Source organism: Medicago truncatula, chromosome 8, assembly GCF_003473485.1.
Source record: "Medicago truncatula cultivar Jemalong A17 chromosome 8, MtrunA17r5.0-ANR, whole genome shotgun sequence".
Lineage (NCBI taxonomy): Eukaryota > Viridiplantae > Streptophyta > Magnoliopsida > Fabales > Fabaceae > Medicago > Medicago truncatula.
This window is the reverse complement of record NC_053049.1, coordinates 49,424,784-49,564,302: the sequence shown is the minus strand read 5'-3', so window position 1 is coordinate 49,564,302 and position 139,519 is coordinate 49,424,784. Positions and strand designations below refer to the sequence as shown.

The 139,519-nt window shown below is 33.0% G+C and overlaps 20 protein-coding genes across 26 annotated transcripts in view; 7 read left to right on the top strand and 13 right to left on the bottom strand.

Annotated features, from left to right (window-relative positions):
* The window catches only part of LOC11412901 (ABC transporter G family member STR-like), a 3,540-nt gene extending 526 nt beyond the window's left edge, over nt 1-3,014 (bottom strand). The window contains exons 1-4 of the mRNA NM_001424629.1: nt 2,247-3,014; nt 1,945-2,124; nt 1,595-1,863; nt 1-1,122 (exon numbers count right to left, since the gene is read on the bottom strand). The exon at nt 1-1,122 is cut by the window's left edge and continues 526 nt beyond it. Of these exons, the coding sequence (NP_001411558.1) occupies nt 1-1,122; nt 1,595-1,863; nt 1,945-2,124; nt 2,247-2,603 (1,928 nt within the window). The 5' untranslated portion in view covers nt 2,604-3,014. The remainder of the gene's footprint in view (nt 1,123-1,594; nt 1,864-1,944; nt 2,125-2,246) is intronic.
* A 1,465-nt stretch (nt 3,015-4,479) lies between these two features.
* On the bottom strand, nt 4,480-14,755 carry LOC11412401 (uncharacterized). 2 transcript variants are annotated; one of them, XM_003631083.4, is made up of 11 exons: nt 14,046-14,754; nt 13,705-13,962; nt 12,818-13,060; nt 12,374-12,520; nt 10,771-12,167; nt 9,019-9,092; nt 6,802-6,883; nt 6,604-6,729; nt 6,281-6,387; nt 5,711-5,868; nt 4,480-4,972 (listed from the first exon to the last, which is right to left on the bottom strand). In XM_003631083.4, the coding sequence occupies exons 1-11, from the start codon at nt 14,484-14,486 to the stop codon at nt 4,733-4,735; spliced, it is 3,273 nt and encodes a 1,090-aa protein (XP_003631131.2). In that variant the 5' UTR covers nt 14,487-14,754; the 3' UTR covers nt 4,480-4,732. The 2 variants fall into 2 exon arrangements, with proteins under 2 accessions (XP_003631131.2, XP_039685397.1); XM_039829463.1 differs by lacking the exon at nt 4,480-4,972 and having other exon boundaries at nt 5,769-5,868; nt 6,281-6,377; nt 14,046-14,755.
* A 1,458-nt stretch (nt 14,756-16,213) lies between these two features.
* On the bottom strand, nt 16,214-18,183 carry LOC11417030 (uncharacterized). The gene is made up of 5 exons (XM_003631082.4): nt 17,993-18,183; nt 17,744-17,910; nt 17,557-17,655; nt 17,317-17,475; nt 16,214-16,605 (listed from the first exon to the last, which is right to left on the bottom strand). Exons 1-5 carry the CDS (start codon nt 18,081-18,083, stop codon nt 16,531-16,533), a joined length of 591 nt encoding a protein of 196 aa, XP_003631130.1. The 5' UTR covers nt 18,084-18,183; the 3' UTR covers nt 16,214-16,530.
* A 6,621-nt stretch (nt 18,184-24,804) lies between these two features.
* On the top strand, nt 24,805-26,037 carry LOC11415769 (uncharacterized). Its single transcript, XM_003631081.4, has one exon. The coding sequence runs from the start codon at nt 24,982-24,984 to the stop codon at nt 25,480-25,482; it is 501 nt and encodes a 166-aa protein (XP_003631129.1). The 5' UTR covers nt 24,805-24,981; the 3' UTR covers nt 25,483-26,037.
* A 4,442-nt stretch (nt 26,038-30,479) lies between these two features.
* On the top strand, nt 30,480-32,026 carry LOC11416750 (ABC transporter I family member 17). Of its 2 annotated transcripts, none has more exons than XM_039829487.1 (3): nt 30,480-30,582; nt 30,741-31,237; nt 31,312-32,026. In XM_039829487.1, the coding sequence occupies exons 1-3, from the start codon at nt 30,570-30,572 to the stop codon at nt 31,564-31,566; spliced, it is 765 nt and encodes a 254-aa protein (XP_039685421.1). In that variant the 5' UTR covers nt 30,480-30,569; the 3' UTR covers nt 31,567-32,026. The 2 variants fall into 2 exon arrangements, with proteins under 2 accessions (XP_039685421.1, XP_003631128.1); XM_003631080.4 differs by having other exon boundaries at nt 30,512-30,664; nt 31,312-32,018.
* Nucleotides 32,027-36,000: 3,974 nt separating this feature from the next.
* Nucleotides 36,001-42,352, top strand: LOC11415768 (ERAD-associated E3 ubiquitin-protein ligase component HRD3A). The gene is made up of 6 exons (XM_003631079.4): nt 36,001-36,646; nt 36,743-37,234; nt 37,401-37,616; nt 40,332-40,655; nt 40,769-41,011; nt 41,775-42,352. The coding sequence occupies exons 1-6, from the start codon at nt 36,119-36,121 to the stop codon at nt 41,994-41,996; spliced, it is 2,025 nt and encodes a 674-aa protein (XP_003631127.2). The 5' UTR covers nt 36,001-36,118; the 3' UTR covers nt 41,997-42,352.
* Nucleotides 42,353-47,500: 5,148 nt separating this feature from the next.
* On the bottom strand, nt 47,501-50,616 carry LOC11416749 (protection of telomeres protein 1b). Its single transcript, XM_003631078.4, has 9 exons — nt 50,282-50,616; nt 49,991-50,189; nt 49,836-49,897; nt 49,615-49,703; nt 48,697-48,978; nt 48,515-48,597; nt 48,360-48,418; nt 48,083-48,235; nt 47,501-47,954 (listed from the first exon to the last, which is right to left on the bottom strand). The coding sequence occupies exons 1-9, from the start codon at nt 50,549-50,551 to the stop codon at nt 47,733-47,735; spliced, it is 1,419 nt and encodes a 472-aa protein (XP_003631126.1). The 5' UTR covers nt 50,552-50,616; the 3' UTR covers nt 47,501-47,732.
* A 3,653-nt stretch (nt 50,617-54,269) lies between these two features.
* Nucleotides 54,270-59,992, bottom strand: LOC11409633 (phosphoethanolamine N-methyltransferase). The gene is made up of 12 exons (XM_003631076.4): nt 59,809-59,992; nt 59,606-59,733; nt 58,867-59,004; nt 58,605-58,742; nt 57,877-58,020; nt 57,285-57,395; nt 57,043-57,184; nt 55,650-55,930; nt 55,040-55,201; nt 54,882-54,932; nt 54,712-54,786; nt 54,270-54,619 (listed from the first exon to the last, which is right to left on the bottom strand). Exons 1-12 carry the CDS (start codon nt 59,822-59,824, stop codon nt 54,521-54,523), a joined length of 1,485 nt encoding a protein of 494 aa, XP_003631124.2. The 5' UTR covers nt 59,825-59,992; the 3' UTR covers nt 54,270-54,520.
* Nucleotides 59,993-65,177: 5,185 nt separating this feature from the next.
* On the bottom strand, nt 65,178-67,869 carry LOC11411177 (probable auxin efflux carrier component 1c). 2 transcript variants are annotated; one of them, XM_003631075.3, is made up of 5 exons: nt 66,569-67,869; nt 66,229-66,483; nt 65,855-66,012; nt 65,693-65,769; nt 65,178-65,619 (listed from the first exon to the last, which is right to left on the bottom strand). In XM_003631075.3, the coding sequence occupies exons 1-5, from the start codon at nt 67,584-67,586 to the stop codon at nt 65,553-65,555; spliced, it is 1,575 nt and encodes a 524-aa protein (XP_003631123.1). In that variant the 5' UTR covers nt 67,587-67,869; the 3' UTR covers nt 65,178-65,552. The 2 variants fall into 2 exon arrangements, with proteins under 2 accessions (XP_003631123.1, XP_024628438.1); XM_024772670.2 differs by having other exon boundaries at nt 65,719-65,769.
* Nucleotides 67,870-73,353: 5,484 nt separating this feature from the next.
* Nucleotides 73,354-75,408, bottom strand: LOC11409632 (uncharacterized). The gene is made up of 7 exons (XM_024772459.2): nt 75,196-75,408; nt 74,744-75,108; nt 74,396-74,657; nt 74,218-74,307; nt 74,055-74,145; nt 73,896-73,962; nt 73,354-73,781 (listed from the first exon to the last, which is right to left on the bottom strand). The coding sequence occupies exons 2-7, from the start codon at nt 74,961-74,963 to the stop codon at nt 73,777-73,779; spliced, it is 735 nt and encodes a 244-aa protein (XP_024628227.1). The 5' UTR covers nt 74,964-75,108; nt 75,196-75,408; the 3' UTR covers nt 73,354-73,776.
* On the bottom strand, nt 75,398-79,976 carry LOC120575728 (uncharacterized). The gene is made up of 4 exons (XM_024772458.2): nt 79,564-79,976; nt 76,608-78,880; nt 76,271-76,531; nt 75,398-76,155 (listed from the first exon to the last, which is right to left on the bottom strand). Exons 2-4 carry the CDS (start codon nt 78,857-78,859, stop codon nt 75,441-75,443), a joined length of 3,228 nt encoding a protein of 1,075 aa, XP_024628226.1. The 5' UTR covers nt 78,860-78,880; nt 79,564-79,976; the 3' UTR covers nt 75,398-75,440.
* Nucleotides 79,977-80,417: 441 nt separating this feature from the next.
* LOC11413702 (protein C2-DOMAIN ABA-RELATED 4) lies at nt 80,418-81,563 on the bottom strand. Its single transcript, XM_003631073.3, has 3 exons — nt 81,378-81,563; nt 81,023-81,118; nt 80,418-80,933 (listed from the first exon to the last, which is right to left on the bottom strand). The coding sequence occupies exons 1-3, from the start codon at nt 81,534-81,536 to the stop codon at nt 80,640-80,642; spliced, it is 549 nt and encodes a 182-aa protein (XP_003631121.1). The 5' UTR covers nt 81,537-81,563; the 3' UTR covers nt 80,418-80,639.
* Nucleotides 81,564-82,406: 843 nt separating this feature from the next.
* On the top strand, nt 82,407-84,712 carry LOC11407596 (uncharacterized). Of its 2 annotated transcripts, XM_003631072.4 has the most exons (7): nt 82,407-83,006; nt 83,082-83,215; nt 83,295-83,396; nt 83,469-83,534; nt 83,718-83,790; nt 83,938-84,051; nt 84,139-84,712. In XM_003631072.4, exons 1-7 carry the CDS (start codon nt 82,652-82,654, stop codon nt 84,429-84,431), a joined length of 1,137 nt encoding a protein of 378 aa, XP_003631120.2. In that variant the 5' UTR covers nt 82,407-82,651; the 3' UTR covers nt 84,432-84,712. The 2 variants fall into 2 exon arrangements, with proteins under 2 accessions (XP_003631120.2, XP_003631119.2); XM_003631071.4 differs by having other exon boundaries at nt 82,409-83,006; nt 83,938-84,712.
* Nucleotides 84,713-88,242: 3,530 nt separating this feature from the next.
* Nucleotides 88,243-89,648, bottom strand: LOC11407595 (eukaryotic translation initiation factor 3 subunit G). The gene is made up of 2 exons (XM_003631069.4): nt 89,247-89,648; nt 88,243-89,017 (listed from the first exon to the last, which is right to left on the bottom strand). Exons 1-2 carry the CDS (start codon nt 89,587-89,589, stop codon nt 88,482-88,484), a joined length of 879 nt encoding a protein of 292 aa, XP_003631117.1. The 5' UTR covers nt 89,590-89,648; the 3' UTR covers nt 88,243-88,481.
* Nucleotides 89,649-91,538: 1,890 nt separating this feature from the next.
* On the top strand, nt 91,539-92,966 carry LOC11406039 (protein TIFY 5A). The gene is made up of 3 exons (XM_003631068.4): nt 91,539-91,817; nt 91,939-92,035; nt 92,159-92,966. The coding sequence occupies exons 1-3, from the start codon at nt 91,735-91,737 to the stop codon at nt 92,333-92,335; spliced, it is 357 nt and encodes a 118-aa protein (XP_003631116.2). The 5' UTR covers nt 91,539-91,734; the 3' UTR covers nt 92,336-92,966.
* Nucleotides 92,967-95,191: 2,225 nt separating this feature from the next.
* Nucleotides 95,192-101,849, bottom strand: LOC11410152 (translocon at the outer membrane of chloroplasts 64). The gene is made up of 13 exons (XM_003631066.4): nt 101,472-101,849; nt 101,240-101,392; nt 101,002-101,126; nt 100,206-100,331; nt 99,655-99,837; nt 99,345-99,489; nt 98,902-99,070; nt 98,230-98,364; nt 97,762-97,962; nt 96,812-96,939; nt 96,689-96,740; nt 96,191-96,260; nt 95,192-95,735 (listed from the first exon to the last, which is right to left on the bottom strand). Exons 1-13 carry the CDS (start codon nt 101,687-101,689, stop codon nt 95,656-95,658), a joined length of 1,785 nt encoding a protein of 594 aa, XP_003631114.1. The 5' UTR covers nt 101,690-101,849; the 3' UTR covers nt 95,192-95,655.
* Nucleotides 101,850-103,391: 1,542 nt separating this feature from the next.
* On the top strand, nt 103,392-105,157 carry LOC11412399 (ADP,ATP carrier protein ER-ANT1). Its single transcript, XM_003631065.4, has 3 exons — nt 103,392-103,615; nt 103,707-104,378; nt 104,472-105,157. The coding sequence occupies exons 2-3, from the start codon at nt 103,731-103,733 to the stop codon at nt 104,775-104,777; spliced, it is 954 nt and encodes a 317-aa protein (XP_003631113.1). The 5' UTR covers nt 103,392-103,615; nt 103,707-103,730; the 3' UTR covers nt 104,778-105,157.
* A 3,115-nt stretch (nt 105,158-108,272) lies between these two features.
* LOC11415767 (tubulin beta chain) lies at nt 108,273-110,426 on the bottom strand. The gene is made up of 3 exons (XM_003631063.4): nt 109,777-110,426; nt 109,399-109,668; nt 108,273-109,247 (listed from the first exon to the last, which is right to left on the bottom strand). Exons 1-3 carry the CDS (start codon nt 110,171-110,173, stop codon nt 108,574-108,576), a joined length of 1,341 nt encoding a protein of 446 aa, XP_003631111.1. The 5' UTR covers nt 110,174-110,426; the 3' UTR covers nt 108,273-108,573.
* Nucleotides 110,427-111,719: 1,293 nt separating this feature from the next.
* Nucleotides 111,720-114,370, bottom strand: LOC11415766 (pentatricopeptide repeat-containing protein At2g01390). The gene is made up of 2 exons (XM_003631061.4): nt 113,596-114,370; nt 111,720-113,364 (listed from the first exon to the last, which is right to left on the bottom strand). Exons 1-2 carry the CDS (start codon nt 114,251-114,253, stop codon nt 112,358-112,360), a joined length of 1,665 nt encoding a protein of 554 aa, XP_003631109.2. The 5' UTR covers nt 114,254-114,370; the 3' UTR covers nt 111,720-112,357.
* An 8,988-nt stretch (nt 114,371-123,358) lies between these two features.
* LOC11408123 (WUSCHEL-related homeobox 1) lies at nt 123,359-126,117 on the top strand. Of its 3 annotated transcripts, none has more exons than XM_039828549.1 (4): nt 123,359-124,121; nt 124,262-124,519; nt 124,660-124,748; nt 125,456-126,117. In XM_039828549.1, the coding sequence occupies exons 1-4, from the start codon at nt 123,914-123,916 to the stop codon at nt 125,912-125,914; spliced, it is 1,014 nt and encodes a 337-aa protein (XP_039684483.1). In that variant the 5' UTR covers nt 123,359-123,913; the 3' UTR covers nt 125,915-126,117. The 3 variants fall into 3 exon arrangements, with proteins under 3 accessions (XP_039684483.1, XP_039684482.1, XP_003631107.1); XM_039828548.1 differs by having other exon boundaries at nt 124,259-124,519; XM_003631059.3 differs by having other exon boundaries at nt 123,360-124,121; nt 124,199-124,519.
* The last annotated feature ends 13,402 nt before the right edge of the window (nt 126,118-139,519 follow it).

Genomic DNA, 139,519 nt, shown 5'->3' with positions numbered 1-139,519 from the left:
GTTATGACTGCAAATGTGAGGCCTTGAACAGCAAAAAATGGGAGGTAAACAATGAGGGAAGATATTACATATGAAGAAGCACGGTAAGCATTGTGGGAAGTTTCCCTTATGAATATGAACCTTTCCATGATAAAAGATGGGACTGCATCATTGGAAGAAAAGAAAACAAGGCACACTGCAAAGATGTAGAAATTGAGGAGCCTATTGATGTCTATAAAAGTAGTATCACCCAGATTTTTGAAAATGGTGGATAAGACAAGTGCCATGACAGTCAGCACAATCTCACGGGAGGCGAAGAGTTCTGGAGTGCGAATTACATTGAGTACCGTTCGCCATGAGAGCACTGCAACCTCACGCAACCACGGATTTGCATACTTAGGCCCAAGATCCGGCTCATCGAGCACTTCCTCAATCTCAAACTCTTCGTATGAAGGTGCATATGAAGTTGCAGAGTAGTCCATAGACTGACCAACCACTGTATTAGTTTTTTGGATATAATAAGGATCCTGATAAGATGCAGAATGTTGGTTGGAAACAAAACTTCTTGGTCCTGACAAGGGCGTTTTCCCAGGTGTCCATCCTGGAGTTCTTGCCGGAGTCCATGATGGTGGGCGACGTGGGGTTCCTACTACACCATTGTAAAGCCAGACAGAGAAATCTTTGGCTGAGAAATCTTGGTAGAACTGAGAAGCTAAACGTGGATAAACACCACTGGTCACAATGTTTCTTGATGTTTGAACACTTCTCCTTTCAAGGGAGTTATCAAAATTTTCGTCATCATCATTGTCATCATCATCAAGGCCAAACTGTGAAGAATCAGGTTGTGGGGTACCAGCAGTAAATCCTTGGCTGCGCAGGCTAATCATGTGTTTAGATGCTGGGGTGTTCCTTCTGTAAGGTGTTCTTGGAGGTTTAGGAACAGGGGTCATGGCTGCTGGGTCAGGTTTATGGCCATCATGTTGGTATTGGACAAGAGGGTCAAGTCCAACCGTCGCTTGATCGTATTCAGTTATAACATCTAGGAGATACTCAATATTGTTTTCTCCATCAGGTACAGGCCTTCCAAATCCCGAAAGGTGAGTGTGAAGTGCATCTGGCCTCCCCATGTATATCAATCTTCCCCTATAAATAGCAAAACAAATATGGTCAAGATATATTTTTTCGTTTTTAAGTAAACTGAACGAACCTACAAATATTGATGTTTTTTGTCATTAACTATTTATATCCCTATCGTGCAACTTTAAGTAAATCCTTGGACTCAAATTGTGGACTAATATTTATAGACTTACTGCAAAGACTTCTTTATAGTATTAAGGTATCAAGTTGTGGTCCAGTTGACTTATAATCTTAACAGTGAGCTAAGAGTCCCGGAATGGTTTTTTTCTATGTTTCTACCATAAAGTTTTTAACATTTTATCATGATTCATGTCATAAATGTGTTCAATGTACTATATTTTTTGGGTTCCCTTGTCAGTTTCAGATGGTCTTTAAGAGGAGGTATTATATATCTCCTCATTTCGGGTTCTACAGAAAGTCAGATAAACATTATATCAGGGCTAAATCACTATAAGAATATAAGTTTTGAAATTTTCACCTAGCGAGGATGGTGATCTTGTCGAGAAGCATCTGAATTCTAAATGAAGGCTGATGTATGGTCATGAGAACAATGCTACCACCCTGAGCTATGTCTTTAATCTTTTCCACTACACTGTAAGCACTTGTAGAATCAAGTCCTGAGGTAGGTTCGTCCAGAAACAGAAGTGATGGCTTATGAATGATCTCTATGCCGATAGATACCCTTCGTCTTTCCCCTCCAGACACTCCTCTCCTTCCCTCATCACCAATATAGGTATGTGTAGCACTCTGAACATGGACAATCATCAAGTTGATTAATCTATCGTTTTATGGGTGTAGGTAAGTGAGAGAGACAAAGTCTTATTTTACCTGTAAGCCCAGTTTATTGAGAAGCTCGTGAACCCTCTTCTTTTTTTCGTCCCTGGAAATAGAAGGAGGAAGCCTAACTTCAGCAGCAAACATAAATGTTTCGAAAACTGTCAACATAGGGAAAAGCTGGTCATCTTGCATCACATAGGATGACACCATTTTCATGTAGCTTGTAGTTACCTGCATAATTAGAGCATACCTACATGAGAATTCTTAAATTTGAAAGAAAGGTGAAAAATATTTGTTTTACTTTCCTGAAGAAAGGTAACAAAACAACATGAAACAAGAGGAGTTAATTTTACCGGCTTTCCATCAATTCTAACTGATCCTTGTAGACTCCCTTTAGCAATTCGTCCAGCCAAGGCATCGAGAAAGGTAGATTTTCCAGCACCACTAGGCCCCATGATTGCCATGATTTCACCTTTAATTGCCTGGCCAGAGATATCATGAAGCAGATATGTTTCTTTGTTGATCCAAACTCCATCCTTTTTCTGCTTCTTAATGATACTGTAAGAGAGGTTAGTGAATTCTAGGCCGTAGCCAGGAATGGACTTCTGGGTCCTGAGTTGGTTCAAATTTGTTGTGGTTCCTCCTGGCTTGTGAGAGTCCATTAGACTCTCAAGACTTTTATTTGTGCCATCCCTCTCGAGCCTTGCCATTGCGTAGTAGAGCAATCACTTCTTATGGCACTTTGTTTGATTGCTGATGTTAAGGGACTTTAAAGCGCTAAAGTTGAGTTGTGAAAGGTATAAAAAGAGAGGCAGGTGATTAAATATGGACAAAAAGGTAATGGTCAAAATGAACCAAATCATGGCGGCAACTTTGGTGAAGTCCTTTTCCGTTTCCCTTTGGGTTTGTCGTTAAATTTTCTTTGATTTTACCGAAGAATGACGTAGTTTTGTTTCACTCAGCACCAGAGACAAAATTAACTTCCTATAATTGTTGTTTCTCTTGAACTTTCAACTCTAACAAAGAGAGCTGGCATGGCAGCTAGCAATCATGATTGTCCGCTTCTGCATGTACTTCACACCAAACTCGAAATTAGTTACTTACAATTTCAAGGCTGGCTCAAAATTTAATTCACAAAAACCTACTCTCTCCGCTCATATTATGTCACATTTGAATTATTTGTTCTCAAATGCTAACTCGTGCCTTCAAAGATGTGTCTCTTTTATATATTAATATTACGAAAATGTGAAAAGGAGTTTACATTTAAAGACAAAAATAAAACTAAATTGGTGCTTAGATATAGGAACAAAGGGAGTACATTTTAAGGAACTGATTATAGAAATCTAATATCAAAAACCGTGCATTCAACTTTTAAAAGTTAATGTATTATGTTTTTCAGTATAAAGATTTTTTTTTGTTGCTTTACATGTGTCATTAAGAAACAAGTTAATATGACCCTTGTTTGTTTGTATCCTTAACGAGTGTTTTTAGATTATTGTTTAATACTCCATCTGTCTCACAATTATTGTCTCTTTGATATTTTTTTATTTTTTCAAAATAATTGTCACTTTACAATATCAATGTAACATTTATTATTTTTTTTCCACTATTATACCCTTATTTATTGAATTTCATACAACTTAATTACTCCACTAACTACAATTAATAAGAATGTTTTAATAAATGTTATTAATTTTACCATTAAAATCAACACAATTAATCATTTTCTTAATAATCATGCATAAAACTTAAACGACTAATATTATGAGACGGAAGGAGTACTATGTATAAATGAAGGAGAGAGACAAATGGTTTTAAGTGCTCTTGTTAAGTATTGATGCATTTTCCACTATCATAAATGCAAAGTGGAATATATTAAATTAGGAATGATGAAAGTAATATTAATTAGAGTTATAAAGAAAAAATAAATAAATTAATATCATATTGAAAAATGAAATGACTCAATTATTTTAGAATTTTTGTAAATGGGTAAATTATTATAGGACGGAGGAGTAGTAAATTTATGTATTTAACGAATAATTACTTAATATAGAATCTTGGAAAATGAAATACTACCTCCGTCCCTATATATAAGACCATTTTGTTAAAATTGCGGAAATTAAGAAAGTTGATATTTATATTAAAGTTGTTTGTAATCACTATTGTTTTTACAATTTTATCCTTAAGAGAGAGTTAATTTATGTTTTCCATATGCTATTTATTGTTGATTGAAGAAAAATATGTATAATAAATAAGGACATGTATGTAAAGAAATAATTAATGTAGTTGAAAATAGCAAAAAGGTCTTATAAAAAGGGACAACAAATTTTTTCAAAAGGGTTTTATAATTAGAGATGGAGGTAATATATAGTAGGCATCTTGGAAAAAAAAGAAATAACTCTAAAATGTCTTGTGAGGTTAAAAATGTGCAATCATACTATAAGTGAGGGTTCAAGAAATATAGTGCATGCCGATGAAGCTAGAAAGAAATCGAGAAATGTAAAACTGACAGAATAACAATATGAATTAGTTGAAAAAATCAGCTATAGACATGACATCTACTTATAGTGAGCTGAGCAAACTAGCTAAAGCCAAACCAACAGTTAGTTAGGTAACAACAGGCTTAACTATGGTAAAGTTATTACAAAACAATAGTTCACTAACACTGTACAATTCTATACATTGAAAAGAACAACCACTACGGGGATATAAATCAAAGAATTAAAGGTAGAAAGCTATCATAAACTCGACACACTGAACCAGAAACCAGAAAGGAAAAGAAAAAAGAATACAAAAACTAAATCAAATGAATGAAATCAATATGAACAGCAGAAAAGATTTACGATGAAAATCTTACTACCAAAGGCGACGCCACTTTTTCTGCATGGAATGCCTTCAGCAAAGACACAAACTTCAAAAGGTTATCTTTGGAGAACCACCGAAGCTTCAATTTCAGAGAGCCTGGGGTCCTGTTTCCATGGCTGACAGTTACAAGGTTCAATCGGGTAGAAGGATAAAATTCTGTCAATGAACATTTCAGACCTAAAGTAACACAGCAGCTGTCACCAGCCACAATCACCTGCAAAGAGTAACATCAAACAATAAGCCAAGCAATAAATGTTTAATTTAAAAGGGGGAACTGAAGAGAAAAAAAGAACAGCCCTTATTCCACATCATTGGCCCATGGAGGTAGGATTTTTAGAAAATCATTTACTTGTGAAAAAATCTTCCATACATACTAATTTTTCTCTTCTACAATAATGTCCCAAATAATTATGCATTATCAACAAAGAGGAATGGGAATTTGGGATGACCTCATGATAAGATGCACGCTTGGGAAGAAGAAAGAGAGCTGAGTTGTAGTGTCAGTAAGACAATTGGGAGGGAATACACGTTTACAAGGACAGGTGAGAATGAGAAAGGAAGTTATGGAATTCCACTGCTGGGCAGAAGAAGCTTTAAGTTTTGTTTAGTTGGAGGAAAATAGAAAGAAAGGGAGGGGAGGGAAAAGATTATTTTAAACTTTAGTTCTTCAGTTCATTTTTAAGAGGAAATGGAGCAAATTTTCATTCCCCTCCTAAATTGTGGAAATTCTGAGGGGAAAGAATATATGTTCAAAAATTAGAATTAAATGTGACCTTAAAGATTACAATGTTTAAATCTCTCATCTCCCCTTCCCTTCTCCTCCATTGAACCAAACATATACACTTTTTTCTTGTATTGGGTTCCTATCACCTCATAAATTGAAAATCCATTTGTTTTGATTGTTTAGAATGTCAGGTATTTTCTGCATCACTTAGCCCCAAAAAATACTTACCATCTCAGTAATGTCAGCAATTGAGCAACATGAATCGATTCTGTAATATGGAGACACAGAGGCATCTGATGAAAATGAATACAGTTGCTTGATGTCTTCAATGCATAAAAGCACATAACCTCCGATCACAAACAGCGATCTTGAGAGCCATGATTCTTCTGTAAGTGTAAGACAAGGAACAACTTTATCCCTGCAAACTAATAGCTAATAGAAGAATCTAAATATCCTTGCAAATTTCAATTGAAGACATTTTTTAAAGACTTCCATATCCAGTACAATTAAGAATGCCAGATAGTTTCAAAAGCCTTCCCAAAGTTATTATCATCAACTAAATGAGTTACACATTGTTTCAACCATATAAGAAAACAATCTCTTGAAACAAAATAGCATTCACGCATTAGTTCCGAGAGATACTTTATAAAGTTTCATTTTTCAGAATTCAGTGCAGTAATTTAATCTCGAAGATAAAGGTTTATGACTAAAATAAACAAGAAATCACTACTGTTATTTTTAGTAGAACAGAATATAAAGAAAAAATATGCAACATTAAATGACTAGAGAGAAGCATACCATTGCCATGGTTACAACAGACAAGTACCATTGCATACTGATATATGCTGACATTTGAACCACCGCATATTTGGTTGCCAAACAACTCAACCTGGACCTGCTCCAAACTGCCATTTAAATTTCCAAAACCCCAGTCTATTATAGAAGGAAAAAATGAAAATAGAAAGGAACTGAACATAAATCATAACTATAAAGGAATCACTAATATCAACGCCAAATATCAAACATATACTTATGTTCATAACGACAAACTTTACAAAAATATAAAATATAGACATGCTTTGCCACCCAAATTGATAATTTATAAGGGAAAGGAAACCCACCTTCTTATTGAGCATCTAGAATTTCCACGACATGAATCAAACACTTGTATGGTACATAGTAACTCTCTTGACATTTCAATGCTACTTGTTACAAAAAGGTATGTTTCCCCACCCTCGAAATTTACCCTGATGAGCCAAAAGTACCACAGTTAAAACTTACTACTTCTTTAATTAATGTAAAGATACAAGTTCACTAACCTTAAAACCTGAAGTCCCATTCCAACAAGCACCTCCCGAACTTCTTCCATCTTGTGGCAACTCAATACGCTCAAAAGTTCCCCTGGATGCCGTATTTAAAATGGTTTTTAGAAAGCTATAAAAGCAACTGAGTGTCAACAAAGCTTTCTAATCTATTTTGTTGAAATAAACAAGGCTTTCTCTATGTTGTTGAATAATACAGGTTAGTTAAAAAGTGGTGTTCATTTTTCAATCTGAAAAGCGGATATAATGGGATGTATTTTAATCCTTGTTCAAAGTTAGAGGAAGAACCAATTGGGTTTAGATATTTGTAGAATTGATTTTAAAAAATTAATACAGAAAGGACTTAAAAATAATTTATTTGTTTGGGAATGATAATTTAAAAATTGGGTTAATTAAGTTTTTGGTCCTTATAAATATCTGCAGTTTTGTTTTTAGTCCCTATAAAAATAAATCACACTTTTTAATCCCTACAAAATTTTCCTTTAGAGTTTTTAGTCCCTGTTAAATTAAAATTTGTTTAATTATGCTTAAACTTCTAAATTTTTGAAAGATTTTTTACCGACATATTCATAAGATCGTAAGACACTCTTTTATAAAATCTTTTAGTTTTTTAACATGTAATAAATTAAAAATGAATTTTTCTAAAAGTCAAATTTTCAAGATTATATTAATGAAAATTTGGACCTAATAATAAAATTTTGAGCTACTTTTTTGCGAAGGAACTTTGTATAATGTTCTAAATAAGTATGTAAAAAATATGTTGAAAATTTAAAAGTTTAAGCACAATTAAACAAATTTTAATTTTATAAGGACTAAAAGTATGTGTTTGTCCCTCTTAAATTAAAATTTGTTTAATTGTACTTAAACTTTTATATTTTTAAATGATTTTTAACAGACATGTTAAGAACATTATAATAATCTCTTTCATAAAAAAATTAGAATTTTTTAACATGTAATGAATTAAATATAATTTCTTTAAACACCAAAAATTCAAAATAAACCTAACGAAAATTTGGACTTAAAAATAAAATTTTGATCTAACTTATTGCGGAGGAACGTTTTATAATGTTTCAAACAAGTATGTAAAAAATCATTAAAAAATTTTAAATTTTAAGCATAATTAAACAACATTTAATTTAACGGGGACTAAAAACACTAACGGAAAATTTTGTAGGGATTAAAAAATGTGATTTATTTTTATAGGGACTAAAAACAAAACTGCAGATATTTATAGGGACCAAAAACTTAATTAATCCTTAAAAATTAGCTTAAGTGAACTGCTTTTGTTTGGGTAAGGTAAAATCATTTAAGGGATAAAGTAAACCAAAATAATGTATTACTCCCTCCGTTCCATAACAACTGAGCCATTTACAAAAAAATATTGTCCCAGATAAATTAACCCATTTCACTTTTCAATACAATATTAATTACTTTTTTCCAATTATAACACTAATTAATACTACTTTTCACCACTCCTGATTCAATATATTTTACTTTGCATTTATGATAAAGAAGAATGCTCCAAAAGTTGACAAGGGCACTCAAACCCATTTTTCTCTCTCTTTCACTTATACACTTTTTCTTAATAAGTGTGAAATGAGCCCAGCCAAGGGCTCAGTTAAAATGGGACAGAGGGAGTATGATATAAGAGATGAATAAAAGAGTGTATTATGGTCAATCATCGATTCATGATTGAGCAATGAGAAAGTCAAAGCTCCTTGAAGTCGGAGTCACAAATTATTTCTACCGATGCAGTATCAACTATCAAGTTTGTTTTCGGCAATAAAGCAGCCAAACAAGATGAACATTGTTGGAAAGTATCACCTATTTGGGGAGAGTATTTTGTATTGTGCTAGTTTCCTCTTTTATGATTTTCTCTTCTATAAACTTTCCTGGATTATTATGTAAATCTTGTGCATATATATGAATGGTTGTATTGAGGGCTTCTTCAAGCAACAGGGTGAATTGTTTACCCATTGTAAATAATGTTATGGAAACTTGTTTTCACAAAACATAAATGGAATTTTGAGTCTCCTAAAATTCAAAACTAAAGCACACTAAATTATGTAGCCTTCGATGCAGCAGAAAAGTAGGTTTCATATTCTTACAGAAATTAATATGGTAAGCATGGACAAAAGAGCCAAATGAATGTACTAATGACAAAATAAAAAGTAAGTTCCTTATGCTAACAAAAAAGAAACGCAATGGCCGAACCTGATCCATCAGAAGCAACATTAATTAGAAGCACATAGAGCTTCTTATGGCTGCTCAGTAATACTGCAACTTCTCTACATGTGACAAATAAAGAAATTAAACATGCCACAGAGGAACACAAAAAAAATCAAGTGCATAATATGAAAGTGCTGAATAATGTGGATAGGGATGCTTTTAGCAATAATCATTTCAAGTGTTTGTTTTGGAAGTATCATATCATCTCTATTGCCGATACCAGTAATGCATCTTAACCAAACTTTTGGGAGAAGGATTTTTTTTTTTAAGATGACGAGAAACAGAACAAAAAAGAAAGAATCTTGTAAGCGGAAATCGATTATACTCCTTTTGTTATCATGAAACTCTTCAATATTATAAAAATAAACAAATTACAAAATGTGCTCCAGAAGATTTAACAATATCTTGTATCTACATGATCTAGTTTAGCGATAAAAATTAACAACTCTAGAACAAATATTTAACAACAATCTCTGGAAAGAATAGGTACTATTTGTACATTTCATTTACATAAAAATTACTTGGTCTTTGCTCGTTGATTAGATTTTAAATTTTAAGTAGTTTCACATGATTCTTATTATAAAGACATGATACTTATTTTCAATTATCATTCACTATTCTCAAAGAAAGAATTACAGAACAAGCATCAATTTTTTGGGTGAACCCAAAGGTTAAGTTTGAGAGATTTAATATGGTTTTTAAGTCATCTGGGGTACTAGTTTAACATTCTTGCTATAAAAACTACAACAACAACCAAGCCTTATCCCACTAAGTGGGGTCGGCTACATGGATCAAATTACACCATAATGTTCTATCATAAACCAAATTTGGATCAAACTCATTATGATTTAAACCTTTCCTAATAGTTTCTCTTATAGTTTTTCTAGGTCTTCCTCTACCTCTTCAGATCTGACTCTCCTCCATCTGATCTACTCTTCATACTAGCCTCTACAGGTCTTATCTCTACATGCCCAAACCACCTAAGTCTATTTTATACCATCTTTTCTACTATAGGTGCTACCCCAATTCTCTCTAATGGTGTCATTCCTAATCTTATCCCTTCTAGTCTTACCACTAATCCAACGCAACATCTTCATCTCCGCTTACTTGATTAATAGCTAAATTTTCGTTGAGAAAAAAGTTTGAAATTTTTTATACTTTTGGTGTAGATAATAGAAAGAAGTTTCTAGCTGAACAGTTGAGGGAAGCAAGGCAACTAGATATATCCAGATATTTTTGCAACTCTTTGCAGACACTGCTGAATGTAATCAATAGATAACTACAGAAAAGACCGGTCAATTAGAAGAAACATATTAATCATGAGTTAACATCATATGTGATTGTGTGAGAGGTTAAACACTCTGAGTAGGCAACTTATTTTATTCTCAGATTTCAGCGAAATAGACATCTGAGCATACCCCAATATCTTTTTGAAGATGAGAAGCTCAACATGGGAAAAGGACATTGTAAAGGTTTTTTTTTTTTGCAAAAGCTGAACTGTAAAATCATGATTGAAATCATTATCATAAACAATAAATGTAAAAATGATAAAAGGGAAAAGGACACCATAAATTTAAAATGTAAAAGTCATGATTATGAACAATAAATAACTTGTATCCCTAAAATATATTCCCACAGGAATAACAAAAGATGCCCAATCAACAGAACTGCATAAAGTGAAGATATGTCCATTTGATTTTTCCACTCAAATGCTCGTGAATATCGACTGAAAATTACCTTTCTTTGTAGTTTGTCTCCATCTGAAGGATGGAATTGCAGCGTATGCAATGATTACAGACTTCATTGGCTTCAGAGTCGGCAATATTTGAATTGAAATATGTCACGATAAAATCATTATTCTCTTGGGTAGAGCAATTACGCCAACGAAATTCAGTGAAATCATCAACAGCTGATTCTTGCCTTGAATTTGCTGTATTCTGTCCTTGATTTATCTGCTCTTGTTCATGAGCACCTGAACTGATGTTTACTTTCTCTTCTAATATTGAAATAACTCTCTTCTTGGCTTTTTTTCTGATTTTCTTTTTCCCGAAAAAATCAGTTTGTTGACTAGCAGAAAGTGAACTGTCACCAGCACCAGCAGCAAAATCAATTGAACCCTGCTTACAAGTTTGGTCACTGGATGAACCAAATGAACAAATGTCATTTTGTCCTGCATGAATACTTCCTTGTCTTGGGCTGCAAATATTTTCCTCATGTTGATTTGGAGATATAAGTCCATCGACACTCCCATTCACGTGATTTTTATATGGGTGACAATCGACTATGGGAACTGATGGTTCAGATTCACTGCAATCAACATCACTACAGCTTGTGTTACTATCAGAAGACGCCACTGAAAAGGAATCAGCTGACAGCTGCAAAATTTCCTCTACCAAGTTATGGCGGCGATGAAGGAGGTCTTTTTGAAAGTGAGGAGGGGATGTGGGGCATGTAGATGATGACTGAGACCCATTTATATCATCAATGGTGGTCAATGGTGAGACGTTGACATTTCCGGTCATTCTATGTGCTCCTTGGGGGGCAACGGTGTCGGAATGAGAATTTTTAGATTGTGAGAGGGAACTATTAATTCCCTGAAGTAAAAAGGATTTGAAACACTCCACATCCACTCCCCCGGAGTCAGAAAGAGAGGCCCCACTAGCATTACCAAGAGATCCTCTGTAGTCAAAGTATTGCTGTCTACGAAACCAAGCAGACATATCTGCAAAAGAACTATCAGATTCTAAAATATTCATACTACTTTCATCTCCTGAAGCTAGAACAGAATCTGATGCATATCTTGAGACTTCACCATGTTGCTCCTTATTTGTATGGTTTTTGGGTAAATTTTCTTTCTGATGATGTGATGTACCTCTTCCTTTTATCCAAGTTTCTACCGATTTGTCAGAAGAAATATTCATCCAGTCTCTAAATTCCCGCAACCAAAGAATAGAGCGCTCTTTCTTCATATGTTCCACTTTATTTATCAAATCATCTATTTCAGCTTCGTCATCAAATAAATCAGGATCCTCGTTATTTTGAATTTCATTCACGCATGACTGAGATTCCTGATCAGAACATATACTAGTGATCTCTTCTTCACTCTCGATGCTAGCAACACGACAGACCTTTCTCTGTTTGAGAAAACAAGAACAATATGATGCTTATCTCTATGTAGATCCAAATAGGAAACTAATAGATTTTTTCAACAATGTGATGTTTATCTCTTTAGTTCAATTTTCAAAAAATAAGATCATTTAAAACAAAACCGAGGTGCATAACAAATAATTCATCACTTTAACATTTTTACATCTACATGTTCAATTTCAATATTACATACCCTTCTATTGTTGCCACCTTCCACTATAGCCTCATCCTTGGCAGGTACATAAATCCCAAAACTGGCAGGTTGCTTATGCATACTGGCAATAATTATTTGTCTCTTCCAAAAATCCGTAGCGTTAATTTCCTTCTCGTCTAACTTCAACTGATCAAAATAAAGGAGAACTTGTGTAAATTTAAAAAGGCAAAAAAAAAAACGGACACCAAAAAAGGTGAATATGTCACACAGAAATACTTCAGAAATCAAATGGCATCTAAATATAGAGGTACGGTAAAATATAAAATACCAACACAGTGATACACGGCACTGAATGGAAAAAATATGGACAATCGCACCCTCAAACGAGAGCAAACTGTCACAAACAAATAGATAGACAGAGATGAGACCTAGTTTTAGACAGTGTGTGTCTGTGTCGGAGTAAGCAAAATATATAAAACTTACCTTTTCTGGGTAGGCGAAGAAACTGAATACTTGTGCCCTATACCATCGGGCACAACATAAAGGATTTCCTTCCATCCACAAGCTTTTTAGATACAGAAGGCCCACAAGAAACTCTAGCTCTGAAAAATTGGAAATAATATTGTAGGAAACATCAAGTCCTTCAAGTGACTTCAAATTCTCAATCCCTCGCAGAGTAGTTAGAGCATTGTTCCTCAAAACAAGTTTAACAATATGACAAGAAACCTGCATGATCCAACAAAATAGGTATGTGGGCCCAAAGCAAATGGCTAACTGAAAGACATACAATAAACAAAAAATGTCTCGAGAACTTTCCTACAAATAATTTGCTTTCCTCACATTTAAGTACTCAAAGTAACTAGATAGCAGAAACAGACGACTCTTCAATTAGGCCGTTCTAAGAACAATAAATTTGAAGTCACGAGCAAACATCATTCAACTAACAATTCCAAAATGTCAGTCAATCCATGTTCCATGAATCACAGAAATTGGGACTGCAATCAGATTAACTTATGAGGACCTTGCTGCTCTTCATGTGGCTGGTGAAATTAATGAAACTTGGGGGAAAATAAATATAGATCGACAGCCAATTATGGTGATTTTTATGGGTCTACCCAGGTGAGTGTGCGGCATGTTTGCATCAACTCCTTATATAATTTGATCTAAACATGAAAATGATACACAAACCATACCATTGTCGGCCATTTTTCCCCATAATAATTTGCAATTATAAACTCATGTTAAACCTATATTTACAACTTGAACTGAGCCAATTCTGCAAGAATCGAATTAGAGCTTTGCAATGACCTGATACTGATACAGTCAAGTATGAGTAACATGTAATGGAAGAGAGAGAGAGAGAGACATACCTGGGTGAAGGGAGCAAGTGTTCTGAGGTGATTGAAACCGAGGTCCAGATGCTTCAATTTGGTACAGTGTTTGAGATTATCAAGCTTTGCAAACTTGTTCCTGCTAAGATCAAGGGTTTCGACAGAAGGGAGAAGATGCAAAGACTCATCCATGAGAACCAAACCATTGCATGCACAAGATACAAATGATAATCGGTTCCATTGAGGAGAATCCTTTATCTCAGTTATTCTGCTAGCAAATACATGCCGAAGAGCATCCTATACAAGAATAATAATGAGTTGAGAAAAGAATAATGAATGAATGAATGAATGATAATAATGAAGTTGAGAAATAAACTTACAGTAGAATTGTGACAAATAATCTTCTCGAGAGTATGCCTGAGGTCGAGCAAACCTTTGGCGGCGGAAGTAGAGAGGTCGCAACCTCTGAGCTCAAGAACCTTCAACCTCCCAAAAGGCAAGAAAGACAATGGAGTGGGATCCCTAACTGGAGGTTGCAAGACAGAAACAACCTTGAGGGAAGTGAGAAGACGAAGGATCCTACGGAGTTGCTCGAGTGCACGGTGATCACCGAGGTCGGAGACGTAGGCACGAAGATAATCGACGGGGGCACCGAGAAGGAGACTCTCAAGCTCGTGAAGGGATTCGAGCCTTGATTGGACGTAGTGAAGGCCGGCTGGATTTAGCTTCAAGACGAAGGATCCTTCGATTAGAGGACCCGCCTGATCTTCGACGAACTTGACAAGCTTCTCCAGATAACGATCTCCGGTCACAATCGCCATATATATGGATCAATCAGTGCGGAATTAGGGTTTTTAGAGAGATGATGATAATCGGTGACTCCATAGCAAATCAATTGATCAGAAAGAAAGAAAGAAAGAAAGAAAGAGACACGTGTACGGATGAATGAAGAAAATTGGAAATTCAGTCGGAGGGAGGAGGAGGAGGATGATGATGATTGATGATGATTAGCCAAACACAAACGCCCATCGGTACGAATCAAATCAAACGTTTCACACAACTCTGTCTGTCTGTCACCTACGTCTTTATATATTTTTATTTGTTGTTAATTAATTAAATTGAAGTGGTGGTTACTTTATTAGTAGTGTGTCCTGATGCAACTATACTAATTCTCATGATTGATTGTTGGTGTCCTTCTCTTCTAAATGTCACGTGGCATGCCTTTGCATCTTTTTCACTTTCAATAATCAATCTATGCTGTCCTTCTCATTTTTATTTATTTTTCGACGGTAAATTCTTTTATGGAGTAAGAAATTATTTTCAATCCAAATCAAAACTAAATTATTTTATCTATTTTCTATACCAAGTCCATTACAAAAACAATAAAATTTCTTTAAAGAATTTAATATCATTTACTAACACAATTTTGATTCAACTCTTAAAACCTCTCTTATGACTTTTAATTCTTCAAACTAAAAAATTCATCATCAATAGGTATGTTTCAATAAGTATTTATCATGGACTTCAAATATTTATTACAAATCATTATCATGAACTTACTGGATGTATTATCATTATTACAAATGGCAAATAATAGTACCATTCGTATTAAGTTGAAACTTGTGGGTAAATATTGATTAAAAACATAAGTATAGACAATAAATATTTTTTACTTTTATATTATAATAAATTATACTTTTTTTTTTAATGATAACAACAATATAATAAATATAATATAATTTTTTAATTTTTTAATGACATCCAAAAAAGAGCATTTTTATAGTCAAATTTATCTAAAAGTATAATTAAAAGGAAAAAAATCAACTTAAAACGGTCTATAATTCCAAAAAATAAATTTAAAACGGTCTATTTGTTTATATTTGTCATAGAATTACAGATTATAGAATGAGTAGTGATACATAGACCACCTTAGGTGGCATGTACCACTTATACATCCATACACAATTGTGACATGTGTCCATATGGTCCCCACACACACAAGATTTCACGCACCCTCACATAGGAGTGGTGCATAGTGTGTATGGAGAAAAGGGTGTTCATGAAACATTGTCCTGATAGAATACTATAGATATAACCGAATATAAATGTTGAAAACTGTAAAGAACAGTAATTTGCGACAAATAGTAACATGTTGAATTTGTTCTGTTTTTTTGGTTTATTAAGGATGGAAGCAAATGTCCCTCAAACCAACACACGCACATGAAATGATTCTGTCCTCCTGTTTATGAGAAAGGCGAGTGATAACAAAAGAGAGACTGCATCTGCACGTGATTGGTTCTGGTATTATAACCAATAATTATGGCATATTTATATTTGAAAATCAACAAGTGTATGACAAACTTCATTTTCTCATAGTGCAATGATTAAGAAATGCCAAATGATAGTAATTTACATCTGCACATAATCAAATACCGTTCATTGCAAATGCAACAAAGAGCTTAATTTATTTGTTCACTTCAGAAGACATTTTCCTCATTTATGAATTCCATGGAGTTAGCTTCTGTGTATTTGTTTTGTAAATAATCGCTTCAAATAAATGGCAGTGCATGAACATATTGCCAAATTCCAATGCTACCTTCAACATGGCTCCACCATGGCATGAGGTGCACTGGTGACCAGCAATAAGAAAAGTCCTAAATTATATATTCATACGTCATCAGAGTTATTTCATAAGCACTGTAGTTTTAGAATTCTCTACATTGTCTAAGAGTGAACTGTAGCAAACATAGCAGATCTTTCTAAACTAGTCCATATATATATATTATGTTTTCGGTTTAAATACTTCTGTAAAACTGCAGTGTTTATATACAAACAAGCTACTTCAATTCACATCTTCATTACTAGCTAACGACTCTTCTCTTCCTCGACTTCTTGAAGCAGTACTTGTAGCTCTGCTTCTGTTAGGGACTCTAACCGCTTCTGCAGATTCAATAGAGGTAAAATTATTCTATGTCATTTTATATGAGAAACAATGTAAACACACATCATGCTGCAAACCCAAGTTTAAAACTTCAGTCATCTATACCTACCTTCGGGAAAGAAATATTTCATTATAAGGTTTTTTTTTTTTTTTGGGCATCTGAATGTTTATCAGTCTCTCAGGGTTGATACATGGGGCACAGAGGGCACAGATGCTTCAAGTTTGAGAATTTTCAATCAGTCACTGAGATATTTTCAATAAGCTTATTAAACTTGATATCAAAGGAAAATGTAAAACATTTTGAATAAGGTTGGACATATATTCAACTCATTTTTACTCCTAGCACAAAGAATGATTTCCCCAATAAACAAATAATGAAAAGGAGCAGTGGTATCATGAGTTCATAACAAAATGCAAGGAGAGAACATTTGTTTGACAAGAACTTTGGTTATAAAATGTAGCGTGCGAAATAAAAAGGTACAAAACAAGTGATGAATAAAATAATATCTTCTGACTTACGGCCTGATTATCTTTGGCCAAAACATATTACTGTAAACGATTTTAGGACAAAACATATTTATGACTAGCGCTGAAATTAGCACGATATTTTCCTTTTTGGGCCATCACATTTCAGCATTGTGCAAGAATAAGAATTTGCCCAGCAGGCATGCCTAAAACAATAAAAGGGAACCTTGTTAATATTATTTTACCTCCATGACTTTACTTTCGTAGTCACGTAGCTGCTGTGCATATGTCATTTCCTTGTTTGAGACTCTGAAGATATATGTTGAGATCCATCCAACTGTGAGGCCCAAAACCAGCACAAGTTGAACAACATTTCCAGCTTGTAGTGGATCAAATCCAGCAAACTGCAAAATATATCCAAGAATAGTTGCCTCAGTTTTATTACAAACATAAGTGCCTATTTTTGAAGAGTTGAGTTGAGATACCTCAAGTCCGGATTTTAATGCAATGCCAAGGAAAGTAACTCCAAGTCCGATTAATATGACATCTTTCCTTGAATATCCAAATGGTGTCTTTGGCTTAGTCTGTAACAAATACTAGTATTTATTATTATTATTATTATAAGCAAGTTCCAATTAATATATACAATATATGAAGGAAGATACATCATGCCTTAGTCTGATTATTATTAGAGGAGGTGTCCCGATCCAAATCATTGGAGCCGGATGAGTTTGAAGAAGAGATAGAGAATCTGCGATGATGATGATTCGTTGAAAGCTTGGTGCCACTGAAAGTCTTTCTGGTTCCATTTAATAAACATTGGGGAACTCTGAGTTTTCCTGATGAGCAATTCAATTTAATTTAAATAAATTATTAAGAGTGGAAAATTAAAAGGAAATGAAACAAAAATGAAGTTTGTACCTGTGGCTGTGTTAATAACAATGAAAGGTGAAGAAGGAGGTCGTTGTAAAGCAGAAATTGTAAAAGATTTAGCATAAGCCATCATCATCATTATTTGAACACTTCAAGAGTTGAGAAGATGATGAGATCAGGTTTTCTTCAATCCAATCCAACCAAACAATACAAACGCGTCTGTTTGTGTGTTTCTCCTCCTCCATACGTGTCACTTCATTATTGCCTCTTCACCGGTCCCATCCCTAGGGGGAGAATTGCTATTTACACGTTACATAAGGTTGTGCCACATGAGTACTTTACGAAAATGTCCTTCAGCAGTTAACTGTGGAAGTTTTAGTAAACCGGCGGCAGTTAAACTAACGAGGAATACTACTGATCAGCAGTTAACTGCCGAGGAAACTTCAAACCTGTTTTTTTTTTTAACAAAAACCATAAATTGTCATTAATAATATTTATTGATTTTGAATATTTCAATCATTATTTTGGTACGTTTCAAACAATTGCTGTATTTTATTTATGTGTATATATCTTAATAAGAATAGCATTTAAATCAATGTAAAAATTAAGCATTTGAATATTGTTTTGCAAATTACTTAAATAAAAATAATAATAATAATATATCGTTAAAATAATTAATATTGTTTTTTGAGGACTTAAATGCTCTTTTTATTTATAATTTTTTTGTTGTTGTATTTTTTTTTTATTGAATCACTATTTTAGGTCCATTAATTACTGATGGCAAACATTTTTATTTTTTGCTCTTGCGTTTTTCATGTTAATTAAAGTAATAATATCTGAAATATTAGTATAAAGTAAAAATGGGTTAGTCAAATCTATGAATAATGATAGACATCAATGAAATTAATTACTAATAATTACAAATATAATTATTCTATCATTTGAAACGTTTTTGTTGCATTTTTTTTTATTGAATCATCATTTTAGGTCCATTAACTACCGATTGCAAATATTATTCATCTCTCATATTTCTTCATTTATGGCAACAAAATCATATGAATGAAATCATAAAAATAATTCTATTTATTTCATTAAATAATTATTAATTATGTTTATGATTTCATTAACTACCGATTACATTCATATGATTATTCATCTCTCTTAAAAGGAATTAAACAATATTCAAATGCTTAATTTTTACATTGATTTAAATGTTATTCTTATGAAGATATATACGCATAAATATAATACTGCAATTGTTTGAAACGTACCAAAATAATGATTGAAACATTCAATATCAATAAATATTATTAATGACAATTTATGGTTTTTGTTAAAAAAAAAAAAAAAAACAGGTTTTAGATTTCCTCGGCAGTTAACTGCCGAAGTTTTCAGTGGTATTCCTCGGTAGTTTACTGCATCAGTTTGCCTCGGCAGTTAACTGCCGCCGATTTACTAAAACTTCGGCAGTTAACTGCCGAAGGGCATTTTCGTAAAGTACTCGTGTGGCACAGCCTTATGTAATGTGTAAACAGCAATTCTCCCTTAAGGGGTGTGCGGTTATTAAACCTTATGTACCCTCCATAAATTCAGAAATAGTTTTAGAATATAACTCACAAAAATCATTTTCACAACAAAATAGTTTTGACATAATTTTATACAAAACATACTATAATAAGGATTTTGTAACTGTCATTGAATCAAGTCAACACTCTGAAATCATCATTGAACTAAAATGATGATTTTCGCGGTTGTAGTGTTGTTTCGTTTGGTTTCGCTTGGGGTGTAGGAAGCAATTATGTTGCGCTACCAGTTAATGGACTGGGATTTATGCAGGGTGCTGGAAACCATTAAGTACATCTAATGGTTTTGGAGTACAACTCAAAGAAACCATTTTTTGATTTATGTAGGGTGCATAAGGATTTTCCTTATGCACCATAACCGCAGATCCCCAAGATACTTTCTAAAAATAGATGTGTTATTTGAGGTGAGGCATACGTTACACTCTCTTATTTATAGGGTAATTACCCTCTCATGATATCAACCAATCAAAATGTAATATACATAAGTAACATGAAATGTCAAATAAATGAGTAGATTTCTTGCTAAAAATAAAAGAGTTAATCATAAGGTAATTTTTAATACTTTTAATTTTTATTTAATTATATTAAGGTGATCAATCTTAATTAATTTACACTACAAGACTTATAACTAATAAAATTTTACATCAACTTTTTTCATTTGGATGTCCAAAAATCATCACTTACATTCATAAAATTTCTTCCATTCTAAAACCCCGAACGTGAGAACAAAAACATATCCTTCATTCAAATTTCTTCTTCTTTATTCTTCCATATTGGTCAATTCTTGTTTCTTTTCATTCTTCTTCTCATTTTGATTGTTCAATTTTATCATTCCAAACTGCCGCAGTTTCCAATTATAGTGACAATTGTCGTTGTTTCTAGAACCGCATCAGGTATCGTGACTTTTTTTTTATTTAAGCAGCCAGCCTAATAAAATCTGCTAACATGTATAGACCTTTCTCACTATCAACCAAAACCTTTAAGTCCAAACAAAAGAACAAAAGCCTCATCACATAACCATTTCAACAGCAACCGAAAAAATGCTAGCAAACTCCCACAACATCACAGCGGCAACATCTGCTAGCAGTGCTCAAAGTACAACACATGACTTACTCAATTGTTATAATTAACTACCTCACAACCAAGAAAAATCAAATCAAATCACCATACTTGACGTGGTACTGGAAATAACGACAATTCTCACGATATTTGGAATCAAACAAACGACGACGATTCTCACGAAAATTAAAAAATGCGGCAGTTTGAAACGACAAAATTGAACAATCAAAATGGGAAGAAGAAATTTTATGAATGTAACTGATAAATTTAAGGACATTCAGATGAAAGAAATTTGATGTGAAATTTTAATTGTTCTATGCCAGTCATGTAGTGTAAATTAATTAAGATTGAACACCTAAATATAATTAAGTCAAGATTACATTAGGGGTCCTTTATCTTATTTATTTGTAACATTTTGATCCTTTATCTTTATTTATTTTTTGTTTAGGTCCTTTACATATACATCTTTTTTCTCAATTTTTTTATTAAAAAATACATAATTTTATTTTTAAAAATATATTTTTATTAAAAATGAAAAAAATCCAGAAATACGATGAAGATGTTCATCATCTTCATCTTCTTCCTTTGAATCTTCATCATCTTCTTTAAATAAATAAAAAATCTACTAAAAGATATCTCCAAATATCGTGAATTAACGTTATATTCACCTCAAATCTTCTTTTAAACACAAAATTCAAAACCTTAATTCCACAAATGTTGCAAGGCGGATGGTGGAGGCTTAGTCACCGACGAAAGGGTTAGGCTTTACGAAAGTTAAGATTGTTCTGAAAACAACAAAATTGATGTGCAAAGCTATTCTCAATTTTGGGGTTATTTTTATGCCGGGTTTGAATATTGAGTTAGAAAATAATAATAATAATAATAATAATAATATACGGTGTGACAATTTATATAACTAATTTTTTTTTTTTTTTTTGTGATGAAACTAAATCTCTTTCTCCATAGGGTTTTGATTTTTGTGTTTAAAAGAAGATTTGAGGTGAACATAACATTAATTCATGATATTTGGAGATATATTTGTGCAGAAATTTTTTTGATTCAATGAAGATGGTGAACATCTTCATCATAATTCTGGATTTTTTCATTTTTAATAAAAATATATTTAAAAAAATAAAATTATGTATTTTTTTAATAAAAAAATGAGAAAAATGATGTATATGTGCTTTTATGAGAGATAAAAGACCTAAACGGAAAAAAAATAAAGATAAAGGACCAAAGTGTTACAAATAAATAAGATAGAAGACCTCTAATGTAATCCTGTCTATAATTTAATGAAAACTAAAAGTATTAAAAGTTACCTTATGATTAAAGTTGATTTTTTTTTTTAGAAAAATTGACTCATTTATGACATTTAATGTCGTCAATGTATATTACATTTTGATTGGTTGATATCATGAAGGGGTAAATACCCTCTAAACAAGAGAGGATAATCTAGAAAAAAACAATTATTTGAACAATCAATTGAGTGACAACTACTAATTTACAAAGGAAAGTAGATAGTGACACGGAAACCAAAGCAATAGAGGGAGAAAATAAAAAAATAACGTGAGTATGAGATATAAAGTTGGTCGCAAATACAAGCAAAAATCCATGTTTTAAATTAATTCAATAAATGATGTATGTGATCTTTATTGTCACAACATGGTTGTCAAAATATTATTTCTCCACTAAAAATCATCTCCCCTTTATTATTTAGTGTATTGATTTTTATGTTTTTTTTTTTTTTTTTTTTTTTTTTTATATAAAAAAAATTGTGGTTTTATCTCTTTAAATGAAAGAAATTGAAAGATAATAAATAAAGAGATTCTAACCCCAAGATACCTATGATTATATATTTGATTTAATTGCATTTTTTCTCTCCACAATTTGTCATTGACATTTTTGGCCCCATGTATTTTTTTTTTGTGATTTTGGTCCTCCAAATTTTTTTATTTTTTATCCCCTTTCAATTTGACACTAGTTGACGCCTTAAAGCCAGAAAAGAGAAAGCTTAGGGGATCAAAATTGCATAAAAAAAATTTAGGAGGCCAAATTCACATAATTATAAAATTTAGGGGACCAAAAATACAATCTAATCTAAATATTATTTATTATTTTCCATAAGCACAGTCTATTTGTTTACTCAATCACATTGATCGACGTCTTTTTTTCATCGATGGAAATAACTATCAATAATGGTGACACTAGTTACCATTTTTCTATTATGTTGTTGAATTTAATTTCATAATTTTTTTTTTAGATAAACGAAATGGCAAAGCCATTATAAACCCACACACATAAGTGGTGGTACTGGAGTTCGAACCCCGATCATGACATCCGGCCTAACAATTTCGGCATTTTATCGATTGAGCTAGGACTTTTGGATAATTTAATTTCATAGTTCGATGTTATAAATTAAAGTTTTTTTCCACTAAATAAACACCTCATAAAACACAATAATTAATAACTACCGATTCCCTCTATCTCTCTTAATCTTGCTCTCTCTCTTTTTTGGCTATTTTGATAATATTTAATGAAAAGAGAGTAAAATTTAGAGAGGGAATGAGAGAAAATGGAAATAAAGGATCGAAAACGTATGACCATTGCGATTTTCATGGAGCTAGCTAGATTGTTGGTATGCTTATTCCACATGAGAAATGATATTTGAACAACTATTTTTTAATAATTTTTGTGATAATTTTTTCTCTCATACTCACATTGCCCTTCTACTTTCTCTCTCTATTGTTTTGATTTTTGTGTTATTATATAAATTTATTTGTATAATTTGGTTGTCCAACAAGTTCTCATAAGAAATGGTTATTCAAATAGAGAAATGATATTTGTACAACCATTTTGATACAACTTTTTCTCTCATACTCACATTATGTTTTTATTCTCTCTTTATTGTTTTTGACCAATGAGAAGAGAGAACAATAAAGTTGTCTCAAAGGTTGTACCAAAATGGTTGTTAAAATATCACTACTCTTTCCTTGAGAAATGTTATTTGAACATCAATGTGATTGACAACCACATGGACAACTATATTTTTACAAAGAAAATCATATATTGACACGAAAATCAAAGCAATAGAGAGAGAAAGTAAAAATATAATGTGAATATGAAAGAAAAAGTTGTCACAAAAATTATTAAAAAATGGTTGTACATATATCATTTCTCTTTTCCTTACGGTAGAGCTAGTTGATATGTTTGCGCACTTGTCTTTGTTGATGTTGGTGTCAACCATCTAAGCAACAACTAAACTACCACTTGGTTATCATTCCAAGCAGAAAATCCACCAAATCAAACATTCAGCTTCTTTAACATCTGGATAATTATTTACTAATTTCATAATGAACCACCAATCATTTAGTTGTCCTATAAAATATTCTTTTAATTTGTTAATAACGCCAGCAAATTTAATACTTCCCAGTCTCACTCTGTTGTACCAACTTATTTCAATCAAATTCTATACCAATGAATTTTGGTTTTAACTTTTAACCACCTACTGAAATCATAATTCTATTATAATATCAAATGTGAAAGTGATCGATTATTACTCCCAAAGACTTGACAAAGCAGAGACGAAGAATTAGCTCCAAAATGTACCAATTATGTGGAAAATATTTCTAGTACCAGAGGCAGAGACCATGACCCAACTGGGGTAGACCCTATAGGTTGAACTTGATATAATATGAGTTCATGGGAATATATTGCAAGCTAACATCGGATAGTGACTATATACCAAGCAAAAGATTTGAAGTTTTCCATCAACCTTTTTCATTTAGTCCAAAATAAAAGTGCATGTGTAAATAAATATTAAAAGATGTTATTAATGGTTTATATATATACAATCAGATAAATTACTTGGTACCATATCTAATGATTAGTTTGGTGTTGTCGTTAAGTGCGGTTATCTGTATCCGGTTGCATTCTCACCATATCTTCCCATGTGCACCCTAGTTTCATTTTCCACACACATAAAGTCAAAATAGGCCAAATTTTCCAGTCTGTCCATAATAATAATATATTGTTTCCTTCATTTGTGGCTTTACTAACCTTTTATTGATTTGAATTAAAAAGGAAGACAGACAATATTTACTATCTCTCAATTTCTTATTTATTATATTAGTACGAAATAAAACTAAGCTGCTGCCAGTTGGGAAACTTTGTTTTGAAGATAAAATTTAAGAGTATGACAAATTTGATCACTAACATTAAAAGATATGCCAACTGATTACCAACTATGAACCTTTGGCCACAAAAAGACAATCAACTATTTTTCTTTGTTTTCTTAAACTGATAGGCAGGCAGCTTGTCTAATAAATAAGAAGCTCTGTCAACCTCCAACTCAACTCCAACCATCCAACATTTCTAATTAAGCTGCTTCTTAGAAATATGGGCAATGTTGCTTCTTGTACTCCAACCAAAGGGGTGTTTAAGGTGTTACTCTTAGATGGGAGAATAGAGACACACTCAAAAGCATTAAGAGCTGCAGAGCTGATGGTAGAATACCCTGGACAGTTTGTTTGTGACTCAAGCTACCTCAAAGTAGGCCATCGAATTCAAGGACTATTAGCCGATGAAGAACTTGAAACACGCAAGTTTTACTTTCTTCTACCAATGGACCTGCTATACTCTGTGTTAACCCATGAAGAAATGAGTGCTCTTAACTACAAAGCGTCAAGGGCCACCAAGCATGCCAGTTTCAACAATTTGGGAAAGATATTTCCTGTTTTCAGTGAGTTCTGCATGTTCCCTTCGGAGGCAAAGAAAATAGTATTAGAATCTGATAATTATGAGATGCTAAGGGAGGCTGAACCTGTTAAAAGGTACTCCAAGCAGAGATCTTGGAGACCAGCATTGGAGACCATTGATGAAACTCCATCAAGGCAATAAATGAAACTCCCTTTCCTTTTCTTTTTCCCTCAATTTGCTTCATCTGTATTTGGTAGAAATTCTTGTATTTTTTGTAAGATTAAGTTAGAGTTAGTCCATATGATTTTTTACGCCACTCGCGTTCGCGTAACCAAAATATCTGAGCCGTACTTGAGATGTAAATCCTCCTTGTAGTCTCTCCATAGTTTGTTTAGTTATGGAACAATTATTGGAATTTTCACTCAAGAAATGTGTGATACTAATGTACGAGACGGTCACGGGTCTTAAGCCAATTGTCGAGTCAACACTAAACTAACTAAAGGCCCATCCTACAGTATGGGAATGTGCACTTGATCAGGAGGCCTGAGGTCGGTCAGGGGAGCCAAAGCAAGACTGCTCCAGCTCAGAGCTCAAATTAGAGCAATGCTGGGGCCGGGGTGGCCGATCCTAAGCTTGTCAAAATCGGGACTTTATTTCACGTCGAAAGGGAATAGCAAAATCGAGACTCGTAAAATCGCAATCAAAATCGAAGGATTTTACTTAAAGACTTTTGTAGAATCGATATAGGAAATTGTAAAACGCAATCAAAATCGATAGATTTTACCAAAAAAATAATAATATTAAATATATGTTATAAATGGTATATTATCATAAATGACTTGGTTGATAAGGAATCGTAAAATCGCAATCAAAATCGATGGATTTTGCTTATTTTGAGATTCTTCTATGGATTTAAGTCGTTGAAGGTCAAGAAAGTCGCAAAATCTTGGATTTTAGAATTTAAGTCGCGATTTTGACAACAATTTATACCACTTTGTACTATCTTTTTTCTATTTCTGGAAACCTGAGTTGTTGGTGGCCGTAGGCGTAGCACTTTCATGTTAGTATTGCTAGGAAAAAACTAATGTAGCTTTGAGATTAGAGGCTTAAACATTAAGAGCAACTCCATGCGTGTTTTTATGGTATAAGCAAACCGTTGCTTTTCTTTTAAGGTTTCAGCTTGATTACGTGCCATTGCAATAGTTACACTGGTGATTTACGCACACTCATTTTTTGTACACTTCCACGACAGATGATTAATCACGTTCAAAAATATATTGTTAATCCAATCCATGACAAAAATTGTGTATTATTTAACCGCATGAATTGACCACAATTTTCAACCTGGATTGAACTAATCATATTTTCAATTGAATTAATCGTATTTTTGCATGTGATTAACTAAGTTGCGTGAATGCATTAAAAGGTGGGTGTGCCTGAAATATTTTTGCAATAGTTATACTACTCATCCTCATTCATGGACATGTTATTTTTTAGGCTAAAATGTATTTTTAACCTCCTCAGTTTGCCTCCGTAGCAATTTTGACTCCCTATAAAAAAAATCACTTTTCAACTCCCAAATTTCACCCCCTTTTACAACTGAGTGACCCTCCTCTATTTTGACCGGGTCAACGCCCATGTGGCCACCCATTTAAGTGAAGTGAACGCCACATTGACAATTTTTTAATTAAAAAAAAAAAAACCACTTGAAATTCTTTGATTAAAAATTTTTTAGAAAGGAAATGGAAAAGAAAAGAAAGGAAAACGCGATGCTTTAATTCTCAATCTTTTTTTTCCATATTCATCATCTCCCAATCTTAGTCCGTGAAAAAGAACCAGGTAGGAAAGAACAACAACTCATCCACTATAATCTAATTTCTCTGGATCAAAACATGTCATTGCTACCTCTTCCCATCCCTCCCATTCCACCAAAGGGATTTCGATCCCCAAAAAACTCAGCAAAAATATCATCAGGATTCCGATGATTGAACTGAAACGGAAAGTCATCCGGCGAAAAGTAAGGGTTTCTACTCCCACCACTACCAGAACATGATAATCAGGTGGTGTTGGCGTTTGACCCTTTAACCCATCTTCCCCATATTATCATAAACAACTTTTTTGTTAGAATCACTCAACACCTAATAACAAAAAATAAATTCCCAACACAAAATCAGCATGACCCAGATGCAAAAATCAAAACTTTAATCAATAATTTCATATAAGATCCACTAAAAATTGAAAATCTAAGATACCGTTATTAATTAAGGAGACGGTGGTGTTGGTTTGACTTGTGTTTTTCAACAAACAATAAATTAAGGAGAGGGTAGTGTTTAGTGAAGAAGGATGAAGGAGATAATAATGTTGGGTGAAGAAGATGAACAAGAAGAGCAAGACAAAGAAATTCACCTTTCTGCACGTGCCCCTTCTTCTTTCCTTTTATTTTTTCAATTCATAATAGGGAATTTATTATGTACACTCACAATTTTGAATGTACCGCTACTCTTGTTTCACAAAATATATAAATTAAAGATCACTTTAATGAAATAAAAAGGTATTTGTCAATATTTATATTTTAGAAAACATCATTTTATAAGAAAAACCATCATTTCATTATTTATAAGGATCATATTACAAAATTTACATTTTGTCATAAAAAATAATCAATATTCATTGTTATGAGTAATAAAAATTCTTAAAAATTAAATTTTATTTCGTCGAAACTTTTGGTATATAAAATTTAATTATCTTAGTTGTCAATGATAGAAAATAATTATTTTTCTTCAAAAAAACAACTCATTTATTATTAATTTTACAACTTGATGTACCGATACATCCAAATTTATTAGATGTACCATAGAATTTACCTTATTTTAATCCAAAAAACTAATGATGAAGTCTCTCTTGCTAACAAGTAACAAGACTTGTTAGTTTCATTCCCTTAACCATTAATCAAGCAACACATGTCTCATGTGCTATTTCGAATTATAACATATGATTATAAAAAACTTTAAAAAATTATAGATTTAAAAAAAAAAAATCTTGTTAACAAGTGCCTTCAGATATTATTTAATTAATAAAAAAAAAATATTATTTCATTATATTTTTTCTCCCTCTCTACAATAAATAAGTAAGAATATTATTGATAAATTAATAATTAATGTTGCATTGAAATTTAAAAGTGACAAATAAAGTGAAACAAAATTATTCTCCAAAAACGACTTGTATTATGAAACGGAGGGAGTAATACATTTGAATGCTTAAACAATGCTCGAAAGACACTTAAGATATGAAAAACCTAAAAACTAAAAAACATCTAATGGTAAAATAAACATAAAAAACATCTAAATTTGTCCAAATATTAAAGTGATTAATTGTATATATCTTTATATATAAAAGTTAACCCGTAAGTTAATTTTTAACCTAATTTTAACCTAAATTTTATGATGGCTTTTACGTTATTACCCCCGTGTTCAATTAAACCTGTTTAATTAAGAGATAAACTTTAAAAATCGTTCCTCCTATTCCTATAACAATTTCCTCCTATTTTGTTTCCAACACAACAATAAACAAATAAACATTAAAAAAAAAAAATCACTCTTATTAACAAATTCTTCCTATCATTTATATTTAAACGATTTCATGTCATCTCCTACTTTATTTTTTGAACTTGCGTAAGTAAAATGTATAGTACTCTTCATCTTTTATTTATTTTATGATTTTTTTTACCATTACTTATTCTTATATATTTGTCGAAATGACTCATGCAACGCACGGGTCTAAAGTCTAGTATGTTAAGAATTATTCCCTTCGGTCTTCATTGTAAGAGAAAATTCAATTTTTAGGTTTTTTCAACAAATGATATATCTAATTTAGCAAATAAATACATCATTTATTGAATGAATTTAAAAAATGGATTTTCTGAGATAGGAAAAGTGGTGTCTAATTTTGCTAACATTTTATATTCTTACATTCTATTGTTAGCGAGTTCCTTACAATCATGGTGGATGATACTTCAATATCTTGCTATTGTACTCCCTCCCGTATGAAATTCAAAGTTTGTTCTTAATCTTAATCTTGATAACTTATTGGTTTGGGAACATGTTGTTTCAGGTGAATATTCTACCAAAAGTTTTTATATTTGGTTTGATCCAGCAAGATTCCTCTCTTGTGTCTAAAGAGGACAGTTAGTCGTGGGTTTTGCATATCGAAGTTTATCTAACATTTTATTTGATTCATCTTTCCTACCAATGCAGCTATATATATATGCCCTCAGTCATACAACTTAAGATTGTTCTTGTTGCATATGTGAGGATACTTCTGACTATCTGAGACTATTATGCATGCATTGCGGGATTTCCCCTTCTCTATGGGTATTTGGAGATTACTTGATGGATGGTCTATAAGTCTTGAAATGAAGAGTTTTTTGTTTTTATTTTTCTCATAATAGGTGGACAAATTGAGAAATTACAAACTATATTAACTCTCTAATACGTTCTTTCACACTTTTTATTCGGCATAAACTTACCATTTGCTATAAGCTTCTTCAATGAACACAAACTTGCTTATATGTCCCTGAACTCAGACCAAGAACTAGCTGAAGGCGAAATATACAACGACTTATAAGAATAATCATCAGAGTCATCCATTTTTGTGTTGGCCAATGTGTGCAAGATAATAGACAAAGTAGCACGTATATATATGTTTTGAATAAAGTGCACATTGAAGCACTCGACAACTTTCTTTTTCTTATAGACTTTCTCTAGGTATAATTTTTTTAGACAAATTCGATGGCTATACTTGAAGGTGTAATTTGTAATTTTTATCCTTTTTAGCAAGTAATTAGAAATTAGTCTTTGACTAAAATAAAATTAAACAGAGATTTTTTTTTTCATCCTTCGGTTCCTATATGTTTAATTCCATGTGTGTTCTCTTTATTTTGTTCTAACGTTTCTTGCTCTTTCTTTTCTCTTGCTTTTTTTTTTTTTTTTTTTTAAATATTAACAAGCCTTTTACTAGTTTCTTGCAATTCGTGTCTTAATTGGTTATTGTTAATTATTCCAATTTTTTAAGGAAATAAGATTTTAGCAATAATATGATTTACATCATAATAGTATTTTAAAATAAAGATTAGAATTGAATTAAAAAGTTATAATTCCACTTTGTAAATAATAAATACAATGAATGTTCCACTCCGTTTTATTTTATTAATTAATTAAAAGAGAACCTTAAAAATAGAAAAGAAATATTGTAGGGGAGGAGTGATCTATCTACTAGCATAAGAATCAGATATGACCGGGGAAGGTTGTATTCTTATTGGTGAATGATCACCATACATTCTCATTCTCTCAATCACACACACGCCCAATTATGTCTTCCGTCTTAGGTAAAGAAAGATTGAACTAAACGATTCAATCTCTAATAAAACTTGATTTTGATTTCTTGTTTTTTGTGTTTGACAGAGCACTTGTTGGATGTGGAGGAGCAGCAGCAACCAAAAATCCAGATAAAAAATCTGAGAAAAGAATCGGATGATGGGAAGCTTCAAATACTGAAAGGCATCACCGTTGACATCCCAAAAGGTATGGTTGTTGGAATCATAGGTCCTAGTGGTAGCGGCAAGTCAACCCTCTTAAGGGCCATGAATCGCCTCTGGGAGCCACCTTCCTCCTCCGTCTTCCTCGATGGCGTAGACATATGTAACCTTGACGTTCTTTCCCTCCGCCGTAAGGTCGCCATGCTCTTTCAGCTCCCTGCTCTCTTTGAAGGTACAGTTGCGGACAACGTGAGATATGGACCACAACTGAGGGGAATAAAGCTAACGGACGATGAGGTGGGGAAGTTGCTGTTAATGGCGGATCTAGATGCTTCTACTTTTAAGGATAAGTCAGGTGCTGAACTCTCTGTGGGTCAAGCTCAAAGAGTTGCACTTGCCAGGACTCTAGCTAACTCACCCGAGGTATGTATTAATTAATTACTTCAATCCATCCAATATTCCAATTCCAATTCCAATTCCAAATATAATATAAACAGGTTTTGCTGTTGGATGAGCCTACTAGTGCATTAGATCCAATATCCACAGAAAATATTGAAGGTGCCCTCATGAAGTTGAACAAGAATCAGGGCATGACACTCATCATGGTTTCTCATAGCATCAAACAAATACAGAGGATGGCTGATGTAGTGTGCTTGGTTGTTGATGGTGAAATTGTTGAAGTTCTTAAGCCTAATCAACTCTCTCAAGCTAACCATCCCATGGCAAGGAGGTTTCTTGAACTCAGTTCTTAATCTTCCCTTCACTTTCACTTTCACTTTCACTTGTTGGGTAAATCCCATATGTTCTACTTATTACTGTTTATCAGTCACATATATTGAGCCGCCTCTCATAATTATCACTCATTTTATTTAGGGTCATATCAAGAACCTTAAAAAGAAATTTTAAAATAAAAATAACACTTTTAAACTTTTTAGAAGTTGACAACAAAAATTTCAATGTAATACTTTTTAGAGTGATGATACATGTACCACCCATGTGGCAACACACCCTTTACACCCACACAAAATTCTGACACGTGGCAATCTGGAGCCCACACAAATAGAAGATAAATTGTGGTTGTGAGATGAACTTACAAAAATATCCCTAATACATAGGGTGTAGAATGGGGTGTAGGAATAAAGGGTGTTCACGTAACATTTTCTTACTTTTTATATTTAATTTTTTAACCGGTGCTCCGGAGACACCTGTTGACATTTTTCTTTTAATTACTATATGTTGCTTGCTTTAAAGGCATTTTTTTATTATATAAGAAAAGGCATGTTTAATTAAACGCTCAATTCACACGTGCATAAGTGGTAATATGAATGGAAAGTAAAAAATTCCACTAGTAATTTATTAGTACTTTCTCATATATTAATAATAAGAAGAAAATACAAATTAATAGTAAGAAGAAAATACAAATTATACAGTTTGATCTAGAAAGTTGTACAATTCTTTTATCCTGCAAGGGAAAATATGAAATGGTTATCGGGGAGTCCAAGCGTTTGGGTGAAATTGTTCGGAGGGGTTGATACTTGAGATAGATGTTTTATCAAAGGGATGATCATTAAGAGAGCGTTCAGAGTTGTTGAGTTAACACATCTTCTTCCACAATCAAAGGATCCTCAAAGTGAACTTCTTCTACTTCAATTCGATCATACATGAGTATCACCAAATTATTTTTTTGGCCTAAGGGTGTGCCAAGCCATTCACTTGGAGGAGGTAGTTGTGTTCTTTGATAAATAATTGCTTTTAAGAGTATTGTATCGATTTGTTATAAATTTTTAAAAAAATTATAATATAAAAAAATTTAACAACAATTTCAAATGAGAAGTTTTTTTTGGTGGTGGCCGGGATTCGAACTTCAGACCTTGCATATATTATGCATTGTCCTACCAACTTAACTAAGCTCATGAAGACATTTTAAAGGAGAAGTTGTTAGCATGTTAAGAAGTAACTTTTCAAAAATTAAACTCTTAAATATTTTAGAGGAGAGAGAAATTAAATGCCAAAAGAATGAAATAATTTGTAACAAAAAAAATTCCTTTTTATATAATTGTATCCATAAAAAATTAAATTATTTTTTTAAAAAATTATTTTTGTTTAGATATACAAACACAAATAGATTCTGATGTTTTTTAGGAAAGATTTTATTTTTTATAAAATATCTAAAACATAATCTCGAAATTATTTAGCGTAAATTACTTTTATTTCAATTTGTAACAAACAAACTCTAAATAGAACCATTATAAAGTAAAGTCTGTGTTTGTGCTAACTCCTTAAAATTAATTTTGAAGAGGTCTAAACTAATTGGCATAATAGGTCATTTGGTCCCCCAATTAATTTTCAATTTTCATTTTGGTCCCTCGATTAATTTTCAGTTTTCATTTTGGTCCCATAACTAAAAAAACTCACGTTTCGGTCACTTAATATACGTCCGTCAGTCAAATTGGTCCACTCCGTTAGTTTCTTAATGTCTGATATTTTTTATACGATTTTAACCGTTTGATTGCATGTCCATTGTATATATAGTAAACCATCGGCACCTAATTTTTTTCACTTTTCATCATCTTCCCTCTTCTTCTTCCTCATATCTTCATCATCTTTCATCATGTTCAAAATGTTCAACCTTATCCATAATTTTTTTTTTCCAAAACAAATTATTGAAACTCAATTTTTTCCACTACAAAATCAAACACACGGGTTTCAATTTCTTCAACTCCACATTCATCAACATTCATACAAAACCCAAATCATAAAATCACTTTCTCAATCCGTATCCATACAAAAATCACATCACCACAAAAATCTCAAAACACTGATTTAAAAAACTTGATGTTCTTCTCCAAAATACAACACTAATTGGCTTAAAAACTCAAGCAAAACCCATTATTTGCTTCAAATTTTTTACCATCGTGCAACAGATTTTTTTTTCATACTTGTTTACCTTTAATGTAGCTTCAACACCATTAATGGGTTCCTTAAAATGGGTCTTCATGTTCAGTGGTTTTGTCTTTTCCTTTAAACCTTATTCTTCAATGAAAAAGGTAGCAACTTTCATAGATATGGTACGAAGGTAGATCTGGAAACTTGATGGAAATTTCAGAATAAGAGAAAAGGGAAAATATGATTAAAATAATTGGAAACATGAGAGAAATTTGAGCAAGAGAAAATGATGACTTTGAAAAGAAAGAATAAGAAATTGGAATTTAAAAGAGAGAGGTTAATCATGTTATGTTTGTTTTGATTCACCGTAAGATAAAGTAGTATTGCATAATCCAATGGTAGTATTCTCTTTAAAAAAATTAAATGGTTTAAATTTAAAAATTAATACGGTCTATGATGGACCACCTACAATATTGGTCCACCATAGATATTTGGAGTTAAAGTTAACCGTCAGGGATTTATTTGATCGACAGAGAGACAATTAAGTAACCAAAACATGAGTTTTATTAATTATGGGATCAAAATGAAAACTTAAAATTAATTAAGGGATCAAATGATCTATTAAACCCACAATGATTTTATTTCCTGATTTTAGGTATATATTGCAAGCCCATGCACTTTTTTAGTCTTAGAAGGTTGAAATACCTTTCATTTAGTTAGTGAGTAAGACAATGAGCAATCTATCTTGCTTCGCCTTCAAGGAGGGGTTGAAATGTTTTTCCTTTTGCCCCTAAGCCCTATTCTTCATAGAAGAATTCAAACCCTAGCTCAAATCAAGTTTAGCGTTGGATTCCCCCCACCGTTGATAGTATGAAGAACAAGGTTTATGTTGTGCATCATTATTCTATTTGGTGGGGTTTTGGTTATGGGATTAGAGATTTTGTTGGCAGTTTTTTTGGTTTTTGTATATTGGACCAAAGAGTTCTCATTTTATTTATTGTTGAATCCCTTGGTGTGTGTTAGGTCTTTGTTTCGCTAGTGACATTTTGGGAAAGAATTACATTTTGAAACTCGAGTATAAATTAATAGTTCAGGGATTGAAAATAGGAAAGAATTTTGTGGTATATGTTCATTCTTTTCTTTTTGGAGCGTTAATCACTCATGAATAACTTCAAGTCTTCACACTTTAGTCGTGCGAGAAGCGGTAGTGATATTCTATAGTAAAATTTGCTCTTATGGTACTTGAGAGAGGTGTGATTAGAATATATTCACACCTTTCAGGGCCTTCTTTTGTTTGCGTGTACTAGCCCATATTGAGTTTTTTTTATTTTTCTTTCTTTCAATATTTGAGGTATTTTAAAAAAGGGTCATATTAACCAATGCCTCCGGGGCATTGGTTAAGGAAGTCAAAAGAAGAAATTATAAGTAAAAAAAGATACTTTTTTTAAACTTTTAATACATTGATTACACAACTTTCAATGTAAAACTTACTATATTCGCTCTCTTAACCAGTGCCTCCGGGACACTGGTTAACATTTCCCTCTATGTTTAGTTCCGTAGCAATTTTGACCCCAATTAAAAAAATCAATTTCCAGCCTTCACCCCCTTTTGCATCTCATTGACCCCTCCTATTTTGACCGGGTCAAAGCCCACGTGGGCACTCACTTAAGTGAGGTGGACGCCATGTAGGCAAATTTTAATTAAAAATAAAGGATAAAACCATGCGGGTATTTTATGAAGGCAAATTCTATGGTACATCCAATAAATTTGGATGTATCGGTACACCAAGTTGTAAAATTAATAATAAATGAGTTGTTTTTTTGAAGAAAAATAATTATTTTCTATCATTGACAACTAAGATAATTAAATTTTATATACCAAAAGTTTCGACGAAATAAAATTTAATTTTTAAGAATTTTTATTACTCATAACAATGAATATTGATTATTTTTTATGACAAAATGTAAATTTTGTAATATGATCCTTATAAATAATGAAATGATGGTTTTTCTTATGAAATGATGTTTTCTAAAATATAAATATTGACAAATACCTTTTTATTTCATTAAAGTGATATTTAATTTATATATTTTATGAAACAAGAGTACCAGTACATTCAAAATTGTGAGTGTACCATATCAGTTCCCTTAAAATAATAAATAAATTTATTTGAAACCAGTGAGAATGATAGGAAGTAAATGCACTTGTTACCTCAAAAAAATATGTGAAGAGTGATGAGTTGGACGGTTGGTATTGGTAGGAATAACGCAAATGTACGTGTCATGGCCCCCCTCACATTTCTCGTTCCTGATTTGAATTGAATTGAATTGCATTGTAGTATTGATTTGCTTCCAATCCTTTCTTTCTTTCTTTCTTTCTCTGAATGTTGTAATTATCAAAACACACACACACAGAGCAATGCCGCCCAAGTTGTTTCTCTCTCTTCTAACTTTCTCTCTCCTCACCCTCTCCGTCGCCGCTCGTCCCTACGTTCTCGTCCTTTCCCAGGAAGACTTCAAAGACGAAGTTCCCGCTGATTCCGATTCCTCTTCCGCCGAGTGGGATGAATTCGGCGACTCCGACTCCCACAAATCCGAAGAAGATCTCGATCCTGGCTCATGGCGCCAAATCTTCGAACCCTCCACCACCGACCCCCAATCCCAATCCCAATCCCAATCCCAATCCGATACCGACGCTCTCTACTACTCCGCCGTTACTAAGCTAATGACTGGGGATGCCAGGATCATAGAAGAGGGCTCCGGCGAGATTGAAACAGCTGCAGAATCTGGTCACCCGGCTGCACAATCAGTGTTAGGGTTTTTGTGGGGAATAGGTCTTTTCAGAGAGAGGAACAAACAGAAAGCATTTGTTTATCATCACTTTGCTTCAGAGGGTGGCAATATGCAATCCAAAATGGCTCTCGCTTATCTCTACACTCGTCAAGATGTCAGTTCTCTTCTCTTCTCTTCTATTCTATTCTATTATATCCTATTCTTAATTAATGAATCAAATTTTGAACGTTCAATTTTGGAATGTTTGCAGATGTTTGATAAATCCGTTAAGCTTTATGCTGAATTGGCAGAAGTTGCTGTAAATAGTTTTCTCATTTCCAAAGATTCTCCTGTCATCGAACCTGTTAGGCTACACAATGGAGCTGAAGAGAACAAAGAAGCACTCAGAAAGTCTAAAGGGGAAGAGGATGAAGACTTTCAGATTCTTGAGTATCAGGCCCAGAAAGGGAATGCTGCTGCTATGTACAAAGTCGGTCTCTTTTACTACTTTGGCCTTCGTGGTTTGAGGCGTGACCATTCTAAGGCACTCTCATGGTTCCTTAAGGCCGTCGAGAAAGGAGAGCCTCGCTCTATGGAACTTCTTGGAGAGATATATGCCAGGGGAGCAGGTGTTGAGAGAAACTACACCAAAGCTTTTGAATGGCTTACTCTTGCATCCAAACACCACCTCTATTCTGCTTATAATGGCATCGGTTATTTGTACGTCAAAGGCTATGGAGTCGACAGCAAAAATTACACTAAAGTACTATACATCCTTACATTTTTGTCTTTATTTACATAACATTCATTCTAATTTGAACTTTTGGACTGTATGGAATGAAGACTAATATTATTTGGGGAATGCAAAGGGGACAGATTTTATCTCTGTATGTCTATGCTTAATTTGCAGTATCTTGTGTGAGTTACAGGCAAAGGAGTATTTTGAAAAGGCTGCTGATAACGAAGAGGTTGGAGGCCATTATAACCTGGGTGTCTTGTATCTCAAAGGGATTGGAGTGAAAAGAGATGTCAAGTTGGCATGTAAATTCTTTATTGTGGCTGCCAACCACGGTCAACCAAAGGCTTTCTACCAGCTCGCAAAGATTTTCCATCTTGGTGTTGGGTTTAAGAAGAACGTTCCATTGGTAAGCTGATTCTTAATTTGTCTTCTTTTATTAATGCAAGTGCCAATGGAATATTGTTGATTAACTTAGGTAAGAGCCTGATGTCAATATGATACTCTCCTCTGCAGTTTATTTTAATATAATATACTATACTATATTTTACTAGACATAAGAAGGGTGAATTAGCTTATGTCACTGCAATCATATAATATAATGTTTGTGAGATGACTATGTTTTTTAGCTGATGATGATCCAACTATTTGTTGATATATACTGGAACCGGAAGATCTGTGTATTTCAGTCTACTAGTTCGGTCTGAGTATAAAAAGAGAGACTGACCTAAATATTCTTCAATGTTATCCATTCTTAAGCTTTCAATAGAAGAATATAATTGATCAATAAACTATATCAGAATTTGGAATCATTATTATGATAAAGTTTAGTTGAACTCTATTGATTTTGTTCAAGATGCATGCAAGCCTTTATTTACATACAGATTTTAAACTATTTCTACCTCCCAAACAAATAGGATACATGAAGAAATCTGCCTTATTGCTTTTCTAAGCATGCATAATTTATATAATTGAGGGTGCAATTACCCTGATGATTCTAAAATATAGAATCATGAGAAATTGAGAATGCGAAAATTGATAGGCCTAAATATGAAAGATGAATTTCAAAGCCAATCGATCAGTGACCCGAACCCAAAACTTAGGATCTAAAAGGTTGATAGCAGAAGTAATAAAAAGCGCCCAAACGGGCAAGGCCAGAAATAAATTTGCTGATGCTAAATACATTCAAGTGCTCCTGAAAGGAGAAAATGAGCAACTACTAGTCCAACTACTGGTGTTAGAGTTGAAGTGTATAAGAGGAGACGAAAAGGAAACTTGAAAGAGGTACCAATTGTGGATGATGGGCTAAAAGGATCATGGTCAACCCATGTTTGGGAAAGGCCTTCAGTTAGCTTAGGAGGACGAAGCAATTGGGAACAAGGGTAATATAACAGAATTGACATGTGGCAGTGCAGCAGAGAATGGGAATACGCGTGAATGGTGTGTGGGAGGAGGGATATGAAATGGGGAATGATTATTCGAAGGATAGTTGCAACAGAATAGAGGTAGGAAGGATTTCACTGGGAACTGGTATAAGGTAGAACTGAGAGGGATCTCTCAGTCCCGTTAGATTTTGCTACCACTTACCATCTTTGCCTTTTCCTATTTCCTTTTGTAAGGAGCCAGTTTCCATTTCTATTGCTAATTTTGTAGTCTTAATACACCCACCAGGTATTTCTTCCTATTAAAATACTTGGTTCCTATCAGTGGCTTATTGATGAAGAAAGTATGTGTCTCTGTCTCCCACCCACGCACGCAAACACACTCTTCGGTTGACAGTTGACACCATTTAAAAACTATGCATAATAATAGATCCAAGATAATTTTGATTCGACCTGGGACCCAATATGTAACAGCCCAAAGATCTGGAAAGTTTACACATGAAGGAGTAGAGGGTGAGTGTCTGAGATGGCAGAGAGTGAATGCCAAGAAGAGGGTAGTTACGTGAAACATGTGTTTTGGTTATTAGTAGGCTTGGTGCTGGGTACTGGAGGCATTAGGGGTTTACATTAAAACCGGTTCACATGAACCATAACTGAAAATCCAGTGAACCAATCTTAAAAACCCAAACCATATTTACAAAAACCAAACCAGTCCATTTTAATAATTAAAAAGTAAATTGGCTAATTGTTTTTGAAAACCGGTTTGATATTTGGTATCCATATTACACAACATTGCCATTTCACAAATTGGTTTGCGATTGGAAAACCCTTCTTCTCAAATCTATAATTTCTTCTTCCCTGTGTATGGAAAACTATTCACTGCAAATTTCACAATCCTTCTTCACAGATCTGCGATCTTTTAACAATACTCAGCTTCTTAATTGAAGAATCACCATCACTGCTGCATACTCCGCCGTCATCATCGTCTCTTCCACCGCGAGAACACGAAACCCTCTCAACGGCCTCGTTTTTAATCTCTCGGTTGCCATCTCTTTCCTCTCATACTCAACAGTTAACACAATGTTGTTCAGCAACGACGTTTTCATCGTCGATTGAGCGGCGAAGCAGAGGGTCGTGGTGAGAAACGACCTTGTTTCCTACTCATATCTATTACGTGATGTGATCGTGAGTTTTTCAGTGGTAGCGTGTAATTAAAAATGATATTGAAGGTTATTTTTTTTGTTTTGTATTATACACTGGTTCTGATCCAGTTTTGAACCGAATTTGCAAAAAAAAAAAAGTTTTTATGAAAGAGGTTTAAGAACTGAACCGAACCATAAGTTTGGTTTAGTTCTTGAACTATTCACACCCCTAGGAGGTATCTTTTGGGAATTAGTAAGTTGTTATGGGTGGATGACCACTTGCTCTCTGTAGGAGCATAGCTCTGTGGAAGTACGATTTCTTTCATTCAACTGTAGTTTTCTCACTTTTTGAAGTAATATATCAGCTGTTTTCCATTAATTCAGTGTCCACTGTTTATATTGTCTTCTGTGTTTTCTCCGGTCTGTATCACATAATTCATTAGAACATAAATTATGATGGTCATTATTGGATCTAGAGTGCTATCCCAATATTAAATTTTATGAATCGTTATGTTTTTCATTCCCTAATGACTATTATATCATAAAACAAGTCTTTGCCAACAAATATACGTGCTAATAATATTAAATTTGTGATCTTAGGCTACTGCCCTATACAAATTAGTTGCAGAAAGAGGTCCATGGAGTTCTTTGTCCAGATGGGCACTAGAAGCATACTTAAAAGGCGATGTTGGCAAGGCCTATATGTTGTACTCAAGAATGGCTGAGATGGGCTATGAGGTGGCACAGAGCAATGCTGCTTGGATTCTCGACAAATATGGAGAACGAAGCATGTGCATGGGTGAATCTGGATTTTGCACCGATGCAGAAAGGCATCAGCGGGCACATTCTTTGTGGTGGCAAGCTTCTGAGCAGGGTAATGAACACGCTGCTTTACTAATTGGAGATGCATATTACTATGGCCGGGTATGTGATTGACTTTGGAATGAATTAAGCATGTGTGTGCTTTGAACATTCAATTTAAGCCACGGTGCACTCTTTACCTACAACTTCACTTTCTTGTCTTTCTCTTATGTCAGGGAACTGCCAGGGATTATGACCGAGCTGCTGAGGCTTACATGCATGCCAAATCACAATCTAATGCACAAGCCATGTTCAATCTTGGGTACATGCATGAGCATGGCCAAGGACTTCCTCTTGACCTTCATCTAGCCAAGCGTTACTATGATGAAGCTCTAGAGCATGATCCTGCAGCTAAGTTGCCAGTCACACTGGCTCTTACAAGCTTGTGGGTTCGGAAGAACCATGCTGACAGTTTATTGGTGAGTTTCTTTGGTTTACCCGCTGCAATACTTCGTAGCAACAACCAATAAGTGGAAGTTGACATTGTTTAAATCTACTTTTCTTGTTATACCGTCTCAGTTACCTGTTGTAGTTTATGTTCATTTAGGTTATAGATCCTGATATGATATTCTGTCTCAATTACCTATGATCTATATATCTTTAACATAACTTGTATTTTTGCTATGTGAATATGTCGCAACATTTTCCCCGATGTAGTGGGCAGCAACTCACATATTTGATGAAGTTTTTAATATTGCGGTGTAAAAATACTGAAATAATTTCTCTCTTCTTAACACAACTCAGTCATTTATATGAACGCTTGGAGCGTTTGTCTGATAGGACAATTCCACTGGTGAAAGAAAATGAACTGTAAAATCGAAAGAAATTTTGAAAGTTTTTAATAATAATCAAAGGGATTATCTAACCCACCCCCAAAAATGTACTAAGTAAGTGTAAATAAAATAAAAAACATTCCCGGGGAATGGTAATAAAAAATAAAAATAAAAAGAATGTCTTTTAGATAGATCTCTTTCCTATTTTATAGAAAAATAGTATTTTTTTGACCAAATTGTATTTTACTCCCATGGATATTATTTTTATTTATTATTTTGTTCGTTCAATGTTCTCTTTAACCTGACTTGCCTTTAAGTCGACTCCTTCTGTTGTGTTATTTTTTCTAAACAATATTTCAGTTTTCACACTTCTAGATCCTGATTGTGCTGTGCTTATTTTTTTCATTAGGTCCACATAATTGATTCTTTGCCGGGTGTCTATCCCAAATTAGAAGCTTGGGTAGAGAATGTGCTTTTGGAGGAGGGAAATGCAACAATTCTAACCCTCTTTGCGTGCCTCCTAACTGTGCTGTATCTGCGGGAGAGACAACGAAGGCAAGCTGTTGTTGTAGCTGGAGAGGTCGCTCAGCCAAATCGCCCTAATGAACTTGGTGTGCCTGCACCCATCTAGTTCATAGTACTACCAGTTTCAGAAGGTACAAAGACTGTCTTGGATGGGGTCGATTTCATGTGCAATATATATGATAGGGTGTCAGGTTTTCCTTCCTTTTAGGTAGAAACGGGTTTATAACTTTAGGTCAAATTGTACCATAGAGAACTTGAAGTGGTGGGAATAACAACTGGATTTGTAGATATTCCTTGTGTATTTTGTAAGGTAGGAACAGGAACATGTTTCTACACTTGATCGCTTACCCAAGAGATGAAAGCTAAAAAGTAAAGATGCATACACTGTTGTGCAAGTTTTTCTGTATGGGATTATTTGATGAACTTTACAGAGAAATAGTACACCATAATCTTCTCATTGTGCCCCCCCCCCTGCTGTTAAAAATGAAGTAGCCTTGCTTTTAATGGAACTTTGTGATAGAGAAACGAAGATCACTGGTCGGGCATAGCTTGCAAATGAGAAACAATTATGCAGTTGGACACTTCGGTTCTTTATTAGTATTTACCAATATTGCTTTTCTGAAATGATTAATCAAGGTTTCATATTGCATATTCTGAGTCTTGGTAAGGGCATTGCAGTGGCATTCGTACGCCAGAAATTGTACGACGGAAGCATCTTGTTTTGGTTGTTTTTTTATTTCTTTAAATGAAATAGGGCCTAAGCCCAGCCTGTTTTGGATGTTTGAAGTATTGATATTGACATCCCTCTTCATTCTTGACTTTCAAGCCCTCCTCTTCCTGCTTAAAACTAGGAAAATTGATTTTCTCCCTTTCAAAATTGCTCATTCTCTTATCTCAGTGGGAGTTAACTCACTCGACATTTTTTCAGCATGAGAAGGGTAAATTTCTATAACTAGGTGGAGTATATTCTACTATCGTCGTTGTATTTTTGTTTACCAAACGACATTTTGGGGTTTACCTAAACGCCAAATGTTTTGATTCAAACCCAAACCATCAATATCTCACAACTGGTTAAGTTCTACTACCTCTCAGACCCTATTCCAAGCAGTTGTTCTTCAGTGTAGCTGTGACCAAATTTGTGATTCTTTGGTCACACTGTTGGCTATTGTGTTTGAGACCTCTCATTAGGAAACCCTTTCTTCTCTATTTTTCTATGTATTTTTCGTAAATTTTTTATTTGCCTCTGACTTTACAAAATTCAATGAAAGAAACAGTATGACAAATTCTGCTTAAAGTCAGCATTATTTCAACTTAAACAAATCAATCAAAAATAAAATTGGGGGTGAGAGATTGGACATCTCAATTGATTTAAGCTAAAGGATTAAAAGAGTTAAAGGTTCAGTCATGATAAAGAGAAGAAAAGAAATAAAATGAAAAATACGAACACATACTAAAGTTTGTCATTCGAAAGAAAAAATAAAAAATAGGCTTAATACATGCTTTGGTCCCTTAACTTATTTTTGGATTTCATTTTGGTCCCATAATTATAAAGTGTTTCAATTTGATCCTATAAATCTTATGTCGTTTACCATTTTAGTCCTCTCCGTTAGATTTTTTGCAAAATCCGTTAACTCCTTCCACGTGTCCCTTAAGATTGATGATCAACGACTGAATTTAAAAAATAGGTGGCATACCGTGGACTGACAACATATGATAATTTCTATTTTTCTTAATTTTTCTGAAAATAAAAATTAAAAATCACTATCAATATTCATCTTCTTTCCTCTTCATCTCCTAACTTCATACAAAAAAAAAAAGCCAGCAACACAAAATTTCATACAATTCCAGCAACACCTATCAATCTTCATCTTCTTTCCACTTCATCAACTCTTCTTTTCTCAAAACAATTCCAACAAGATATTCAAGATTTAAGTAAATCCTCTCTTTTCAACAACAACAAACAACAATTTCTTCAACATCAACAACAACAACAACAACCTTTTCAACAACAACATCAGCAACAACCTCAACAAATTTTACTCTCACAACCAAATCATGTAACTAAGAGCTTGCTAATATTACAAAATGAATAAATCGGTTACAGAAAATTGATTTATCCATCAACAACATAACCAAATCCAGTATATTACAAAATTAAAAAATAGCAAAGATCTTTACATATGATATTCAAGATTCACTTAAATTTTAGATTACTATGACCCCATTTTCAACGAGAATTTGAAGGTTAAGAAAAAAAATTACGGTATTTGAATTGGTATCTATCAATCTTCTTAGAAATGACATGCACTTTCGCTTTGACTAGGTTCAATAGACACACAATATTCGCCTTTTGTGGAACATGAACATTAAAGAAGGTGCTTGTGATTGGGTTGGCTTATCTTTCGAGTCACACTCACAATGAGACATAATGATTTTCTCTTTAGTACGATAACAACACTTGCTTTGATTCAAATGGCTTTAGCTAGGAGGTCCTTATGCTTGACCCATATTTCAGCAAGCAGTTTTTTACAAGAGCATATATATAATTATGTTACCCTATACTGCGTCGAAGGGACGGTGGATCCGGTGGTGGCTGATGGTGGAGGGACGGTTGTGCAGGGAGAACTGGTGGTGCAGAGGACATTGTTGCGATTGTTGTTGTAAGGGTTTGGAGAGAAAAGTTTTAGAGAGAGGAAGTGGTTTTGTGATTTTGTGAGGAAGTGGTTTTAGAGAGAGAGATAGAATAGTGGTGGAGATTGATTTTTGGTTTGCCATTTAAAAAATAATGAATTTGAATTTGAATTTTTTTATTTTCTGGAATTGTTATATGAAGATAATTGTCAAAGATGAAGAAGAATATCAATGAAGATGATGAAAAGAAAAAAATTAGGTGTTAATTATTTACCGTAGCCTATAATAGACCTACATGATTCAATGGTTTTCATTTTGAAAAAAATATCGAACAGTTAAAATTAAAAAAATTAATAGGTCTATGGTAGACCACCTGCAATGTTGTTACACCTTAGATATTTATGGTTAAAATGTAACGGATATGACCAAAATAGGTAACAGCAAAAAACATAAGGGATCAAATTGAGACATTTTATAGTTATAGGACTAAAATGAAATTCAAAAATAAGTTAAGGGACCAAAGCATGTATTAAGTCTAAAAAATAAAACTAAGTTATTGGAGAACAATATTGAGAACATTTTACAACAAAAAACAGATTGCCAAAATGAATTGAGGAAAGTAAATGAACATCAGGTTTATAAATGAAAATTGCTCGTTGTGTACTTTGACCACCGTTTTTAAAACGAAAACTAATCCAATCTTGATTGTATTTTAACTGTTTGGTTTTGAATTATCGTAGCTTTATAAACAACCCAAAACAACGAGGAGAGAAATTATTTTAAACTAATTGTTTTTTTCAAATTTTTTGATGGAAGAGAGGAGTGAAGATCAAAACTCCACCAAAAATGAAGGATTTACAACGTATAAAATATTTTATAGTTTTATGAAGGATTTAAAACAAGAGCGCATAAAATGAAAAGTATTCTTATAATGAGGCAGCTTCAGGTCAGGCGATCAGTCTCCCTAAGTCTAAAATATTTTATAGCAGGAATGTGTTGAATAATCTCCAAAACGTGGTTACTTCGATCCTAGGAGTTCAGGCGGTACTTGGGACGGGCAAATATCTCGGGTTACCATCCATGATTGGAAGAAATAAAAAAGCTACCTTCAACTTTATTAAAGATAGAGTATGGCAGAGGATTAATTTGTGGAGTAGCAAATGCTCGTCTAAAGCCAGCAGAGAGGTAATGATAAAATCTGCTCTACAAGCCATACCTTCGTATGTTATGAGCATATTTTTGCTGCCTACTACTCTTGTTGACGAGATTGAAAAAAATGATAAATGCCTTTTGGTGGGGAAATGGTGGAAACAATAATAGAGGTATTCATTGGCTATCTTGGGATAAACTCATTGTTCATAAAAAATTTGGCGGGATGGGCTTCAAAGATTTGACGGCTTTCAATTTGGCAATGCTAGGAAAGCAAGGGTGGAAATTCCAAACCCAACCTGAATGTTTGGTCACAAGACTGTTTAAAGCTAGGTACTTTCCACGTGGTAATTATATTGAGGCGAAGCTAGGCCATAATCCAAGTTTTGTTTGGCGAGGCATTTTTAATGCAAGGATGGTGGTGCGCTCAGGGGCAAGATCGAAGATAGGCAACATAATTAATATTCCAATATTTGAAGCGCCTTGGTTGAGTGATGGTGGCTGCATTTTAGGCGAAGGCCAGTCAAGTGATGTAATACATCAGACAAGAATTAACTCTCTTATTGATCACAATAATCATAATTGGGATTATAACGTGATCAATTATTATTTTGATCCTGAAACAGTGCAGAAAATTTTAAAAACTCCTCTCTTTTATCAGGTGGAGGAAGACCAACTTATATGGAGAGCAGAGAAAAATGGACATTATTCCGTGAGGAGTGCGTATCGTATATGCATGGAGGAGATTGCAGGTAATTCTCATCTTCATAGAGCTGGAAATTGGGACAATATTTGGAGGATTAAGGTACCTCCGAAAGTGAAGAATTTAATTTGGAGTGTGCCGGAATTGTCTACCGACACGAGCAAGATTATTAGATAAAGGAGTTCATTGCCCTTTTTGCGATGAGAGTTATGAGGATACACTACATGTATTGTTTGACTGTCATAAAGCAAGGAATGTGTGGAGGGAGAGCTGTTTGATGAGTAAAATTGATTTGGCAATGCATAACAACAACACAGCAGTTGAGATCATCTTTGCTTTACTGCAGGATCTGCCACAAGATCAAGCTCAGATTTTCTGTACGATCTTGTAGAGCTTATGGAAGAGTCGTAACATGCGTGTTTGGCAAAACACAACAGAAACTTGCCAAACTGTTGTCGAGCGTGTGCGGCATCTGCTGTTCGGTTGGAGAGTAGCAAATGGCAGCAAACAGATGTATGGAACGACAAGAAATGCTGCTGGTTTGCAAACTGTTGAACATGTAGCAGCTGCAGGTACAATTCCAATGCTGCCAGTTCAGGTGTCGTGGCAGAAACCAGCAAGTGGCAGGCTGAAGTGTAATGTAGACGCATCATTTTCGGAGGCTTTAAACTGTGTTGGGTTTGGTTTGTGCATCCGAGATGAAAATGGTAATCTTATTAAGGCAAGAACATTGTGGTCGAATCCGGTGTGTGCAACGAACATTGGTGAAGCTTTAGGACTTTCACATGCCATACATTGGGTGCGAGACTTACAACTTATGAATGTGGACTTCTGAACTAGATGCATAAAAGGTTGTAGATTACTTCAATGGAGGCCACAATGACATTTCTGAATTTGGTGCAATTATAGAGGATTGCAGAAGATGTTGTCGAGCTCATTTTCCAACTCTAAGGTTGAGTTTAGTCGGAGCCAAGCGAATGAGGTTGCTCACACCCTTGCACAAGAGGCCACTTTCTTCTTAGCTAGTCCCCATGTTTTTAATGTTGTTCCTTCTTGTATTTCAACATTGATTTCTAATGAAAAGCTATAAGCTACTTTTCCCTCCAAAAAAAAAAAAAAAGTTGGACTTTAGAAAAGGAAATTCACGCTTTTGATCTACTATCTTCGGACCAAATACAAATAATTTACATAATAAATGTATTCAAAATATAGTAACAACACAGCTCTGACAGAGAAGAGCTTGTACCAACAAAAAGAGTTTGTGCACATTCTATCTCTACAAGACAAAGATGCATCTTCTAGTGCACCAATCCCAAGACTATTGCAAAAGGGAGATAGACAAAATATCATATCAGTATATCAAGGCTCACCCACTATTTTGGTGTCAAATATTCCAAAAGTTCTACTTCCCCATACATCAGTTTTGGAGGTGTAGTATGATTTAATACAAACTATCACCCATGGAGGATTTCTTGGGGTCTCCTTTACCACAATACCGTCACCACATTCAGTTACTCCAAGTAATCTGTCTAACTTCCTTTTCATATTTGCAATGCCCGGATAACCATCAAAAAGAGTCTCCTGTCATAGGGTATTATAGCAGAAAAAGAATCAGCCACACAGAATATGGTCGACAAATTAACAGATGAATAATAAATAATTAGAAACATGTATATTCTAAAATTGATGACGATAAAATTTGTTCTGACCCCATCTTCACCAATTACAAAAGCATGGATTCTAGCTGTTGGATCCTCTAGGGTCAGTCTTGTCATATACTGACTAGTAGGAGAGCATAACTTTTCAGCTTGCCATGGCTTTGCTGCTACCACCCGAACAACACACGTGAATTTAGCTGTGACCTTCAATAAATGAACGAGTATACTAAGCAAAAAAACAATAGTGTTTTGAGAGGGCACATAATATTGATCATTGCATAGGTTGATGTCAAGTGTGGGTACAAGTGACAAAAGTGCAGCATAGTACCTCTGAATGAGTGAGTACATCCATCAAAGTACATTGCGGCACATGATCGTGATTAACCTCTGTAAGGATAAAACAGAGTTTGGTAACCCATAAGGAAAGCTAAAACTTAAGTGATATACGAGTTTAGTACAAGTATAAGAAAAATGAATTATTACTTGTAATACGTAAAGATTCAGACTGAGGTAAGCTGCCAATAGCAATTGTTCCTGATTTCAACGATATTCGTTCATCATACAACCTGGTTCAACACAAACATAACAAAAATATAATGACATTGGTCAACTGACCTAATCTATACAAACCATATATATTATGACTCCACTAATTTGGTAACCACCTTTGGCGTTCGATAATTTGATGGTCCACATTTGAGGTATATCGAATCTTTGATTGTGAGGTAAAAATGCCATACCATAGTCCTGCATACACTTTAAGACGTATGTTGACAAATTTGACCCATTTATCAATGTTAAGGACACGGAGATGATCTTCCTCTATTGGTTGTTCAAAAGTAATCCTCAAGATTGAGCCAACGGTAGGGAAAGTACGTAGTATATCTCTTGGCAAAGGCATAGGCTCCGGATGTAATGTACGTGTAGAATTAATTTCATCTTCAGGCCTGCATTCATAAACAAACATATCAAATTCCTTTTTAGGATTGCAAACATAAATTTATGTATTCTGTACAGACACATTGCGAAGAATCTACAGCAAGCAGGCTTGAAACTGATTAAATGAAAAAAAGCAACACTCCAATCTCAAGATGGATGGTTATAGATGCTGCAGTTAAGATATCATATAAAATTCTTAGCAGTTAGCTGGTTTTTTCAACAGAATTGCCTGCCAAAAAGCCATGGCCATATTAGCAAGAATTCACGTTCCGAGTTGTCAGTGAATTTTCTATTTCTATTCAAATCCTAATTCCTGAAATAAGGGAACCTTCAATCTTGACCGTTTTATTACTTGCAGCTATCCGGAACACTTGCGGAGAACCTAAACATTTATTATTTTACAAAGCTTTAGAGATCAATAAAACACCATTGCTCATTTATGAATTTATACATATGCCTATCCTATGTCAAGTAACTTGGCTTTGAAAAGTACATTGTGTAAATAAGACTAGAAAGCACCACTGCTCAATGAACAAGAGATTTCCATCAACAGATTACAATACAATTTTATTCAAACCCACCACATGGATTCAGGGGAGAAGAAGTTGAACAGGGAATATGAAAGTAATTTTATATCAACTCACATTGTATATAATACATTTGGTGGGGTATCTGTACCATCCCAAACATAGAGAAACCAATTATCTTTTGTAGACTCCGAGCAATGAAGTATCTTAAGGTGTAAAACAACAGCAACAGCAACAAAAAACATTAAGGATCAGAACCTTTCTTGGAAAGGTAACAAGTAAAAAAATCATATTTATCCAAAGGTCTTAAATATCAAAACTAATTGAGAATGAATTACCTTGCAGGCCAAATTTAAGTAACCTTCTTTGATTTCTCTCAGCATAGAAAAAGTAAATGGTTCTACACAAGATATAAAAAAAAAAAAAAAAAAAAAAAATGTTAAATATTAAGAAATGAAATATTATGAAGTGAGCAATGAAATGAGTTAAATACCTTTAGGAATCTGAAAATTGGGTAACCATCTTCTAAGGTTAACAATGCGGATTTTGTCCAGTTGTGTGAGGAAAATATTTGTTGAAAAAAGTTGATAAGGGTCAAAATCGTCAAGAGCAGTATCTTTCCCTTTATATAAGGCAAAAGTAGAAGAGTCTTTGTAGAAAACAGCATTTACTTCCTGGTCATGTCGTTTTGACTGCAAAATAGAGAGAGAAAAGAATGATAGTGTTGAAGGAAAAGGAAAAGCAGAGGATAGTAAGAAGAAGAAGAAGAAGAAGAAGAACATACGGTAACATTACGAAGAAGAATGATGTCACCGGGAGGAACATGTGGAAGGCTTTGAGCAGTGTCAGAAAACAAGTTAACAGACATAGATGTTTCGTAACGTGTTTCGTCAATCAATCTAATGTTACAACATTGATCCGTGCCTTTGGTGAACTTTGGGAGACCAGCTTCAATAACAATCGCAATGATATTAAATTTCATTTCCGAACAATAATGAAGATCTTCCAATTGATGTAACGCGTACTCATTCCTTTTCTTTTTACTTCTTCCCATTCCTCTTTTATTTTTTTAGGATTAGGGTTTCGCTTTTCAACACCTTTCAACTTCAACCAATCCAACCAACCAACACTTATATATATACAGGAGGAGGACCAAAACTTAAACCAGATTATTAAATATTCAAAAAGCTTAATTGCTATTTTCGTCCCTTAAATAATTTTTTGGTATCGCTTTGGTCCCATAATTAATAAAAATTATGTTTCAGTCCTTTAAATATGCCTCTATTATATAAATTGGTCTATTCCGTTAATTTTATTAAAAAACGTTAACTCAAGCGTGTATGTCATTTTCGCAATGGTTGGAATTTATATTCATCTTCCTCCTCCTCACCTTCATCTTCAACAAATCTTCATAAAACCTTCATAACCCTTCATACAATCCTAGAAGAAGAAAAAAACTTTACCTTTATCATATGAAATCCAAATCTAAACACTTAATTGTTTTCTCTTTTTCTTCATCTTCTTCAATCATCTTTTCATCATCATCAAAAAGATCTTCATCAATAAAATAACACAAAAAATCAAAATTAAATTAAATTTAAGTCTTATTTTTTAATGACTACACCATGAACACACTTATTCTTTATTGTATTTGCCTATCAAAATCATTCAGTAACAATAGGCAAACTTTCTCAATCATAACCATGCAATTCATCATCAAGGTTATGAACACCAATTATATGTTTTGTCGTTGTTCTTGTCTTGAACCCCAATTTTCATTATTTATTGATTTTTAACACAAAGCCAACATCAGTGTGCATCACAAAACCAACACACATCACACAAATCTTCATTAACATTTTTTTTTTCCTTCAAATTTCAACCTTCTTCCAATCTTTATTTGTTACTCCTCTTCTTTCTTCCTCTTTGTTCCTGTTCTCTTCTTCCAATCTTTCATAAAAAACTCATTTTCGAATGCCAATCATTCATCATCAATATCAATCCTTTCAAATTCCAATCTAAACTCATTTTTGGATCTAATTTAAATTCTTTCAAATCCCAATCCAAACCCATTTTGTTGTTGTTGTTGTTGTTGTGTTGTTGTTGGGGAGCAAATTTGGACCAGATTTATTGTGTTGTGATGTTGTTCAACTGGATTTTTTTCTACAGATTGAACCAAAAAGAAAGAAATTTTCTGCAGATTTGAATGAACAACAAAACTCATCAAATAAAACTTTACATTTATCATTTGAAATCCAAATCTAAACCCTTTATCATGGTGATGGGTTTAGATCAAAAGATGAGTTTTTGTGACCAAAGCGATACCAAAAAATCAATTAAGGGACGAAAATAACAATTAAGCCATATTCAAAATGATTTTCTTCATTTAAGATTCAATCAAAACAGTTTTTCATTTTTAACCAAATATTTTCTTAACCGTGTGTCATGTGATACCGACGATGTTGTATGGTATAAAGTATTGGGCGGTTAAGAACCAAAGTGATTATAAAATAAGTGTAGTGAAAATGTAGATGTTGGTTTGAATGAGTGTAAAACTAAGCGAGAGAGAGAGAGAGTTGAGGTAACATGTAATAGAAAATATGTTTAAGTGGTTTGGGCATATAGAGAAAAAATAGGTAGATGATGTAGTAAAAAAAGTAGATCAGATGGAAAAAGTTAGATCAAAAGAGAAAAAACTATAAGACGATATTCTGATGTTGAGTTTTTTCGTTATGAGTCTCCTCCGATGAACCTCAAGAATCTCCTCCAAAATGATGTGGCTGAAATTTTCTTTTTGAGAGTAACTCTCTTTTTGTTGTTGTTTTTCTGTTTTTGTTTAGCCTTGTACACCAAAAATAAATAAATTAAGAATGCAAAATATTCATATAAGGTATAAGAGCAACAATTATAGAGACACTCATTTTTTGGTATTTAAATGGATTCCCTGCGTATACATTTAACCTCTCCAACCTATTATCTTACAAATTTTTTAGATAGGCCACACTAATCAACTATCAATAATTTTATATACATTACAATTTTTTAATATTATAAAAAATATAGATCCCACTTAAGATTTGGGTTCTATAAAACCCCAAAAAAAAAAATCTCTCGTACCATGTCTTTAAAATTTGAGACCCGGTTGGGGATACGAGATTCTTAGTAATAACACTGTTTGAGTCTGATTTATTCATTTGAGAGGAGATATTTGGGATATTGTCCCACCATGTTAACGTTGAGGCTGGAAACTAATGCCATCTCTCTAGAGCATCAGTATTATATGCTGCTCATCGTTCATAAAAAAAGATTGATTGATAGTGTAAATCTTCTTTACCCTGATGGTGCTCAAAATTAAATTCATCAGATAATGGTTTTAAAATTTAGGCCCTATTGTTTTCCACATTAAATAAAGGATATAGATATTAGGCATAAGTGGTTTTTGGTCCAAAACAACTTAATTTTGCAAAAAGTATAATCTTGTTGCCACATAAATATCCAGCAATCAATATTGAATAGAGTAATAGGGCGAGTTTTAGTATGGGCAAATTATCAAATTTCCCCATCTTAGATCAATTTTGTTTTACTTGTAATGAGTTGTACTCCCTATTCTTTTATATTTTGATTTGTACCCTTGACTCAAAATTATAATTTGAACCCAATTAATTTGTTTATTTCTTTATCGCAGGGAGATACAATATTTTTTTAACACTCCTGCTAACCTTTTCCAACCCCATTCTCAATAAAAAGAAAACTTAATATAAAAACATAGACAAAAAAATGTGACTAACATTTTCATACTTCAGATTTTATTTCCTTAATCTCCTCAAAAAAGAAAAGATTTCAATTATTTAATTTACCCTTCAGATTTTAGTGAAAAACGTTCTTCCAAAAATAAATATTATCACTTTATTTATTTTTACATGAATATGACTTGGTTCATAAAAAATAATAAATATACATCGTCAAAATTCATATTATTTGTGAAATAGTTATTAAGGTCATCATTTAATAATACTAAATTTACCTTGTTTTTGAAATAAAAAACTATAAAAATAAAATCAAGAAGTTCATGGCAAATTCTACCACATGCCAAAGGAAATGAACAAGTTCAACTATATTCCTGAAAAACACAAGAATTAAAAAATTAATTCTAAAATATATCCTATTTACGTCAAATAACTCAAATAAATGATATCAATATAAAAATTTATAATAAATAAAGTGAATAGAGAGTTATTAGTTTGAGTTAACTGTTAAAGAAGTTAGTGATTCTGACTTCAAACCGAACGAATGAAGAAATATTAATTTAAATATTAACATTTATTGAGTTTTTCTATATAATAAAGAAAATGAAATATTGATTTTGATAAAAAAAAAAAAAAAATTACATTTGGCAACAGAAAGTAAAACAACACTGTTATCAACATGTTCTAATTTTATAAATATATCAAACCTAGGTGATTTGTACAATTTCAAATAATGGTACATCAGTTTTTTAAAATTAAAATCCATCCAAATTCAAGGTAAACATTTAAGAGCAATCTTATCCATTGATCTCTATTAACATTAAATCAATGGCCCTTGTTAAATTGACCTAAGATGGAGAAATATGTCAATTTCCCCATGCTAAACGTTGCCAGAGTACTAGAGTAGAAAACGAGTGACAAAAGAGTGTTGATAGAAATACTAAAAGAAATAAAGGCAGGCAAAGGAAAGGGAATAGATATGTAAGCCGATTCAAATCCTTACTAGTTGGTTTTTCAACAAAGAGATGGAAAATAAGATGAGGGAAACATGTTTTCTTCTCGAAGATCCAAATGAGGAGAACAATCATTACCAACAAACTAAACAAAAATGTCAAATCAAGAAAAACACGATACTGAAGAAGAGCATCCAAAACACATTTTTTGTTCAACATACACATAACAGATCAGTATAATTATTCAAACCATTATTAGGAAAACTACTTTCACACTGGAATAATATAATAGCTAGAACTGCAGCAGGATATATGATAAGCAAATCATATTTTCTTGGCAATGAACAAGCCCCACTTCTGCTCCCCTCGTTCACCCCTGATCTGCTTCGCCTTCCATCTCTCCACAATTTCATCGTAGTCATCCTGAAAACAATTAAAGCTTTTAAATTAAGGGAAACAGATACCTAAAATAAAGTATTACAAAAGTCATATCAGAAACATAATGAGAAAACCACATTGCTGAAATCACTGATGAAGTCGTCCTTCTGGCTCTCGAGAGTAATTAGCTCCTGCTGCAGTGTTTTCACAAACTAAACACCACAAGTAACAATTAAGTTATTAGAACTTAAGAAGCACAACAAAAATTGCAAATACCAAGCAAACTAGACCAAAGGATCAAACAAACCTGATCAGTTCGATCCTCAACAATGACATCAAATCCAGCGTTCTCCAGCATCTGCAGCAGATTTAGAACACAAGGGGATTGTCATGCAAAAGAAAAATAAACTCGAGTAGTGTCAACTGAAATCAAATGGGTGAAAGAGAATAAGACGACAAACAGACCTGCTCGTATTCTTTCATGTCATGGATATAATATCCTCCTTCCTTGATGTATTCAGCAAATTCTGAAGATGGACTTCCAGCACTTTTGCAGTAATCAGTAATTAGAAGTTGACCTCCAGGTTTCAACCACTTGAAAAATGATCTAAATAATGTTGGTTTGTCCTGGAACAATCCAGAGTACATTGCAGAATACAAAGGTCAAGATCTTCAAGAATATCAAATAAAACAATAACAAAAATATTAAATGAAATGAATTACAAAAGTACAGACATAAAAATGTATCCCTTTAGCCAACAAAATGATTGATCAAAATTAAAATCCAGAATTCTTCTTAATGGAGAACCAAAGAGACCGATAGTTTAATTTGCTCGCAAGTGTAAGAACTGAAAAGGAATAACATTTACGGGTAATAAGGTGGATGGCCACTGCCGAATCACTTTCAACCTAAAGTTTAGGTATTCTTTTATTCCAAGCAATTGTTACAGAGGAAGGAAATTTAATTTGATAAAACCATCCTTCATTCATGCTTACAGTTACATACACCTAGCGCTAAGAGGATAAAGCTATCTATTGATTGAATATTTCAAAGCTTAACAAGATAATTCCTTACTTTGATGTATAGCATGGCATCACGAGTGTAGATTACATCATAGGTCTTCTCAGGATATGTTTTTTTGGAGCAATCAGCACAATCAAATTCAACAGTGTATTTCAGTCCGATAGCACGTTCAATAGCACGGGAAATCACATTTATGGAGAGGTCTACGCCAACAACCTCAACATCAAAATTTTCAGCCATGTAGAAATCACCTCCGCCAACACCACAACCAACATCCAGTACTTTCTGGCCAGGCTTTAGTTCCAGCTTAGCTACAAGTTCCTTTGTCGTTTCTGCCCAAGAATTAAGCAAGTCATAAGTTAGAAACATAGACAATAAGTTGAAACAAAAGAACTTAACCTTGATCAGGATGATAGATTCTTCATGTGAAAAAAGAAAAGAAATCCAAGTATAGCATCATACATTCACCAGCCTAAGAGCAACATATCATAATTAGAACTATATTAAGTGATAAGCAACGGTGAATCTTTGGCATAATTTCAGGATACAATACAAATGTGGATATATTTGTTTGTGCTATTAGAAGCCATGTTCTAAAGAATTATATGACAAATTTGTCATGTTTTATTCTTATCTTCTTGGAAGAACATTCATTCTCATGTTCAATTCTTCAACAATGAGTATCAAAACCAGGCATTTCAAAAGGTAAATATATTGAACTTATATCATATCTCTCTCCTTATCACACGCTTCTCCCTGAAAAAACACCAATCAATATGTTTTAAAATTTTAAGTAAACATGCAGTTTCTAATAGCTTGAAAATTGGAAAGATATACTCCCTCCGGTCCTTATTATAAGTAACAATTGACTTTTTTGATTCAATGTGTAAGTGATGTATCTAGTCTATATTTTCAATAAGATACATTAATTATTCTATGAACCTAAAAAGTCAACTTTTTCTTATATTAAGGACCGGAGGGAGTACATTATACGATAAGAACAATGATACTTCTTCAATACTAGCAGCCAGGTACAGTTACATAATAATTCTCAATTTTAGACAAGATATACATTACACGATAATTATACGAGGAAGAATAATCAAATGCCAAATTGAACACATAAATGTATGTATGTATGTAGGCTAAATACACCAAAATAAAATGTAATGATAATATAATAAAGCTAGTCACCCCAGTCACCAAAGAATGAAAGTTAGAAAATATTGGCCAACTATTTCTTGTGCACAAGTCAATTATTTCATGAATCTAAAATAATACTGAACAGCTGCGACTGCTGTGTTTTTAGGTAAGGGAATTGTCCTAACACCTTGTAATCACTAGACCAGGTAAATAACAACGGAACATCACTTTTTCAGAAAGTCAAGGAAGATCATTCTACCATGTTAATTTGAAGCGGAGAAAGGAAAATATAAAGGCATACCAAGTCCTCCGGTGCTTATAAAGCCATGGCCATACACGCGCTCATATCGTAAAATACTCTTCTCGCTGTATTCAACTCTATCTAAGAACTTCTGGAATCCCCTATCATCATGTGATCTAACCTTTTGCCATATCCAGCAAATCTGCACCATGAAAATATTATTGTACACATGTATACATCAGTCAATTGGATAAGCTAAATTCCCGATAATAATTACACGAAATGTAACCCTGTTTTTTTACCTGGTTTTGATTCTTCTTATTTCGAACATATGCTCCAATGCATTTACAGCCCACAAGAGAAAGTTCAAAGGAATTCCCAGAGATATCACTCATATGGCATTGTTTAAATACCTGCATGAACAAAGGAGAAGACGGATCAAAGTTACCAACCCAACAGGGTATTATTTGCCTACAGATCAAAGTTACCAAACCAAAAGGTATTATTTGCCTTACAAAATATAATCCAATGAGTGCTCAACATTAACTCGCATTAATCACGCACTTCTAATCTAATGAATACTCAACACTTCAAATACATTCTAAATGAAAAATTGAATTTGAAAAATTGAATTTGAAAAAGTTTGAACATGAGACACCGACCGTAAAATTTGGAAAAGCAACCCATGACCTATAGCCCACCTTTACCATCACAAAACACTCCCGTTAATTAGATTCGAACATGTTTTGAAGCTGTTTTATTTAATCAAAAGGTTCTATCTCCATAAGATAGAAATCATACACTAGAATTAGCCCAAAGTTGATGTCAATCTTTTTTTAATCAAACAATAATCTGGCAGAGACCAAGGGATAGAGGTAACTACAAAGAACAAACCTTTGTGTAAAATCTGGGTTCCCTGTAGTGAGTAGGATTGTAATTTCTCTTTGAATCCCCAGATTGGTGGAAACAGGATTCTCGGAAGAATATATAACCACCATCTTTCAACCATTTCATCATTCTTTTTGCTAAATTCTCAACCTGAAGCGCCAAGGGAAAAACAAAAGGTTAGTGATACGAAGCCAAATAAGTCATGTTTTGTTAAATGAAATATTCTTTTTCCAAATTATAAGTGTATAGTGTGGCGGAATTTGGACAAACCACTATTGTTCCGCAATATGCTATTTAGTACAAAATGTTGTCAAATAGCTACTATAACGGCACTATAGCACTGTTGTGTAGTGGAATTTTAACAATCCACTACCCGTGTTTAACAACATTGGGAAATACTACGCAGTTCTCCCCAATAATTGAGATTAAACAAAATGTCTGATGACACTGAATAATTATTTGCAATGGAAATTAAAATATATCCATGCTTTGCTTAGTAACTTAACATGTTCCTAAATTCAGGGATACCACAAAGCACTGATAGAAGATACGTAGAAAAATGCCAAAGTTGATTTTTTTATTTACAGCATGTTTACTGTCAATTGGAACCATGGGCCATTACTCCACAGTTCATACAATCATGCATAATGCTGACTTCAAAATGTCTGAATTGAAAAGAAAGAAAAAAAACTATGAAAGTTTTGTATGTGCGCTCTAAAATAAACAAAACTGACCTCATTATCTGAAAGATACATCAGTAACCAATTTGAGAAAATCACATCAACAGATCCTTCAGAAACATCCATCTTTGGAGAGGTAACATCAGCACACAAAAACTTGGCATTTTTGTAGTGTCCGTTAATGCTTTCATTCTACAGAACGTTATGAGTGGTTCAAGTTACTTCATGATAAGTGTGTTGTGTACGTGTGTGTGTGCGCGCGCACGTGCGTGTATCAACAATAACAATTCTCAGAATGGTAAGACAGTGCAATTACCTTCTTTATTGCACTCTCAATGAAGTCCACAGCCAGCAATTGACCAGCTTTCTGCGCCAATTCTCCGGTAAATCTTCCAATACCGGCTCCAAGCTCAATAACTGATTTTCCTTCATATTCTGGTAGCAGGGAAAGTACCTATGTATATAAAAAAAAAAAAAAAAAAAAAAAGATGAATACAAAAGCAATGTCTGGCAATAAAAAAAATGAAATGAAAAAGGTACGTAATGACATTGACAGGCAATTTTATGGAAATATGTGGGCGAAATTTGATGGCATTATTTCTTTTTCCTGATGTCATGCTCTTACTTGTGATTTTGATTAGACTATGAATTAGATTGGTGCATTATTGGATGAAATTCCTTGTTGATATTGCAAAGCATGTGAAAACTGGAAAAGACAGAGCACAATACTACAATATGTGTGTGTGTGAATGACACTGTTTGTAAAATGGTAGATCATGGCTTGGTATGAAATATCAGATTAATCAAAAAGTGTTTTATACTTAATTGATTCATATACATACATCCACAATCTTAGTGAAACAGAGATCAACATGATAGAGTTAGATTTATCAAGAAAAATGATATTCCATATAAAATCATTATTAATATCCACAGGTGAAGAGACAGAGCTTAAGATGCAATTGGATCTTAATGTAGCTGAGATTAGATTTAGATCTATTATTAAATTAAATTAAGATTATGATTGGGATGAATTAAGAAATGTGAAAGATGACCTCAGGTCTTTCTTCCTTGTCGAGATCAGAAGCTTTGGAATCGAGCATCATAGCCTCGACAGAGAGATCAGCACAATGCTGAATCCAGTATGATTTCTGAATTTCACGTTCATCAGTCGTCGTCATACCTGCAAAATTGAAATGCGAATCATTATTATTACGACATTAAGGAAGAAGAAGAGAGTGAGTGAGTGACATTATACCTGGTGGTGAAGCCATGGATTGGATTGATTAAGAATGAAATGTGAATTGTTTGATTAAGTGCCTTCGATAGCGAGGCGAGACCTTGAGAAACTCCTGGATCTACGGTTAGAAGCTCTTCCTCTCTGCTGCATTAATCGATCTCTCTCTCTCTCTCTCTCTCTCTCTCTGCCTTGCCTACTTCTTCACACCACTCAATCTACCTTCATTTATATACACCATTACCTCCACCCCCAATAATTAAATAATATTATTAGTTGCGTAAATATCATTAAATGTTTTAGTCCTTATATTTTGTGCTCCTTTAAAAAATAATCCTTACATTTCAATAAATGTTTTTAAAATTCTTAAAATAATAAGGATTATTCTTCAAAATCACGCAAAATGTACGGACCAAAAACATATTCAACCCTAAAATAATTGGGACTCACTAACTGTCACATCAGCATTCTGTTAGACAATTAACAGAAATAGTCAATTTTGATAATGGAGATAAAATGTGAGGATGTGAGGATTTTAAAAAAATCTAATGAAATGTAAGGACTAAAAACATATTTAACCATTGAGTTTACTATCTTTATTGTCATTTCGTCTATCTATTAAAATATAAAGGATCTTTTTAACGAGTGCCCCCGGGGCGGGGGCACTCTTTAAGGATTCCAAAAAAAGAAATTATTTTATAAAAAAGTTAAATATTTCAATTTTCGATGCAATGATTATACATATTTTCATGATAAGTTACCATTTAAATATGAATAATGATGTTTTCCTCATTTTGAAAAAAATAATGGGCTTGGTTGTGCAATTTTGGACCCATTTAAAATTAATCAATGATTTTGATCATCTAATCTAACGATGTGCCCGGTATATTAGATGATCTAACATAAACAAAGGCCTAATTGTTGAAAGATTTTAAAAACAAAGGTTTAAATTTGGTTGCGACCAATCATCTATAGATAAATTAAGATCAATTGAAATGATACAAAAGATATAAAATAGTGTATGTTTTTTTAATTGAAAAGAATAATTTATTGATATCATTAAACAGGATGATTAAAATAATGATTTAGTCGACAAAAATTAAAATAAGGGATCAACATTGTACAGTTAAAAGAATGGATATCAAAATTGCAATTTATGGAAATAGAGATCAATTTTCCAAATAAAAACAAAACCCAATTTTCATTAAACAGTTGGAGATGCTATATCGTCAAGATATTTTGTAATAAACTTCTCAAGTATATATATTTTTTTTCACTCAAAAAAAAGTATATATATTTTTTTCTTACTTATAGATATTGTTTACCTCTTCACTAAATTTTGGATTACCTAAATCTTTATTGAGAAAGAATTTTTTTGGGTGGTGAATACATATTTTTTTTGGTGGTGTTTTTTGAGAAAGATTAAGACAAAAACTAATGAATCATCTAATACGTGGCTCTTAAGTTAAATAATGATCTTTTTTTGGCAAAGATTCTTTTGCATTGCGATGGCGATGGCGATCCGATGAGGCGAGACGAAGAAAAGAAACAAACGATTCTTGAACGGAATCTATCAGGATCCCGTTGGGCCAATGGTTATTTGCCACATGGTTTTTCAGCCACATCAAGCTTTTATTTTCTTTTTATATATCGGGTAAAATGGCTAAAAGAATCTTTTTGTTGTTGGAGCAACACATGCAGTAGAATCTCAATCTCCTGAGTCATACATACAATAACCAATAATTGATGCATCCACAAAATATCTATCTTAACTTATACAACATCAAATCAAAATATAAATAATTTTAAGATTGCGTTAGTACTTGGGATACACAATTTAAATATTGTTAGATTGATTTTGTCAAAAAATAATAATAATATTGTTAGATTGATATCGAAATAATTTAACACCGGAGCTTCAACAGTCATGTGTGGACTTGATCACGTCACCCATCATGGCAGAAGGTACAGTTTGCTGCTCAAGACATGATGACATTGGTGCAAAATATGGTCATGAAAAGAGGGGTTTGAAACAAGATTAGGATTTATGATTTGCATACACATTCAAATAGCTTCAAATATTAATGTCATCAGATATATGATTGCTAATTTATATATTTTTTGCCAACAACAGATTTCTCCATCTTGGACGAGATTGTAATCTTAGCCAACACATTAGGGAATTAGATTGAGAGTGAATGCATAGTCAATGTTAAAACAAGTGTGAAGTAAGTTGTTTGAAATGGCCAGGACATAGGCGTCGTGAAAATGGATGACGAGAGTCATTTTTAAGACAGTGGAGTGAAAATGGACAAAGAAGTTTGACAAACTAAAAGTGGGGGAAAATTGCTTTTTAATCTTCTTTATTTGCTCTTAGACGTTTTGAAATTACCTTTTTATCTCCAACAATAGTCGTTCACTAGTCTACGGTAGTTAATATTTGTTCCAGATCGACCTGCGTGTACAAAAAGAGGAAGGAAAAAAAAACATGTTTTTTTTCCCTTATATTAGGATGTTCGAAACCGAACAAACCTAACAGAAAAACAGCAAGCTAAACCAACCCAAACTGAAAACCGCATTTGGTTCGGATGTATTCGGGTCATTTTTTTACTCAACAACATAGTTTGGTTCGGTTTGTGATTTTTATTTTAACAACCAAACTAAACCGCGGCATAAGAGAAACACTAATTAAAACTTAGGTCACCATCCTAATACTCATTCAATGAGAAAAAGTATAGAATAACATGTTTTTTACTTTTTTTTTTTTTTTGACTACATCATATTTTTCCTCTTGTTAAGTTTTTCCTATGGTTTTGATTTTAAAATTATATTTTCGTGCTTTAGTTTAATTATAATTGCACTTATGAATATATGCTTATGTTAGATATATCTTGAATAAAAAACCAACGAGAAATTTCAGAGAATGATAAAATCTTATACTTTTGCATTTTTTACTGGACAGAATTGTTTTCTGGTCCATGTTTTTAATTTGGTCTATGTTGATGGGAACATTGTTGAAAATAAGCTGTTTTTAAACTTTTAACTTGATTTTAACGTTGAAAACAAAAATTGTATTGGCTCGCAAAAAAATGCAACAGCCGAACCAATCCAAACTGCATTGGTTTGGTTTGATTCGGTTTTCATTTTAAAAGGCAACCGAACCAAATCAAACCGTATGCTTTTTTATCTTGCGGTTCATATGACTTTTAACCTCAAAACCGGACCAAACTGCATAACAAACACCCCCTACCTTATATACAACTATGGATCTGAAACGACAGTCAACTATCGTAGATCAGCGAACGACATGTAACAATTGTTGGAGGTAAAGGATAATTTTAGGACAAGGAAGCTTAAAGAACAATTTTCAAAGTAGAGAACCATTTGGACAAAAATTCATTTTTTATCTTCACAATTGGTGGCCCGTTAACACAACAAATGCAAACCTTTTTTTTACTAAAAAAACGTAATAGTTTTTTGGAAGTTCTTTTTAGACCTCATCCTTGTCATTTAAACTCTTCAAAATTATGTTTTTACCCTTAATACATACGTCAGGTAGATACATCCCAAAGGGTTTAAGATTATCTTTCGAAAGACTATTTCACCTATAAGTTATCTCTGAAAGATATAATTCGAAGATTTTGGAAATTATCTCTTATATGATTAAAATAAATGTTGGTTTCCTCGAGTAATTCTAGTATTTACTATGATCTACGACGGCATGTTTGATTTATGAAGAAATTAGGAATTAGATATTAGAAATACCTCACAAACATTTGATGGTGGCCTCTCAACAACAATCATCTGAGACATAAATAGGATCTAAAACACACAATCAAGAGTTAACAATGATTGGTTTAGTTATTCCTTATTCGAGACTCGTAACGCCTTAGAAACTTTTCATATGGGGAGAAGAGACAATGATATTGAAGTTAATATGTTATATAGGGGATCATAACCTCTTATAGTGTTATGGTCAATTAGAGTTTCTCGTGTTTATTAATTAAATAATTAATTATTCGAATGGAAATCTAATTAGACTTGTTAGTTAATTCAATCACTAATCAATCAAGACTCATATATGATAGATAACTAATATAATTATTATAAAATATTCCAACAATCTCTCACTTTAGTTACATATCTTTATAATTATATGAGTTTTAGGCGTGCGTCTTAATGTTATTTATCTTTAGATTTTTCTTTTATAATATGGTCCATCTTATAATTAATATCAGGATCACCACGACTATCAGTGATGCATAACGTGACTAAACCCTGAAGATCACCACATAAATGTATTTGATGACATATATCAGCATGGATGAGTGATATGCAAATTATATGCAATGGAATCTCGAAATCTTGTTTATTTCAAGCTGGCCCACGTAAATTTTTTAATGAGAACAAACCGAAATTTGTAAATTCAATATTTACATAAATCAAATAATTATATAAAAATTAGATAAAAAAAATTAACATAAAGAACAAGCTGGTCTTCATTATTCAAAATATGGATCACCATTGCAGATATACAAATCTCAAGGAAATAAACGTTGGATCCCTACAATTTCACGGGACAAATTGATGATTTACTATATAAAAAATGGTTAAATTTTTTGCCCCTTAACATTACCACATTTTTTTACTTTATGTAAAAACAATTTGCAACTTTTAGTAACTATAAATTATACTACAAGTAATCAAGTCAACATAAATTCTTAATAGTTTTTTTTTAAGTAAGTTTAGAATGTTAGAAGAAGTTTAGGTACAAAAAATTTAGTCCCCTAAATTACATTATTTTTTTAGCAACCCTAAACTACATTATTAAAATATACAAAATTTGTCAATTTATTCTTTAATGTTAAGATTTTAGGACTAAATTGACAAATTTTCATGGTTCTAATTTAGGGCCCGTTTGTTTTAGATTTTAAAAAAATAGATTTTTTTTTGTATTTTTAAAATGGATTTTTTTCGAAAATTTACTCAAAAAGAGTAGAAGTTGTTTGAAACTCATTTGATAAGAATTAAAAAAGAGATTTTGACATTCACTAACTTAAATATTAATTGTTCGAGATTTTACATAGTAAAAATCAATTTTTTTTTTTTCTTTCTAAACTACATCTTTCGAAAATGATTTTTAGCTATTTCAAATAGTTTTTTATTAGAGATTTTTTTAAAATTTTAGTATAAAAAAAAATTATAACAAAATGATGAAATACTTAAAATGACATTTTAAGTTAAACTATTCAAACGAATTTTTCATTTAAGCTTTCCTTAAAAATTTCTTTATAAAAAAAAATTATAACTAAAACATATTACACTACAAAAATATATTTTAAAAAGAAGCAATAACAAACGGGCCTTTAATCAAAGTAAAACAACCGGGATAATGGTTCCAATTTTCAACTCTTTAAATTGCTTGCTTTCCTTCTTTCGCTTGACGAGTTAAGTGATGTTGAATCTAGGACAATTTAATTTGAAATTTACGAGATAGCCATAGCCATTTTATAAATTAAACTAAACTGCTCCTCTAGCTATTAGCATGATGATTTTACATTTTCGCTAAGCAAGACAATTCATTAAAAAAGAAAATAAAAACAAATTGGATGATTCCTCCTATTTTTCAATGGTGATGTTTTCCTATTTCATCCAACACAGTGCTGCTGATATTTTGTTTCTCTTGGTCTAGCTATTGCTATTAAACAAGCTTGGATGAAGGCCACATGTATGTAATCTTCAGCATTTTGATATATCCATTCCATTCATAGACCCAACAAGATGTAATAAACGAGCGTTATGGGCAATGCAATCAACATCCCAAAAATTACCCTGCATTTAATCCATCGAGCTCTACATTGATTAGAATTGAATTGATGGAAGAAATTTTTTTATTTATACATACCCTGTACTGAGAATATCAGGATGTACATTGTATTCCTTGGCGAAGACAAATGGGACAATTCCTTGTGGAAGTGCTGCCTGTATTATTATTTTTTAAAATAAGATTTCAAACACAAACTTAGTCGAAGTTGTATTGGTTGTGTTGAAATCAAAGTAAAAGTACCTGAACAATGGCAACGTTCAAGAGGGTTCCTCTGAGTCCAACAACAATGGAAGCAGCTGCCATGACAGCTGGACCGGTAAGGAATCTAATGGCCATAGAGAAAGCTGCTATGCGATTACCACATGCTATAATCCTCGGTTGCAAAGCCATGAACAGACCTGCCATGAACAGAATCATAAAGGAAAAGGAGCAAAGGCAAGCATGCTCTTCAACCCCAAACACAAAGCCTATCATAAAAGAACTATATATAGTGAAACACTTGCTTGCTTTATCAAACAAAAAATCATTTAAATAATATTCAAAGTGATGATGGAATCAGAAAAGATTTTGTACGTGTCCTCTCTAAACACCATTGAGTTTTATTGAATACTAACCAAGACTGAACATGGCCATGCCAAGCCCTGCATCCGACAATATGGAAATAGACTTTGCTATGATAACAGGCATTTCAATATTCCACCTGAATGAAATGAGTGACCAAGTTAGGCCGATAATGCTCGAATATGTGTTTGGGTTTCTGATAAGTTTTCTCCAAACCATTATCAATATCAGCCTCGTCATTATACTTGCTGGTGGCATCGTTTTTGCCCCACCTTCCTCCCCTCTCTTGTGCTCATCCTCACCCTCCACTGACAATAATAATATATAATAATCATGTCAACCAATCAATCAATATAAGCAAACAACTATTAGTAAAAAATAATTAAAAGAAACCTTTTTCTGGAGAGACATTCAATTTAACATCAGAAACAAGGGAATCACTTGAACTCCAAAAAAACATATGAAGATCCTCCGTTTTCTTAGCAGCAACAACGTTTTTTGGAGAGAACATTTCGGGGTTTGGCGCAGGGTAATTCCCCTTTGTCGTAGACATTGAATTATCATAATTACAAGTCCTCGGTGGTGTTCCTTTCAAATCAAAAGCACCAAAGTTAGAATTACGACTACCACCCATCATGGAATGTAAATCTGTGTGGTTGAAACTAGACCCTCTTGGAGTTGGATTCCTTGATGATTGCAAAGAGTATATCTCTGCATTCGTCAGATTTGAAGCTCGAGGTGTTGTATGAGACTGAGAATGAGACCTTCTTGAAGCATTTGATCTCCTCACTATAACATGAAGCTTCCCATCTTCTTTGATTACAGCTTCTGTTTCCAAACACTGTCTTCCATCATCCAACGACATCACATCAGAGTCAACATGAATGGAAACAATGGTACCAGCAGTGTCTGGAAACTGTTCTGAGATAAGCATTCTTGCTCCTCTAAACTCAAACATGAACAAAATCAACGTGTACCAAATAATACACTGAAGGACCACAATTTGTACCATCAAACTCCCAGAAAATTCACCACCGTACATACATTTGAGAAGAGGGATTCCCATAACCAAAGTGTTTGGGAGTGTTGAAATGGAGAAGAGTGTTATTGTCCATTCTAAACAACCCCTTTTGCTGACGTTGGCCCAAATGGTGAGAGCAAGTAAGACGATAATCTTTTGAAGTGTGTCTGCGACGAGGAAGCGTGTGTTCATTTTGTAAGGATTGTTAGAGGCAATGAAATGGAATGAAAGTAAAGGAACTGCAAACAGAGCAACGAAGCGATTGATGCCGGAGCATTGATCGGGAGAGAATATCTTCCACCATTTCACTGAACCATAAGCTAATATCATAGCCACGTAAAGTGGCACCATTGATGTCATCACATGGTAGAAATCTGTTAACGTTATCATCTTTCTTAAATGAAATTGAAAAGAGCATGTGTTTTTTTAGGTGTATGTATGTAATGAGCAGAATACAAATACTATTTTTAAGCTTTGAACTCTCCAAAGGGAAGTTTTTATTTCTTTGGAGAAAGAGAGGTGTTACTGTTATTATCTGATAACTTACTTTAGGTTGAATGGAATTTTCCAGTCTGTCAATAAAAGGCATAGAAAAAGCATTTTGTAAACAACAACATCTCACTACTGCTCCTTTTTCTACTCTCCTCTCAACTCCTTTTTGTTTATAAAATTAATCTAAAATTGTTTTTTGCTATTTACTACTACTATATTGGAAACTAGTATTTTATTAAGCTAACACATTTATTTTCACGGATATTCTGGTCAAAGGACACAAATTCTTCAAACTACATACAACTGTAACATAACAAACAAAAGATAAACAAATTATTTAAAAAATCCCACTTGAATTGGGAAAAGGACAAAATAAACCATTTTGAATGGAGTTATGCTGAATTGAAAGGGGGAGACTCCAGATAAATGTAGAGAAATGATGATTGCACTATTTCCTTTAATTTTTATGTATATATTTTTTAAATGGATGCAAGTTCATATATAAGATACAATGCAAAAGAATATGTGTATAACAATTAATATACTAATATTTGTCATTCTAATAGACCACTAACTATATGACATCGGTTACATTTTAAAAGTCAAATTTTTTTTTTTCAAGATAAAATAGTCTATTTAAAAAAAACTGTTTTCATCCCTATATATATAGTCGTGATCACACAAACATTTGACCACAAACAATCACTTAAAACTCTATCAATTGAGTAATAAACCAATATATGGGTAGGAATAGAAGAATTAGCTAGTCCATATTGAAGTATTGGAATTATCAAGATATGGCTTTAATTTAATTTCAATTTTAAATTCATCAGTTGAGCAAACAATCCAACTATTCCAATTCATCACTTGTATCTATATAAGCACAACTTTGATGCTATCATTCACTTCAAAAGGCCTTGCATATTATATTATCAACCATTTAATAATGAGAAGAAAAAAAAAAAACAAAAAGCATTTTAAAACTTTCATTACTAGTTGATTCAATACTCCCAACGTGCTTATAAGTTATCACTAAACATTCCAACATAAAATGTAGTAGTCATCAACAATAAGGTCAACAAGCAATAGGCTAATGGATACTGTAAAGATTATTACATTACACTAACATGAAGAGTGTTAGTATGATTTTCTGGAAAATATTCGTGTCAAGCTCAACTTGGGCGTATGTCTGTGGAAATTTTCAACTTCCTTTCATGTAGCAGACATGAATGAAAAAAGAAGAAACAATGAAGGATTTTGTTACTCACCTTATAAATGCATTGACCGATAGACACAAATAGCATATTCCCTGTAAGGTACCAGTTTCAGCGGCCTACAAAACATAATACCTTATCAATCTCAAATAATTTCCGATGGTTGCGTTGCGGCAAGAGCAAAAATGTTAAAACAAAATCAAAATAATAATGTCAAAACAAACACTTGCATGAAAAATGTATCAATGTCAGTATATGTTCCAAAATTGTGAAAATTTAATTAATTATACAATCATCCATATACAAAGCAGTTGCAGCAGTTCATCGATATCCAAAAGATAAACAAGAATCATGGTCATGTACAAATGAATGAGTATGCTATAAATGAAAATTCAATAATTTAGTTGTGGAACTCTGTTTAAATTTTCATCTCTTTATCTTCCTTTTCAACTGCAATTCCAGGGAGATCAGACTGTTCTTTCAAAATAGGACAAATCAGTAACTCTAGTAACTGGACACAGCTTAGGAAGCCATGAAAATGAAAACCATAACTCACAAGTCACTGACATTCCCCACAACCACATTGCCTCATGGTTTTGCTGTAGAATCCTCCACATAAGAAATAAACCAAATGAAGCAAAGATGCATCAAAATGAGCAACCCTTAACAAACAAACACATTAGGAATTGGAAACGTGGAATTGCACTCGAACAAGTTTTAATATTATACATTTACGGTACCAATTCCAATATGAGCAAATTTGTGGGGACTAAAACAAAACACTTGGACCAAAGCTAAAAAGAAGGTATATTTGAAAAGACAAAAAAATCAGTGACAATAATTGATATAATGGCAAGGAAAAAAAATTAACCAAATAAAATTGAAAAGCTTGGATTTTGAAAAAGAAAAAAAACACATTAGGAATTGGAAACTTAGAATTCAATCCACTCAAAGAAATTATTTTTTTATTTCTTCTTTTAACAGAGAATTCTAACCTTAGAATATAATCAATTTCATATATACAAAAATATTGATCATTGTTTTATATATTGATCATTTTAAGCTACGTTATATACTAACCTTTAGAATATAATCAATTTCATATGAGAATAATGAAATACAAGTAAAAATCAAAATTTCAAATTAGCAACAAGGTTTAGAAAATTAAGAAGAATAAGTCAAAAAAAAGGGAAGGTAAATGCAGCACTTTAGTTAAGAGAAAACATCAGATTCGAGAAGAGAGAGGAGGAAGAAGAATTTTTTGGTTGAGAGAATGAGAACCGTTATGTTTTACTCCTCTATTTAAAATGAGTTTCGTTTTAATCAAAAAAATTTGTTTCAAAATGACTGTCATTTTCAATTTTCAATGCAATAATAATTTTTTCTTTTCAATTGTATTTTTCAATTAATATTATATACACTACTTCCAAAGTATTATTTTTTCTTTAATGAAAAACAAACTAATAGTTGATTAAAATAATTCGGTAAAATAACATCTCTTTTTATTTTTTTTGGTACAACATCTCTCTTTCTTTCAATCAATGCATATCTTAATTTGTGTGCAATTGGTTAAAACAACATTCGTAACGGATGGAGTAAAAAACATTAAAATTAGCTTCAAAATATGTTAATGCTAATTAGCGTCAAAAAGTATACCACTTTCTAGCATTTACCAGACTGAAGCTAAATTGTGTAAAATAAAATAATTGAAAAAAAATACATTTATGTTAGATTTAGTAGATGCTATTGGCATCATAAATGGTGACACTAACATTTATGAAGCTAAATAGCAGTGGTGAACAATGTGTCAAGATACACGATATGATACGATTACGATAAGATCTCGATACATTGATATGTTTTTTTTTTTTTTTTTAAATTCAAGATATGATACGGCTGTGATACTTTAATAAAAAATAAAATTTAAACTACAGATTAAAACTCAAAATACAAACTATGGACTAAAACTTAAAAGAAAAAAATATATGGGTTAAACCTAGACCAAACAGACATAAAACAATGATATGACACAACAATGAAATTGTCTTCACACGACAAACAACAACGTCTCAAACAAACAAAAGAATATAAAACAAACAAAAGACAACAACATAAATATATTTATTTGGATAGAGGAATAAAATTTTGCATTCTTGATAAATTTTAAAAGTTTTGGAAAAAAAGTGTAATTATACAGTAAAAAAGATTTAAAGTGAGAATTTTAAAAGATTTGAGTCAAATTTAAACTTTTAAATAGTTGATGGATGAATTTTTAAATATGAAAAATGATGGATCAAATTGAAAAATTGTAAATTTTAGGGATCAATTTACAAATTTTGAATATTCACACGGACAAGGTTAGCATTTTTAAACAATAAATAGGAGCAAATTGGAAAATTTGCAAAATATGGAACTTATTTGCAAAATTAGAAAAATATAAGGACCAAATTGCAAAAAGTGAATAATAAATACATGTTAAGATGACCAATTTGAATAACTTGAAAGAATTAAGATGACCAATTTGAAATTCACATCATATAGAGTAAGAAAAATTCAAATTATTAATTTTTAGGTTATATTTAAAACTGTCATAATCATATTATGATTGTCATTAACCATAATTTCAAGTGTGTATTTGAACACTAGTTGTGATTAATCAATATCATGTTTTTTAAGCATATTTTGATTGTCATTAACCATAATTTCATGTGTGTATTTGAACACTAGTTGTGATTAATCAATATCATGTTTTTTAAGCAAAAAATATAGTGAAAAAACATATGATAGTGATGAAATTCCAATCGTGTTTTCTTTAAAGGGAAATCTCAATTATGTTGTCATCCCAAAACTACCACTTATACAAGGGCTTTTGGAACACATAAACGGTTAAGGGTACAAAAATACAACAATCTTGAAAGTCTAACCTATCAATAAATAAATCCATGTAGAAGAGGGAGTAGTATCCCACCAACCAAAATCAGTATTTTGCAACCAATCGAAGAGATTCTATCAACATAATGATTGTCTTCTCTATAAATATGAGAGGTAATGAAGATCATTTTCTTAGCCAACTCCGTACATAAAATGGATATAATGATATGTTAGTGCATGCCTTTTAGCTTTTAGAATACTAATAATTTTTCTTTTGAAAGAAGCATTAATAATTTTTTTGGTTTAAATGCAATTTTGATCCTCCTATTTTTAAAATTGTTAACTTTTGATATCCCATTTTTTAAAACTAGCATTTTGATCCCCTAATTTCAAAAAAATAAAATAAAAATTTGGTCCCCCTTTTCTCATGATGATGTAGCATGCTCATTAATAATGTGGATCCTACATGTCATTTTCTACATGGTACATCATTTTACACCTCATTTCCATACCATTTTAATTAAAAATTATATATTAAAAATATCATAAAATTAAATTACAAATTAATATGAAGACGAAAATGAATTTGGAAGGAAGATGAACATCTTCGAATTTGTTCTTGTGTTTTTCAATTTGAGAATTTTCTCTTCAATTTGGGAATAGAAGAACAATTTAGGGTTTCTAATTTTATTCCCCCCAATTTTTCTTTTTCATTTTGTGATATTTTAATATATAATTCTTAAAGAAAATGACATGTTTTGGTTTTTTTGGATTGACTTTTTCTCTTTCCAAAATTACCCTTAACTTTAAATACAAAAACACATGTAACAAATAGATAAGAGTAAAAGATATGAAAATAAAAGTGTGACAAACGCGATATGAGTATATATATGTCCAATTTTTTCTTTATCCTTTAAAAAGTTTAAGAAACTAGATGAGTATATTTATACTTATTTTTTTTCATTATCCCAATTATACTTTAAATAACTTTTTCTATAATAAAGATCTTTGTTGGTGTCATTAAAAAAAATTAATTTAAATTATTTTTTTTGTTATATCTTTGGTGTCATTGAAATAAATAATCATGGTTAGTTTGATTTGTTATAATTTGAAAACAAAAAGTATTTATATTTTTACTTTTAATCAAAATCAAAATTTCATAAAAAAAATACCGTTCATAATTTTCAAATGTTAGCACAATAAAAAGAGCATATAAACGAGCATGTAAATGTCTATCTTTTCGCTAGTACAAGTAATAAACTCGTGATAATCTCTATCACTACTACAATAATGGCAATTGGTAACACTTGAAAATTGTAACTAAATCAAGAAAAATGTTACTAATTAAATTTAGCAACACTTGAACAATTGTTAGGTAAAGCCCGTGTTACTAAAGTGTTTTAGTTACATTTTATAGTACTATCTGTAACAATCAAAAAGTGTCGCAAATGGTACCTTATTGTAACACTTTTTGTATCACTTGTAACAATAAAAAAGTGTTACATTTATAATTTTTGAGGAGTTGTAAAAAGTGTCGCAAAATTGTATAAACTAATTTTTTTTAATTTACTAAATTTGTCTTTGCTTAGACTTCATTCATATTTGAATTAACCAATATTAGATACAAGTTTTAATAACTAGTTTGAATTACATACTCTATAAAAGTTCCCCTCTTCTCTGTTCTTATTCTTGCATGACGAAAATAAACTATGCAACACAATTTAAACTATACAACACAATTTGAATTACATACAAAAATGATTACAATTAAGTTTTCATCCAACACAATTTCCCCTTCTCTTTAAGGTCATCAAGCTGCACATGAGAAATGCAAGCCTTCTCTTTAATCTCCTTTGTCTTGTGCCGTTGCTTATCCGCAATCATCTTCATAATGTTCTGCCTGCAAGATTGCAGAATTTGGTGGCTATCATAGATTCAGTGGAGGATGTCTTCATAGTGGCCACTAATCTTAAGGTGTCACATGAATAACAATTCAATTCTAGTCAGCCTATTCAATCAAACACACCAAAAGAATAAGCAAAGATAATTCATAAAATAAGAATATTATTAGAAATTGAGTTCAATAACATAAAATCAATTAAATTTGGGATAAACATAGTACCTTTTTTCTTAAGTTTCTCATGTTTTGCCTTGCGCTTAGCTGCTTTATCCAAATAATGTTGTTTATCCTGATTAAATAATATAATCAATTTTAAAAGACAAATCTTACTTAAGTTGATCATATTGCATTGCATGTGTTGTTATATACTAGAGGACTTACTTCATTATTCATGGAGTTCCATGCTTTAATAGCCATTTTATTAACACCAGAATTTCGATCTACTTCTTTAAAATTTTTGCCAAACTTATCCCTGAAATATACATTTTTAACTTAATAATAAATAACGCAAAACTAAAAAATATATTAAACAAAGAAGATTTACCATAAGAGAGAAAAAGAACTCGGCGGATTCTCAAGCATATCATGATCCTTCTCAACTTTGATTTTTTTGGCCTGGTGTTCTTTTGACTTGCTATATAATTTTAAAATGAAAATTAATATGTCTTTCCTAAAATTTTCGACTATAAAGTAAAAAAAGTAATTATGTGGAGTGAACTTACCTCTTTTGTATATACTGATCAACGACTTCCTCTTGGTCAACTGATTTTGGTGCTAGATGAGGGCTGGAGGCAATTTTCTCTTGGTCACCAAACACTTCAAACATGGAGCCCCATGAGACCTTACGCTTATTTCCTATGATGCGTGGTTTCTCCTGTTGCACTTCAAGGACTTCAGGCTTTGAGCCACTTGGACATAGGCCCCTAGGCTTCTGTGTGTGTTTCTTCGGTTTCACTTCAGCGAGGTTGTCCACAGGTTGAATTTCTACAATAAGCAAAAAAAACATTAAAAAAATATGTTAGTGATTTAACCAAGTGAAACTATGCACTATGAAAACTAGTTTGAATTACCTTTCTCACGTAGCTTTTTATGAGTATTTTCTTCTTTTCCTTCTTTGATCTCAACAAAAGAACGTGCATCAGCTTGCACATCATTTGTCTTTGGAATGCTAAACAGGGTCGAAATTGCTATTTTCGGGTAACATTGGTGTATCTGAGTTAAAACAATGTTTAAGCCGCCTAATAACTCTCCTTTAAAAGCTTCTAACTGCTCTTTTAATTTCACTTCCATTTCCTTTTGTAATCTTTCTTGCAGAAACTGTATCTCAGTATGAGCATTCCTTTTAACTTCCTCTCATCTTTCTTTCCTTTTCTGCCTTTCCCTCACTTGTTTCACCATCGATATAGTCATTAGTTTCTCTATGTGAATGAGGTGCCTAGCAATCAAAAGCCACAAATTATAACAGACTTGATCTCAATAAATTTTCTTTGAGAAATAAATAACTGCATATAAAAGAGCTAACCTTATAAGGGAGAGGGAGATGCCCAAATGGTCTTGGAAAAGAGCCACTACCTAGGAGTTCGGCCATTGAGTCACTTGGCCATAGCACTTTATGCTTCATGTGTAGTATATCTGTTCTATCTTTTTGATCACCTTTATTGCTGTAAAATAAAAAAAATTGCAACATATAGTACAGTTATCTATTCAAAAAGTTTGATAAGATGTTAAAAATGAAATTAGGTACTAGAAACATCATGGCTCATGTATTCATGATTTAGGTGCTACAACACAAGTATCAACCGTTGTTCCAGGTACATCATTTCTAAACCAACTAACATTTTTATCATCAATAACTATTGGCTCTTCAAACAACTGATTGCCAAACTGACTTTCCATATCATCAGTCTCTAAATCACCATGTATATCAAACAAATCTCTAGGTGTAGTGTTGAATACAACATGCCAACCATCACTTGGGTCTTCTACATAATATACTTGTTTAGCTTGAGTTGCAAACACAAATGGATCATTTTTATAAATCAACTTTCCGAAATCTACAAGTACCAACCCCAGCTTATCTCTTTTACTTTGAAACCAATCACATTTGAATAGCACAAACTTGGAATGCCCAAAGTAATCCAACTCAATAATATCTTTCAGAACTCCATGGTAGATAACATTTTCTACTTCTGGATTTTCATCCTTCTGACTTCTAAACTTGGTTGTAGATGAAGTAACCACAACACCATAGTTTTGTGTTTTTCTTTGACAACTTTCTACAACAAACTTATATCCATTTATCACATAAGCAGAAAATCTTCTAGCAGCAGTATTAGGCCATCTAGATAACCACTTAACATCTTCACAAGCACCTGACTTATTAACATGATCTTCAAACCATTCATGAAAAGTTAAATGTTGCTCTTTAACCTTATTCCATACATTCGTTGAACCATAACTACAAAGAAACTCCTCATGTTTTCTGCATATAAAATAAAGTATCCATAAACATATAAAGCATTTAAGTATCTTGTAAAAAAAATATAAAGCATTTAAGTATGTTTAAAATATATCAAATGAAAGATACATTATCTTACTTGATATACGGCTTGATGATGTCACAATTGAATAAAACATAACGGTGAGCTTGCTCCCATGTAAGAGGTTCTAGTGTCGTCATCACTCCCTCTCCTACTGGACCATCCAAATTCCTTGGTGGCTTGTTGAATTTTGTTTGAACACCATCACTCATGTACCTTGAACAGTGTGTCAAACATTCATTTGCTACATATCCTTCTGCAATTGAACCCTCTGGATAGTTTCTATTTCGTACATAATTCTTTAATGTAAGAATAAACCTATAAGCATAAAAGTGTGGCATTTAGGAGCATATAATAAATAAATAAATAAATAAGTATTCAGTGAGTGGCATACCTCTCAATTGGATACATCCAACGGTAATGTACTGGTCCGGCAATCCTAGCTTCATGTGCTAGATGTATAGACAGGTGTATCATTAGAACAAAAAAAGATGGAGGAAAAATCCTTTCTAATTCACATAGAATTAATGCAATTTCAGCATCCAAACATTGAAACTCTTCAACTTTGACAACTTTAGAGCATAAAACATTGAAGAATGAGCTTAACTTGATGAGAACTCTTGCGACTTCTTTTGGCAAAGCACTTCGCACTGCTACTTTGAGCAAATCTTGCATCAGTATATGGTAGTCATGACTCTTAAGACCATGAATTTTATGTTGTTCAAGTTGAACACATCTGGAAATATTGGAACCATAATTTTCTGGAACCTTCAATTCTTTCAAAACACCACAAAATATATCCTTTTCTTTTGATGAAATTGTAAATTGTGAAGGTGGCAGTAATATCTTATTTGGCCCTATGTTTATAGGATGAATTTCTTTTCTTATTCCCATCTTCACCAAATCAAGGCGAGCTTTGAGATGGTCCTTTGATTTTCCCTCTATATTCAATAGCGTTCCAACTACAATTTCACATATATTCTTTTCTATATGCATCACATCAAGATTGTGACGCTGCACATTAGTCTTCCAATATGGCAACTCAAAGAATATACTCTTTTTTGTCCATGGATCCTTATCTTTTCTCTTCCTCTTTCGAATTTTCCCAAATAAATTTTGCCTATTACCTAATTTTCGTAATATGGCAGACCCTGATAATGGAAATGGTGCAACTCTAATTTCTTTTTTACCATCAAAACCTTTTTTATCTTTTCTCCACCTATGTTTGGGGTCTAAAAATCTCCGATGACTCATATAACATGTCTTTCTACTATGTTTTAAGTACATTGAGCATGTGTCATAACTACATACAGGGCATGCCAACTTTCCACTTGTACTCCAACCTGACAACATAGTATACGCAGGCAAGTCACTTATAGTCCAAAGTAATGCCGCGTGTGCTTCAAATAATTGTTTGCTAGAAGCATCATAAACTTCAAACCCTCTCTCCCATAACTCTTTTAACTCATCAATTAGAGGTTCCAAATAGACATCAATATTTCTCTTCGGGGAAGAAGGACCGGGAATAAGTAAAGATAGCATCAAGTAAGGTTGCTTCATACACTCCCATGGAGCCAAGTTATAATTCATTAAAACTACCGGCCAAATATTATATTTGCTGCCCATAGTTTTGTAAGGATTAAATCCATCACTCGCTAACCCAAGCCTTACATTTCGAGGATCAGATGCAAAATTCGTATGTAGAGAGTCAAATGTTTTCCAGGCAATAGAATCTGCTGGATGCCTTAGTTTTCCATCTTTAGTCCGACCTTCATGATGCCATTTCATTAAATGAGCAGTTTTTGAAGACATAAACAACTTCTTGATTCTTGGTTTTAAAGGAAAATATCTCAAAACTTTAGCTGGAATGGGAGGTGAAGTTACCTTACAAGGTACTTTTCTGTTAGATTTTGGAACCTCACGTTTTTTGTATCTAGAAAGACCACACTTAGGACATGTATCTTCATTCTCATACTCCTTCCGATATAGGATACAATCATTAGGACAAGCATGAATTTTCTCATAACTAAAACCTAAGTCCTTAATGATATACTTGCAATCTTGGAAAGTTGATGGTAAACAAGAGTTTTTAGGAAGCAATTCAATTAATAGTTGTAGCAACATATTAAATGACAAGTTGCTCCAACCATAAAGATTCTTAATGTGCAACAAACGAACAATGATCGATAACTTAGTGAAATTTTTACAACCAGGATATACTTCTTGTTGCGCATCATGTACTAATTTGTAAAACCTAGTTGCATCCTCATCAAGATCTTCACTATCGTCATCATAGATATCATCAAACTCACCGTTACTAAATTGCTTTTCAATAAAAGTATCCTCTAAGAGCCCATCCAAGTCATCGTGCAAGTTATATTTTTCATGGTTTTTATCATAGGGTTTTCTTGAAGATAGTCCCTCTCCATGAAAAATCCATTTCTTATAACTTGCATCAAATCCGTCACAAAACAAATGCTCAAACACATCCTCTCGATTACCCCAACTACAATTCTTACAGTTCTTACATGGACACAATATTTCATTCCCTTCAGCTACAGTACGAAATGCAAAATCGAGAAAATTATGCAAGCCATACAAGTACCTTATTGAAGATCTCTTCTCAAGTAACCAGCTCTTATCCATCCTTATAGATGCTCTCTGCCTCTGCATTGTAGTCATATATAAAGATCGTTTGTTAGTAACAAAGCTTAATACCATAAACTAAATCTAGAACAATTCATTACTATATATAAAACTATGTCATTCTCTGCCTCATGTAACAAAGCTTAAAATTACAAACTCATTTCTATGAACAACAAACACTGACATGTCGAAACACTACTCATTAATTACTACTACTTCTCAACACAAAACTTCAGTTAAATTTCTTATACTTACGCACGCGGCAACATCAATCAAACACAGATTTCCAAAAAGTACAAAATTGAGTTTGAAGAGTAATCAGCAAATTGTAAACAACTTTTTTGGCAAATTCTAAACAAAATTGTTCGATTCATAACTCAAACAATTGAGTTAAATTTCAATTCATAAAAAATCCACCAATCCACTCTAGGATAATTTGTTATTCTTTGGCAACATCAAACACATGAATTTAAAAGAAATTATAAATCACAAATGCCAAACAGAACAAGAAGAATTTGAGTTAAATTGTGAAACGAAAATTAAACACATAGAATTTCAAAACAAAATTCAAACAATGTGAACGAAATAGATGATTCATAACAGAAAAAAAAGCACGGATCTAAGATAATTGCGATGAAATCTAAGCGAAATCAAAACCGAATGCGCGAAAAATGCGAAACCGAAGAAGAATTCGAGAGTGTTACCTGCGTGAGCGAAAGAGGAAAAAGGATTTGTGAAATTAGATCTGCAACTGTGAAATTGGATGATGACGTTCAATGGATCCGCGACTGTGAAGCTCGATTGGTGAAGTGTGAAGCTCGACGGTGAGATTCAGTTCCGTGAGAAGCTCGACGGCATGAGAATGCGTGACGGTGGAGGGTGAGAAGGATGAATGACGGTGTGAAATTCGTCGGTGAAGTTTGACGGTGGTCGATGGTGTGAGCGTGACGGTGGTCGAAGGTGTGCGACGGTGGAAAAAGTGATTCTGCACGGTGGTCGAAGGTGTGTTTGGCGAGAGAGAAAAGTGATTTTTGAGGGAAGAGAGAGAAAATAATTTTTGAGTGATTTTTGACGGCGAGAGAGAAAAGTGATTTTACTTTATTTTAACATAATGGATTGTTGGTAACTCACCTTTTGGATTAACGCAACACACCTTTTGTATTTCAATTTAAAAGCCATTCAGTGTTTATTTAAAAAATAATAAAAAGTGTTACAATTGTTGGTAACAATTTTTGAAAAATGTTTCAAAAAACTGTTAAATAGTAACACTTTTATGGATATTACTAGTTAAATGTTAGTAAAGGTTATAAATGTAGTAGTGTATCCTCCAAACTAGAGGATTGTTTTAAACCATTTTTTTTAACTCGATAACAATTTATTTTTACACATATTTATTCACCTTCATAATTAATTTTATAAAATTACTCACATTACAAAGTTAAATATGGCTCTCAAGAACTTTTGAAAATATGTCGGAAACAATAACAGTATAATGTTTCCCAAATTATATTAAACAATATGATACATATTTTTTTCTTCATGAAAAACAATATGATACTTGTTGGCATCGAGTAGCAGACTGACTAGCATTCTAGCAAAATACATGAAATACAAATTGAGTCCCAACGGAACAAGCTTCCAATAAACAAACCGGAGGAGAGTAGACGGAAGAACACAATCACGTATTCAACCCTACTAACAATGCCCTAAAATCCAATAAAGAACGGATATATTTTTGTTCAACGAATTAGCAAGCCTTATATGCAGTCTCTAGTAACAACTAATATAAACCCTTGGCACCGGGAAGATCGATCCATTGCAATTGAATTTCCACTTCACCACATTCAACATTTCTCAATCTAAGGACAACATCTTGGACAACTTTGCCATCGGAATAAGTGATGCAACTCTCCTCTGACAAGCAGTTTTGTCTGCACGGCTGTATTCTCGTGATTATAGTACCTTCTGGGAGGCCTTCTAAGTTCGTCTTTAAGGCCTCTATATATGGTGAGAGGTCAAACTCAGCATCTCCCATTTTGTCATCTTTGCTAAATGTGTCATAGTCATACACAGTCTGCAATATTCAGTTAAACAAGACAAATTAGTTTTTTTTTTTAATTCTCAACATCTCCTCCATCAATAAATAAAGACGAATTTTTTTACCAGTTTGAATGGAACAACGGGATCTGTGATAGATAGTGTAAGGTCTTCATTCCACTCAGGATTCACATCCTTTTTAATCACATGAGTCTTGAGTCTCTGAAGGACAAAAAAAATAAAAATCATGTTTGAGTGTATTTTTAGAAAATATATTTTATACAAACTTACTATGCAAAGTTTTGTATTCAATTGATGATCAAATAAATCATGTGCATTAATTAACATGATATGGTAATGTACATATTTATTTATAGCTCTCAAGCTGAGAATCATTACTACATAATACATACATGCACTGCACATAAATATAGATAAAATCAAAGGAAGGAACTTAGGATGATGGAAATAGAAAGATAACCTGCTTGCCCATCTTAACGACGGCATATGGATCACTAGTATTAACATCACGAACGGCGAGGTTGACGCCACGCTTAATGCGGATCCTTAGAAGTCCGAGGAGGTCTTCCATCAATGACTTACCGCTATCTCCCCCTCCGTTATGTGTCGAACCTACCATATATCTCTCTCCCTCTCCCTTAAGTTAATTTTTTCTTTTTCCTTTTACACTGCAAAAAATAGAAACAAGTCAGAATGATTCATGATTAACTACCATCAAATAATAATTAAAAATTGGAAAATGAAACAATAATATTGAACAATGAGCCCACCAGAGTTCGGTTATTTCAGGTGGTTGTTATAGAAAGTTGACAGTTAAATATTTGAATCCTCGGGTTGGGGGGGAGAGATTATGTGTAAGTTGTGAGGCACACAGGAAGGAAGGAAGGAAGAGTCAAATTGAGATAGGTTGACAAGCAAAGGTTTTATTTGTAGCGTTAAAACTAACAAGGAAAATGAATGAGAGGTAATGGCTTCACAATTGCATGGTACCATCAACGTGTTCGACCCTCTTTTCATCTCTCCGTCAATCACGCTCTTCACTTTCTAATTTTGTGTCAAAACTATTTTTTTTACCCCTTTCCCTGTTTCATTTCATACCATATCTACACAAACCAAATTAGAAAAATAAAAAAATAAAAACATCTCTTACAAATTGGAAATATATAATCTTTACAAGTAACTTAAATACTATCTTATTATTAGTCACTTTGTAAAAACAATTGTGTTTAATTATAAGTCAATAGTCTTCGGTGCAAAGTAAAGGACATTGTCCATCCAAAATCATACTTAATCTATGTTGATATGATATTTTTTAAAATAAACATATATTAATTATAAGAATTAATTTATTTTTCTCTGAAAAATACTTTTTCAAAAAATGTATTATTTTTTCTATTTTCCATTGTATTTTTCACACCCCAATATGACTGATGCATAAGGATTAATTTATCTTTCTCTGAAGGATTAATTTATCATAAGGGTTAATTAATTTGTCTTTCTATGATATGATTGAATCCACCATGAACTAGTAGGTGGCACTTGAGATGTTGGTTGGTCTTTTGTCCTCAAAACTCAACATGTCTACGGTCCAGGAACTAGTTTGTATGGGTTTGTATAGGAATGAGTAAATATTGATGGGAGAAGAACAATTTTTTAAATATTACGATATTTAATCACATAAAAGTGGATTTATGTTTCAGGGCTCGACTATTTTGAGGGAATGAACAAAACTAGATGGTATGCTGTGCGGGTTGGCCTCAGCCCAAGAGAAAAAGAAGAAAAAGCATTTGCTTCCCGCGCGAGGGTTTTCTCGATTTAGGGGCAAAGATGGAAACGGAAGAACCATGGGAATCTCTTGACATCGACGATTCTGATCTCTCCAACTTCCTCCGCCCTTGCAACCACCACCGCATCACCGATACTCCTCTCATTCCCGGTCCAGCCGGTGCTGTTCAGTCCGCCATGATTCAACGCAGAACCCTAGGTTCCTCCAACACACTTCCCACTCAAGAATTGGTTAGGCACGTTCTCCAAAATGGCCATGACTCCGATCTCGATTTCAACTCCAATCCATGGCTCTCTGCTCAAGGTTTCTTAATTCATTCATTTCCCTCTCCTGCTCAATATTCAACTGTTGCTCATGTTTCTTGTCTTTTTCTTATAGTCCATGTGGAATCTGTTACTCCTTTGAACTCGATCAAGAAGCATCTGAACGGTGAAGGAAAAGTTCCGAGTATCGTAGCTGTTATCAAATCATGCACTCCTAACGGTTTTGGAGACATGACGGTTACCCTAAAGGTCCTGTTCTATTCATTTTTCAATTCAATTCAATTCAATTCAATTCATTATGCTTCTGATTCAAGAGTTTGAGTTTCAGGATCCTACAGGTTCAGTTGGTGCTAGTATCCACCGCAAAGTCTTCACTGAAGGAGGATTTAGAAAGGATATAACTGTTGGTTCTGTTCTACTTCTCCAAAAGGTACTTAACTTTCTCTTGCTTGATTGATTCATTTTGTTTTCTTTTTCCTTATACTCAACAATACAAATACAGGTTGCTGTGTTTTCACCTAATGGCTCTACTTGCTATCTGAATATAACACTGAGCAATATACTCAAGGTATGTTGTCATTTTTTCTGTTTTGCTTTCACATTTCAATTATTTTCTCTACCTTACATGAGTTCAACTGAATATAGTCTTTATCATTCCCTTTTATAATTCATACCAACTTGATCTAATTGATCAATAAGATTCATTTGCAGGTATTTGTTTGTGTGCTTATATCTTGTTCATTCTATATAGGTCTTTTCCAAGGACAGTGGACCTCCGTCACAACAAATCTCGGCAATCCGAACTACACCTATTAGCGGTGCAGGTAGATATTTAAATTGCCCTTGTAGCACCAATATGACTCGTGTTCCTTTTGTTACATCTTCGTGCCTTCACTAGAGGAATGGAAATCGTACTATTCGTTGACTACGCTGAGTTCATATGTTCATTAGTTCACTTTATTTGCAAACAGAAAGACAGGAAAAGTCATGGATGCCACCAAGCAGTGTGCTGTCTTTGCCACAAGAAAGAACTCAAGGAATCCTGAATAATCTCAGAGTAGAATCAAGGTTCAGAGAAGTAGCAGGTAATGGTAAACAAAGGGATGAAAATTTGGTTTTAAGTGGCTGTCATTTTGATAATGGAGGTGATCAAAACCAAAAAACTGTTTCAGATCGAGAAAACTTATCACTGAGACAGGATATTGTTCGACCTGTCGAAGCAATTTGTGGTGGTGACCTTGAAAGTGAGATGGAAGACCAACAAAACCATCCTAATTTGGGCAAAGGAGACAGTCTGGTGGGGAATGATCAAGCCAATAGTTCTTCATCAAACTCGGCACATATATCTGCTGACCAAGAAACTGGAATAGAAAACCACATGGAAACTCAGGAGATCATGAATCCAAAAAGTTCAATTCCGCAATGGACAGATGAACAGCTGAACGAGCTGTTGTCATTTGACTGAGATGACAATTTCTATTTGTCAAACTAAAGTAACAGATGATGCTGATATACTTAGTTTACATGTATTTTGGTAGTGCAACTTTTAGCAGTTTAATGGTGAAACAATGATAATTGGACACAATGTCAACACGGTATACCCAGCACGTGTTTTGTAAATATTTCCACACAATACTGCCAGGTTAGTTTGGAATATGGAAGCACATTTGGGATTGTAATTGGATATTTCAATTGCAATTATCTTGATTCATGTTTGGGAATATACAATAGCTTGAATCTGGACTATTTTTGTGGAACTTTGTATGAAGGAATACATAGCATCCACCCATGAATGTCGATAAATCTATTTCTTTTTTCAATTCTGATCTTATCTTTCTCACAAGAGCAGAAGAGATAAATTTTATAACTTAAAAAGAAATGAAAACTGTTGCATCCAATTTATACAACTAAACATGTAATTGTTAATTTTATATAACAATTTTATCTTGTAGAATACTAAAAAAATTACTTTAGTACAAAGCCTTCATTTTCATCAAACAAGGATATTTATTTCATCAGTCACAACAATGCTGTAAACTTTGTAAAGGTAAAAGTTTTTTGAAGTATCCACCACTCACCAACCACTGTCAAGATTTAATGTTTTTCGAACTGCATCTCTAACTGGAAGAATAAACCATGACATTTGTAAGACTCTCTAAAGAATGTAGCACCACGTCACTACCTGCTAATATCAAGGTAGTAGATACGTTTGACCACGTTACTGTAATATGTTGCCTTATCGGCGCAGAATTTGATAGCTTCAGTATAAACTCCAATGCCTTTCCTTTCCTCCATTGCTTATCTATGTAGGCTTAATTTCCCTGAATAGTTAATACTGTTTGACTAGATAGTGAAGCCTCAAATGAAAAGACAATCAATATCTACCACAGAGAAGCTCAATTATAACACCACTAGAAAACCATTAAATCTACATTTTCATCAGATAGCTGGCATACCAGATCCTAGAGCCGACACGATGATAGAGATCTTATTACAGTATGCTCACACGGTAAAATTTGCAGTACGGTAAGTTCTCTACTTTTTTTCAGTTTTATTTTAACTGATGATACAGGAGAAAGTAAGAGCAAAAGATCTAGAATGTAGGCTAAATAAGTTCTTGTTAACAAAAAACTGAACAAATTGGTTTCAATAATTCAGAATTCCAAAATGAAAGAGATACATAAGAGATAAATAGATTTCAAGTCTATTTCATTTTTTCCTTCAAAATAAAAAAAAGTCTATTTCATTTTCCAAACATTAACGCCCAAGATGTCAATTTTCTATTAACAAATGACAAACCAAGGTGTAGGGTTGGGGGAAACAAAATGAAGCCAATTAATTTTGTACCAAGTAACCAACATCTGGTATCTTATTAATCATAGTATCTTTGTATATATCCTGCATTGTTTTTTTACGTATCATCTAAAAGTATTTGACTTTGGCAAATTCAACAACATTTGTACAACCACACAAATATGTTCTACATAAGTTTTTCTCAAAAATCAATGGCTAACACTTTCAATATGGATTTAAGAGAAGATCTACCATACACCTCATAGAGACAAAGGAAAGATACTGGTGAATGGCTAAAGGATTTCTAAATTAGAATACCAGAAACTTCATTTGCAACAGATATCTTGTGCTGAACAACAGATACAAAAAGCTCCAAGACTTCATCTTTATCAAAAGAAGTAAGCAATACATGAATTGACAAAATCAGTAGAAAACCAAGAACGTTCAATGATTTTTCAGTATTTCCTTTCACGTTAGCTTTCAACTCAAGTGCTAGCTTGAATGCTTCTTCTCTTACACAAGGTTTAATACTTGGCAAGATTCTCATCAGTTGTTCTAGGAGATAGATGTGCCTTTCACTAATAATCACAGGTTGAGGGTCCTGTGTTCTATCCAAAATATGCTGGATCTGAAGATTCTAGTAAATTAACTAGAAATATCATATTTCGCACTTGAGAGCTTCAATTTAAACCTGTTCCATCAATGGTAGTACTTAATTGATCATCCATGTAAGATGTGACTAAGTATTTAGATAGCAGATATTTAAGCTCTCTCATATTTACATAAGAACCAATAAATAAAGGTGACAATAGGAATTAAAAAATATATATACTGTGAAAGAGGAAAGCATTATACTAACAATTACAAAGTCAATATAGAACCTTATCTGAATCACGGAAAAAATAGTTGGCTAATAGGGCTATTAAGTGTCCCTCAATATTTTCCAGGATATTGAACCTACATTTAACTCATGAGGTTTACACTATCTGTAACATACTTGAAAAATTAAATCTACGATAATACACTGGTCTGTCATTTGCAGTGCCGTATTTTTAGCATTATACCCTGGCTATAGATGAAAATGCAAGAGTTATTTGCATTTAAGAGACCTAACGAAATGCTCAAGAGTTCGAAGGTGAAAAATACAATCCAAATTAGTTTGACAGTGTGTGAGAAATATAAAAACTGGACAAGCTTTTCAACTTGACTAAGATATACTACATTAACATCATTAAACATATATTTTTTAAAAGAATATGTAGATCAGGTTATTAAAAATATCAACATCAACAAAAGAAATAGTTGAAATGAAATTCTTTCAATAAACTAGATGAATAACAAATTTTACCAAATTCTTTTTCCTCATCGTATTGTTTCTTTGTCAACTCAAGCTCCTTTATTTGTCCATCCAAATTATTCAGCTTTGACTCAAGGTCCTTGATTTGCACTTCAAACTGATTCTCTTTTAACTGGAGTACTTCGAGACTGTCCTTGACAAATTGCTGCTTTCAAACACTAGAATAAAGTTGCTGCTTATAAAAATGGACGACAAAAACATGTATAAAAATATTAGAATAAAGTTGTGAATTCACAAATGAAAACAAAAAAATACACGTGAAAACAAATCCTACTAAAACCAATTTAGTATAACATTAACATATTCAAAAATATGGGATAACTTTTGTTTGATTTTCCGGCTTCATTGGTTTTGCCCAAACCGCTTACATCCCCTACCCCACTCTCCCCTCTCAAAAGCAACTCTTACTCCCCTTCTCTCCCACTCCCCCCATCGCTCTTACGAGCACAAAACTGAAGATCGTAAAAGATCCGGAGTTGCAATGACCTCTGCAGCATCCACGATCCATGGTTAATTAGCTGCATTTTTGCTGTGTCCTCACTCCTCACAAAATTTGTTGGTGTTCCACCTTTCTCTCCACACCTATTTATGTTATTTTCCCTCTTTATTATGTATCTTTGGTCTCTGCAGTGTCAGACAAGAACATGTTTCTTTCAAAGGGTCATCCATAAGTTATGCGTGCTTGATATTTAAGGCCAAAACGATGGAGTTGCTCTTGGTCTTTGCTAACAATATTAAAATCAAATATTGGAACAGCAACAAACTATCCAAGTAACAAACAACATCACAGCATCTATTCATTAACGAAGTGTATCTTTCAATTTCCAGTGAAATTAATTTTGGATTTTGTAATTACTGAAGTCATTGAAGCAAAAGATACATCATGAGCCAACGGCTTGTAGAATTGATTTGCGCAAGGTGAAGGAAATACCAAGCATGGGCTAAAAAATAGCAAGCAAATACAGTAACGACCATGTCAAGGAAAGAGAACAAATAACAACTATCATTAGATTAAAACACACAGATACTGCAAACCAGTGGTGGAACCGAATGTGTATGTTTTTGAAAAATAAAAAGACAAATATCAAAACCACTTTCATTAGTATAAAAATAGAAGAATGCCACCTTGTGAACCATGTAACCAATCCTCATAATTATTATCAATAACCAACAAGTAATTTTGAGTAAACAATCCTTATAATACTGATTATCATAAATAACCAACAATTGATCTTGAGAAAACATTTACTTCTCAATAATACAATTCAAAACAAAGGAAATAGATGGTCCTGAACTTGGATTACAAAAACAGGTAGACTTTCGGAGATAGATGGGGGCAAAAAAAAACTCGAAAACACCCAATGCTTAGGTTGTTCTTGGGGTGGCCCATTCAACTCTTAGGATGAGATTATCGTAGCCATATCCATTGAGTTTGTTGATAGCCCTCTGAGCATCTTCCCTGCTAACAAAGTTGACAAAGCCAAAGCCCCTACTCATGCCAGTCTTTTGATCAATAGCAACATAGACCCTACTGACAGCACCAAAAGGCCGGAAAAGCTCGAGCAAATCTGGTTCCCTTGTGTCCTCAGAGAGGTTGGTTACCCGAACAGAATTCTCATCGTTCCTCCGCCTCATGTCAGAGCCAGTAGTCCTCTCGGCACCAGCTCTCAGACTAGGAGGTACATATGCACCCTTTGCTGAGCCAGCTGAAGCCCCAGGAGCAGCATCTGTCGCAACAGGTTTATCAACAAAAGTCTCAGGAGGCTGTGCGAGATCCTTATATGGACACCTTGAAGTCCAATGATCACCCTTCTTCCCGCAGGTCCTGCATACCATAAGAACAGCACCTTTATTGAATTGAGAGAGTGGGTCAGCAGTCTTTGGATCCTCCTTGTTGGAACCTGTTGATACAGAGAAACCATTAAATATAATGAAGAAATCCCAGTAATTCATCATCTAATCTAAAGTAAGGAAGGAATTTCATGCTGCAAAGTAAAAAAAAAAATACATTTTGTAACATTCTTCTTCTTATGCTGGTCGCTATTCTACTATAGATTCAATCGTAAAAAAATGGTAATTAAAATTGAAATGTAGCATCTCTAGAAAGAGAAAGAGAAAGAGAAAAAGTACCAAGTGGTTTGGGGCGTTCGAGAAGGATCTCTTCGGTGGAGACCATAGTGAGGCGGGCACCGACGTCTTCATGAACGGCGTCTCCGAATTTAGGCCAGGAACGGCGCTCAACGGCGCGTTTGCTGAGACGCGCATTGGCAAGTTTGCGGGTGCGAGTGGTTGTAGTGATCTTAACCTTATTACCATCATCATCGAATTTGTATTCAATAACCCTTTTGATTCCATTTTCATCAGGACCTATCACCTGACGTGGTGGTAACAGGAAATCCAGATCTTCGCCATCGTCTTCCTCCAATTCTCCCCACCTTAGCTTCGCCGGTTCAGCCTGAATCGCCGCCGCCATGTCTGTCTGATTAGAACACAAACCCTAAGATAGATAGATGGAACCTTTTCTGTTCTGTTCTGTTCTACTGGTAGGTAGTAAGAAGATGATGGATGACTGGATTCGGTTTTTGGGCTTAACATTTGGCCCATATTTATGGACCTCAATCAAACTTTTCTACACCCCCATATTTTGCATATTCAATGCATTAAAAATTAAACAATTATTATGCTTGCAAAGCTACACCACTCTTTGCCTCCTTGTCATTTCTATCGTTCCTCACGAGCTTCAACTCATTCTTACATCTCATTAATAGTACAATATGATGATCAAATCTTTGAGATAAATATCTCCTAACTTTTAGATTCTTATCAAGAACTCACTTACACTTTATTTATCCTCATATTGTCTCTTGTGAGTCTGTCTGTAATCATAGGCCTCCTTTGATGTATTGTGAATAATGCTTTCAAGTCTTTTTCTTCGCTTCTTTCTTTACACATAACTTGATCCATCACATCTTAATAACCAAACACCACCTTCATTTAATTTTATTGCTCCATTTATCCAAATTCTTTCCATCCAAGATTGGAAAATTGGCTGGGAATTTATCATGATTAAATGCCACCATCGTTGACGTTAGATGTTGGATAAGGAAAAGTCTCACTAGTGGTTCTCTAGTACACTCTTCCACTCACTTTTGTTAAGATCATTGAAGAGGAAGATTTGAAAAAGAAAGAGACAAATGAAAATCACACATTGGTAGTGAACAAAATGGTGAAAAATAATCAAATGAATGTCAAAATAAAAGTTTCTATAGTGTCAAATATTTTTATGTTTTCTGGATTTTTTCTCTTATTGTTGCGGATCGTTATGGGATTTAACTTACCAACCAAAAGGTTTTTATCCCCCTTTTGTTACTAAATTAAATAAATGTGACAACAAATGCAAATTCTTTTGACTATGGTTAGATAAAAAGCAATGATTAACGTGAGAAGTGTGTTTGAAAGTGTGAAGAACTTGAGTTTAGGTGTTTACCACGAGGCATACTTGCTTGAGCATAAGCCCATATAAATATATTTGAGCACACATACAAAATAATAAAATAATAAAATTGAGTAATATCAATTGATATGATTAAATACATTTTCTTAAAAAATTTCATTTCATGTGAGGGTGTGCCTAACAAAATTGATATGTGATTGTGTTCATCAAAGACTTTCTCGTTTAACACATACGAGAACAATGATTGCTATCTTCTCTGAGTTTGATCACAGATTGTAACTTTCGAATTCAAACAATCGGACATTAACATCCCTCCAATCGGATAATGAAACCCAAAGAAAATTACTTTGGAGATTTTAAAGGTTCCGTGTACAATCGAAAGAATCCAAAAAGCAATTTATTGTTAGTTAGTATTTCCCTTTTAATAATCCAATTTCATTTTAATCTAAAAATAGTAATAATTTAAGGAAAATGCTAACATATATCTTTAGGATATTTGATAAAAAAAAATTAAAGAAAAATTTTATCTTAAATTTATGTATTTGACATATTAAAACATCAAAAGACATTTTTTTTAGAGAATGCTAACCATTGTCCTTTGGGCATTGGATAAGGGGATAAAAATAGAAATATAACATTGAAAAATGGTGAAAAATGATAAATTTAACTTTTTAAAAATCAAAATGTTATTGAGACCAATGCAAACATACTACTTTTGGTTTCCTTAACCTGAGGGGTTAGCAAGACTTTTTTTTATATGAAAGTTATGGATTATTTTTATTTTTAAATCCTTAATAAAATCCATAATTTAAAGTGATGATCCCGTGGTGCCGACACGAGTAAGGAGCGACATGCTTCCGGTGTGCGGGGACACAAATCTTATCTTAATTTTTTTACTAATAAAAAGACATTGAACACATGCTCAAATTCCAATCCTTTTCTTTGTTAAAAACACATGTACTAATTCTTAATGTAAGACAGACAGCGCAACTTAAACAAATCTCTGTGTCTGTTCCCACGCCGAAATTTTCTTTTCATTTTCCATTCCAGCTGCACTTTAGCCATATATATAATACAGCTAGCTACTCTCTTCTCTCTATACCTTTAACATTAACACATCTCTCTATCTCTCAATTCTCAAACCCTTAAGTAAATATAGTAAAAATGAGGAGGAATTGTAGTAACTTAGAACTCTGCCTTTTTCCTCTCTATGATTCTGGCAATCACAACAACAGCAACCACCACATGTAAGTAAGATAAGATAATGCTTTAATTTCTTTGTATGCCCTTTCCATTTTTTCAATTTGTTATACTATGTTAATTTGGTTATTAAATTAATTCTTTGTTAATTCTCTATCTCCATTGAAGAGGGGTAGAAGAGGAAAGCCCAATGCAAAATCAGCAACAGCCGCTGACCATTTTCTATGATGGGAAGATGTGTCTTACTGATGTCACAGAGTTTCAGGTATACTACATTTTTACCGCCCTCTGTTCTTGACTAGGCCGATAAATAAATGAAAAAATGATTTTGCTATCTCTTTATAAAAATAAATAAATAAATAAATGGGTTAATGTGAATGTTGTACAGGCCAAATCGATCTTAATGCTTGCAAATAAAATTAAGTTGCAAGAAAAAGTGAAGACACCAAGAGGGTCAGAGCCAACAACACCAGTGCAGTCAGGCCTTTCAATGAAGAGATCTTTGCAACGGTTTCTACAGAAGAGAAAGAATAGGGTCCAAGAAGCATCTCCATACCTTCACTAGCAAAATGTACAAGTTTTTTCTTAGAAATTGTGTATTTAATGTTTCAATATAAAATTTATTTGAAGTTATATCTATATCATCTTCAAGTTGATAAGCAATTCAAGAGCTAGATGATATAAAATTGTCCCCGAACGTGTGTTGGAAATTGTGGTACAAAATCAACCAAAGAAAATTTGTACTGGTGATGATACTACAAATGAGAAGAAGTCAACACTTGAATTGCAAATAGATGGTGATGATGGTCATAAGGAACATGGATTAGAGAAAGCTGCATTAATTTCCTACAATAGAGCCAAGTATGTTGTTATTGATGAAAGGAAGAATTCAGTGAGAAGGTTAGATTACATGAAGATAGAACTAAAAGTAGAAGAAAATGAGTTTTCTAAGATGTCGAATGAGGATCGCAATAAGAGTGTGGAAGAGTTTATTCAGAAATTCAATAAGCAAATCAGACTCCAAGCATCAACTATTAATGACTATCAAATTTAGAAGGTCTTTCAGTGTTAGAATCAAAGACTATATTCCAAAAAAAAATAAAAAAAATTGGTGTCTTGTATCTTATGTACTTGTTTAATTAATGTTACATTTTGCTACTCTGGATTTTGTAAATGCACCACCATGTTCCCTTTCATCTTTTTAATGTTTTCTTCTAACTAGAGTAATTGAAAAACCGAGATTCCTTTAAACGAAAAATAATCTATCCATTGAAAAATGAGCGATTAAATATAGAAATATGATATATTCAAATCTTAATAATACTCATTTTTAGTAAAAGGAGAAATAACAAAAAAAACTAGCGCAGTACAACACATCTACAATCATGAAGCAACTCCAAAGAGCAACTATCCATATCTTAATAATATTCATAGGCTTTGAACTGCACTACCCACTTTGAAACTCATAATATTAAAAAAAAAAAAAAAAAAAAAAAAAACTATGGTTAGAAGTGATGGTGTGTTCCCTCTCGGAACATTAAGCTCCTAAGTGATAAAACCATCTGTTTCCATTTTGATTAATACAATTTTCGCATGCTTGTTGCAACATGAAGCAAGGTTTAAACTTAAATACCATTAGCTAACGATTGAAAGAAAGAAAAATGGTGTTTTGTGATGCAGTAATTGGTCCCCTGGAGATGGGAAAACAACTTACGGGTAATGGCATGTCTAAGTTCCTCAATCTTATTGGACGTAAGTTTGAACTATTATACAAGTGAAGTGAAGTAACAAGGACATACCTAAATCTCCAATCTCACTTCTTTTATTCATCTTTCTAAATTTAATATTTAAATTTGTTTTATTTTAAATTAATTATGTTTTTATTTAAATATTATAAACAAAATAAAATATGGCATGGCTGCCACATCATCATTGAGGGCAAGCGGTGGCACTTGGGTGACATAGCACTTGATGATAGGGGTGTTCATAAAATTTGGTTAACCTTGACCAAATGACAACCAAACCTGATCCATTTTTTAAAATCCCAATCCAATTAGTGAAAAATCAAACCAGTCCATATAATTTCAGAAAAGTTAATCTGGTTTACCTTTTCATTCTCAAAGGCAAAACTCAGTAACTCACCTTCAGAATCAATTTACAAACTCATCACCTTTCTCAAATCACGTCGTTGTTTGGTTCATTAGGAAAGACTGTTTTAGTTCAAAAATGAAATTAATTTACTATAAAGGCTCTGGACTCTGGAGAATGTTTTCACGTCATTGTTTGGCTTGTAAATTAATACTATAGAGAAATGAAATCACCGTTTTTCCAGCAAAGAGGATTCTTTCCGTTATCGGAGTTGAGTGTTAGATACGCCGACGACGGAGGGAGTTCATGGCGGAGTAGTACATCAATAGTGAGTCCGATGTTTTCGAGATCATCAACGGCAGTATTCTCGTCGAGCCGGCTGCGATGCGGTAATCCAGTGGCGTTGCTTTCGCCGGAGAGATTTAACCGACAACAATGAAGTGAAAAGAGATGAGAATAAATTACAGTTTTTAACGAATGAGGAAGAGGACAGACACATGGAAGAATATGGTTGGTGATAGATGTCAATGAAAGGAGTAATTAGATGGTGGTGGTGGGGAGAACGGGTTTTTCAGTTAAAAAAACCGGTTTAAAACTGGTTCAATTCCACCAAAATAATTTTTATGCCAAACTGGATCTGAACCAATTCTGACCCAAATCCAAACTGCTTTTGCCAAAAAAACCGGTTTTTAGTTAAATGGATTTAGGAACCGAAAACCTATATTTGGTTTCAGTTTGGTTTGGTTTTATACCATGCACGCCCCTACTTGATGATATTGGTGACATTTTGCTCATATGTCTTTCTTAATCAATCATTCTCTATCATCTAACTATTTCATTTTAATCATTCATCCACCATCCTCTCTCATCTACTCCCTCCATTCCTTTTCTTTTGATGTTTTAGAACTTTAACTATATTCCAAAACTTTTGATGTTTTAGTGAATTTGTTATTGTTTTTTCAAGTTTACCCTTGTTGGAAAACACAATAAACTATTAAAGTAGTTGTGACCTTTGGTTTATCACATGTGAATTTAATGATAAATAAGGACATTTAAGTAAAAAATACACAAATGTTTATATACTTTAATTACTCCTTAAAACTTGTGTCAAGAGCTAAAACATCAAAAGAAAAGGAATGGAGGGAGTAAAATACACCAATGTCACTCAAAAACTAGGTCACCCAGCTGCTACCCGAGGGCAAGTCCCCCATCATTTAATGAAGTGACAAGCCATCCAAATTGAAAGTCAAAATAAGACGTGACTAAATGCTTATATATTTGAAAACAAGGGAATCAAAATTGTGGGGGAAAATATGGAAACAAAGATTGTGGATTTAGTAAAATAGGGGACCAGAACTGTATGCAAGATGAAATATTAATATTTTTAGCGTTAACATGATCTACTTTTGACATACATGAGCAAAGATTAAAATCCCGTGAAGTACAATCAACCAAAAAAATAATAATCCCGTGAAGTGCAAAGTATTTTTAAGAAAAATGCACAGCTGAATCCTGAGCTATTACCAAGAGCATTCGCCTCATTTGACTGATATTACAATCCTAATATATTTACCTCGAGCAAAATTGGGATTCAATCTGGTTACCAGGTATAAAATGCCGAGCCGCGAATGACAAAAGAATCAATATCATCTTGGCAGAAACCACGAGTCAGATTATTCCTGTATATGATTATTGTAACCAGAAACTCATCAATCACTTCAGGGCATAAAAACCAGCATCATGCATCAGCGGTGTCACCCCCAATGTAGACCAATTATTCAGCTCTCAAATCTTGTACTAAAATAGTTTCCTCAATCTTTCAGCAGCTGAAGCAGCCCTTTTGTTGGTTGGCTCAAGTACAAGGGCATATTTAAAATCTGTATGTCAAATCTTTCATTAGTTATGCTTTTGAAATTCTAAAATCTTCATATGAAAATGAGATAACTGAACAGGATAACAGAATGTAAACCCCGTCAATATGCAGTTGTCTTGTTCAAACATTTGAATTTTGAACAGTCCTCTAATAATCATCAAAACATGATTTTTGAGTTCCCATAAGAAATTAAAAAAATACTAGAAGCCCACAAACGGAAATCAGCTAAATATGGGCAATGGATCAACTTAAGCCCAATAGGCGCAAGAGTCAAGTGAACTCTTATATATTTTAGATAATTTTAGAACCAAATGAACTTCAACAAAATGGAAATGTGTGGCGAATCATGTTAGCTGTTAAAACTTAAAAGCTTCAGATTGGCTCTCGAGTTTGAGAACCTCTTCAATTTTCTAGAGGAAATGAGAAAATGTAAACAAAGTTGAGAATATAAGATCTTACCATCAATTGCTTCTTTGTAGTAGCCCAGCATCTCTCTAGCTGTACCTCTACGGAAGTAGGCCTTCACACTCTGTTTAAAACAAGAATAACGAGAGGACGTTACTGAAAAATGCCCATGGCTATCTCATTCAAAAAAAACATACAATAATCAGGTATATGATTAAGTTGGACTTGGTATGAAGAGTAAAGAATGAACAATAGCAGGAAATATTTTTCCATAAATCTATTTCTTTCTCCTTTTCTCCTTGTTTTATTCTCTTGAGTGTTGTATAGAAATTATATTAATCTATGGGCAAAAATTGTTGGATCCAATACAACTCAAAATGTATTTGTTCTTTACAAACTGAATAGCAATTCAATGATTATGAAGTCTTCATTTGCAACAAACATGTATATTTGAAATGATGACAAGATTTTGTCATAGTCTAAAATGACAGCCATCATTCAAAACAATGACATTAACTTCAAAGGATAAAGTTCTTCGAAGATGAAAGTTACCTTTTTGTCAAGACTTATTGCTTTTGTACAATCTGCCTCAGCTTGGAGATAACTGGATTAACAGAGAACAAATCCATTAGTTTGCAGGAAACTCAGATAAATAGCAAAAGAATGAAACACTACCTGCCAAGTTCAAGATACGCTTGAGCCCTGTTACTGTAGTATGTTGCGTTATTGCCGCAGAGTTTAATAGCTTCAGTATAAAATCCAATGGCTTTCTGCCACTGCTTATCTTTGTAGGCTTGATTACCCTGAATCATTGAACAATGAACCCCAAAAATAATGAGTGAGGAGAACAAACACAAAAGGAACTGAGAATTAATAAGTAAAACTATCAGATGCATCTTAATAAAAAGGGCAACTTAAATTATAGGGGAAGGTCAAGGATAAATTACAACATCTAAAAAAAAGCATCATCCCTACATTTGCATAGAGAAAGTTATGAAAGACACCAAATGTAATGATATCCCTGATGTAAAGTTGGAGATCATGTCATACCACAAGTTACACGGTTTAAATATCCTGGCTTCATAGTACAAAACGGTGGAGAAATAGGAGATGTAAACCATCAAACAGATGTAAGACCTGTGAAATTGTGTGGGACGGAATGTTGGGCGGTAAAGAACCAACATGAGAATAAAATAAGCGCAACAGAGATGAGGACATTGCGTTGGATTTGTGGTAACATCCAACACAGCATTTTGTCCCAAGAATACACAAAATAGGATTAGAAATGACAACATCAGAGAAAGAGTTCGGGCAGCACCAATCATAGAAAAGATAGTGGTGGTTTGGGCAATCTACAACGAAGACCTATGGATTATGTAGTAAGGAGAGTAGATCAGATGGAGGGTCATCAAATCAATCGAGGCAGAGGAAAACCTAGAAAAACTATTAGGGAACCTATTAAGAAAGATCTAAAGGCTTGGTTGTTGTTGTCCTAGATGGTTTTACAATATTATAGTTTTAAACGTCACTGGTGATTTAGAACTATAACCATGCCAGTTATACAGAACAATTACAAAAAAAAAAAAGGTGACTGCTGAATTTATCTGATTTATTTGCAGCTATACCTTCTCTTTGGCAATCTCAGCGGATTGTTCCTTGCTGACAACATTTCTTGATGCTTTACTTGTGGCAGCAATATCAGCCTGCTCTTGTAGACTTGTATACATGGTCTTTAGCGTATCAAGCAAAAAGCGATCACCCCCATACCGAGCTATCAGGGAAACTGAAACAGGATACTTGTCATAAAATCCCAATGGTACTGTGACCTGAAAAGATAAATTAGGAAAATATGAGCAAAAGTCATTACAATCACAATTATGAAAGAATTTACCCATCAGGTGCATATAGATTGGTAATTTGAGTTCTATCACATATGAAAATCAAACAGAGTGCAATGATATTGATTGAGGAAACAAGTTTCCGTGAAATATAAACAAATTCTGAAGATACGGACAAAATAGTAACAAATATAAACAAAACAAAACAAAAAAACGGATAACATTAAGCAGGTTTCATGAGGGTGAAATCTTTACCTGACAGCAGCCTGATATGCTAGCAATACTTAGCAGGCTAAATGCACGGCTCTGATAATCCTGTGATAGGATCTCCTTTCCACCTAATTTTGGAGGAGGATCAGCTACAGTAGGGATCACCAAAATTCCTTCGTCCTTCAGAGCATTAAAATGTATTAAATTCAGAACAACTATGTTTCCCTTATCAGAATATAAATTACTAAAATACTAAATCGAAAACTTATAAAAATTGGTATGTTCAAAACTATAAATCAATTGAAAATGTCCACTCAAGTTTGTAAAATTCAGCATAAATTTTAACCCTTAACAACCAAATATTATGATGCACCCACAACACACTTTGCTTGTCTGTGAATATATTTTTTTATAAAGAGAGTAGGAAATAAAAATTAAAGGTACTCCATACAAAAGCAATTAACAATGTTCCATTCACCACAACCATAAGTTCGTTAAAATTTAGTACAGCTTTTAACTCTTTAACAATCACATTAAAATCCACCCACTATGATCTGTGAATGTACTCTTCTGTCTGATTAAGAAAGCAAGAAGGAGAAACCACTGGTAAAATAAACGCTTTAAAAAATGTAGCTAAATTTGGAATGAGGCAGCATGAAGATTGACTTCAAATCAAAAGGATCTAAGATATATAGCGGTAGAGTAAAAAATGATTACCTTCAAAAGTGAATTTACAGCAACACGCATCTCACTTCTAACAGATTTAGAGTTTTCCATCTCCACTTCAGATACATCAAATTTTTCATGCAATTGTGCTGAAACAGCTGGATGAAGATCAGGTTTTACTATGCTCATCCACTCATCGTGCATATGTCCAAATTCATGTCTGCAAATAGAGTGGCAAAACAATCTCAGATTATTATTCAAGGCTTCTGCAGACGGTCATAATACACAACAAGTATAAATTAAGTAAACCCACAATGAGGAATACTAATTGAAAGGAGAAGTTATGAGTTATGACATGATAAAGAGTGGATAGATCAAAACACAACAAAACTGCTGAATGTAAAACTACCAAATCACAAGTTAAAAAAAAAAAACAGAACTTCCATTCAAAGTTTCCCATAAAACTGCAAATTATAATGATATTTCCAACTAACCTTTGTAGAAATTGCATAATATTGGCAAGCAATATCAACGAAGAAGATTTCAGTTCACCATTTGCTTTTTGGCCAGAACACGCCTTCAAGCTGGGAACTTTAGATCTTATATAGCCTTCAAGATTTATATGCTTCAATACTTGCTCTGAAGATGATTGATAATGAAAAAAATAACAGAATGCAATAGTAAGAACAAGCACAGGTTATTCAAAAATCACAAGCCCGCACACAAACTGAGGCAGGAGCTTTCGATGATAACCAAAACGATAGGGATTATATTAAACTGCAAAGGACCAACAAAAGAACATACTTCCAAAAAGCTTCTCAGTGGCTTTGATCACCACTTGAGAACTCCTGTCAAGAGGAACATTTAGATGTTGAAAACAGTCATCAGCTATAATTATTTGTCGGGGACTTCGTTGCATAACAAAGGGTGCTTGTAAAAGTATATGGCCAACTCTACGCAGTATATCAGGATCCTTTGCAAACCAACCTGAAAAGAGCATTTCAGAGGTAAAGTGAGTTTCAAACTGAAGCAGATGACAGAAGCATAGCATCTGCATATAAAAGGTAAGAAAGTGCCAGCAACTGTATGAAGAAAGTTGAAATAAAACGGCTGTAATAGAACATCTTTTTATCCTGTTCTTGGTGTGTATTAGCTCATTCATTGTGTTCAACTATTTATAATCAAAATATTGTCAAAGAAAGCATCTAAAAAAGCGGCTAAAAAGTAATCAAATCCAAATTTGCACTTGATCTTTATACCATGCAAATATACTAATCGTTCAAAATAAATCAAGTAGCCACTTAAGCACAGAAGCCCATATTTTAAATCAGAATAAATAAACGAATCAATCATACCAACAGTGTCCAGACTTGTTGAAACAGGTATGATTCCCCCATGAGAAACAGCACCATGTGAAGGTCGAAATCCAAGTATCCCACAGAATCCAGCAGGCACTCTCACCCCTCCAGAAGTATCAACACCTGCAATACACAATGATGCAATCGTATGACATACATTCACATGTCAGCATGTTAGTGATATTGAACCAGAAAATTATAAATATATTACGCAGACATATATCCTTACGTATCATGTGGCACAAGAATGAATTAATTCAAAGTTACGAATGCATCTTTCCTTGAAATTTAGTAAGAGGTGAGCCTTAGGGAATGACATATCTTGTCGATTGATTAGATTTGGAGCCTTTTAGGCAATTAGGAAGTCCGGATTTTTGAAAATCCATGAGTTTGTGTGTTGCTATTGTTCATAAATTCAATAATAGTAATAATAATAATAATACATTTTTTTCATTCCTAGTCTGAACCAGTTCAATCACCCCATAGTTTACACATCCTATCTCCCTATCAAATTTTGTAGTATGGAGTCAGTGAAGATACTTGAACAACAAATTGAGAAACAGATGTCTTGTTATGAAAAGAAGATCTTTCACTGGTCAAATTCAGTGTATGGTAGCTTCAAATTACTAATAATAAATTTTGATTGCTATCATCGGAAGTGTAGTTGGCATCCATTGAACAAGTAATAGGTTAGTTTAGAACATGCGTATTAGAAACCATAATTGACTACTAAAGAAACATGTTGAAGCATGTTAATAAATGAGTAGTAAAAATACCATAAGAAGAAGCTGACCTAAAGAGAAATCTACGAAATTAGCAGCAACAGCAACGGCAGCACCACTAGAGGAGCCGCCTGGTACACGGGCGGGGATAGCAGGGTTGCTAGGTGTTCCGAAATGCTTGTTTTCGCCACTGATGCTGAAATAATAAAGAAGTAACAATTATTACGATAATTATAAAATGAAGTAAAAAAAAAAGGGGGGGGGGGGGGTAAGTAGGGTTGATTGGGAGGTAGGAACGAACAAACGAACCCGTAAGAGAGGTTGTCGAGAACGGTAGTAGCAATACAGGTAGCACCAGATTGAACAAGAGTAGAAACTGCAGGTGAAGTAGAAGAAGCAGGTTCGTGCGTCCTTGCCCACTCCGGATGACCAAACGTAGACACGTGTCCTTCTATGTCAAATCTGTTTGTTGAATTCAATTCGATAAATTAGAATTTAAGAATAATAATATTGTTAGGTTATTAGAAATGAAAAGACATACAAGTCGGAGATGGCGAAAGTGAGGGAAGTGAGTGGATGAGGAGCTTTGGGAGGAGCGGGAGGCGGAGGAGGAAGCAACTGAAGCTTTTGAATGAAAGCACCCAAATCCTCTTTCACAGTTTGCTTAAGCTTTCTGGTTAAAACATAAATTCCTGCTAAACCCAAACCCAGCAATACCCATAAATTGTTCGAAGATTGAGAAGACGCCATTGATTTCATTATTCACTTGTTTGTTGTCACTCTGTGTCAATTGAATTGAATGAATATAACAACACTCACTCCTCACCCGCCGCCTCAGCTTCTTCTAAGTTCGTTCTTTCGTTCTATCTTCTACTATTATCTAATCTAATCTCTCTACTCTATCCGCCTCCTACAAACCTTCCCTCTATCAATATCGATATAAATAAATAAATAAAAATTATGAATGAGTAAACTAGGGTGTCGCATGAAAGATTTCATCGTAATATATGCAAGGTTTGGGTTGAAACATCGGCCACCATAAAAAATGAGTAGTTTGAAATATTAACAAATAATACTAATTTAGTTATGACTTACAAAAACATAATTAATTTGATGGTTGTATTTTTTACAATAGTAACCGAAGAATAACAAATAAGAGGATTTTAACTTTTTATTGTTCCAGGATTCACTTTGTAACCTGAATTTTTGAACTGTCTCGCCTAAATAGATATCGAGAAAAATCAAATATGAACCCTTGAGGAGATTCACACTCCGAGATCTAAAACCAATATCATCGGGTCAACCCAATGGTTAATAAGATAAAATTTATCTCAAGAGACAGTGGCCAATAAGTCCAAGTTTTTTTAATACATCAATAATCAAACATTACCCAACAAAGTTTTATTTAATAATAATAATAATAATAATAAATCATAAGGACACGTGGGGTTTATAGGTGCTTAGAAATAATTTTGCCTACAAGATATCGTACCAAACTTTGGGATAATTGCAATGTGTGGTTGTGAAGATTATAAATCTTGCATGGAAGAACAGGTATTAGCTGCCAACCGAGGTTGTTTGCTGCGGTAAAAAAAACTTATCGGATGAGTGAAAAGATGCTCGTCATCACATTGATTCGACAGAGGTTGTTCGTTTAGCAAGTGTGTTCTCGGTGGCAGCCCTCTCTTACATGATTCATCAAATGCAACCTCGATGTTTCATTTTTCTATATGCTAAAACGAAACATGAGTTGATCTTCATTTAATGGATGAAGTGAGTTTTGCCATTAGAGTCGAAACATTTTGGTTATAACATGTCACAATTAACATTGGAGAAGCAATAAGACTCCATGGGGCTATGGAGAGGACCATCAAGTTGACATTCAATAGCGTTATTTTTTGTATAGGCTCTAAAGTGCTATTCGATGTTTGTAATCACTCTCCTCATTATTTGACGAAAATAGTTGTTAACTTTGTTAAATGTAGATACTTTGTTGATGTCTTCTTTAACAACTCTCGTTGAAGTTTTCTACATGAAAGACTAATATAATTGGAGTTCATATATGCTCCATTTACCGCATGATCCATTTAGTTTATTTAAGGTCCTAGATGAATGACATGTAAACAAAAAAAGATTCAAGGGTTCCAATTATATAAAAAAAGGCTTAATTGCACTTTTGGTCCCTATCTTTCCAAAAATTGCGATTTTGACCCCTTAACTAATTAAAATACAAAACAACCCCCTATGTATTATCTTTGGCAGTTTTGGCCTACAAGATCTTTTGACTTAGTCTTCGCTGACATCCACATCCCTTAAGTGAGGTGACCATTGTGAGTATTACTATTTGAGTCATTGGATCATCAATAAGAACTTTTATTAAAAATAAAAAAATTATAAATGCTCTTAGAGATTGAGATTGAGTGATTTAAAGCTCGTGAGAGAAAAAAATAAAATAAAAATGAATATAATAAATAAATAAATGTAAATGAGGTGCTACTGCTAGTGTATACACGAGGATTACGAAACAGATTGATTGTTTATTCATGAACACAAAGATTCCTCCGACGATACATTGAACGAGTGACGCACGCAGCGTTAAAAATAAAAATAAAATCGCGGTCTTGATTTTGTTGGAAGAGAAGGGGAAGCATGTTGCAATCCAAGTAATAAATTCATTCGATTCAGGTGCCCTTCTCAACTTTTTCATTAAATTATTATTATTTAGTTATTATAATTCTGCTTCTGATTCCGATTGCTTCAAACCATATCATATCAGGATTAGTGGGAGGGAAGAAGAGATATGGTTAAATCATCAGAATCAGAATCAGAATCAGAATCATTTTCAAAGGATTTTGTAATGGCAGGAGCAGCAGCAATCATATCTAAAACTGCAGTGGCACCAATTGAGAGAGTGAAGCTTTTATTACAAAACCAAAGCGAAATGATTAAAAGAGGAAATCTCAAAACACCATACCTTGGTTTGTCTAATACCTTTAATAGAGTCTTTGCTCAAGAGGGTCTCCTTGCCTTTTGGAGAGGTCACCAGGCCAATGTTATTAGATATTTTCCCACGCAGGCTTTCAATTTTGCATTCAAAGGTTACTTCAAAACCGTCTTTGGATTTTCCAGAGACAAAGACGGCTACATCAAGTGGTTTGCTGGCAATGTGGCTTCAGGCAGTGCTGCCGGTGCTACTACCTCAATACTTTTGTATCATTTGGACTTTGCACGTACAAGATTGGCCACTGATTCACTTGAGTGCCGTGCCACTGGTCACCGTCAGTTTAAAGGACTCATTCATGTATATCGTAAAACAATATCAACTGATGGTTTTGCTGGCTTGTACAGGGGTTTCGGTGTTTCAATATTTGGAATCACCATGTATCGAGGAATGTACTTTGGGATATATGACACCATGAAGCCTATTCTTTTAGTTGGCCCTTTTGAGGTAACCATTTATAATCACAGGCAATGGGAAAATATGGGTCTAATAATTAATTGCTTCTCTTGGCTCAAATTTTTTTTTATTTATTTTCTTCAGGGGAACTTCTTTGCTAGTTTCTTTTTAGGTTGGAGCATCACAACTGTATCTGGTGTCTGTGCATATCCTTTTGACACATTACGCCGGCGTATGATGCTAACTTCCGGACACCAAAACAAATATTATAATTCAATGCATGCATTCCGTGAGATTGTTGGACAAGAGGGTTTCTTAGCTCTATTTCGAGGAGTCACTGCAAACATGCTTCTAGGGATGGCGGGAGCTGGGGTGCTTGCTGGGTACGATCAGCTAAACCGTATCTCATCTAGACACAGTAACTGTAATGAAACGAACCAAAGATTATGAAATAAATGACTGAATCATGGTGGAATTTTCAAGGGAGAAATACATTTTTGGACCTAAAAATCATATTTATCTTTGAGAAATTAGAATGGGTATTATGGCTCTTCATTTCAAAAGTTTGGTTGAAAGGAGCACATACACCAAACAAATGTATGGATATGATACCAGCCAAAGGTATTTGTTCTAGTCAGAGTTTTGAATAGGTCCTTAGATTTCATTCTCCCTTTTGTTAATAGCAAATTCTTTAGTGCCTTATTGATACACAACTAAGGACAATTGAAAAGGTATTTAAGACTGTAAATGCAGTTAACTTGTCTGTTCTGGTGAATGCTGTTCATACGAGGTTTTTATTTAATTTACAATATCACGGCCAAATTTTTATATGTTATTATGCAGATGCTATAACATATAAAAATTTGAGTTAGTTTCAGCTGCTTTCGTTTTTGTTACACTTTACACAATTTCTGAAACCTGATATTTTTATATCATCAGCTACAAAATTATTAGTATTTTCTGGTGTTGTATTTGACTTGATTTCGTACTCTATTGACTGGTTTGTTTGACATGCTATGCTACATTACTTTTAGAGGAAACTCCAACTTAAATTGAAGTAAATTTATAATTTTTTTTGCAAGATTGTTAATTTGAACTTAAAAACTTCTTTTTACCCAAATAAACTTAATACATGCTATACGGTTTTTTGATGCTTCATAATATGTTGTAGTCTTTCTCAATGCTAATAAAAATTGTCACAGCACTGTTATTTTGTGTATTAATTTTTTATGAAACAAGTTATCTTTTTGAATATAGAGTTAAATGAATGGTCTAAGATATTTTTAACAGTTTATGAATCGTCTAGCAACACTTAGGAAGTAAGTTGAGGGTTTGTTCTAACTTTCTCAATGTTGATGTTTATGCAATCTATACGGAGAGTGATACTTTGTGAATGGGCTATTGCTAACTTGCTTGATGTTGAGATTTATGCAAACTATACATAGCCTCTCAACCTTCACAATCATTGTGATTTCTAGCTAGACATCAAAACTTTCATTCTACCAAGAGAATATGATGTGCTCATTGCTTTATTAGCAGCAAAGTTGAGCTGCTGCAAATTGAAGAAATTGAAATTTGAAACTCATCTCGCCTAAGAAACTTGATTAGAAAAGCAGAAACAGAATAACACAACTGAATAGCCACAAGTAAATCTTAACACCTTTCCAAACGTCTTATTCACAATCGGAGTCTGATATCACAAGTAACTCTGGCTTCAGAGGTTGTAGGTTGTGCACCATGAAATTCAACACATGAATCTTTTTGAGGCCAGATCACATTTTTGCTGGCAATGTCCAAGACTTGAGTATAAATTACTGGTTCTATCAAATCTCATTTCCTGTCAATCCTAAAAACTAAGCAGTCATGTTCCCCCAACGACGAAGAATATAGTTGGTGTTATTAAATTTGCTGGAAATAATTCTTGCTATTTTGAATTCCATATTAGATGATAGTTTATGTTTGTTAAGTTAGTTAGTAAAGCAGTCATGTTTGTTACGCTTCTCATTTGTCCTTGTATATAAACCTTTCTCTTCTTCATTAATAATCATTCAAGTATTTATTCAATATCAATTTATTCATCTCTGGTATCACATCAGTAGCAAAAACACAAGACTGTTGAACTACCCTGAACATTTTTTTTCTCTTCACAATCTTTCTTGTTACTTTTCTTCTTTCCGCAATGGTCGATCTTGTTGATTCTTCTAGCCAAACCAACAATAACAACCACATTTTCATTGATGATCCTATCAACAATGATACTTCTAGAACTCCAAAAGATCTAGGCAGGGATGGGAATATGCCAGACTTATTTTTAAACAGAGAAGGCTCTTAGACCCACCAAGCCGGCCTAGTAAGTAAATATGAATAATATTTTTTATTACTATCACTATTATATTAGGTGTTGTACTCTGGATTAAATTCTAACCTCCTATATAATTTAAGTTTATTAACCTACATTTATTTTTTTGCATATTTAAATTTATTATTGTAAATTAGAATTGAAATATGATATTATATATAGTCATATTCTCTACAATGTCATGTTAAATATTCTCAAGGTCAAAATAAAGGGATGTTTCAACAAGGACATGGTCATGGAAGAGAAAGAGGATTCACCAATACAACAATGGTAACAAGGTATGCAGTTTGTGTGAAAATAGGCCATACTGTAGAGTCCTGCTACTTCAAACATAGATTTCCTCTAGGCTTAAAATTCCGTGACAAACAAACCTCCATCAACAATATAGAAGGAGAAACATCAGACGACACTGCTGTTTTCTCAACACATAATGACACCAATTCTGCTCCTGCATCCAACTCTTCCAAGTTTCACAATCTCTATAACACCACACTTCTGATACAAGGCGGGCCTGGTGTTCTAGACGTGTATGTCAGGCACATGTCAAACACTTACCAAAATAATAAATACACCATTGAATTATGTTATTTTCCCAAATCATTATCGATGTCGACGTGTCTGTGTCATGCCCAGTGTCCATGCTTCAAAGTTCACAATCACTTCTGGTATGTACAAGAAATTGCTGGTTCCACTGAATCATATCAGTACCTCAATCAATTAAAATGTGAATCACAATCAAGATATCTCTTTTTCTTCTTTTGATTGAATTATTGATATTGATATTGGTGCAAATGACCTTGTTTGTCATTCCTTATAAAACTCTCATTCATACCATAACATTAAACTGTCATTCCTTGTATCACTTCTCGTCATTCTGGTACCATATTATGTTTTTCACTGATTTTCTTCTTCGTGGTGTTTTATACATAACACATTTTGAATTTATTTTGATTTCTGCCTTTAGACTTGCTAACTCACTGCATTGCAAATTTATCTTTGATCAAATTTATGTCTTATTCAGGATCAGCATTTCTAAAAGATGATTGTTCATGCTAAGGCCAATCATCATTTGTAATTCTTGGATCAAACAAATAGTCACATTTTAGATTTTAGAGGCACTTAAAATTCTTTTTTGTTATAAAGCTGTATCTTCTGATTTTGATCATTGGCACTATAGATTAAGCCATCCCTCTGCTACAGTTTTACAACACGTTAACCAAATCCCTTTTGTTACCTTTTCATCATAAAGCATTGGTGATAGTTGTCATTTTTCTAAACAACATACACTTTCCTTTTCCTACAAGTCATATTAAAATTGCTCCTATTATTTAATTAATCATCATGGACATTTGGGAATGGGGTCCCATGTCTATCCCATTTGTCTATGGCCACAAGTATTTTTTTACCATTATAGATGACTACTAAAGGCACACTTGGTTGTTCTTGATGAAATCGAAATCCGAAACCCAATGGGCTACTAATCGGTTGTATAAAGCTGGCAGAAATTTGGTTCAGTAGCAGAGTTAAATCAGACAAAATGTGAGCTATATATATATGTGGCAATGACATAGAAACTGTTTGGAAAATTTTCTTATAAGAAACACTTATCAAACTTCCTCATTTAGCTTATTTAAAATTAATTTTAAAAGCTCAATCCTAACTTTATATTGTTAGGCCTTATTGTAAGTGACTGTCATTATATCAAGAAACTGTTATTGAAGGGTACCATTTGTATGAAAAGGTATACGAAGCACAAGTAGAACTACCAACAACAACAGCAGGAAACCACAAACTTAATCATACATTAAGAAAACCAAAGAACGTGAATATATAATTATCCACGAAACCTTGCTTGCAGTATGTGAAGCATCAGTTTGTAGAACATCTTCAGCTTTGAGCATCTTCTTCTTCTTGGTAATCATCACCATCTTCATAAACTGGGGCATCCTGGTATTGTTGATATTCAGCAACAAGATCATTCATATTGCTTTCTGCTTCAGTAAATTCCATTTCATCCATTCCTTCTCCGGTATACCAATGCAAGAATGCTTTCCTTCTGAACATGGCAGAGAACTGTTCACTCACTCTCCTAAACATCTCCTGTATAGATGTCGAATTGCCAACAAATGTCGAAGCCATCGAAAGGCCTCTAGGTGGGACATCACAGACACTGGACTTCACATTATTGGGAATCCATTCAACGAAGTAAGAAGAATTCTTGTTCTGCACATTCATTACCTGTTCATCCACTTCTTTTGTGCTCATTTTCCCTCTAAACACCGCTGAGGCTGTTAAATAACGGCCATGGCGTGGATCCGCCGCACACATCATGTTCTTGGCATCCCACATCTGTTGTGTAAGTTCTGGTACGGTAAGTGCACGGTAGTTCTGCGATCCTTGAGATGTCAGGGGAGCGAAACCCACCATGAAGAAGTGAAGGCGTGGAAATGGGATCAAGTTCACTGCTAGCTTCCGCAGGTCTGAATTTAGCTGACCCGGGAATCTTAAGCAACAAGTCACTCCACTCATTGTTGCTGAGATCAAATGATTCAAATCTCCAACTGGAAAAAATTAATTTGGTAAATCATATTCAAGAACAAAAGATTTCATATATAATATAACATGAGGTGCTCACTTAATTATACTACATGCGATCAATTGCCATATAAATTAAATTATATGTATCTTATACTATATGTTATAATTACTTACAACTTGGTGTGGTGAGTTTGAGGGTCCTGAAGCAGATGTCATAGAGTGCTTCATTATCAAGGACCATACACTCATCGGCATTCTCCACCAATTGGTGAACAGAAAGTGTTGCATTGTAAGGCTCAACAACTGTGTCTGACACCTTTGGAGATGGAAAGACAGAGAAAGTGAGCATCATTCGATCAGGGTATTCTTCTCTGATCTTTGAAATGAGTAGAGTTCCCATTCCAGAACCCGTTCCTCCTCCCAAGGAGTGGCACACTTGAAATCCTATATTTATCAATCACAATAACCAACATCTTTAAATAAATTCTGCATATTCTTTTAAATTTTAATAAAACTTTATAGTATTGTGTTTATCCTATGATGTTTGATTACCTTGCAAGCAATCACAATTCTCAACCTCCTTCCTTACAACATCAAGAACAAAGTCAATGAGCTCGGCACCCTCAGTGTAATGACCCTTGGCGAAATTGTTTCCGGCACCAGACTGTCCAAATACAAAGTTGTCTGGTCGGAAAATCTGCCCATAAGGGCCGGACCGGACAGCATCCATGGTGCCAGGCTCAAGGTCCATCAACACTGCCCTGGGAACATAACGCCCGTTAGATCCCTCATTGTAATAAACATTGACTCTTTCGAGTTGTTGAAGTTTGGAGTTCCCTATATATTGTCCTATGGGGTCAATCCCGTGCTCATCGCATACCGCTTCCCAGAACTTTGTTCCTATTTGGTTTCCACACTGTCCTCCTTGAATGTGAAGAATCTCACGCATTTTCAACACTATTAATCAGCTAACTAACTTAGCAGAGGCAAAATGGAAACCAAACTGATTTTTCAGCTGTCAAATTCTCCCCCTTTACCAGGGCTTGGACTTGGGAGAAGCAAAGGTTGGTTTGGCTGCATATATTTATAGTGAAGGATGGATCAAGTGAACGTGTAAATGGAAGAAGAATAAAAGAGTTACATATGACTTGATTGCCCTTGGAAAATGAAGGGTGAGGATGAGATCACACAGTGGAGGATTGCTGAGAGATGGAAGGAATCAAATGTTAAAGTTGAATGAATCAATGATTGCCACATGTAGGCTGTTGCTTGCAAAACCGCCGGCCTTTTCAACATCGCTAAAAATGTCCATTTCTCATCATTATATTTTATGTAGTACTAATAGTAAGGAATAAGGAATTGTATGGTAATGGCAAATACCACTTGATAATAAGTTATTAAGTTTATTTTCAATATGCTCTTATCACTTCTTCTATTTGTTTATTTATATGATAACATCAGCATTTTTTTTGTCTGTTTATTTATTTATATAATAAGATTAGCATCTCTTTTGACAATATCAAGGGTGATGCCACTTGGGAGGCTTAAACGACGTTTCTCTTGTCCATTCATTCCAAGGTGACTACAACGGAAAAATTGTGATGGAAGAGTTAAAAGAAAGGGATGGAGAAAGGAAACTGGATTTGGGAATACATATCGTAGTCAACAAGAGTTAGGGGGAAAAAGTTTGAACTATTCCACTTTCGGTTCCACTAACTCACGATTCACAAACAAGGCCAGCAATGAATGTATAATAAAAGAACATCAACTATGTTTTTGATATGGAGGGCAGTGTAACTCAACTCATTTGAGCTATTGGATAATGAGTTGGAGGTCTTGAATTCAAACTCTAATCTAACTATCCCATTAGAAAAAAGAAAGGAAAAAAAAACTCTGTTTTAGATATGGTTCATTAGAACTGATTTATTTGAACAGGCCTATCAAGATGAATAATGTTATCTACTCAACTAAAGGTTCATCAGAAAAATAATGATATCATTGATTCAATAATAACTCGCCAGACGAAGGAAGGAATCCTTCCTCGTAGGTATATTCACAAATAAAAAAATGCCATAAATGATTTTTTGAAGGATTAGTACACACGCACAAACACGAAAAAGACGAGGGGTGAAAAGATATCACTTATACTCCCGCCGTTCCTTTTTAATTGTCACATTTTGACTTTTTACACAAACCAAGACACTAAATGTATTTCACTACTTTTGATACAATAACTTATGTTTTGCCTATAATATCCTTGATTATTTATTATCATATTTCATATATTTTTCTCTCTCCAATAAATTATTAAGGGCTTTATAGGAAAAACAACATTTAATGTTACATTGAACTTTGAAAGTGACAGTTAATTGGAAACAAAAAAATTCTGTAAAAGTGACAGTTATAAAGGAACGGAGGGAGTATACAACAACAACAATCAAGTTTTATCTCACTAATTAGAGTCGGCTACATGGATCAAACAACATCATAAGTCATAACGTTAAAAAATATATCACTTATATAAGTAGGTTAAATATATTATGTGAAGCCATTGTCTATGACAGGAAGGTAAGTTCTAATCTTCCCATGAAAATGGTAAGATGGAAATTTGAGACAAGGATCTTGCTGATCCATGTAATTGGCACCTGCCCGACTGAAAGAAAATTTAGCATTGAATTAGACTTGTTTGCAGAAATACCATGGATGCCTACGAAGTAGAAGAGATACTTTGACAGCGATCATGTTTTAAGTCGGGGATTTTCTGGTAAGTGTGATAGCTGTCCTCCCACAGTTTAACAACCACACATCCTGTCTCTAGCTGGGACATCAAAATTATAAGCATCTGGGAAGGGAACATCCTTCTTGTTTTATGCAACATATGGCTGCCCTGAAGAGCACAAGCTTCAGTTATATATTCCAAACCATTTCCTGCAAGATGTTGCAAAGGTAGACACGTCCAGTTACGACCGTGTTGGCATTTCTCATGAACTTGATCTTGGATAAAAACATCCATAATTTCTTGACAAAAAAAGCAGGTGTCAAGCAGCATAAATGGCACATTTCATTCTCCAATAGCAACTACTCACCATGACCTCAGCTTGAATCAACAATGAGAATTCTCAATGCATCAAAATCAAAGTATTACATCCCCAGCAAATAGAAGGTCGCATATCCTTCCCTCTGTGGAAAGATTTTCCTGAGAACCAATATTAGAATTTAGGTTCTTCTTTGCTTTCCTATGAACTCCTGCTTCAGAAAATCTGCCATTTCTTTCCAAACCAGCTACTAATATATTAAAAGTGCCCGACGTAGGACAATTTCCTTTCTGACACATGATTTTGTAAATTTCAAGCGCCTTATTAACTCTTCTAGCAGAGAAGTAAATGCTAATTAAGGCAGTGTACGTAGCAACACACTTATGATTATCAGGTAATAGATTGAAAATCTTTAAGGCAATAGATAGCTGCCTAGCACAACCAAGCCTATAAATTAAAAGCGAAGCCAGATAGATTCCAAGAGAATGTCCAGCTCTAGTCATTTCCCCAACAATTTCCACCAGTTTTGAAAACATATTTGATCTATTCAACAGTCCCACTAAGGAAAGATATCCTGTTCTCTCAATACTTATTCCCATTGTTACACTGTAGTTGAAAGCCAACAATGCACCATCAGGTCGACAACAATTACAATTTACCTCTATAATGGTTGAGATAACCTTATTATCTACAGATATTTTCTTATCCATCATCCCTTGAATTAAGTGGTCAATAGCAACAACATTTCTATTTCTCAAGAGAACCAATAAAAGCTCTTTATCTATATTAGAAGAAGAATCAGCAATGACCGTGTTTCTGTCATGTGCCTTCTCCTTAAAGCTACTATCCAAATAAAAGTGTGGATTGACTTGCCTTAGAAGGGTATCACTCTCACCAGCAATTTTTAAAGCTTCCATTGCTTTGACATAAACACGGTAGCGAAGAACAAGACGGTTTTCTTTCATATACTGAAGTATTTTGGTCATGAACACAGTCCCACAAACTTTAGAACACTTGTCGATTAGAATATTACATGCAGCTTTATCAGGTTCAACTCCAGCCTCTTGCATCTTTTGAAAAATCTCAAGAGCTTCTTTGCATTTTCCTAAAATCCACGAAAGCAAAAAATTAAACTTTTGATAAACATAAGACTGAAAAACTAAGGACAGGTGATAAGGCGTAGCAGTTAGAATTTTTTTCAATTTAACCAAGCAAAAAGTGCACTGCATAAAAGCTATCATTGTGATCTGCTGAATTTTAAAAACCAAAGCAGTACGTTATTTGTCTTATTAGTTCATTTAGACAATATAACAAACAGGTTGAAGGCAACACTAACCAGAGGCAATAAGATGGTCCATTAGAACTGTATAAGTGTAGCAATTTGGAACGCAGCCATTGTGAAGCATCTCCTTGTAAATAGCAGTAGCTTCCTTCACTCTGTGATTATCAAAAAGAATCTTTATAAAAGCAGTATAAGAAACAACAGTAGGATAGCAGCATCCCTTTGATTTCATTTCATCCCACAATGCAATTGCTTCATCCACATTCCCAGAAGTCGAAAGCCAATGCATCATTGAAGTGTAAGTAACAGAATCAATCTTTATCCCTTTCTCATGCATTTGATTGAAAACGTGTTTCATTGATGAAATTCTCCCTGCTTCACCGAAAATATCTAGCATGGTTGTGTAAGTGAATTGGTCGTGCTTAAACCCTTTGAGACGAGAAGCCCAGTTGAAGAACAACCACGCTTTCTCCATTGGAGGGTGTGATTTGAGAACCTGATTGACAGTGTATGAGTCCCATTTCAAAGGGAGATTTTGAAGCTGTTGTTGAGCGGAATCCCAAGATGAATACTTTAGGGTTCTGTAAATATTCCCAATTACGTTCCTCATGTACTCTCTGCTGCTGGGTACTCTCTGGGAATGAATGTTTTTTGAAGGAACGAAGAGGTTTTGGAGAAATCCATGAAGCTTTGAAACTCTCATTCTGCTCATATTTTAATATCATCAAGCTAAGAAAACAACAGAGAAGGTATTATCAACATGGTGAAGGACATCAAAGACTTGTGGTTAACCAATTCGGAAGTGATTAATCACAATCTTCATGCTTTCAAATCTAAATGTAATTGAACACCTGAAAATTATAGTTAACCACGTCCAAATTTGCAAGTAATGAACTGTAGTTAACGAGTTTTGACTAAATGTAATTAACCTATTGCATGAATTGCATTACCCACTTCAATCAGTTGCCGCAAAAATTATCTAAATTTGATTGTACAAAAATCATTTATGAGGATAAAAAATGCAAATACTCAGAAACATAACATATTTACCAGACCCTCCTTGAAATGTGACTCATTGACAGAATCAAACGCGTCTTTAAAGTAATACTTAATACAATTGACAACAGTAACACGATCATGCTCTCGTGCACTAGTTGAGTTCTTGCCAGACAAAGGGTGAGAAGGAAAAGAAGGCAACGATAGTAGTTGTCTAGGTTTGGGACCATCTTTAGGTACATCCAAATCCAATCGAGCAATGTTGTTAGAAACTCTGATTACTTTATCAACTGAAACGGGCTTCGGGGGACGAACTCTAGAGTAGTGCCTCACTAAGGATGACAACCATGAACGACCATTGCCGTTTCAACATCTGTCAAATTGTTTTCGTATAAGTTAGAAGTTGTTTTCATAAGCTCAACCATAAAACAATTTTCTAACAATTTATTAACTATAAGGCATTTTGTAAAAAAAATTAAATTTTGTTTTAATTTTTTTGAGTTAAACTAACATTAGGGTTTTAAGTTAAACTAAAATTAGAGTTTTGAGTTAAACTAAGATTAGAGTTTTTGAATATAATTAAGGACACAAGCCTCTATGCTAATTAAGAACTTAACAAATTTTATAAACATGTTGTGTTGATTCAAGACATCAAAGACTTGTTACGTGAGAATTGTCTCTTCTGCATCGTCCATACATTTATGAAAGGCAATCAAATGTTGATTTCACGGTCAAGTTTGATGGTTATCCCATCTCTAAGCTCTTCTTTCACGCTTCTTCTCCTCCAAGACTTGAGGATTGTAACGGATGCAAGAGGAGCTTTCCTTCTTAATGTAATAAAAAAATTTACATGACTTTTTGTTTTGATTCATATCAATAAAAGCGGTAAATTTGTTGTAAGCCGGGAAAAATAAATTAATTTTTTTATGTTGGTGTATATTAGTTTTGTCCAATTTTGTAAGAAAAATAAATAGTTTTGTCCAAAATACCAAATGAAATTGTCACATAAATTCACTACGGTACATATCTTAGTCAAGTTTTTATTGGACAAACCTCCACCCCTGATCCATGTGATATCAACCTGCCTAAAACACGAGCCAAAATTAACTTGAGACCCACACAAAACTCCTCCCCAAAGCTTCGTAATAACATTTCAAGCTATTATTATTTGATTTGGCTCCTTGATTTTCTTGTAATGGGGTGGGGGGGATTACTTAAATTTCAGTACCCATTGCCTCTCTTGCTCTCTATTGAATCTTATCTCTCTCTCTCTCACACACACATTCTTACAAATTTCTTCATAAATACTTCCATTTACGCTTCATCTACCATCAAACATTACCACAACATCATCAATTCCCATTCACACTTCACTTGAAAAGCCACGTTCGGCTGCCAGTGGACAACCGTTTTAGCTGTAAGTCAATTCTGCATTAACTAATTCCAAAACTATACTAGTTGATTATGAATTGCATGCGATGCAGTTTGTATGAAAATACTTCCACTAAAGCCTCCAATCAATTGTGATGCATTTGATAGCCAAATCATTCACTAATCTAGTAAATAATGTATATGATTTGACTACGTTTTTTTTGGTGTGAACAATCTCACAAGTATTCAAACTTAATGACTTCTTATATATTTGCCATTAAAAAAGAAATACAACTCATAGTTCGCTATATATGCAATATTCTATTTTGTCAAAAAAAAAAAAAATGCAATATTCTATATTAGTATTAATATAAATGCTAGATACATCCAAGGGTTAAATAAATTATTGTTTTTTATAAATATAATACTACATTTTTGGAAAATGTTAACAAGTGTCATAAGAGTATTTGATAAAAAACTTAAAAACTTCATCTTGTAAATTGTGTATTCAACTTATTGAAAGATTAAAAAGCAACTTTCGTATGAAATTTAACAATTATTTCATTTATTGAAAGATTAAAAAGCAACGTTTTCACATGAAATTTAACAATTATTTCATTTTTTGAATCCTTAACAAGTGCTTTAAGATAATTGTTAGCATAATATATATATATATATATATATATATATATATATATATATATATTTTAGTTTCTTTAAAGAAAATCTTCAAACAATGGTCTATCTTTAAAATATTTTTGATATCTACTTTTAAGTTAACTCATGTGTTTCTTTTAAAAATTTAATTTTTTTTTCAGTCTGTTTAGTATACTATAAAAATATTTCTTACAAAAGTTTATAATTGTTTGACAATGAATGAATTACATATTAGTGGTATATATATATTTTTTTCTTATTGATATGGTGTCCGTGCCTATATTTATACTGTTTCAATTAAGACTGTATTTTTGTAGGCCAACCTTGATAACAAATATAGCAAACAAAATAAGTATGCAACACCGAACTTCCTCATGCCCAATTTTAGATCCCATTGATACTCGATTTGTCACTTCATGATTCATGTCGGAAAAGAGAAAAAGAAAAAAAGAAAAAAAACTGTTCCAGCTGCTGCTTATTACAATCAGTGGTCACCCATCACAGAATTTATAATTAATAGTATGTGTTTGAAACGTTCATACTCTATACGCTTGTGAATTGTCACTTTTTGGGTGGAAATTTAATGTAAAACAATTTAAAAAATATTGTAGTTCTAAACAGGGCCGTTTATAAGATTTTAGTTGGCCCAAAGCAAACCAACAATTTAGATTTTAAATAATGATTATATAAAAAGTTTAAATTTTTAAAGTGTGGAAATAATTTGTTTGAAGATGATAGTTTTTACTACGTAAATATATTATCCAACAAAAAAATCAAAATTTATAATAAAAATTGAGTGTTTATTTGATATTCAAATGCTTATATAAAATAATTCTTACAAGCATTACTAGATGCAAAGTCATTAATAATAATATGTCTACATCAATATGTTCTATTATATCAATACATAAAATGGCTAGATCATTCAACCTTTTTTGCAATATTGACAATCTCAACTAGTTTTTTAATAATTGTAACTTTGAAAATCTTCTATAGGAAATGTGAGATTCAATTCCCTAATAGGCCCCTTTTCAATTAAATTGAGTTTTTCAATACACTCCTTTTTTCTTTCCTTTTTTCATTACCCGATGCATGCTTTCGCGAAAATATTATATCATCACAATAAATTATAACAAGGTCAACAAAGAAATAAATTCATTACTAACAACCACCCCTTCCTTTAGAGTTTAAGTAATTATTTTGGGACTAATGAACCTCCAATTCTTTTGTTGGGACCCAGGTTTCATACTTAATTTTTTAGGTCTAGGACGGCCGCTCTCCTTGCCCTGCCTCAAATACGGCGTTGGTTCTAAATTCTAATGAATAACGACGGATGGACGAAAACTAGAGAGAATTCCCTCTCTATTTGCTATCCTATTTTACTATTATATATACGGTTGTATCTCTTTCATTCTTCAAAGAAAGGAGATTTAAGGTAAATCTTTGAACCAAAGTCATTCATCTAAATAGTTTTTCTCATTCACTTTTATTTAAATAAGTGATTTAGTTATCTTATTGTGACATTGTTCTGTTCGTCGTCTTTGTTCAATTTGTTTTGCTTTCGATGTTTGTTACGTTCAGATTGTCAGATCAGCTTCGATCTAGAGTAGATTCAATAAATGACATTGCCATATTAGTGTCGTCAATGTTTCAAATCATGAGACACGATAATTGTAGGTTTATGTATTTTGTCGTTTTATGTTATTAACACGGACGTTGTAGTTAGCTTCGAGATTCATCATTTTTGTTTTTAGCAAAATTGTATAGTATCGATATACTTTATCAATTTGAATGAATTAATATCATTTATTTTTAGTAAAAGAAAATGACAGATGAATGATCATAGTAAAAATATGATCTAGACCATCAGATTTGTAACCGCTATTGACTCCTCACTTATATAAAGAGCATTTCTCCCTCACTTCATAATACACCACATAGTTTTATTGAGTTATTGAGAACTCCCCCTCCCGAGTCACTTCTCCCATTTCTTTTTTGTCTATTCAGAATTAAGAATGTTCTAAAGATTATAGTTTCTTTCGAGATATAATGTCATTTCAGAATTAAGAATGATTTTAAGTGAATAGTCTCTTCAATAATTTCAATCCTTTCAAAATTAAGACTATTCTTAAGCCATAATCATTTTTCGAGAAATATTATCTCTTTGAAATTAAGGGGTAGCTCTTGGGTGACATAGAGTTCTCTTTCTAAGAATGATAATAACGTCATATTTGAGCGGTTGCAGTACCACAATAAAGTGGACACCGATCATTAGATCACATTTGAATGATATAAATACCATATTGAAGATGTATTTTGAGAACGAATCTTATGCAATAGGACTTCAATGACTGAAAATATTTTTGAATTGTTTTTAACTGTTTTTTTTTTTTTGGAAGGAGAATTGTTTTTTACTATTGTTCCAACAAACCCTCACACCAAAATTTAAGGCGTCATAATGTGATCAATGTAATATTCGGTCAGAAGATTTCAAGTTGGATCTGAGTAATGCTTGTGGATATCGCTATCAACAAAAAGATGTGTTTGAGCTTTTGGTGGTTCAGATTAAATTCCTCTCAAGAAAATGGTTTTTGGGTAAGTAAGGGCTTGTTTGAAATAGTTTTTGTTTTCAATTTTTGAAATATACAAGTTCTCTTTTCATAATGGTTATTCTTTACATGTTTTATTTTTTTAGTCTCAAAAACATAAAAATTCAAAACAGTTTCCAAAACTGTAATTTTAAAAATATTTTAGCAAATAAGTTTTTAAAAACTAAAAAATAATTTTTGGGAAGTGTTTCAAACAGGCTCTAAATCTTCTTGCACCTTGAACGAGTTTCCTTCTTTTGCATACTAGTCTGTGTGTGTTTTTTTTTTTTTTTTAAGGATGGTTGTAGTTTTGTTCTTTGCATCTTTAATCTGTTCTTTGAATATCTTTGTTTATGCCTTACCCGTGTTTTCCCTTTTTTCCTTATATTACATTTTTTATCAATTGAAGGAAAAATATATCTCGTGGTCCTTTAAATTTGACAAAAAAATACCGGGTTAAAATGAAGAAATCTCTCAGATATTTTAAGGCTTAATTGCACTTTTGGCCCTCTATATTTCAAGAAGTTGCAATTTTGGCCCTCTAACTAATTAAAATACAAAACAGCCCCCTATGTATTGGATATTTGGCAGTTTTGGCCCCCTAGACCAATTTTGACTTGGTCAACGCTGACGTGGCACTTAAAAGCCGCCACGTGTGCATTGTTTTAAATAAAAATAAATAAATAAAACCACATATAAATTAAAGAATTAAATAAATGAAGGAAGGAAATCGTGTTCCAAAATCTGATTCTCCCTCTTCTTCCTCTCATCTCTCTCTAAAACACTGATTCTCTCTCTCCAAAACCCTTTGTTTCAAAATCTTGAAGCTTTATGCCACTGCTTCATCACCACCATGGATTTGCTCCGATTGAATCTCTCTCGTATTCGAATTGTAACCAGAAACACGAGGAAGTAAAGTGGCATTCTAATTTTTCAAACACGGGTAAACTAGTTGTAGCATTCAGGAACATAGTTGATGAGGAAATATAAATAGAAACTATCATTATGCTTTTAATAATGTAAACAGTATGTGATTGTTCTGATTTTTTTGGGAGTTCATCAAATTGATAATACAGGGAGTTCTTATTCATGCATTCAAGGTAACATGTAGGAGTTATTGTGTCTCGGATGAGGAGTTTTAAAACACTTTTTAACTGATTCAAGAATTGATTCAAGAATATATATTCATATTATTCAGATATTCTTGCATTATTCATGCTGACACTGATAATATTGCATTTATAACTGCAAATTAACAAATAACTGAGCAGTTTATAATAAATATGCAGATAGGAAACGACAGAGTAAGGGAGGAAAAAAAGAATTTATATATAAATATATCAGGCTATTGGATTGTTAGGGAACAATGGAGGTGTAATTCTTATTCAAGTTATGTATAAGCAACATGCAACTAATATAGCTGCCTTGTTTTGTGCCCTTTATATATGTCAAAGTGCATGTGATATGCTCCTTTTTCTTTTGATAAAAACGAAACTTTCGTTTCGTTCAATAGAACATTATTTCATTATCGTTCTTGCATTCAGCTACTTATCCTTTTTTCAAAACTACCAAAGATCCAATACATAGGGGGCTGTTTTGTATTTTAATTAGTTAGGGGTTCAAAATCGCAACTTCTTGAAACATAGGGGGCCAAAAGTGCAATTAAGCCATATTTTAAAAGAATATTTTTTAAATAATGATAAATTAATGTTTATATTTTATATACTCTAAATTTTAAGAATAGTTTAATAACGTAAACTGCTGAAATTGAAGAATTCATATAAACCTTCTAAAATTCTCCTCCAATGTAATTTTTAAGTTCCCCAGAATTGTATTAGAAAGAAAACTAAACCCCTAAAACCTCCACTCCGAGGACGAACTATTTTTTCTACTTAATGTATTCTTATTCAAAGCTCTCTTGTTCATTCCTCTTCAAAGTCGCAATTAAGAACATTGATCCTAATAGTAGTTGTTAGCATAATATTAAATTATTTACAGGTCTTGTGGCTTTATAGGGGAAAAGGGTGAAGCTGTCCGTTCTGAAATGTTGTCCCTTGGCTTGGAGTGTGATTGCTTCCATCATGTTTTGTCGTTGCAAGATGCTAGCAGCTGCAGCTCTTGGGAAATACAGAAATTCTCAATTTTAGACTAAGACCAGTGTCACCTGATCGATTTTTTATGAAAACAATGCAATTATGCGTGTACCTGTGGACATACTTTGTATAATTGGCTTAACTTTTATAAACGAATCTCAACTCTAATATTATCAAGGAATCAAAAGCTGTTTTTCTTAATTCCCCCCATGCTTTTTCTTGTTTCCAAATACTATTAGTATATATGCAAAAAAAGTAGACATGTTTTGCCTTTCATCTTTCTTTCACTGAAACCTGTATAGTATCTACCCTTTTCCCAATGCATGTACCAAATTTAATCGTTACCTATTTCAATTGATTTTTAACACTACACAGCTCACAAATTGAAAGAGTCTCTTTATTTAATTACTTTGTTGGCAAAAAAAATAAAAATAAAAACTAATTAGTTTTACAAACTCTGCTGCATAACTCTAGGAGAAAGTAGATACATGTAATCATCAAATTAAAGATTCACGGGCAACATTATGCAATGGTATAGTATAGTATAGTGTACCTAAAATAAAGAAAAGAAAAAAGAATGTATTGGGTACTAATTGGCTTGATTCATGAAATAGATACATATGTTAGTTATGAGGTTTGTTTTTATTATTGTTTAAATGTACTAAAGGACGACATGTTGGTGGAGAATAAAACATTCCCATCCTATCTATCTATCTATATACCTCCCTCCTAACTCCTAAGTCTAAGTTATATATATATATATATATATATATATATACTAAACACCATTGACTAATTGAAGCTGAAGCCTAAAAAGGATGAAAAGTTTAAAGTTTATGGGGCCATATATATATATCCTAGCAATAATATATTTGACAACTAGTAGCTAGCTAGCAATGACAATGAGAACAGAAATGACAATACTGATTAGGGCTTTTATGGACAGTGCAGTATGTTATGTAGTGGGGAGATGAGATATGCACAATCAATATTAGAGAGAGGGGGGTCACAGACACAATAGACACATTGCTCTGTGCTGTGGTTTAGTAATTTGCATGGTACTTTACTTACTTATCTCATTACATATTTTGCATTGCATGCACTAATAATAAATAACAGACATACAAATAGTAGGGATTCAGAATTTGCAGTTAGTAGGCCCTCTACTCAACAAAAAGCTAGAAATAATTAATCAATTATAGCTTTCAAATTCCACTACTATATCAGCGGTGGCAGAGTCTCACACACTAGCTCGAGAATTGAGTCATTCCATCATAATGACCAAGGGGTTATACCTAAGAGGCAAACAAAGAGAGAGAAAGAAAGAGAGGACATGGACAGTTTTGTTTATTACTGAACTACCCTCCTATATATGGCCATGTTCAATTTAATTCAATAAATGACTCTGGACCATGGAAGCAAGATTCCAAATAAAGTAACAGTCATTATATTTTTTCTAATTTTCTATCTTCACTTCAAAATAAATTTCACATTTCTAATGCACAGTCATTTTTTTCTTTTCCAAACCACATTTTTTATATATTTTAATGAATTATCTTTATCAATTGAGTTATGTTCACTAGAAATTTATCATTTAAATGTAACACAATCAATTTTTTCTTATGAAAAAACTATCAACCGTATTGAGAATTTATGATTGAATTTATGTGTAAATATCGATTATGAAATTTCATACTAAAACTCAAGTGACAAGAACATATATACTTGTATGATTACAACCATTTAAACATATATCATTTGAGCAGTCACAAAAATATATATTATTTAATTATTTTCTTTGTTCATATATTTTTATTTAAATATCCATGCTAGTTGCAGAATTGGTAATATAATACTGTATGTATGTATTTTATTGAGAAAGAAGATACATTATATGGTATTATCAGATCGTAGAGGTGAAAAAAGAAGAAGTATTCGACTTGAACCGTACATGCAAGGAGATTGGACAGCAAAATAGACAAAGAAAAGGGTGAAAGAGGGAGCAGTTCGGATTGAGAATTAGTGTGAAAGGCACGAGACGTAAAAGAGAACAATAAATGAGTGATGAGGCTCATGATAACCCTCATCATCGTCACGTCGTTTTTCATTCTCTACTCCCAATAACAAATCAATCTCCCAGAATTCCACGCTTCTCTCTCTCCCTCCTTAAAGCCTAGTCAACCTCATCTCATCTTTTGTCCCATATTCATCCAACAATATTATACCATTCTCTCTCTTGCAATTCATGTGACCTAGAAGAAGAGTTCATTCTATTCAGTCATCAATCTCCATCTCCTCAACTAATTAACAATGGTTATGGTTTTTGTTATTACCATCTCATAGCAGCATCAATCAACCTATATATGCCATATATATGCACCCTTTTCATTTCAACTAGCTAGCTAGGTCTTGCCATTTTTATTTTGGTCATTGCCACTCACTTCTTTTCCCTTTTTTCTTAACTTCAACTCCATTTCAAATTACCATAACCACACTCACTACCAAAAATATTTCTATATCTAACAACTACTCCCACTTTTCCATTTCAATCCCCTTCATTTATTATATGTGTTTTTTAACACAGTGTTTATAGCTAGCTAAGTAACTTCATTCCTTCTACTATTTATAATAATTAGCCTTTTAGTGAGAAAAGCCCTAGTTGACAACATGTGGATGGTGGGTTACAATGAAGGTGGTGAGTTCAACATGGCTGATTATCCATTCAGTGGAAGGAAACTAAGGCCTCTCATTCCAAGACCAGTCCCAGTCCCTACTACTTCTCCTAACAACACTTCAACTATAACTCCTTCCTTAAACCGCATTCATGGTGGCAATGATTTATTTTCACAGTATCATCATAATCTGCAGCAGCAAGGTATATACTCTTTTCTCTTCTTATTTACACTTACTATATGTATGTTTAAACTAAAAGTGTCATGATATGTTTTATAGCATCAGTAGGAGATCATAGCAAGAGATCAGAGTTGAATAATAATAATAATCCATCTGCAGCAGTTGTGGTGAGTTCAAGATGGAATCCAACACCAGAACAGTTAAGAGCACTGGAAGAATTGTATAGAAGAGGAACAAGAACACCTTCTGCTGAGCAAATCCAACAAATAACTGCCCAGCTTAGAAAATTTGGAAAAATTGAAGGCAAAAATGTTTTCTATTGGTTTCAGAATCACAAAGCAAGAGAAAGGCAAAAACGACGGCGTCAAATGGAATCAGCGGCTGCTGAGTTTGATTCTGCTCTTGAAAAGAAAGACTTAGGTAATTATTAATTAATAACTGTAATTATTGTGTTAGAGGAATATCCTTATTACATACATACATAGATGACATGCTTTTTCTCATTCTTGTTGGTTGAGATGTAAAGTTATATTCTTTTTTGTTTTTCTTTTTGTCAACAGGCGCAAGTAGGACAGTGTTTGAAGTTGAACACACTAAAAACTGGCTACCATCTACAAATTCCAGTACCAGTACTCTTCATCTTGCAGAGGTCTATTCTCTCTCTAATATTTATAATAATATCTTACTTTGCTTTCATTCATCATCATGCATGTATGTACTAAACCAGACAAATACCATCTCTTTTTCCTTTACAACTTTGGGTTGGGACATTCCTCCCTTAATCAATCACCAAAAAGTCTTTTAAGGAATAATAATCATAAGGATCTTTATCCACCCACTAAGCACTGATTATATGCATAGAGAGAGAGATTAGATAACTAGTAAAAAGTAGTAACTTATATGCAGCAATGCACAAAGTAACTAGGTATAGGGGAAAGTAAGAAAGGACCATAGTAGGTAAGAAAAGAAAAGGTTTCGTTGTAGTAGTAATTTGTTGGGAAATGAAAAGGGTCCTAAAAGCTGCATTCCTTCCTTTCTGTCGGGGCTGCTGTTATGAAACTTAGCTGGGCTTTTGGGGCTTGTGCATATTCATTCAAGTCAAGTCAGTAGCTTTTGGGCACTCCCCCATTCCATTATTCTTCTTTCTATGAAATGAAATTTAGAGACCACCAAAACAAGACAACCCTCACCTTCACACCTTTGCTTTAATTTGACTTCACATAGACCAACATCCACCTTTTTTTTTTTTTTTTTTTTTTTTTACTTTTTTGAGTGCATGCTCATTTGAAATTCGTGCATGCCCTATGTTTTAGTTTTTGAGTTGAGGTTAATTAAATTCTTTCTTTGTTTCTACAGGAATCTGTTTCAATTCAAAGGTCAGCAGCAGCAGCAAAAGCAGATGGATGGCTCCAATTCGATGAAGCAGAATTACAGCAAAGAAGAAACTTTATGGAAAGGAATGCCACGTGGCATATGATGCAGTTAACTTCTTCTTGTCCTACAGCTAGCATGTCCACCACAACCACAGTAACAACTAGACTTATGGACCCAAAACTCATCAAGACCCATGAACTCAACTTATTCATTTCACCTCACACATACAAAGAAAGAGAAAACGCTTTTATCCACTTAAATACTAGTAGTACTCATCAAAATGAATCTGATCAAACCCTTCAACTTTTCCCAATAAGGAATGGAGATCATGGATGCACTGATCATCATCATCATCATAACATTATCAAAGAGACACAGATATCAGCTTCAGCAATCAATGCACCCAACCAGTTTATTGAGTTTCTTCCCTTGAAAAACTGATTAGAAAAGACTTTGCTTTTTTGTTTGTTAGGTGTTGGATTTTGTTGGAAAGTGGCACTGTTATTATTGTTATTGATGTTATGTTTCAAGAAATTGGTGATGTAATAGGACACTGAATTTGAATCAAGTATTTTCCTTAAAATGCATTTGGACTATGTTGGTTCAAGTATTTAAATAATAATATTCTAAAGGGTTGGTGTTTATAGGCCTTATTTAAGTAACTTGATGCTTATGTATACACATGTTGCTCCTGATATATGAAGAATAGGAAAGGAGGACTTAAATGAAGAGTTTATAAGGAATTTGATGTGAGGGGTTTGATTTTGATACATAGTATCTCAAATAGGAATAAGATGTGACAGACTTAGATGTTGAAGTAACTATGAACATGGGTGGGAGAATTCTTTTGTTCTTTTGCTGCATACTTGGAAATAAAATAAAATGCTGTGTATTGCAATCAATGTTCTGGTGGAGTAAACTCTGTAGTCCAATTTATGACATTAAAGAAATCACATCAATGCACCAAAAAGGAACAGAACGGATGAAATGAAAGTAAATCCGTGAATTGATTGACTCCAGAATTACTATTTCTTTAATTATATTGGAAAGTCTCAAAGTTTTTTTTATATATATTATTGTTTTTTTTAAGGGTTATATATTATTATAACTGCATTAATTTTATCATTTCGTTTTCTTTAGAAGAGTTTTTTTTTATAAGTATATTAGTACCCATCCCTCCTAAAAAATATTACTAAAATTTAGGCATTAATTGAACCAACAATGTCACATTAACACACAAATTAATGGTAATACATACAATTCATAATAAAGACAAGGATAGATGAACCAAAAAAAAACCTCATAGCATTGTATGTCAAAAAGCGAAAATTTCTAACATAGATATGTTTCCGAGAAGCACAATTTCATCTCCTAGTCATTTCAAAATTTCGTACCGTATTCTTTCTACTAGCAAAACCTCATATAATGAACAAATGGTCCTCATATAGTGACACACCCTCATTTCTCAGATATTTTATCATTTCCTACACTAAACGTACTTTTTTAGATCTGAATCTTTTTTTTTTAAAGGTGATGCGTTTCCAATTAATATTGTGATGTAATTTTTAAAATATTTATATTTTGATTATGTTATTGGGTGCTTTATTAAAAAGTTGTACATTAATAAAGTGCATTGCATAAATAATCCTCTTAATTTATTGGTTTTATTTTATTTTTAAATAATGATTATAATGATTAATTCTTCAAGAATCTTAGCTTAGCTATTAAAAATATCGAAATTGTTAGTTGGAATGTTGTGACCGTAGTTCAGACTTTGACTCGGTCATTTGTGTGATGAGTTTTAAATAACTATTTTTATTTATTCTATAAAAAAATATGATGATTAACTAAATTGTAAGAATCCATCTGTGAACTATTCTTAGGAGATACCTGTTAGATAAACTCCTAATTATATAAATGTAGGTTCCACGGTAACCCATCTGAGAAAAATATAAAGAGAGTTCTACAATCCACTTGTACGAAGAATTTGAAGAACCATGAGATTTCACGAAACCATCTCTACGAGGAGTCTAAAACGTACAAATTAAAATGGTACAAAACGTGCATTATTCACTTGAGAAGTTATATTTGTACAATTATTTTGTGATAATTTTTGGAAAATTCCCATACTCATATTATATTCATACTCTCACTCTTTTTTTTCTTCTTCTCTTTTTGTTGATTTTTAACCGATAAGAAGAAAAGAAAAAGAATGTTGTCACAAAGTAAATAGTTGTACAAATGTAATCACTCTATTTAGAAATTTAAACCAATACTAATACGAGACATTAAAAAAAATGCAACAACCGATCAACACCACACAAAAATTTCTATTGAAAGCATCAATAGTAAGTTGACACCTCTAAATGTCTCCCTTCTTATCATATTTTTTTTTAATGACTCGCTCATACTATCATATTATCAATATATTATTTCTTTTTCTCTTTGTTTCAAGGTGTGACCCAAAATTTAGATTCTTCCACTTTTCGAAATGGAATTTTTTTTTATCGGAAAAGAGCAGTGCAGTACTTGTAAAAAATTCATTAAAAAAAGTACTTGTAACAATTGTTAGAGAAATAAAAATATGAAACACGTAACATACAAGTCTTGCGTTTTTTTAGAGGAAAGTATTACGGTCTTGACAGGAAAGATTAAAGAATATCTTTAGTTTGATCAAACAAGAATACCACGAACGATCACCAATTATTACCGTTAAACTATCCTTTAAATAAAATTATTATCGTTAAACTAGTCATAATTTATCTAGGTCCTTGGAAAAGCTACATATTTATTGTATAGGGTTGTTACACATTAACTAGGGTATGATCGACCTTTCAAAACCCTTAAGAAGGCCAAGACTAGGACGTGTCACACAAGAGGCGTCAAGCATCATCAGGGTAAAAAAAAAAAAAAAAAAAGGCTAAATATTCCCCATGCAGCCACTGCAGCTGTGAGTGGGGGGACCATAATTCAAAAAAAGAATTTGCATGCAAAATGATTCTAATGAGTATTTGAATGTTTATATATTTTAAGTTCCTAACTATTTTAAAAAAGAACAATGGAGTTCCTGACAAAACTAAATTTAAGCACTCCAACCATATAATAAATTGTTTTTTTTCCTTACTTAGTCAAATAATATTGTTAACTTTTTTATGAAGCCAAATAATATTGTTAATTTATTCTCCTTCCATCTCAAAATAAATATCATTTAAGTTTTTTATTCACATATTAAAAAATACTCAATGATTAGATGAAATAAAATATATTCTAGATAGGGAGAATTTTTCTAGAAGAGGAGTGTTGTTGGAGAAAGAACCTAAATTGTGTGCGGTGTAGGGGAAATCTAAAGGCGGATGATAAGTTTTGTAGATGTGGTTTTGTCGAAAAGGTTTGTTATTTGATCTTTAAGTGGATAAATACGGAGGTGATTCTACCAGGTAATATGGTTTCTCTCCTAAACTATTTCTCATTCTCTTCTTTGACTAAAAGGCATCGAAAAAGCCTAATGTTTATTTGGCATGTATCAATTTGGAAAGCGCGGAATCACACTATTTTTTCTTCAAAGAACTTGGGGTGGATGAAATAGTATAAGCCATTGAATAAGTTTGCTTGTTTTTTTAGATCAAGTACTATTTATACTTTTTTTCGAGTTGTGTAAGTATTCTTAATACTTGTTTCATTTTTTAACAAGTTTTGCGGTAAAGTAAAATCTTGTTGGAAAAAATTGAAATACGCACTGATACGTATTCTGAAACAGCGAAAGCATGTTAGCACCAAAAAACAGAATGTTTACTTTTGGATTGTTTGTTTTATTCAATGAACTCTTATGAGTATAATATAAGGTAAAAATCAAAGTTTTAAGAGGAGGAAGATTGCATCGACACTGAAATGGCATTGCCAGATTTGTTTTGTTGCTATTAACCAATCACAAGTCGTGGCGTATGCATACCTAGAAACAGAGTTATATATAATTTGATAGGATACATCCATTAATTTTTATTAAGGTGTGTTTTAGTAAAGATATAACTAAAAGTTGTTAAATACACTTTAAGGTGAATGTTGCTAAAACACACCTTCTAAAAAATAAGTGGGTGTATGCTAGCAACTCTTATAGGCATTTGCTAGGATACACCCACTTATTTTTTTGAAGGTGTGTTTTAGCAAATTATAATTAAAAAATAGTGAAATGCACTTAAGGTGTAGCTTGCTCAAACACTCCCACATAAAAACTAATGGTTTGTTCGAGCAAATCTCATATATAATAATATCTCTACTAATCACGGGTGGACGGACATTTTAGAAATGTATAATAGGTCACTTTGGTTCTGATTTTATATCTGTCACTTTATCTACCTATTCTGTACTCTCTCTTCCCCTACAGCTGCACAAATATGATTTTACTCTTCACCATAAATCATCTTTGCATTGTGTGTCAATTTTCAACTAAACTTTGTGGAATAATTCGAATTTAAGACGTCTTGCACAATTACACGAGATTGGCATACATTTTTTTTTAAGTCTGTTATTTGATCAATTTTCTTTTATTTTTACTTACGGCGTATATAATCTTAAATGGATTCAAAACATAGATGTCTCATGTTATGAAGAAGAAATCGAAGAACGCTGCTCGTCATCTTCTGCCCCATTTTTTGAAGAAGAATTATTTGTTACGTTCTATAGAGAAATTAGATCAAGAAAGGAAGGTCCAAGTTTTGAGGGATCTTGTCAAAACATCTCCTCCAACAAAGGTGCATGTCCCTCTATATAGGACCTATCCCTACAATGGTCATCATTCTTTTGTTCGTCTCAACCATGGCAACACCAGAATGGTGTCAACGTTGAGTATTGTTGTCCGTCCACAAACAAGCCGTGATAGTTAGACATACTTGCACCTTTGACACCTTAAGTTTTATAATTGTGGGAATATAATGTGTTGAATAAGTGTATGAATTTTATTTTATTTTTAACAATTAGGGTATGAAATTTTGAATGTTTAAATATATGAGTTGGAGCCTCTCATCATCATTATCATTGTTCACTTTTAAGCTTAAAGTCATGTAAGTGTAAACTCTGCTGTAAACACCAATGAATTTTTTATTTTTATTTTTTTTAAATCATTAGGAACCAAATGCCATGCCCTCTTAAACTTACCGTACACTCATGTTGTATTTTTCATTTATATAGCGATCATCTCAAGTTATTAAGTGTCTCAAATAAAATGATGTTTCTTTTACTTAAAAACAACTCTTTTTTACATTTATTTTCCTTTATTATTATTATTGAAATAACCGTAAAATTAATGACATGGATAACGTTTTGGCCAAATATGCAATGCCACATCATTAATGAGTTTGACACATATGCAAACTCACCTGAAATGCGATAGCTTATTATACTAAAAGGATTGAATTATTATAGAAATATGCCCATGTAGAAAAACAAATTGGAAGGTATCTATATATATACTAATACTAATATAAAAAATGATGTACATTGATTTTACCTTTTTACCCCTAAGAGGGGCAATTTGGTAATTTACTAATTCATGGCTTGGATTATGAATTTTCATTTTTGCCCTTAACCAATATTTTTAACTATTATCTATTTTATATTTTTAATAACTTAACTATTTTCCAATTTTTATATTTTTAACTATTTTTCAATTTTTTCTCCCAAATTTAGTTGCTTCTACATTGCTGTTGTGGAAGATTAAGGTATCTTGACCCGGTTTTTTTCCAGCTTCTCTACATTTTTAAGGAGAAGTTAAGTCAAACACAATATCAATTAAGTACTTACTAAAAAAGTACTTTTTTTGAAAGCATAAAATTGAATGGAATGAGCTTTGACCAAAAGCTATTGAATGTTACTTTAAAAAACTACTTCTCGACAATTTATTTCATAAGCACCTCTTTTCAACTCACGCTGGGAACTTTTTTTTTTTAATATTATATTTCAATATGTTTTTCCCTTCCATTTAACTTTATTTTTTTTAACCGTTCAATTTAAATTTTTAAGGAGGTTCCATTTAATTTTATTACCTTTTTTTCAAAGGAATTTTATTATCTTTTTATCACTTATATATTTAATTTCAATATTGTTTTATCATCACAACCTCACAAATATTTTTATTCACGCTGTCAGATACCAAATATTTTTATTTTTTGTCTTCAACCTCGCAAATATATACACACACACATTAGCTTTTAGAGTAATACTTTATGTGTGTCTGTTTTTTTGTTACGCTACTGCATATAATTTTTTGTGGCGTTTCATAATGTGTATGATTATTTTTATAAAATTTTGATTTTAATTAAAAGTAAAATTGTAGATGTCTTTTCTTGAAAAAAGGTTTAGATACCTAAAAAAATTATACATATATATATATATATATATATATATATATATATATATATATATATATATATATATTACTCCTTTGTATTGTAAGAAACTATGCATATCTTTTTTTTTATTCAAAAAAACTAAACATATATGTTTCCATGACACCAACAATGTAACAAATATAATATCATATAATATAAATTCTTATTTTCTTGAAAGACACAAAAAATATGGTATTCTTATGACGAAATTTATCATAGAGTATAACTGAAATAAAAAAAAAAACAACTATTTTGATATTATTTATATTATTATTTCAGGCTCCTTAAATTATTTTTCCTATTCAAATATTTAACAAGTCATTTATATGATGATACAAATTTGTATTCATGTTACACAAAATAAACGATATTGAGTTAATATAGTATTTGTAAAAAAAAATATCTTTTATTTTTTAACATTTAGCCTTCAGAAAATATTTTAAACATTTTTTATTTATTATGTTAATTCATAATAAATTCAAAGCTTTGTCCTCATGAGTTTAGCTCAGATGATAGGAACAATCATAAATTCGAAGTTTTGTCCTCATGAGGTTCGAACCCCGGACACCATAAAAAAAAAGTTTGTACAATATTTTGCCAAACAACATTTAACTTAAAAATAGCTTTAAAACTAAAAAAACAAAGAAATCAAATAACTTTAGCTTCTTTCTTAAAGGCCTTTATTTTAACTTTGTTTTGAAGTAACTTTTAGACCGTAAAAAACCTTGACCAAACGGTATCTAAGTTCAGCTGGGAACACGGTTTCACTTTCTTCTTCATAAGAGGTCATTTTCTTCCTTTTTTCATGGTTTTGAAACCATACATGACTTGAGTTGACTGATTTTTATGGCTTGAAACACTGTTTTAGTTTTTGCTTCATCATAGGTGGTTTCTTCCTTTTTTTCACGATTCTGCATTTTAAGGGTTTTATTTTTTGAGGTCCAAGAAGTTGATGATACAAAAATTTGTGCATTTAAGATCAGGTTGATTTGATGATACAAAAATTGAGCACGGAGAAATATGTTAGCTTCTTTTGATATCAGAATGAACAAAGAGAATAAAATTAAATGATGTATTATTGTATTTCTATATAGGACTTTCAATGTCAAGTGATTATGACTACATTTGGAAAATAGGATTTGGAGTGTTGGATTTTTGGACTGTGATCGGCGTTGATTATGACTTTCAATGATCTCAAAAATGATTTGGACATTTGGAAAATAGGATTTTGAGTGTTGGATTTTTGGACTGTGATCGGTAGTAATGAGAATCAACGTATGAAGCTCATTATTTGTGATGCAAATGTTAGATGAGTTGGTTATGATTTGTTGTAATTTCCTTTATGATTTAGCAATGTTACTTATTAGTGTGCATTTTGATTTATTTATATTTTTTGGTTTCTTTCTCGGATTTAGGGTGATCGAGTTCATGTAATAACTCGATATAGAGAGTTGGAGCATTGGAAGGCTTTGATGGAGGAAAACAAGACTTATACTTTGTATAATTGTCATGTGTATGGTAATGAAATTACATTTAATCCCTTTAAGGTTGTTTTTGGTTCTGGTACAAAGGTGCAGAAGTATGACAAGTTAACTACGTTCTTACTCATTGCATTCAAAACTGACGTTTTATATGGTATGGTTATGTGCTTTAATTTATTTATGTGTTTTCTCCTACTATAATGTTCTTATAGATGTAATTTTTTTTAAAAGAAATCATTGGGTTTCTTCATGAGATTGTCAAGACAACGCCAATTGGGACTGAAAAAAAACTGTGTACGAACATTTTATTGAAAGATAAAAGGTATTATTTTCTAATTTATCAGCATCAGATGATAGGATTTTGTATAAGTTTGATAATGATCTGAAAGATGTCTTTTCTTATGTAGTGGGAATATAGTTGATGTAACACTATGGGAAAAATATTTTGTAGCTTTATCATTTATCATCTATTTACCTTGAGTTCTTTGCTTCCATTTTGTAGTCAATGACAACCCAAATATATGTAACAATTGATCAGGTTTGAGGTTGATCATCAACCTACATTATCCGGTTGTTGAGAAGTTTAAGACTTAGTAAGTTTGCATTATGATTTCACAATACAATGTTAGAGTAACTTATTATTTCACAATCTGATTTGATTGTTTTTTGACCATGTTCCTTGAATTGTTGTCGTGACCTTAAAACTTCTCAAGCTTAGAGTCAAAACATTAGTCAGAACTTAAGTCAGAGTTTGGTTTCTTCTCAACATACTTCGTACAACGATTTTTCCAATCTGTCTCAGGTTAGGCCAATTGCTGAATTTGTAAACTTAGTCAAGGTCTTCTTTTTTTATGCACAAACATGCTTTGAGTTTTTTTACGCACAAATTAAAAATACATATTGCATTATTCTTTATTTCATGTGCATAATTTGTGTTAAGATACATATTGCATCACTATTTGGAAAGCAATTAAATTCAATCCTAATCAGTTTGGATGGTATTATGAGAGTTGCATCAAATGTTCGAAGATATCAATGTCAAATGGTGTTAGCTATAGATGCAAATGCGGGAGTGATGCTTAATTTCCATTTGTTTCAACAATGTTAATTGGTCAATGGGGTTCATATAATGCACATGCATGCATTTATCTAGCCTTTATAGGAAGATAAATTAGAAGTCATAATTTATTTTATGAATTATATGTAACTATATTCACATACATTTTATCCATGTTAATATGCATTAGACTAATATTGTTGTTATTTCCCCGTTTAGCATTTCCCAAACGAGCAGGGCCGTCCTTGAGGGGGTGCAAACAGCTCTAATGAGCTGGGCCTCCAAAATTTGGGGGCCCAAATTTCATTTTTTTTTACACTGCATGTAAATAATTATTATATACAAGCAGCGTGACTAATAAACAAGTTGTTGCGGATTGTCCCAGCGGTACAGATGCTTCCTTTTATTTCCTTGTCCCTGGTTCAACAATCAGTAGGTCAGGATTCACTTTTTTCTTTAATTAAATTTTCCTTTTATTCTTTTTTCTTCTTTGATTAATTTATCTTTTCCTTTTTTCTTGTCTTTTTTCTTCTTTGATCAATTTTTCTTTTTCTTTTTTCTCTTTTAATTATATTTTAGTATGACAGGGTTTATTGTGGATGATATACCCTTATATTATAAACCTTTTATGGATCTTATCTTTAATTTAAATAGATGATTGCTCTTTTAAAAAAATTATATTTTTATTCAATTAGGGGCCTATATTTACTGGAGAGTCGAGCCTCCAGTTACATAGGGACGGTCCTGCAAACGAGGTGTCAAGAACAATTCTAAAAGGAAAGCGCAAAACAATCACTCTCATTGATGATCAGACACAGAGAAAGTATAAGTGTCGCCTCATTACCGCCGAAAGAGCAAGCTATGAAAAATACTTGGGTGGGCAGTGATTCAATTTCTGCAGAGAACGTGTGATAGAAGAAAGTGGTAAGCTCATCTTTGATCTTGAAAAGTCACTAAAGAACTTGCATGTTCGAGTTGTTCCAAAGTAGATCTTTGCTGCTGAACTATTTGAACTTCTACTATTTTGACGTATCGCTTTGGACTGTAATCGTAAACTATCTTGACTTTGGGATGACATTTGTTCTTTTCATTTTGTCTGATGTAAATATTGGCAAAAATCCTTTTTTGGTTAGTCTATGACACTTGCAGTTTTTTTTATAAACCTAACTATTATGCAACGTTAATTTGCACATTGTTGATTCCTTCATTGGTTCTAATTAGTATCATGTTAATTATAATGTTGTTTTCCTAATCTCTTGAAAAAAAAATTGAACATGTTCCTTTCCTATAACAAATCTTTATAATGCTTTGGTAAATGTTTTAGAAATGTACTTATATATATATAACATCTAACTAACACTGCAATTGTTTTGTACCTAGCACATCCCAAATGAGATATCAAGGACATTTCTAAAAGGAACACGGAAAACAATCATACTCATCGACAAACAAGCTCAAAAAAGGTATAAAGGTCGCTTGATAACGGCAAAGAGAGCAAGTTACGAAAAATACTTAGGCGGCCAATGGTTCAACTTTTGCTGAGAGCATATGTTAGAGGTAGGTGAAAAGCTCATTTTTGATCTAGAGAAGCCACCTAAAAATATGCACGTTCAAGTCGTTCTCAAATAAAGATTTGGTGTTCATGATCCGCACTTTCAATAGATCACCTTAATCTCTAATCCTAGACAAGATTATCTTCACTCACCGATGCTACTTCTTTTCTTGATTTCATATGATGTAAATATGGATATCAATCATTTTTTGGTAACTTTGTTGGAACAAAATTTGTTTAGCAATAATAACCCTTAAGAGTTTTGATGATAACAAAGTATTAAAAATTGTCAATTGGATACGCTAATATTTGTTCAAGTGTACAGGACTATAGACAAAATTGTCATCTTAAATTGGTCTTGAAAGAACAAATAAAGAGCAAGTATATCAACAAAAAGGGAAGCTTAAAGCGTCTGAAGAAAACTGCACCTGAAGTTTGAAGTGTTCCTGAAGACATAGTACGTTTGTACGAAGTGTACAACCACTACTTTGTTTTTGTCTCTGCTACAAGACAAGGATAACAGCTCTGCCTGCAACAATGTTTACTCACATTGGGAACGCATTTGAAATTGATCCTTCATAGGACAATAACCATATCAGGCAAAAGATCATTGGTGATAGATCAAGAGCTTCAAACGACTCTATTTTGAATGAGAAGACATTTCAACGTCTCTTTCACACCTTTATATAAAGGAGTGAAGACTCAGAGTTACACAAGAACAATACTACGCATTAGCTAAGCTAAAACTCTGTTGAAATTGCTCTTCACTTCAAAGTTCACTTAGAATTTCTTAACAAAGCTCATATCTTAGGAATTCTAGAGTCTTTAGAGTCTGTATCTGATTTGTATTGTGAACACCACTGATTGTATATCAAGTGTTCAACCTCAAACATTTTTCTTTGTAATTCTGTTTGAATTAAGAGGTCTATTGCAGTTGTGCTTGAGCAATAGAAGTCTCTTGATTGTGTTCAGGAGCATAGGAAGTCTCTTGCAGTTGTCTGAGCAATTTGAAGTCTCATACTAAGTTTAGTAGTGAGCATTTGTAATCAGATATTACATAGTGAACTCCCCTTGGAAGTGCAAGGGGGACATGACTGACTTCCGGTTGAACCTGTATAAATTACTTGTGTCTCTCTTCTCTCTTTCTCCCTGTTTTATCCGCTGCATCTAGTTCTGAACATCTCTTCAGAAGTAGAACTATATCTGCTTCTGAACTGCTTGTTTCAGTTAGGAGAAAAAGAAAAGAAAAAGCTAACACAATTCAACTCCCCCTTCTTGTGTTTTTCTCACCTTCAAACTCTATAACAACAACAATCTTTTTAATAATTTTGGATAATGTGTAATCATAATTCTCACATCATTGGTTCCTTTTTGGTGATAATTGTTTTCATCCTAAATATTATGTCAATTCCTAATCTCATAAACTTATTATATGCTCTCTTAATCAGCCCGTACATATTTTATGATGAATCACAATGTTCCGTCGTTTTAACGTATCTTCTTTCGAAGAATTTTTTTATCGAATACGTTATTGAACCTGTGTTGAATTATCTTTTCTTCAACAAATGCTATTGAGATATCTGCATGAGATATTAATGTGCAGACTGTAACACCCCGTTTTCCCAACATAAAAATTTCATAACAATTATCAGAGTATTCAACACATAACGGAATGCTACACTTCTTAAAAATCATAAATGAGATAATTAACTAATTATCTTTCCAAAAATTATCAACATATTAATTCAAACTTTGCAGCGGATTAAATTCATTAACATAAATAAGTCTTTGGCACGCAAGCCTCATTAAAACATCTCTTAAAATATCCAATTTAAAAACATAAGCAATATGTAAAGGAATAGAAAATAGCCACAAAATATTTCATCCCATTAGGTATCAGAGCATCCTAAGACTCAGTGAGGAATAAGTCACTCACGACAGCAACACCAGCAACCTACTACCGATCACCTGCAAGTTACTCATACGAAGAGCAACATTTCCAAGCAGAAGGGGTGAGATTTCACAAAACAATAATATTAAGCATATAATTCAACAATTATATTTAACAACCTAAAATCATCATAATATTCATCATAGACATTAATATATCATATATCACATCTTTAATAGTTCATATAAAGAATCACAGCTTTAACAACTTGGTAACTTAAACATCTTTGACTTGACAAATGCGACTCTAACTTGACTATGCAACTTAGACCTCTTATATGCATGTGGTACCAATCCAGGGCATCAAGCCCCCAACGTATTTGAGCGTAAATAGGCTCCCAGGGCATCAAGCCCTCAACTTTATTTGAGCGTAAATAGACTCCAGGGCATCAAGCCCTCAACTTAAGTGAGCAAAGGCTCCAGGGCATCAAGCCCCCAACAATGAAATGCTAATGCATGGACTCGACCTCTTAAACATCTTAAATCGACAACCTCTTATATAATCCAATAATTTGGAACTTCAACATCTTAATCAACTTAGACCGACTCATGCAGCTTAGTTAAATAACAACAGCGACACAACAGTATACAAAAACAGCATGACATAATAATATCAAATGTAAGCCAATCAACGTCTCAATTATTCACATATAATTCAATTAATGCAGATACAATTATATCACAGTATAACAACGTCAAATAATAATCAACATCTTAAAACATCATATATACATATAACACTTCATCAATCATGGACAATATCGTATTCACAACATATACATACATATACTAATTCATCAATCATAAACAACATCATACTCATAAACATATACATTCATATAACACTTCATCAATCATATTCAATTATTCACTATGATCTACGTGCAGTAATTTGACCATAACTCAAGTTCTATAAATCCTTTTGAAGTCAAACCAACGGCATTAGAAAGCTAACATCCATACCTACAACTTTCGTGTTTACACCTAAGACCATAACTCAAGTTCTATAAATCCTTTTGAAGTCAAACCAACGGCATTAGAAAGCTAACATCCATACCTACAACTTTTGTGTTTACACCTAAGACCAATTTTGTACCAATCAATACCAGTTTTCATTTCAAATTCGAACAAAGTTGTGCTGAAATTCATAAAAATTAACTGTGACCTACGTTGAGTATTTTCATCATAACTCCTAAAACAAAATTCATTTTCAAGTCAAACCGACGCCACTGGAAAGCTAACACAATTATCTACAACTTTCATGTTTACACCAAAGGCTAATTCAAAACAGAAACGTGTCAAAGAGACGCAAGAACATGAAACAGGACATGTTGTCAGTTAGCAACTCGGGAAAAACCCATTTTTCACCCCAAAATCCCAATTTTAACTTCCCTATGCCCAAATTTGATCTCAAAGTTTGTCTAAACATTTATATACATCAAAAGAGACTCAAAACCATATAAAACTTGACCCAAAATATTATTTTAGAAAATCATCAATTAATCACTTTTAACCCTAATTCCCAAATTCTCAAAAACTAAACCCTACAACATGTTAAATCCAATTTTTAGAATCATAGACTTAAGATTATTGAATGTTAGTCCCACCCTTACCTTAACAATC

Excerpts from the sequence above, each read along its gene's own strand:
- LOC11412401 (XM_003631083.4), bottom strand. The coding sequence starts at position 14,486 with ATGGCGATTGTGACCGGAGATCGTTATCTGGAGAAGCTTGTCAAGTTC. Across the intron at positions 13,963-14,045 it reads TTATTTGTCACAATTCTACT|GATGCTCTTCGGCATGTATT; the intron begins GTAAGTTTATTT and ends ATTCTTGTATAG. Across the intron at positions 6,884-9,018 it reads TGTTGCTTCTGATGGATCAG|GGGAACTTTTGAGCGTATTG; the intron begins GTTCGGCCATTG and ends TACGGCATCCAG.
- LOC11417030 (XM_003631082.4), bottom strand. The coding sequence starts at position 18,083 with ATGATGATGATGGCTTATGCTAAATCTTTTACAATTTCTGCTTTACAA. Across the intron at positions 17,656-17,743 it reads CTAATAATAATCAGACTAAG|ACTAAGCCAAAGACACCATT; the intron begins GCATGATGTATC and ends TATTTGTTACAG. Across the intron at positions 17,476-17,556 it reads CATTAAAATCCGGACTTGAG|TTTGCTGGATTTGATCCACT; the intron begins GTATCTCAACTC and ends TATATTTTGCAG.
- LOC11415769 (XM_003631081.4), top strand. The coding sequence starts at position 24,982 with ATGGGCAATGTTGCTTCTTGTACTCCAACCAAAGGGGTGTTTAAGGTG.
- LOC11416750 (XM_003631080.4), top strand. Across the intron at positions 31,238-31,311 it reads CTCTAGCTAACTCACCCGAG|GTTTTGCTGTTGGATGAGCC; the intron begins GTATGTATTAAT and ends TAATATAAACAG.
- LOC11415768 (XM_003631079.4), top strand. The coding sequence starts at position 36,119 with ATGCCGCCCAAGTTGTTTCTCTCTCTTCTAACTTTCTCTCTCCTCACC. Across the intron at positions 40,656-40,768 it reads ATGCATATTACTATGGCCGG|GGAACTGCCAGGGATTATGA; the intron begins GTATGTGATTGA and ends CTCTTATGTCAG. Across the intron at positions 41,012-41,774 it reads ACCATGCTGACAGTTTATTG|GTCCACATAATTGATTCTTT; the intron begins GTGAGTTTCTTT and ends TTTTTTCATTAG.
- LOC11416749 (XM_003631078.4), bottom strand. The coding sequence starts at position 50,551 with ATGGGAAGAAGTAAAAAGAAAAGGAATGAGTACGCGTTACATCAATTG. Across the intron at positions 48,979-49,614 it reads CCAAATGTATTATATACAAT|GCCTGAAGATGAAATTAATT; the intron begins GTGAGTTGATAT and ends TTATGAATGCAG. Across the intron at positions 48,598-48,696 it reads CAAATTATCGAACGCCAAAG|GTTGTATGATGAACGAATAT; the intron begins GTGGTTACCAAA and ends GTGTTGAACCAG.
- LOC11409633 (XM_003631076.4), bottom strand. Across the intron at positions 59,005-59,605 it reads ACAAGGAAGAAAGACCTGAG|GTACTTTCCCTGCTACCAGA; the intron begins GTCATCTTTCAC and ends TTATATACATAG. Across the intron at positions 55,202-55,649 it reads ATGCCATGCTATACATCAAA|GACAAACCAACATTATTTAG; the intron begins GTAAGGAATTAT and ends GGATTGTTCCAG.
- LOC11411177 (XM_003631075.3), bottom strand. The coding sequence starts at position 67,586 with ATGATAACGTTAACAGATTTCTACCATGTGATGACATCAATGGTGCCA. Across the intron at positions 66,013-66,228 it reads CATGGCCATGTTCAGTCTTG|GTCTGTTCATGGCTTTGCAA; the intron begins GTTAGTATTCAA and ends TGTTCATGGCAG. Across the intron at positions 65,770-65,854 it reads TGAACGTTGCCATTGTTCAG|GCAGCACTTCCACAAGGAAT; the intron begins GTACTTTTACTT and ends ATAATAATACAG.
- LOC11409632 (XM_024772459.2), bottom strand. The coding sequence starts at position 74,963 with ATGGAAGTGAAATTAAAAGAGCAGTTAGAAGCTTTTAAAGGAGAGTTA. Across the intron at positions 74,658-74,743 it reads TAAAAAGCTACGTGAGAAAG|AAATTCAACCTGTGGACAAC; the intron begins GTAATTCAAACT and ends TGCTTATTGTAG. Across the intron at positions 74,308-74,395 it reads GATCAGTATATACAAAAGAG|CAAGTCAAAAGAACACCAGG; the intron begins GTAAGTTCACTC and ends AAAATTATATAG.
- LOC120575728 (XM_024772458.2), bottom strand. The coding sequence starts at position 78,859 with ATGGATAAGAGCTGGTTACTTGAGAAGAGATCTTCAATAAGGTACTTG. Across the intron at positions 76,532-76,607 it reads TGGATGTATCCAATTGAGAG|GTTTATTCTTACATTAAAGA; the intron begins GTATGCCACTCA and ends TTATGCTTATAG. Across the intron at positions 76,156-76,270 it reads ATCATCAAGCCGTATATCAA|AAAACATGAGGAGTTTCTTT; the intron begins GTAAGATAATGT and ends TTTTATATGCAG.
- LOC11413702 (XM_003631073.3), bottom strand. The coding sequence starts at position 81,536 with ATGGTAGGTTCGACACATAACGGAGGGGGAGATAGCGGTAAGTCATTG. Across the intron at positions 81,119-81,377 it reads TCGTTAAGATGGGCAAGCAG|AGACTCAAGACTCATGTGAT; the intron begins GTTATCTTTCTA and ends TTTGTCCTTCAG. Across the intron at positions 80,934-81,022 it reads CCGTTGTTCCATTCAAACTG|ACTGTGTATGACTATGACAC; the intron begins GTAAAAAAATTC and ends TGAATATTGCAG.
- LOC11407596 (XM_003631071.4), top strand. The coding sequence starts at position 82,652 with ATGGTATGCTGTGCGGGTTGGCCTCAGCCCAAGAGAAAAAGAAGAAAA. Across the intron at positions 83,216-83,294 it reads ACATGACGGTTACCCTAAAG|GATCCTACAGGTTCAGTTGG; the intron begins GTCCTGTTCTAT and ends TTTGAGTTTCAG. Across the intron at positions 83,535-83,717 it reads CACTGAGCAATATACTCAAG|GTCTTTTCCAAGGACAGTGG; the intron begins GTATGTTGTCAT and ends CATTCTATATAG.
- LOC11407595 (XM_003631069.4), bottom strand. The coding sequence starts at position 89,589 with ATGGCGGCGGCGATTCAGGCTGAACCGGCGAAGCTAAGGTGGGGAGAA. Across the intron at positions 89,018-89,246 it reads CGAACGCCCCAAACCACTTG|GTTCCAACAAGGAGGATCCA; the intron begins GTACTTTTTCTC and ends CTGTATCAACAG.
- LOC11406039 (XM_003631068.4), top strand. The coding sequence starts at position 91,735 with ATGAGGAGGAATTGTAGTAACTTAGAACTCTGCCTTTTTCCTCTCTAT. Across the intron at positions 91,818-91,938 it reads AACAACAGCAACCACCACAT|AGGGGTAGAAGAGGAAAGCC; the intron begins GTAAGTAAGATA and ends TCTCCATTGAAG. Across the intron at positions 92,036-92,158 it reads CTGATGTCACAGAGTTTCAG|GCCAAATCGATCTTAATGCT; the intron begins GTATACTACATT and ends AATGTTGTACAG.
- LOC11410152 (XM_003631066.4), bottom strand. The coding sequence starts at position 101,689 with ATGAAATCAATGGCGTCTTCTCAATCTTCGAACAATTTATGGGTATTG. Across the intron at positions 99,071-99,344 it reads ATTATGCAATTTCTACAAAG|ACATGAATTTGGACATATGC; the intron begins GTTAGTTGGAAA and ends CTCTATTTGCAG. Across the intron at positions 96,940-97,761 it reads CTGAGATTGCCAAAGAGAAG|GGTAATCAAGCCTACAAAGA; the intron begins GTATAGCTGCAA and ends TCAATGATTCAG.
- LOC11412399 (XM_003631065.4), top strand. The coding sequence starts at position 103,731 with ATGGTTAAATCATCAGAATCAGAATCAGAATCAGAATCATTTTCAAAG. Across the intron at positions 104,379-104,471 it reads TTTTAGTTGGCCCTTTTGAG|GGGAACTTCTTTGCTAGTTT; the intron begins GTAACCATTTAT and ends TATTTTCTTCAG.
- LOC11415767 (XM_003631063.4), bottom strand. The coding sequence starts at position 110,173 with ATGCGTGAGATTCTTCACATTCAAGGAGGACAGTGTGGAAACCAAATA. Across the intron at positions 109,669-109,776 it reads GAATTGTGATTGCTTGCAAG|GATTTCAAGTGTGCCACTCC; the intron begins GTAATCAAACAT and ends TGATAAATATAG. Across the intron at positions 109,248-109,398 it reads CAAACTCACCACACCAAGTT|TTGGAGATTTGAATCATTTG; the intron begins GTAAGTAATTAT and ends AATTTTTTCCAG.
- LOC11415766 (XM_003631061.4), bottom strand. The coding sequence starts at position 114,253 with ATGAGCAGAATGAGAGTTTCAAAGCTTCATGGATTTCTCCAAAACCTC. Across the intron at positions 113,365-113,595 it reads GGACCATCTTATTGCCTCTG|GAAAATGCAAAGAAGCTCTT; the intron begins GTTAGTGTTGCC and ends CGTGGATTTTAG.
- LOC11408123 (XM_003631059.3), top strand. The coding sequence starts at position 123,914 with ATGTGGATGGTGGGTTACAATGAAGGTGGTGAGTTCAACATGGCTGAT. Across the intron at positions 124,122-124,198 it reads TCATAATCTGCAGCAGCAAG|CATCAGTAGGAGATCATAGC; the intron begins GTATATACTCTT and ends TATGTTTTATAG. Across the intron at positions 124,520-124,659 it reads TCTTGAAAAGAAAGACTTAG|GCGCAAGTAGGACAGTGTTT; the intron begins GTAATTATTAAT and ends TTTTGTCAACAG.